Source organism: Hydra viridissima, unplaced genomic scaffold (genome assembly GCF_058129835.1).
Source record: "Hydra viridissima isolate aposymbiotic clone 2 unplaced genomic scaffold, HvirCarnegie_v1 scaffold_6, whole genome shotgun sequence".
Lineage (NCBI taxonomy): Eukaryota > Metazoa > Cnidaria > Hydrozoa > Anthoathecata > Hydridae > Hydra > Hydra viridissima.
In genome coordinates, this window is record NW_028324305.1 from 2,176,022 (window position 1) to 2,277,420 (window position 101,399).

Here is a 101,399-nt window from a genome sequence, read left to right on the forward strand (position 1 = left end):
AAGTTTTGGCTCATTTTTAGGTTTGATGCTTAACTAACTATTCAGCTAAATGCTGTGATTTAAACATGAATTTTTTTTTGTTGACAGATCAATAAGGATACAATAAGGATACCAAGAGAAGCTAAAAAATTTATTTCTACACGTCAAAAACGATACAAAAAGTGTAGTAAAACTGATATCCGAAATAACCACCGTCCAGTGATCCAGAATAAATAGCATGGTTACTGGACGGCGTTAAAAATCACAGACTGTAACATCTTTTGATTTGTAACATCTTTTTGATTTGGCGAAAAAAAACAACTTTGAGGAGTGAGACAATAAAAGATTCGTTCAGAAAAAAACTTAATTTCGGTTTTTCGGATTCTGCTTTTTACCAAATAATTCAGAACTTGCATATCTAAACTTAATATTTTAGCATATACTTTAGCAATTTTAAAGTATTGAGGGGCCCTATAAGGGTTTCTTGAAATGCTATTTAAAAATTTGTAATATTCATTTTTACATTGTATCATACGATTGGAAAATAAGAACAAACTTGATTGGTTTTCAAAAATTCAGGGTACCAATTGGAACGTCTAATGGGCCACATACGGTAAACCCATTCGAATCCGAGTAGATTTTGTCCAACACACCGTGTGTCATTTTAACATCTAGAAGGAAGAAAATTCCAACGCAAATATAGGCTATAAACTTGCTTATTTAAAGTGCAATTACAAAAATAGGAATCATAAAAATGAAAAATAATAAAAACAAAATGAGTAACCATGCATTAAATTTTTTGAATTTTACAAAATAGAGAAAATTGAAAGAATTTAAGAATTTTAGATTTTAATTTCAATGTTAAAGAATTTTTATGAACTAGACTAAAATGATTTTACTATCCGAGTATATGCGTTCTAGAATAATTCCTAAGCTCTGTATTAATTTTAAGCAAACTCCTATTATCTCAGCCGACTTATCAGCGTTTCTGAAAAATTTACGAGCGGAATTCCGTCATTTGCATTACCAGTTTGCTATTTGGACACATTTATCATTTCTACGCTTTCACTGGCTTTCTTTTTTTTTTATGCTATCTTTTCTGTTATTTTCATTTCCACTTGCTAGCCATGTTTTAATTTCTGAGCGGTATGAAATGTGAAGAAAACATTCAAAAATTAAAATCTAGGCATGAAGAGTTGACAATCTAAAAGAAATATATTCTTTGTTTATTTCTTTTTTTTGATAATATATTTATTTTGTGGATAAACATGATGACAACGCATTGCGAACTTTTCCGTCTATTCCGATTTTTATGAAATAGACTTATTGACATTACATTATTGAAATTATCTGACGTTGTTCAAAACTCCATTGTTGCAAGTGGTGTACGGCTGATGAACCATCTTGATGAAACGATTTGTTGAAACCATTTTCAACCATTTGTTTTATTATTACATTACAAATGTCATGTAATAATAAAAAATTACAAGATTATCAGAAGTTAGCAATAATTAATTAATAAATAATTATTTGATAAATAATTAACTTTAAATTACGATTACTCTTAAAACTTATCATCAAAAAGAAAAGAAAAAAAGAAAAAAAGAAAGAAAATATGTTTTTGCTCTCATATTGAGCAATCAAAAGATCAAAGATATTGTTTGGCATATTTTACAGTTATAGTTTTCGGACATGCTGATTTACCGTCTAGGTATTGAAATAGATGTCGGAATGGCAATTTGAGAGACAATTCATAGAAATGGAGAAGTTTTACTGCCCATTTTTACAGTTTTCCCAAAATGCAATTCAACTCGACCAATCAAACCGTTTTCCTAAGCTGCATTAACAGCGGCACCTTTACATCTAATGACAACAAACTTTTCTAGAGAAATAGCACGACCAAATAATATAATAGAAGCGAAAACATTTTCAGAACTTCAAGAAGTTGGAATAAACTGATTGTAAACAGAAACCATGTTCTTGAATTATCGACAAAGGCTCTTCTTTTTTTACTCCAAGGAACCTTTTTGAATGAGCTAAATCAACCACTAAATTGTATCTTCCGATCTAAGTAGAGACTTTGTAGAGAAAATTTTTCAAATTTCCTAAATAATTCAGCCCTAAATCTTTGATTTTAATATCTCATTTTGTTTCTGTCTAAAAATATGTGAGGCGAAAGATAACTGTGATCTACCTTGAATTTTGTGTACTTTTTTAAAATTTCATTAACTAAGAAGTAAGGATCTGCGTTAAGATTTTTTACGATTTTACGTAGATGGCGGAAATGACGACGATGTTATTAAGTTGAACTCGTAAAATTGACGTAAATGAGAGGTTGCGCGGACGTCCCTACGTTTACGTGCCTACGTCACGTGCCTATTTTCCGAGGTAATTTCACGATATCGTACGTAAAATTAAAAAAACATGTTATCTAGAAAATGGTCGACTTTTTCTTATTACTATAACTACCGATACTACTATATTTGTTAAAAAATTATGTTTGTTAAAAATACGTAGATGGTACGTATAAAGGAAAGTAAAATTCAATTCAAAAAATTGTTTCTTTTATTTGTCTATTTAATTGATGTGCTATAATACAGATGTCTAGTACAAATACTTCAAAAATACTTTTTCAAAAAACGAGTTTAGCCTCGTTTTATTGGAAAATACAAAAGACAAAGTGCAATACAAGAGAAAAAGTGTAATACATTTAAAATGAACAATTTATTTCTTATTCATTAAAACCATACAGATTTTAAACGACGCACGTAGGAGTATTTGACGATTTTAGCTGTCCAAAATTGGAATTATTAAAAGTGGCCGTACCCACTTAATTACCTACCCTTATTATCTCTCGATAATGGTCGCTTAATGAGCAGTTAATGGTTTGGTTATAAAAGTAGTAATTGGAACTACACAGTCTAGTTAAAAATCCGATCTATAACTGCGTGGTTCATTTTATTTACGAGCGATTTTAGTGGTGTTTATTGAAGCTGTGTACAAGTGTTTACAACAGAAGTTTTACAGTGTTATATCATGGATGAATCTATGACAGGTATGTACATTATTTACTCTTACTACCGTTTTGAAATATTAATTACCACAAAAGTTATGTACCATGAAACTTAGCATTTTTTTAACAAATTTTAAAGTAAATTTTGACTTAAAAAGTGAAAAAGTTGTAGTGCGCATTGAAACCCTTTTAGTTTTTTTCGTTTTTTTATGAGTTTATACCACTAGCTATTTAAAAATCTTAATTTCAACTGCCTGTTGATGCCATCTAAATTTTAATCATGTTCTAAGCACATCAAGGTCAAAGATGAATTTTTCAGCTTAATTTTTTTTTCTAGATGAGTCATCAGGAATGCAAACAATCTCTCGTTTGGATTTCTACAACAGCATTCAGCAGCAGGAGGCTCCAAATTTCAATGAAAAAATGGACTTAGCTGATCAAAATTTGTTATCAAGAAATCAATATACCGAAGAACTAAAAACAGTATACAAGCGTTAAATGTCGAGGTTGAAAGCTATTTTTAGAAAAATGTGGTCGTCTTCATCCAGGACTCATGAAATATTTATCAAGAAGCATGGCCCTTGGCTGCAAGGGAGTTTCCAAATACCGGGTACCCCATCCACTCCATCATCAGCAGGACGACCAAGAAAAAATTTTGTCGATTCTAGAGAACGTTCAAAGAGGAGAAAAACAGAACAGCTCAGGAAAGATGTGGAACCAGAAGCTATTGTTTTTGCAGCTGAAACTTGTTTGAAAACAAGTGGCAAAAGAAGTGCTGCAACCGTCCTCTAAGATCTTAAAACATCTCCCAAACGAGCGGGAAAGTATAAAAAAGCCTATCGCAGCAGTCTTGAACCTACAAAAAAATCATTGACACCGTTAGAGGCTCTTTTAATATTTACTGACGCAGGCCTAACAAAATCTCAATATGAAATCGTACGTACAAGTGACAAGAAGCAATGGCCCTGCTACAGTATTTTGGTCGAAGAAAAAAAAACATGCTATCCTGATCCTGATTCGTTCACAGTCACAGAAAGTTTAGCTGAAGTAGACTTACAAAGTCTGTTAAACCATACTGCCGAAAGATTGGTGTTGTATTTAGAAGAAGTTATCAAGACTCTAACGGAAAGTGGGCGTAAATATATGAAATTATCTACGAAATGGGGTTGTGATGGCTCCCAGCAGACACAGTTTAATCAAAAGTTTGAGGATGACTCTAATTCTGATGTCAGTATATTTCAATGCTCAATGGTTCCATTACAGCTAACTTGTGGAGTAAATAAAAAGGTTATCTGGCAAAACCCTACACCATCGTCTCCAAGGTTTTGCAGGCCAATTCGAATTAGGTTCATAAAAGAAACTGCTGATGTAATAGCTGAAGAAATTGCTTACATGGAAAACAAAGTTGCAGGCTTGAAACCAACTAAACTTCAAGACATAGCAGTAGAACATGTGATGATGTTAACTATGAATGACGGAAAAGTCTGTAACGCAGCAACCACCACTAAATCGACCATGCGATGTTATATTTGTGGAGCAACATCAAGACAATTTAATGATTTGAACAGAACATGTGTCGGCAATCAAAGCAGCTACAAATTTGGACTATCCATTCTGCATGCTAGAATACGGTGTTTTGAAAGTCTCCTTCACCTATCATATAAATTGCCTGTAAAAAAATGGCAGAAAAGGCTGAATGAAGATGAGAAGAGACTCATCTCAGATAGGAAAAAGAAAATCCAAGATGAATTCAAGAGCAAAATGGGCATTCTTGTCGACATACCTAAGGTTGGATTTGGGAATACCAATAACGGCAACACAAGCAGGAGATTCTTCAACGACCCGGAAACATCTGCAGATATCACTGGAGTAGACTTCCGTTTAATTTCCAGAATGAAAATTATCCTAGAAGTAATTTCCAGTGGCCACAAGATTGATGTAGAAAAGTTCAGACAGTATACTTTGGATACTGCAAAGCTTTATGTTGAACTATACCCCTGGTGTCCAATGACTCCAGGTCCTGATAGGTCCTAGTACATGGTCCTGATATAGTAGAGAATGCGCTTTTGTCGATTGGACAATTGTCGGAAGAGGCTGCCGAAGCCAGAAACAAACATTTCCGGGAGTACAGACTTAGCTATGCTAGAAAATTTTCTAGAAAAGATTGTAACCAAGATATCATCAATAGGTTATTGTTAACATCCGACCCTCTGTTGTCCAGCATTGGGAAAAAGAAACACAAACTTACAAAGCCTTTTTCAAAAGAAGCTGTGGAATTGCTTCTTCCTGGAGAAGTCCAAGATTCCGACACTGAAAACAACGAAAATGAAGAATATTCTGACAATGACGAAGTGGAATCTAATTAAATATCAAAATATAGTATGTTATTTACCATAATAAAGTTTGAAAAATAATATATCTTTTATTTCCTCAAATCCTATTGAATAGAATAAAATGTAATCCCTAAAGTACCCATCTTTCCCCTATATTGAACGCCACTGGCTTGGATTTGTACAAAAAAAAAAATAAAAATTTACAATTTCTTATCATATGGTAAAGTTTTCAGCTGTTAAAATGAGAGAAATAATTTTGGCCAGCTAAAATCGTCAAATACTCCTAAGTGCGGCGTAAAGACTGTTAGTAGTGAATCGGTAACTTAATTTTATTAAGAAGTAAGTAAAATGAAAGGGGAATATTATTTTATGATTGAAAAGGATCTACCAAATAAAAACTTTTTCGTTGATTTGTTTATAGATTTGCAAGTCTTTTTAACATATTTTTTGAGCTGTAAAACTTAAAAGTTTTTCTACTTTTACTTATATGAATCTTTTAACTTTTATTACTTATAAAAAATCTTAGCACTCAATTTTTTTTCTTGTTCAAAATTTACATCAAACCAATGTCCTAAATTGACAACATCTTATTTATATCGTTTGTGAAATGAAAATTGTCCTTATGTAAAAAATTTAAACAAATGTTTCTAATAATTTTAAAGAAAATCTTTTACTTTATACGCAGTTTTTTATCGATTTATTAGCTTAATTTACTTCATGAATATATTGGTTATGGTTAAGTTTGATGGTTATTCACAAGAACTATCCAAAAAATTTTATTATTTTTAAATGGAAATCCATTACAAAAATTTGAATCTTATTTAAAGAGTCTGGATATTTGGTTGGGAAAAAAAAGTATACTATTGGAATAAACCAAAAAAATAAAATTGAAAAGGTATTTCATGTCATGTTGTCACATTTAGAGAATGTTCTTCCATCAAAAATAATCAGCAACTCTAAAAAAATGTTAACACTTATTTTGTTTTTTCTGTCTTGTGGAAAACATAAAGGTTAACCAACTCTTTGAAACGTTATTTGTCCAAAATGTAAAGACCTTATTTTACATGAAGATTTGATTTCCAGGGTTAAAACAAATTCTCTTTTAATTATGTGGGCTATTGCATGCATATGTAAAAAAAAGCTTAGTTCAACCAAGGAATATGATTTAGATATTAATCATAAGTGCATCTGCTTTGACAAATCATTATTAATAGCACAATTAGCCCCGTCATTATCATCATCAATATCCTCATTTGAATCTAATTTGGTTTCATCATCATCATTTAAGTATCATCATCAACGTCATCACCATCATTTGTTTAACAACAACATTTCTAATTTTTTGTAAGTTACGGTATGTTTGGACTGGTGCAAATAGAAAATCTGATGCAGGGTCATCGTTTTTTGTTTTGTTTTTTTTCTTAGCCAATTATTAATTAAGAAAAAAAAACAACTTTGAAAGAAAAAATCTTTTCTGAAATTTAATATCAAACACAAGAAATCAAAAAATTGATAAGAAGAAAGTGCAATAAAGTTTAAACGCACTTATTAATTTTTTGTCATGGAAATATGTTAATATGGGATATGACCCCCGTTGTTTTTGATACATGCTTGTAATCGGCTTGGCATTGATTCAATAAGATTTTCAATCATCTTGATTGGTATTTCAAGCCACAATTGTGTTAGTTCTTTTTTAAGCATTTCGTGACTAGTTATTTGCTTTTTTGTTAGTTGATAATCCATCCAGCTCCATAGGTTTTCGATCGGGTTTAAGTCAGGTGATCGTGCTGACCAAGTCATGAGTTAAATATTACTTTCAACGAAATAATTGGTAATTGAATGTGCTGTATGACATGGAGCATTGTCTTGTTGAAATAACCAGTTTTGATCAGCCTGGAACAAATCGCAACTAGGGATAAGCGAATTTTCCAAAATGTCACGATACCCATACTAGTTCAATCTTCCTTCGTATATTTTATGACAGCCAACGCCTGAGCCTTATATGCAGGGTTCTCAAACACGAAGACTCATTAACCGACCATTTAAATAATTATTGAATAGGTATTGCAACGGAAAACAACCAAAAACTATAAAAGCTCAAAAAAATAGAGTTCTACGAGAGAGAGAAGGATAGAAGGAAGTAGTCGAAGTTTTAAAGAGATGTTAAAGAGAGTTTTAAAAAAATTTTAAGAAGAATCTTAAAGAGAGAGAACTTTTGTGATAAGTTTTATGTGTGAATAAAAGAGAAAAATAAGTAAGGAACTAAACAGAAGTCAGAAGAAATAATAACCAAAGAAGATTAAACAGAAGAGTTCGGCCGTTTAAAATAAAGAAGAAAAATTCGTATATAAAAAGAGGACCAGAAAGAAGAGTAATTGATAATAACAGTATCTAACACAAAAAGTAGAGTAAGAGTAGGGAGCTTAGGCAATTTTTATAGCCAATTTAAATCTTTTTTTATTTAAAATGCATCGGATTCCTTAATATATATAATTTTCAAAATGGTTTCAACCACTTCTGTAGCTTATTTAGTTCCAAAGATATTCGTGTTTTAATATTTTCAATCCATATACATTTTATGAAATATTTCCGTAAAGTTTTTCGTTAAACTTTTGGCACCGAAAAAAAAAACTTTATCTTTTTTTTTTCTCGCGTAAAAAGTTGCGTAAGCAATAAAATATCTAAAGACGGGGGAAATTTATAAAATTTACACTTAGAAAACAAAAAACCCACCCAATTAGACTACCAAAAACTATATGCTATTTATATACTATATACTATTTATTTTCATGGGTGGGTTTTCATTCTTCGACACCTACATAAAATCATTTGTAGCGTTTTTTGGACGAAGTTTTTCAAAAGCGTTCGGTATATTTTTTTCCGCGATAAAATGTCACGTGACAAAACTCCCTTGTAAGAGAGTAATATTTGTATTTTTTAAACGCAATGAACAGAGTGCGAATCATTACACACTAATAGAATGCTTATTGAGTTACATCGTATAATAAAATATACTGAGGATGGCAAACACAACATTTACCCTTTAACGATTAAACATTACCCATTCCAAAACAAACAATCCCCACGCAAACAACCTCGATCCCAGTCTCCCCAGTTAACTTCCACATAACCCTAGAACCCATACCTCCCCAAATCCTAAACCTTGCTATAGCTAAATACTACAAACAATTTAATTGTTAAACCGACTTACAAACTTAAATTAAAAACTAATTATTAAAAACACCGCCCTCACAATAGCATTGCAGCTTAGCTTCTTTATATTTTGTGGTGAGATGGATATAGCTTACATTTTAAGCTTCCATCTAGATAAAGAATTCGTTTTCACTGTCGAGTGGAATGATTAGCATTAACTGTTAGGGTAAGCGATTTTTCCTTTGACAATGATGCTGGTTGCTTCACCGAAAATATTTGGTCATGGATTGACGCTTAATTGTTTGACCATTAACTTAATTAACTGAGCATTTGCAACTTTTTGACCAAGTGTTAATTTAAAAGCAAAACGTGACATGGGCATGAAATTGATCACATCAATGCAGAGACGAGCTCTTGTTTGAAAGGAAAAAGTAAGTATCATCATTTTTAGTTTTCAAAACAAAAAATATGACAAAATTTTGTTCCAAAAGAAGTAATAAGGTACCTGAGCAACACACAGAAGGTTAAAAAAATAATATTTTGCTAACAGAAAAAAAAGTAGATCCAAAACTAAACATAAATGTAATTAAAGCATTAAAGCTGTAAAGTTGATCAAATCTTAGCGTTCGAATCTCCTCTCCAATAATTTATGAGAAAAGAAAGTAATCTAGCAGCTTTTTTGCAGTTTTTGTTACACAACCTAAATAGATTTAAAACTAATATTTCCAATTGCTAATTGTTACCATTTTGAAGCTGATTGCTACCATTTTGAAAATTTAAATTTTTGGTCCTTAAACAACAAAAAGTTTTTTGACAAAATCACCATGTGTAATCACCATGTGTACCTTTGGTTAAGCCAGATCTCTTCTCCATTCGCCGAATTTCTCTCATCTGCTGCTAAAAGTCTGCTTCCTTCATCTGGAAGTTTAAAGCCAAGTTGAACTTCCAAGCATATCCTTGCTTCCAAGCATATCCTTGCTTCCAAGCATATCCTTGCTTCAGATTTTTGAAATGTCCATTTTGAAACAATTCTAGTTGGGTGATTGACCTTTGCGTTTAGTGTCCTTGCTTTTATATGAGGTGAGCTGGATTGTTACCTATGTGTAATATTTTTCAAAAAACGTACTTAGAGTACTACTAGTTGTCAAATTAATGCAAGGTGCGCAAAGAATACCACTAATCTTTTTAAGTATAATTAATGATAACAAGTTAAGGTACAGTAATAAATAATACTTCTGCTTGTTGGCTATCCTTTTCTCTTGCTTATTGGCTAAATTAATTTGTCAAGTTCCGTGTCTTGAAATAAACACTCTTATCATAATTATTTTAAAGTGAAATTAAGAATTTAAATATTTCTAGACAGAAATCCAATTTTGAATAATGTTGTGTATACACGAGGCAAGAAAAAAAAAAGGTTTTCTCTCAACTGGACTAGATGTAGTTATGTAAATTACTTCAAATTTTTTGTGAAAATTTACTCCAAATTTTTGAGCGTAAAAGTTTAATCGAATTTATGAAAAAAGAAAATTTTACACAAAAAACTAATAAAACAAACCCCAACCGTTTGCTAAACGAACTTTAATTTTCAATTAATAATTCCGATTATGCATTATTTATAATCTTTTAAGAATTTACCGCTTACATTTAAACTGTTGATTGATTCCCTGGTTTTTTATTTTCAAGCTAATATGGTAAGTTACTAAGATTATATAAAGATTTCTTGTGATGTTGTGCACGCATGTTTTTCAAAATCATGTTGTACAAATTTAAACATTCGTGCTTACCTACATACATTGCTCCAAAACTCTGAATTTAAAAAGGCAAAAAGAGATCTCTGTTGATTATAAGATTTTTATAATGATTAGAGATCTATTTTTGCCTATCCGTTCTGGTTTTTCCGTGACCGCATTTTTTAAACTCAAAAGGCCAAATATAAACGCAATTTAAAAAGCTTGCTTCTCTTTATTTTTTGTTTTGTTTTAAAAATCATACCAGTGTCTTCATTTTCTTAGGAAAACGAATTATTCAAGTACTCCCACCACTATAAAACTCTATAATTTTTTATAGACTTTTTCTAATCTCGCTGTTGTAAATGTAGAATGTTCGATTTTTTTACTAAAATATGTCCAAGGCTTTTACTGCCTTTTCATTTACACTGTTTATTCATTCTTTATTTTACTTATACAAGTTATTTTTGGGCTCACGCAGCACTTATTAAAATGAGGCCACGTTTCATTGATCCTATGAAATAAAAGTCAAGAAAATTTTTCAAATTTTAAAAGTCAATATTATGCAAATAACTTTTCTACGCTGGAAATTAAAATAGCCGTAATGGCTGAAAATTTCGGGAGAAGATAAGAAAGTTAAAACCACGAATCACATCTAGCCTAAATATATGAGGTGTAAACTTACAAATCACCTCAAAAAGAATTTCTAAAAATATTTTTTCTATTCGTTTTGAGTTAACGAACTCATTAGTAACATACACTATCAATACTTTGTAAGTCAGATCCTTGTGAGAAGATATTATTGCCAATAGATTGCTAATAATATTGCCAAAGTATTGAGATCGGTTTTGCGACCAGATCAAAGCCAAGTTTCCAATCTACGTGCTGACAAGAAAGTTTATTCAGAGGTGGTACTTGTTGCTGCACCAGTGATAACTAGTTTTTTAAACTTGATTACATTTTCTATAAGGCTTCGTTTTGCTCAATTCGGTTGTGATCTTGTTTTTTAAGCTCAACTGATTTATTAAGTTAAGGGATGAAGAGTTTCATTTCTTCAGATTTTGGTAATCAGCTACACTCCTTCTGATCTTGCTTTAAAAAAATAATGCAAGCAAAATCCAAAACAACAAGAAATATTTCAAATGTTACAAATTGAACATTCTCTACAAACAACAACATACTCTTGTGCGCTGTTGTTATTCAATATTTAATTAAAGATTACTTTTTAACCTGATTAAATTTGGTTGTGTAAAAGTTAACTTGTGTATTTTTAAGATGAACCTTATAAGTTAACTGATCCTAGAGCCAGAGTTTGCTGCTAAGACCCTGCATTATTTCTCTTTTCCAAAATTCTTACACTTGCAAACGACAATAGGGTTTCAGTTTTATGTGGAATTTAAACGTTTTATTACATGATGGCAAATTTTTTGCGTTTTCAAATTAATATTTAAAATGTGGAAGTTGCATTAAAATCAAGATACATTTATTACTATCTGCTATGATTTTAACTGTAAAAAGTAATTTTTTTTACAATGACTAAAAACGATTTGCTGACGTCATCATTGTAAAAATCATTTACGGACCTCATCAATGTTAAGTTGGTTTACAGACGTCATCAATGTATGCCACGTTTTAACTTTTAGAAAGATTTCGCTTAAAAATTCGTAAAATTAGTTATGTACTCATATAAGCGCTTCAAAATAAATATATATTTATATTAATGCTTAAAATATCAGTTTTTATAGTTATGCAACAAAAAACTATTCCAAACAATAACAAGCCTTACCACACAATTTCATAACAAAACAATGGTTTTATTCTTATGCTAATCCGCTTGGCTGACTTTGTGTTAAAGCATGTGTTTTTGGTAACACTTTTAACTTTATAATATTTATTTTATTTTATTTTATTTACTTCTTGATATTTACTTCTTGATTAAACAATAAGCGAGATTTTTACTTTCGCATTATGTAATTAACTAAACTTAAAAGAAGTCAAAATAAGTGCAAAAATTGGCATAAGTTATTTTTTCCTGAAATGACATAAAATGGAGGCAATGCTAAAAACATTATTAGCCTGACGAACCGTAGCCAAACTTCCTTTTTTTGTGAAGTCATTGACCCAGCCTGCTTTCTCCCAATTGTGGTTATAGCTTTACTTGGCTTATATTATATATTTTTTGAAGTTAGAACTTCCAGCAACCCAGATTTTTGTCTGAGTACTATATGCAAATGGGTGTTTTAAACCAGCTGACATAGGGCTAGTCGTTAGGGGTTTCAGACCTGTTGAGATAGGACTAGTGGATAGGGATTTTTTACCAGCTGAGATAGGGCTAGCGCTTAGAGGTTTTCAGACCGGCAGAGCTAGAGCTAGCAGTTAGGGCTAGAGCCAATGGTTAAACATTTTCGGCCAGCTGAGATAGACTCTGCGGTTAGGAGCTGAGACCAATGGCTTGACAAACCGTCAGATTTATCAGTGGGTGAGCGCCCTAGGTCCTACAGTGTCTAACATAGCTAGCGGAAGAGTAGGCGGTAGGTCGGTGCCAGAGACTGTAGGGGTTTGACCCAATATTTTTTTATTTAGAGATTATATTTAACTAGTAAATAGACTACCAAAGCCCAAGCCTGCACAGATACCAATACCCAAGCCAGCTCTACCACCAAAACCCAAGCCTACCTTACAGTCTAATCATAAGACAATCCTTGAAAGTTTGAGTTGCATTGCTGAGCGTTTGAGTCCACAACTCAAACGTTCAGCAATGAAAATATGGATTTAATTATGGAATATTTGGGGTTGCCTGGGGATGAGGCTGTAGGAGAGGCAGCCGAAGAGCTACCGGTGTTTACTGTTTACAAGAGTACCGACCTATTCAAAAACCTACAGGGCCATAATTCCACCAGGTCATGATCTAGAGTCTGATACGCTGAGCTCCTGATGCCATGGCTCCCCGCATCGATGAAGTGTTGGAAAAGGAGATCGAGGAGGACGGGCGAAAAGTTTCGCTCATCTTTGTAGTTGAAGTGGAAAAAGAAGGCTTAGGCGTTTCCAATTTCTAAGGTACGGGGATGATCAGAAAAAAAATAATTTCAGAAAAACTGTCTACCTAAGGAGCGAGGCTACACCCATTCTTAATAAAAAAGACATCAGGGAAATGCTCGCGTAATCCACGTCGAGGACTATAGAGCTGCTGGAAAAGTTCATGAATGAAGGATCTGGCTGGTGCCTTCATTGCTGCGAACCGTTGTGTATTGGCTCCGCTGTGTACCGCCCTTACGTGGGAGTAACTATGTGAAAACGCCTCACTACATCCCCAATTTGTCAATATGAAAAAGCAAATGCCTGTATCCTTCGTTATCTACGCCGACTATGAGTACCTTAACATACCCGTAGAAGGCACCCCAGCTGACCCAATTAAAAGGTCGACGCGTCTCTTATCGATGGGTTCCTTGTATCTACTGCTATGTTAAGGTTGCCAGTGATAAGTAAACTATGGGCTCCTTCTTCTACCGCGGTGAGGGTGCGATAGAGCACTTCCTGTATAGCCTACGAGTAGAACTGGCCGAGATAACAAACCTCTTTAAAAGTATAGAGAAAGTAATAAAATGAAAAGATCGCTACTTCTCTGGAAAAGCGACATACTGTTTCGTCTGCAACAAACCCCTGAATGAGGACAAGTTCCCCTTCCACAGCTACAGAAGTGGGAGGAGCAGAGGAGCTACCCATTATAGGTGTAGCACCAAAAAGGAAGAACTGGAACGGTTGAAAAAAGGAAAAGAAAAATGGGACAGAAAAAACGAAGAAGTGGAAAAAACGAGAAAGAGAACATTTAAAGAAAACGAAAAAAAAGAATGCTAAGAAAAAGAAGAAAGCAAAGAAGAAGAAAGTGAAGAGGAAGAAAGAAAAGAAAAAAGGAAGAAAAAGGCGAAAAAGAAGAAATCAAAGAAGAAGAAAGCGAAGAGGAAGAAAGAAAAGGAAAAAAAGGAAAGAAAAAGGAAAAGAAAAAAAAGTACTTGCCGTGCAGCACTTGCTTGGAAAACGTTGAAGCGGTAAATATGGAAGGGGAATGCCGAGTATATGCTTTGTGAGCCGTGGTGTCCAAAAGACACGAAAAGCAAAATAAAGAATAGATTCAAAAAGGTTACAAAAGAGCATTGAAAATTGTTAAAAAGCAAAAAGAGACGCGTTTATTAGTTCGTTCAAGAGGATTCAAACTGATAATTTGTGCTGTAAAAAAATATAAATTGAAAAATAACGATCGTGCTAAAAAAAAAAATTGATTTTATTTTTAAGAATGCCGCCTTTTTGTGAAAGAAGTGGAAGATAACAAACTGCGAAAGAGAAACCTTGAAGAGCGGTAAAGTCCGAACAACAACCCCTAAACCCCTGACGAGAATTAGTTGAGCGCAAAAGATTTTCGGCAATTGCTGACGTAGCTACAACAATAATCTTGGCATTCGATTCAGTGCAACATGAATGATTATTTGATTCATTATCAAGTGCATCGCAGGTACATGAGCTAGCATAACGGTCTTCCTTCGATTTCAAACGTGGACAATTTCGTTTTGGCGTTAGACGCTGAAAATGACACACTCATAAGCAACGTGGGCGATTATTTCAATCCTGCAATCAATTTCGATCACCCTTTGGTGTTAGACATGACAAGCGATTTCAACATCATTCAAGATGCTCCCCCACAAATCATGAACTGAAGCAGCGCGTTTAGAATCACGCTCAAATTCAAAGAAAACTTTAGCGGTCAAATGAGAGTGGGCGTTTACGTTCCTATTAAATACATTTAAACTGGAACGGGTGTTGAACGCCAATTTAAAAAGTTAGATTTTGTTTATACAAAGAAAAAACGTATAAAATCTTTAAAAAAAAAAAAGGTTTATTGCCGTTGGAAATTTTGTAAATGTAAAAGTTGCACTGGTATAAGAATCAAAAGACAAAGAGGAAGTGGTGAAAAAATACCAAATCTGATTGTCGAACCACAAATTGTGAGCGTAAACGTTCATTTTGGGCAAATCAATTCGCGCTCCGCACCGATTGCACCTGTTATGGTCTTTCCGAAACCGATGGTCTATCCAGTCTAATTACAGTGATCGACGACGACGTGATCTGAAAACAAAGTCATTAATTTCTCGTGCTGTACAAGAAAGGTTTTTTCCATGACGTTGTCACCAGAAAAAACTTCCTTCAATCCCGGCGTCTTTCCTTGAAAACGTCAGCTGGTATACTTTCCTCATCAGGATAACAAAAAGTAAATCCGTTTTGGGATTTTCCTGCTTGTAAACTCTAATCATGTTGATCCACAGTTGATTGGTATTTTTCAAATCGATATTGTATTTTTTCAGGCTGAGAGTTTCCGATTAGCGATTCAAATTGTGGCAATAAAATGGCAACAAAACGCTCACTACCGCTTCCAAAGAACGAAAAGAACCTCAAGCGCCTTGCCATTTGGGATCATAGAGTTTTCTTCAAAAGACTTTTTGAAAGTGTTTAACATTTAATAAAATAAAGCGGGAATAAACAGCACTTCTTTCATATCCTCGTTTTCTTTTCCCTCCAGCCATTTTTGAGAGTTCGGTTTCAGATTGAACATGTCGCAAAGACTAAAGGCTTCGAACAGCCACTGCTTGAGGTTTTCTCTTTCTGTCAAAGGAAAATTGTCAACTTCGTCACGAGGGGAATCACTTTTAGCAAACAACGGACTTTTTTTTTGGCGTACTCAATTCTTCTCTGAACACCACGCATCGCTTGTTTTTCTTTTCGTCGTTCCATAGCGCTTGCCGTTCTTCCGAAGAAATGATCAAAAGAAGAAAAGAAATAATCAAAGCGTGCAACGTGAAACCTTGCACGCTATTGGTGATGACAATTATATGGAAACGTCTCAAATCTTTAAAATCGTGTTTTTCTTTAAGTTCGCTAAACATCGCTTCGCACTCCACTTCTAACCAAGGGTGTCTCATTTCACAAGGTATTTTGACAAAGGACAGCGTCACATAATTTCTTTAGTGTTTTCCTAACACCAAGACACGGCCAAACATCCGAAAAACGAGTGAACCAAAGTAAGATAAAAATTTGCTCAGCTGTGCACTTTCAGCATCGCAAATATTTGTCTCCGTCAGAGCTCACTTGACTTTAAGATCAACCAGTGGGAAGGAGGTGACAAAGGAGCTTTTCTTACTCTCTATACACATTATCAGACATGGTCCCCGAACTGGCCCAATCGATTTCCTTTCCTTAAATGAGCCTTTTAAAATGGCAACTTCTCAGGCAAACATTCTTTCACCATACTTTCATCACACGTTCTTGCTGGTCTTTTAACTATTCTGCCACTTCAGCCGAATGTTCAACATTGAGACGATAGATGAGAGGTTGACAATCGGTTCCAGGAAAACTTTTTATCTATTTGTTTTTCATTTCATTCAATTTGAGAATAGCCCCAAACCTGTTTTTCCAAATTATGCTACGTCTTGTCTTCAATTTCAACTTTATCATCGGCGTTTTTTCTCTCAACTTGCATGATCGCTCTATCAAAATAGTGCCAATTCTTAGACCTACTTCCAGGCGCCATAAATTTTAATGATTCTTGTCGAAAAATAAAAATTCACTTAGAAATTTGATGAATTTTATGGAGTTAAAAAATTACAATCGTTAATTACGAAGATTCCTTTTTAACACGCCGTTTCCAAAATTATTACAACAGTTTTTTTGTAATTTTAGCCAAAAACTGCTCAATCCGCCAAACAAACTACATACCTTGGCGCACGTACGTATTTAAAACATATTGTTCACCGCATTGGAGAACTTTAACTTTAGCTGCGCACCAATGTAAATTTTATATAATTGCATCAGACCACTGAGTTTCTCACTGCAGTTACAAATTGTTGTCGTCGCATTGTCGGTGACACTTGGTTCAGAAATATTTTCCATTCCATATGTTACTTAACATCTCATTTGAGCATAACAATGTTTGGAAAAAAAACTCTTTAAAAATATATCAGGCAAGAGTTGTTAACTTTATGCAATAACCATAAGACAACCGACAGTTTCATGCGACAGTTAGAATTAGATTTAAACGCTCAGCAAAAATTTATTATTTAATTCGACCGAACCGTTGTAACTATTTTTCGAAGAGTTATGGTTTTAACCAAAAATTTATTTCAAATAAAACAAATATCAAGGATAATATTTGTTTGTTGAAAAATTTTTTTTCTTGCACATTTTTTAAAAGAAAATATCACATTTCACATTGTAACTGAGACAACTCATAAATATAAACTGGCATTTACAGCTAGCGCAGAAATTTTGCGGACAGGTAATCTTATTTTCGTTTTTTTTTTCCAAAAAATCCAGATTAAAAGGACAGCAAAATTACAGAAGTTAATTTTGAGATGTATTTAATGTTTAGTCATCTGCCCTTTGTCCTAAGTGCCATTTTAATACGTTTCGGGATATCAGTCGGCATTAGACGTCCTTAAACGTCCACCGGACGTCTAAGGACGCTCTATGCCTACTGGGTTGCTTTCAGAGAGTTTTTGGAAGTATTGCACAGACATGTTTTGAATCCAAACTCTTTTTATTTCCCTTATCAGTTCTGGAATTCGAAGTGCAGCACGCTTGACGAATCTTTGGTTTTGTTTCCTTCCAAACGTTTTGTTATTCGGTTGAGATCTGATCTGTTGCTGGGCCATTCCCATGGTTAGGAATCACACTGTTGATTGTTTTGATGTATATAAATGTGCTCTCTCTTGCATAAAGAAAGTTGATTTACGATTTTGAAAAGGATAAAGAAGTTTTTGTTCTAAACACCTTAAATAGCGTTCAGAGTTCATTGTTTCATTTTTAGGGAGAAAGAACAATGTTCCCCTGCCCTTTTTGTCACTAAAGCAACACTAAATTATTACATGCATTATTATGCTTGACAGTTCTTAAGGTGTATTAGGAATTGAATCGGTCATAACTTTAACAAAAAATTAAATACGGAAACTCATCACATTTTCATATATAATTTTCTATTTAACATGGAAATGCAATATGACTGCCACTATATTATTTTCAAATAATCGTTTGCATGTTAATAGATAGCATTCCTATTTATAAAAAGTAATAAAAGAATAGCCAAAGTAACTTCGCTAAATTATGCCAGCTATTTTAAATTTTGTTAAAATACAAAAATCTACATTTGACTGTTTCTGAAAACTCCCTAAACATGGTTAAAATTCTTTATTTTATAACAGTTAATTTTTAATATGCTAAAAGGTAAAACTTAAAGCCTCAGAAAGACTTTCTTTCTCTCTTCGAAAGAAAGGAGACACGTTCCTCATTCTCTTCAAGTATTAGACTGTATATTTCTTCAACTTCTGTGATTACTTCTTCCAACTTATCTATTTCTCCTTCCTCTCCGGTAAGTGAACTCATCAACACCATACTTTCAACATTATCACTCATACAAGATTTAAGATTCCTATTAAACCTTTCAACATTATCACTCATACAAGATTTAAGATTCTTATTTAAGATTCCTATTAAAAAAGATATTTTTTCGGTCAGTATCTCCTCAGAACCCTCTTGTATTTTGTACATACTATTCAAATCCATGAGATGTTTTTCTTGGGCCAAAATTTGTTTATTTCTCGCTAATGCAACAATCGAGCATTATAACATTAGCGAAATATACACAAATTTTGAACTTGACTTTAAAAGCTTGCAAATTCATAAATATACTTCAATTATTGTTTCACACTCCTATTGAAAGTTTGTCTTCCACTTTGGATGAGTTCAAATTATATCGAGATTTTTTTAATTTACCTTTCCTATGTCACCGTCAGTATCCTTTACCCGCTGACAAAGTGCCATTAGAGTACTATCCATTGCTTAGTAACAAATACTTTGATTTTAGGATTGGTGATTACGCAGCTTTAGATGTTGGTGACGGCAACGAGAGAGAATTCATATATGTAAAAATAAAAGATGGGCTTAATTACTTTTTTTTTGATAATGAAGACAAGTTGACTCTTTCTTCTGATATACATAAGAAAAGATTGCAAGTAGAATTACTTTATTCAATCAAATTGTTTTTGGCAAACAACTTGGTTGAAATTTGAGGTAGGACAGTCACATTAACATGCTGCTGATCTTTTTTCATTTTTTCTATTTTATCTTACACATCTACATCAATCACTTTTTATATAAACTCATGCTGCACCATCCGTTGCAATTCTGATAAAAATACTGGAGCTTTTAAGCGTTGGTGTCTTTACTAATATGAATCGATGGAATGCTTATTGGCCTTGAGTCAAAAATGTACACTCCTTCAATTACTTCTTCAATACTGTTTGGGCGAATTTCGATTGGTACATACTTCATGAAAACCTCACTTGCTCACAGTTGGTTTTGATCATTGAAAAGAATAGACTCTTGAAAACCTGTCAGCCTCTCTGCAAGACAAAAATCAGTAATTGCAATAATATTAAAAGAGAGAGAGTCTGATTTCAGCTTTTCCTTACTCTATTACTAAAAGAGTATGTTGTTAAAAAAAGTGTCACATTTGTTGATAACATTGATTCTTTTAAAAAGTATTTCAAATAAGTAATGCAGTAATTTTGATGCGATTTTTACATCTTTAGGGTGTAGAACATTTCCTTTCGTGTCGCTTATGATGATGGCTGACGATGACATCCAATATTTTCAAGGAAATTGAAAAACTGACTAAGCAAAATATCATCAGGGTTTAAATATGGTGAAATGCTTCTTTCTTCAAAAAGTAAAGCTTTGGTTGGGACTTCCGAAGAAGAGTTTTCCATTACATTGTGTGATAAATAGATTATTTTTGTAAGCAGTATCCAAGTACAAATAGAACCCATTTAAAATACTCTAAAAAACCTTAAACAAACGAGAAGGATCTTAAAGTTTGGAACATTTCTTAAATGGTTTACAACCGTACCAACATTAACAGGTCAAAAAGAAATCGGCATTTCTGGCAAAATTGAAATTGTTGTCCAGATTAAATTGGAAAATTCACCAAGGATAGAACATTCAAGGCAAATTTTTTGACATACTTATTTAACACTTGGATAAATACTTACATGAAATGTAATGGTCATGAGTAGAAGAAAAAGGCGGGAGCTTGCTCACCCCAATTTTGACTTTTGACAAATATTAACCATAAAAAACATATCCCCAGAATTATTTTTATTAATGGTCACACTTTTTAATCATCAAAATTTTTCATTAATGCAATAAAAAAAAAACAAACACAAACACATTTATTATTTTTAACCACATCTTAATATTGTAACAGAACAATCAAATTTTTCTATTGTAACCATATATCTATTCCATATTGCAACCATACACTTATCGTTAATTTAGTTAACTAAAATTTAAAGTGAAGTTAATCCATTTCAGCTATCCTAATCAGCTATAGATAAATTTTAACCATTTATTATAATTACAACAGAACAATCACACTTCTCTATTATTTGTACATTTTTAAGCGCTAGCCATTGAGCAACTGTTGACAAGTGGTAAACTTTTAAAAATCATATTTACAAAGAGTATTTGAAAAAAATCATTTAAGCAATATTTTTTAATTATAAATGTGATCATAGTAGAATAAAAAAGTGTAGACTACATTTAGTTGAGCGTAAGCCTACAAAGGATTTTGTTTTCTCCTTTGAGCTAAAACTCATTGTGAAGAATATAAAGATGCAGGTGTGTGTGAACATGATAAATTAATGTGGGCAAGTGTTGAACATCGTGGAGCTAGTGTATGTGAGTATATTAAAAAAAGATGGAGTTTTTATAAGTTCGTTTTGTGCAACGGTACATAGAGGTACAAAATCTGAAAATCGAATAAATTTCAAAATCAAATTTTCGAATAAATTTGTCATTTTTATTTTTCATGAATTTTTTTTTAATATTATAATAATTGCATCACAATCAACCAAGAATCTAGCAAAAAATGCTTATGATGTGCTTTCGTTGTGTCTGTTGGAATATTGAATTGTTTACAAAGAACCACTTCCAATAGATATAGAATTACCGAAGTTTCCTGAAATGTCTAAAGATGCTTGTGAACTAAAGCGAACAACTTTTTCCCGTCCTCAATTATAATGAAAAAACAATTCATTTTTTGATTCAGAAGTATTTGCAGTGTAGCTTTTTAATCAATAAACAATTGACATGTTAACTATATCATCTACACAAGAAGCTGGATTAAGATTGTAGATAAAAATCTTTGAGAGATAGTTCCATTAAATTTTAAGTGATATCTCTTATTACTCTTATCTGTAATTAAAGTAGGCTAGTTTGAAGTCGTAAGTTGTGTAGCATTCTAACCAATATCAAATAAGGTAGAGATTTTTATTGTAGTATTGTAATACGTTAATTGTGTACTTAATCCTCAATCCACTTGATATCAATATTCAGCAAAGTTTATCAAATATTCATTTGCATAAGCTCAGTAGCTTCTATCATTAATATTTTCACAACAATTCATCAACATAGTTTTCAGCAGTTGCATCTTGACCATCAACAGGATATGGTAAACTTGTTATCCCGTTAAATCCCATATCTGAAAGACCACTTATAGCACTTCCAGATTTTCCAACAAGCAATCGATTAACATCAAAATTGCTTTTAGTTGCAGCATCATGTGCACTAGTAGGATCTGTTACACTTGTTGTTTTATAAGAATTCATATTCAGCATAACATTCATGGCACTGCCTTTTTCACAAAGTTTTCATCAACAGTTTTGGTACCCAGCTAACATGTCCTATTTGGGCCCATATTGGTGTGCCCATAAAGGCCCTATGCAGGCTTTATATAAACGGGCCCCATATGGGTAGCCCTTAAATATAAGATTTAGTTAAAAAAGGCGCATTTGTTAACTTTATTTTTCTATGCTCGTTATTAAGCCGGTTTTGCAACTTGTTTTATAATTTTGTGCATACTTTTTTTGTGCAAAATATTGGCAATTTTTACTTGTAAGTATACAAATTTATGATAATAATTATCAAAAAATATGTTTTCATTTTAAAACTTCGTTTATAAAAAATGTTTTTTTTTCTGTTGCTACGTAATAATAATACTACAAACTTAATTTTAAAAAGTTCTGTACAGAATTTTTTAAAATAAGGTTTCTCGTATTATTATTGTGTGGCGATTGAGCAAACAATAAATAGGCTCTTTTTGAATTCTACACAAATAAGTAGGCTCTTATTAAATGCTAATTAGGGAAGTAATAAAAATTTAAACACACAAGTGCTTCAAATTTTCATTACTTCCTTAATTAGCATTTAAAAAGAGCCTACTTATTTTTAATATTTCATTATTTCATTGCGTTTTGTAAATTTTGTGAAAAATGTTTTAATCGTTATATACAGGTAAGTATTTAGACGGCTCAATTTCTCTATTGATTATTATTATAAAGCTTATTGCTATTTATTACTTGTTGGTTGTTTTATATTGCTCTTTTTATATTTAAATTATGCTACATGTACTGTTGAATTCAGGGTATCTGACAGATCAGGGAAAACAGTGAAAAGTCAGAGAATTCAGATACCCGCAAAAAAATCAGCTTATTCACAAGTGATTAGGTAGTGCTCACAGTTTTATCTTGCACATAGTTGTACAACTATATATATGTTATGCAGCAATTTCGTGTATCAGATGAACTTTGATGCATTTCTTATACTTTTTCTCACTTCACAGCAACTCCATAATTTTATATTCATTTCTTAGCTAAAGTATTATATTTAGTTTATCAATAAGTATATGGTATCAGGGTGTTAGCTAGGAATATATTTTTTATCACATTTTTATGGTATTGGGAATTTTATTGTTATTGGTCTGCAAAATATTGGGAAGTTTTATTGATATTCTCCTATTACTTAAAAAATAAAAGATAATTGAATTTTATGAGTTTTAAATTTTACATTAGGAATTATAACGTGCAATTGTATAATTCTTAATGGAATACCATGTATACCATAGAATTCCGTTAAGAATTCCATGGTATACGTGGTAGCATTGGGCCAGCTAGCACCCTGGTATTCCGAGGGTGTTAGTTTTTAAACATTTATTTAATTTATTTTTAAATTTTAACATTTGGAAAAATTTGACTGTTTCAATGTTTTATTTTATCACCAAGGCATCACTATGGTGTTCAGCATTAGAACTATACAAAGAAAAACTAAAAGAGCGTTTGATTCAGTTGTGTCAAATCTCCAAAACAAAACTAATAGTGAGGATTTTGCGAGTTTCCAAGCAACATTACCTACTGTGGGACTGCAGGTGCCTGAAATTGCTAATAACGTTAGTGATACATTTGATCCAGAAATATCCACAGATACTGTACCTGAATTACAAATAAATGCTGACTCCTACATTCCACATGATTACGAAAGTGACTCAAATAAAAGCTTTGACTCAGATAGTGAAACAAGTGAGCGTGAAAATGATTTATCTGATTATGAGAGTGAATTTGACATTAACAGTAGTTTACGTGACTGGGCAACGTCGTTCAACATTTCTCTTGCATCTGTAACAGCACTACTTCATATTTTGTGGCTAGCTGGTTTATCTGTACCAAAGGATTCCAGAACTCTGTTACAAACACCTAAAAGTGCACAGATTAAGCAAATTCCTGGTGGGAACTATTACCATTTTGGCATTGAAAATGGAATAGTCACATCTTTAAGAAAAAAATTAAATCTGACTAATTTTGAAATAAAAAAATATAAATATTGACGGTTTGCCTCTAAATATAAATATTGATGGTTTGCCATTTTTTCGCAGCTCACGTATGCAGCTATGACCAATACTAGGCACTGTCGTTGAATTACCAAAAGCAGATATTTTTATTATTGGCTTATATGCTGGATCATCCAAGCCTTTATGTGTCACTACATTTTTAAATGACTTTATCATTGAAATGAAACATTTACTTCAAAATGGTGTGAGATATTTAGATCAAATTTATCCTATTGTAGTGAATGCAATTATTTGTGATGCACCAGCACGATCATACATAAAGCAAATTAATGGGCATGGAGGTTATAATGCCTGTGAACGTTGTACAAAGGAAGGTACTTACTTGAACAATAAAATGACCTACCCAAATTTGCATGCGTCTCTTAGAACCGATGATGACTTTGTTAGGCAAAAAGATGAGGACCACCATTTACCGAATAGACAGTCACCTTTGTTAGAATTAAATATTGGGTAAGTTTCTAAATGCCCACTTGACTATATGCACCTTACTTGTTTGGGCATAGTTAGAAGAATTGTTAGCCTCTGGTTGGAAGGCAATTTGCATTACAGGTTGCCAGCAAGGGTAGTGAATGATATTTCTGTTAACTTAATAAAGTTGAGAAGCTACTTGCCTCGTGAATTTGCCAGGCAAACACGATCAATTCTGGAATACAAACAATGGAAGGCAACTGAGTTTCGGTAGTTTATGTTATATTCGGGCGCAATTGTTCTTCTTGATGCTATTCCCATAAATATGTATAAAAACTTTCTCACATTTTCTGTTGCTATGATATGTTTACTGCGACCTGAATTTGCTAACAGTTTGCAGTATTGTGACTATGCAGAGAAATTGTTGCTTATGTTTGTTACAGATTTTGGCACCATATATGGTGCTAGCCAGCTCATATATAATGTGCACTCAGTCATTCCTTTACCACAAGATTGTAGAAATTATGGAGCCCTGGATAAAATATCATCATTTCCTTTTGAAAATTTTTTCAAAAGGAAATGATGATAAAAATGGGTCAAATAAAAAAATGGTGAGAAAGCCTCAGAATCCAATTGCTCAAGTAATGCGACGCTATTATGAAAAAGAACATATCCTCTTGGTTGCAGCATAGTTTATAGACTTAGCTGGTTCGGAAACTCGGTGTTTTGCGTAAAAAAAAAAATCATTAAGGTGAACGCTATGATCACGTGACATCGACGGTGCGCAGCACAAAATTTACTATGGCTGCAGAGAGAGAAGACGATGACTATTTTTGTAATAGTGAACTTATAATGCTATTGGAAAGTTTTGAAAAAGATATTGAACTTCAAAATTATACTGAAGCTATTGTCGAAGTACTTTTTCCTAGTAAGATATAAAAGTGAAAAATGTTTCTTTATGTAAATTATTTACGTAGCATAAACAAACATTTGTTTTTAGGTTTTTTTATTAGTGATCAAATTAAGCGAAAGATAAGCGATTGAGTGATTGATTATATTTTGTTTTTTAAACATATATCTTACTTAAAATTATTTTTAGCTTAGCCCTGGATCCTTCCCATGTAATGTATGCGTTAAAGTTTTTAGAAGTAAAGGAAGGCTGAAATTGCATATCTCTAAAAAGCACCCCAACAAGATTATCGTTGATGAACCTGCTTATGATCCAGTTTTTAACACTGAGATTTTGTTCTCACTACTAAAAAAAGTGTCTTGCAAGATTATAGAAAGCTCAATTTATGGTGACAAAATAATTGAAGCTGTTAAAAAATTTCAGATTGACCAGATAAAAGATGAGATTCAGTTTGATAGAATAATTGAAACTTGTAGTAAAATTTCTCTAAAAAGTTTGAATGAGTTTTATGCTGATTATTTTGGCAGAATAGTAATCAACAGTAGGCAAATTTTTAATTGTGATGCTGAATATGAAGATGCTGCAACATTATTATTAAGCAAACTTGCTGACAGCATAGCATCTTATTATAGGGCTAATATATCTAGTGTCAGTGATAAAAAGATATCAAGTAGACAAACAATATGTGAAAGGGAAAAGTATGGCTTGCAATATCTAGGAGGTTACTGCATCCACAAATTAAAAAAAAAAATCCAAAGTTTTCGAACATATAATGACACTGCTATACAACAAGCAATATCAATATTAAAAAGCTGCCAATCTGAAACAAAAAATATTCCAGACCAAAAACTTATCAATGCTCTTAGCCGTGGAGGACTTACTGGTATAACAATTGAGTTTGAGCAAATATTAGTTATAGCGGAAAAAGCACTTTGTTTATATACAGAACAGTCAGAATTAACTAAAAGCATAGACATAGATTTCTTGACAGAAAAAACATTATATGATCAAGAAATAGATGAATATTACAAGGTTATTCTTGAAAGCTGTGATTTAAAAATTGAAAAAGATATACAAAAATCTACTTTGTGTTCAATACTGAGATTATATTTTAGAGTTCGAAGTCATTCATTTGTCAAAGACATTGTTAACAAACACAAAGCAAAAAAAAAAAACAGGAGAACTATCTAAAAAAGGATTACGTGCTAATATGAAACAATCACATAAACTGAAAGACAAATAATATATCTATATAGATATAGTTTTATAAAAGTTTTAAATACAAATAGTTGTTATAACGGGTGATTACTAAAAATCAGGACAAAATTGCTTACATCTTATTTCCATATGCAACTAATACTTATTTTTTCAAACAATTTTTAAAATGGTGCAAATTTATTCTTCTTTTAAAATATATATTAACTTTTATATAAATATTTTAAATTTAGCATTAAAAATGACGTCAAACGAAGAGCTCCAGAGAAAACGTGTGTACCAGTTTTATCAAGAAAATTCAGATAAACCTAAATCATTCACTGTTTCTCATTTTGAAGCAGAAAACTTATCAAGATCGACTATATATGGAATTATTAAACGTGTAGAAGAAGATAAACCATTTGAAAGGCAAACTGGTAGTGGTAGAAAGCCGAAAATAATGACTAAGCGCGCCATCAGTCAACTTACCAAGCTCTTTGACCATAAATGTGGCATTTCTCAGCGTATAGCTTCAAAGAAGTTCAAATGTTCTCAGTCACTTATTTCTAAGACATTGAAAACCAAAACATCAATAAAAAAAAGAAAACAAATGAAGATTCCAAGTCGAACTGAGAGCCAGAGAGCAAAAAACCGACGTTTGTGTGGTCAACTTTATAAAAATTATAAAGATTTTATTTGGGTTCTTGATGACGAGTCTTATTTTACTCTCTCGAACAGCCAAATTAATGGTAATGATAATTTCTATTCAAGTAACATCGAATTAACACCAAACAATGTTAAATTCAAAGAAAAAAAGAAATTCGAAGAAAAATTATTGGTTTACTTGGTCATTTCGCCTTTTGGCCTATCAACTCCATAGATTGTACAGTCTGGAACAGCTATTAACCAGCATATTTATGTTGATGAATGTTTGACTAAAAAACTATTACCACACATCAAACAGCTTCCAAAAAGTATTAAGTACATATTCTGGCCTGATCTAGCAAGTGCCCATTACTCAAACAAAGCTGTTAAGTTTTTGAATGAAAATGGTATAAAGTTTGTAACAAAAAGTGAAAACCCTCCAAATTTGCCTGAATGTCGTAGTATTGAGGATTTTTGGTCTTGTATCAAAGGAGATGTTTACAAAAATGGTTGGCAGGAAGAGAATTTGGATCAATTACGCTCTAGAATAATTTCCTGTTTTAAGAAATTCGACAAAGAGCTGGTACAACGCTTGGCAGAGTCTACTAGCAGAAGACTCGACACGATAAGAAGAAAAGGTCTTGTTGAATTAAGATAAACGTTTTTATTAAAATTAGAATAAATTTGCTATTTTATTCTTTTTTAAACAATAAAATAGGTCTTCTAGATTAAAAGTTATTTAATTTTTAGTTTTGTCCAGATTTTTAGTAATCACCCGTTAATATAAGTAGTTTGTAAATCATGTTTTTTTTCTCTTTCTTTTTGGTATAAGATCTTCAGACACATTTATCCAAGACTTTTTTTAATATAAGAGCCTCTAGTATTTCCAGTGTTAAGCGAAACACTTCTTTGGATGCGTATTGCATTAGAATTGTATCCAAACTGTTTAGCATCAGGGTTATCTGAATGTCGCCCTATTTGTCTTTAAGCACTGAAATATTTCTCTAATGGATCTTGACAAAATCTATTAGTAAGTACATAAAACATACCCTCTGCTAACAGAAACCTTGTAACTTCCACAATTGAGTTACATGTCATTATTAAGCCTTCATGAGTCTGATGTGAAATGAACTTTTTAGCTTTAGCCTCATAAGAGTATTGACAACTAGAAGTATTGTCCACTCTTTCATCTATAGATCTTTTCCAATCTTTAAAATAATCTAAAAAATAATTTAAAAGGAAATTAAATCGTAAATCATTTTGGTCTGTGTATTTTTGAAGGAAAGGTTTTATATTAATTTTATGTTCTTCAAGTGATCTACTGTTAACACAATCAAAAAACATGTCCATTTTTTCACAAAAACTAGCTGTCTCTTTATGTTCCTCAGTTCCAAAGGTTTTCAAAACAGATGCTACCGTTTATTAATATTTGGGTAGCTAGTTTTACAGTCATAGCAGAGTAAGAGTTTATGTGTATGTATTCATTAGTTAACTTAGGCATAAGTTTTAAACCATTGTCTAAATCTTCATGATACAATTGAGTAATGTGCTGTTACAGTAAGTATTTTCCATTGTTCCACAAGTAGCGTGTACATTTTCCTGAGCCAGAGTTTAATAAGCAATTTCGAGCAGTTTTCATCAAGTGTGGTGGGTCTGCTACAAAGTAGATGTATCTATAATTGGCATACAAATTTATTGTTTTAAAAATAACAGGAGGAATCATATCTCCACACATATAACGGTGAAGTTTAATCATTGTTCGGTTTGATGATGCACCATCAGCCACTACAGAGACTAGATAAAGATCACATCTTTTTTCTAAAATGCATACTGTATCCCAAAATAAACTAAATAGCTGCACTGCTGTGGCAGTAATGGTGGTAAAGTATGCAAGTGAAAACTTAAGCGATGTTGCAATGCCACGAACCATGAAAACAAGAGCATGAGTTGCAAGCTCACATTTTAGCAAAATTCAGGTCTGGGTCTCCCAAATCAACAAACCCAATTAGCTGATGACTGTTTTTATCAAAAACCAGATTAGATTTTAGGGACATCTCATCAACAAGAAGCACAATGTATCTTTCAAATTTTGTATACTGTTCCGTTTGCATACATAATTCAGCAACAATTCCTTCCTGAAACCCAGCTTTTGGCGTAATACAGTTTTTATAATCTCGGAGTGTCCTCAGGCTTGGCAAAACAAGAACTTTGCTATCTCTTTTTTCTTGATATGCAGATGGGGATTTTGATGCTATGGATAAACAGTATCTTATTATCATTGGGTGATACCTAACTCCAGATGGAGAGACACTAAATAACTTTTTTTGTTCTTGCCAAAACAAATTCATGAAATCACTAATGTTATGATTAGTATTAGAAATTATTGAAAGAAAATCACAATGTAAATCGCAATCCATCATCACACTTGAGCTAATAAGCTCTTCTTTCATTGCTTCAATTCTAGCTTGCAATTGTGCACATTTAAGACGGTGCAGCTGCATTGTTAATTTAAGCCTCGATGGTGTTGTCAAAGAGATAGCAGCATTTAGTTTTTTTTGAATAAGTTATTGATTTGTTTGTCAATAAACATTTTTTGCATCTGTTTGAGTTTTTAAGTAAAACATCGCAGTTAATATTTCTATAGTATGACATATGATTAAATGGTGATGATTTTGTATCCCAATAATGTGGATTTATTTTAAAAGGTATACAATGGTGTGTGGTGCTAGCTGTCTTTTCATGAATTGGCACACCTATACATAATTGATAACTTTCAAGCACATGAATTAAATTTGTCACAGTTATATTTTGCATACTTCTTTTGTAGTCTGAGTAAACAGGATGACATTCAGGAACCATCCACCCATATACTGCCAAACTATAGCCTAAACTTTCATCTATTGTTATCTCAAATTCTGGAAGAACAAATTGATTTGAAACATTTTTCAAAATAGATTTGTCTTTTTCTTTCACATCTGTTATCCAACCATTTAAAAGTTTTAGATTTGGAATTCGAATTGAAATGTCATTAGGTTTATTATAGTACTTAATTGGTTCTTTAGTCTCAGATAAAATAATTTTTCTTGGCATTCTTTGTTTTGTTGAAGTTAAGTTACAGCTTTTTGTAGGTAGCAGTAGAGCTGGTATAGCTCCATTTTTCATAATCTATTTTGTCATTTTGAGACCAATATCTGAAGATAAAATCATTTGGAATTTACACACACATACACACACACATACACACAAATACACACTCACATACACACACTCACACAAACACACTCACATATAGTTTATTAACAGCTTAAGTGTTTCAAAATCACCTGGCTTAAAGTGCTTTTCACAACCATAAATTTTTCCAGAGTTGATCTGCTCTTTAAACTGCTGGTCAATAACACGTCCTTTAGTTATTGAATTTAACCATTCAGATCGCCAATTTTGATGAGCAGGATCTGCAGGATTTGAATAAGGAAGCTTGAATATTCCTACCGCTTTATTCTTCTTGATGTTCCACAGTTCGTTATACTATAATTAGCACCTGGCATATTATCTTCATAAACACTGATCAATGATATATTGATCAACACTGATCAATGATGTACAAAAAAAATTACTGATAAATAATCACTACAGATAATCTGTGAAATAAAGGAATAATCTGTTTGCAGTATCACTTCGCAATAAACGCCGTTAAAAAGTTTGTGTGCACTGTCACGTTTCATTTACGCTCTATTTTTGTGTCAAAAGGTTAAACAATAGATTTTACGGAGTTTCCAAACCAGTTTAGTCTATTAACTATGGTTGCAGAAAATAATAGCATTATTAAAAAAAATGTGCCATCCAAAAAACATTTTACTGGTCCTGTGCCGCCAAACTTCTCTCATGAAACTTATTGTCAATATAAACATTTTAAAACCGATAATATTTTTATTTCATCAACAGTTGGCAACAATTGTTTTGAAATTCTAGGGAAGCAATCAATTGTCAGAAACATATTGCAAACATCAAAAAATGATATATTTATTATCTACAATGAATTCATTCATTTGAAAACATTTTTTCATTTTCTTTTAGATTCTACTCACTTTGAAATATTTTTAGCTGCTCATTTATCTACAGTTCTGAAATTTGTACAGTCTGAAAATATTGGAAAAAAGTTTGTTAATATGCTTTATGGTGATAACTTTGTTCTTATGCCTTTGCTGGATCAAGTGTAAATTCAGTGAATACAACTTATGATAAAAATGCATACAAACGATCAACCTTCGTTGTTTTGTTCTTGCAAGTTTTTTTAAAATTCATAATGTTTTATGGCGTCCCTAATAATAATTAAGTGGTGTAATGTTATATAAATCTTTGTGATAAAAATTAGTTTAAAAGGTATTGTATTTTTAATTTACATGTATTGTAAATTCATATAATTTCAATCTTCTTGCTAACATGTTCATGTAGAATTTTGTTCATAAAAGTTTTAAAAATACATAACGGTTATATTGTTGCTCAATCATTATCTTGTATAATGTATTTTTATGTAATATTATTGCTGATATGTTATTTTATAACATATTATATATATATATTATATATGTATATATATATATATATATATATATATATATATATATATATATATATGTATATATATTATATTGTTTTTCTAACTATGGAATCAGGTACAGTATTTAAACTGTGGAAATATAGTGTAGAATATAAAATAGTAATATAGCATTTCCTAACTTCCTAATTGGTATTTCTTGCAACATGTCATTTAAGTTTGCTATTGTTGAATTTATGAATAAGCAGTGTGTAGCCACTATCCCAGTGTCATGGTTTGTTTCAGAAGAAGAGGAAGAGTGTTTCTTCCCTTCTAAAAAAAGCAGAAGTAAACTGAAGAAGCCTGTTAGTGAACAGTGTGAACCATTGGCAACTTGGCCAAAGTTTTCTGTTAGAGTTCTGGGAAGAGCTGGTATAATATAAATTTGTTGTTGGCATATTTTACATTTCCATTAACTAGTTTGATACTAATGCAAAACTGTACAAAAATCTTAAACAATTAGTTAATATCATTTTTGACTGTATGTTTCAGCAACTTATGAAAGAGCTGAAGAACATTGGCACAACTGACCCAGATGCTCAAGCTCATGAACAACCTTAAAGACAAATAAACATGGGTACATTACGTAGTTTTCAAAATACTTAACTTATTTTATTAAATAAATAAATACTACATTTTCTTTGATAGCCTATTTTTCAATTGATTAAGTTGTATATAAAATATTTTTACACTTTCAGGCATTTAATAACCTCAAAGCAAATTTATTCAGACTCTGATACTGACAATGAAGAATGTCCTTCCAAGAAGTCAAATTTACTGCAACCTCCCAGTCCGCCTCCAAGAATAAGTTCTACTATTTATATGCCTCCTGTTCAATATAATCCTTCCCACTCTACATCTGCTCAATCTTCAAATGCTCCTGCTGCTCTTTCTGTTACCCACGTTTCACTTGCCATCTTCAGTATACCTACTACAAGCTCAACCAGTCAGTGCACATTAGCTGCTCATGACACTACTCTTATTTCTGTAGGTGAAGTCGTTTCTGATAATGGCCAAGGTTAGAATAATATTAGATGTATTGAAAATCATACTTTTATTAATTAAGTGTCTAGCCTGTATTCTGTACTCAATGATCTATTGATTTTGATGTATTTATGCATGTTTTATAATGTATTTAATGAAATAAGTATTACTTGAAATAGTTGATCTGTGTGTCAAGCTTATCATCATTGTTGATTCATTGACATTTAGTTGTTCTGTATATGACATTGATTTTGTTTAAAATTTTTGTCAGTGATAATACCTTACAGCTCTCTTCTACAATTATTAATTCTAGTAGAATTAGCAGGGTTAACAACAGTAGCTAAATTTTTTAAATGCTCTGTTATTTTGATTTTTAGGCTCCAATTTGAGACCATATCTGGAAGCAATTCTCATAACTATACATGAAATTAAAGTCACACAGACTATTCATGGAAATATTTTAAATGCTTTGGTGCAACAAAGAAATGCTATAAGCCAAGCGTCACAACTTTCACGTGGTTGTATTCCTATAAAAGACCTCCATGACTTCCAGCTATTAAACAATCGACTGAAAACAGATGACAATATTTCTAAAGCTCTGGTTAGAGAACAAGCTATTGTTAGATTCCAGTATATATTATAAGGACTTTTTATGGTAGCTGTTTGTGCTGTTGTAAACATTATTACATAAGTAGATATAATTTTATAAAGTAAATATAGTTATTAAGTAACTTGTAATATAGGTCGCTCATTTGAGGAGTCTTGGAGGACGAAAAGTTTTTGAAGCTGTAGCAAGGATGATGCAAGCAGTGATGCCAGATAATAACCTAGCTCTGCAATTTAATTATAGTGGAATTAATAACAAAAATGGATTAAAGGGAACTGAATTTTTTAACATATTGTGCAGTAAGTATGCAACTGTAGTTTCTATTTATTGCTGCTCAATATTGTAACACCCAATATTCTTTAAAGCCCTAATAGGTTTTGCTTCACTTTAAGACTAATTTCATAATTATGAAAATTAAAGATATCAGACTAAATAAGATTAGTCTACGTTTAAATCATAATATTGTAAGAATTGTGTGTGTTGGATTGTTTTATTTGATAATAAATGATAATATTGCATCACTATAACAATGAGTGAGTAGTAAGGTGTTTCACCATAGTTAAGTACTGTTAAATTTTATGCCAAAGAATTAGATTGTGTCTTTTGCATATGTATGTTAAGATAACAATAAGTGTTTATGGAACTATTATCTTTTTTAGGTGCTGTTCAGCAAAATGTGTTGACTTCAAGTGCAACTACAAAAGATATCGAAATAGCTGTAGGCAAATGGTTTACTGGAGCGCGAGATCGGGCTGGTAAACGTGCAGAAAGAGCGAAAAAGTAAAGTAACAAAGGCTTCAATCAAGAAAAAGAAAAAAATTGAAATATAATAAATCAAACTGCGAAAGAAAAATTCTCTTTTTTTTATTTTTGTGTTTCAGGTTGCAGCAAGTTTTTCAAGCGCTTAAAAAGTAAACCGGCCTATGAAAATTGTAGCTTAATTTTGTGTTCAAGTGTTGCAGTGTGTAAATGCATAAGTGTTTTTATCAATAAACTGTGAATACTATAGCCTTTTTTGTGCTTAGGTGTTGCTGTGTGTTTATGCATATGGTGCTAAGGAAACCTATGAAATTCACTGCTTAATTTTGTATTTAAGCTGTTACGTTTTGAAGAGTGTTTTCCGGTGCATGAAATTAGTCATTTAAGTGACTAATTTCATACAGAATTTTAAAATTCTGTATAAAATTTGGGTACAAATTTGTACTGGTTTTTGTATATTTTTCATATAATTTGAGCTACATGAAAAATATACCCATATGGGGCCTAAAAGGACATGCCCATATGGGGCCTAAAAGGACATGCTGGCTGGGTAGTTGCATCATTACCATTGACAGGAGTTCCTGAAGTTGCAATTCTATTCATGTTCATAACTAAAAGGCTAGTCATAGTACTAAGAGCCTAATTTAAAAACAATGCATTGTTATTAACATAATTTATACTAGCAGCATCTTGTGCACTAGTAGTATCTATTACATTTGTTATATTATGGCTACTCTTGTTTAAATCTCCAGTTCACCGTATTTTTTATATCACCATATTTTTTGACATAGTTTTCTAAGTATGATTGTGTTATACCACCGTCAGTTGAACTTGCTGTGAACACATTACCTAAATAGTGCGCTTAGTGTACCAACAAATCTATTTCTACAAGTAAATTAACAACTATTCTCATTGTGTTCCAAAAAGATTAAAACTTTCAACATCATTTTTATTAAGATGATATGTACTATCAAAAGTGAACTTTTATCTGTGATATGCCATACATCATGACTCACTAAAAGTTCAGCAACTCTACTGAGACTTTAATTATCATGTTTCACTCGCATCCTTGACATCCTTAACAATCTACTTGTCGTTATCATCGCACAAACATCTTTTTCTTTTTCTTAAACATTGTAAGCAAATTAGAATCTTGCTCATTTAGCTATTTACATAAAACTCCATTACATTTTATTACTATAGGCATATATTTATCACTAACGAGTTGCTTAATTTGATCTTGCTGAGTTTTTCTTACAGAGCTTAAATTTTTCATTATCTTTAAGTCATTGCTTTAAGTTCATTTAGATCTCGAAAGTTTTGTATATGATTGCTCTTAACAAAACTTTTCGTGCATCCAAATTTGTCAACTGGCATTTTTATTATGCAATAAATTTTTAACTCAGCGATTTAAAAATTTTTTTTATAATCATAACTTAGGTAGATCAATTCTTAAGGATATTCTTTCTCCTCTAAGAATTAACAAGTTTCCATCTTGATCAGGAAATGTTATACCTACTTGATTGACTGTTTATTGGAAGACCGGAAGAAGTAGCAAGTTTGGTGGAGTTTCAAAATATTTATATCCAGGTGATACATTTGGAAAAAAGGAATAAATAAAATGAGATGTTGAAATGATATCCATATGAACTTAAATACTATTTGCTTTTAGGATGTTGACGGAATTTTCAGATTCTTGATAAGCTTGAGTATATTTAATATTGTTAAAATCCAAAACTGAGTAAACGGATCTTGTATCTGTAAAATTCACTTGATAATTATATTTCTAAACAAGTACAGATTTCAACGAATTTTGGTTTGCTGATTTGGTTATTAGTGTCGATCATTAGAAGTATTGTAATGATCATTTATCTCAATGTTTTTACAATGAAGTATTAACAGATTCCAACTCCTAACTACCTTCTGGTAGTAATGAATGACATACCAAGATATTCCACCACTAGGAGAATATTGAAAATAGTTATACGTAAAGTCAAAATGTGTAAATGAATAGTATGTTTCCAAGTTGACCAATGCACATTTATACATTTTTTATTCTTGTCTAGCTGTAATGGAGAATTAATTTAGTTCTGAATTGTGTCTTGTTATCAAAAAATACTATTTGCATACTTTCTTTATATGCTGCGTTAACAACCAATTTAGAACTAATACGTTTACCATCCTCTAAAATTTCCAAACTTTTATTTCAAAACTTTCATCATTTTAAAACTTTCCATTTTCGTATGAAATAATTTTTAATTGTTTCCGTATAGCAAGTTATGAAAAATAAAAGATATCAAATCCACATTTATACTTTCCATTTGTTACTTAAATAGTTTGATCTATAACAACAAATCAATGTGGTTTCCTTCAAGCCATTTTACAAAACCTTCTAAACTCAATAAATGCTATTATCTTTAACGACATGATTGTAATAAATATGGTTAATACTTTTTGCATCTTGAAGAAATAAATAATTAAAGCTTGCAATTTCACGTATCTTTTGTCATGGAAGTTTAAAATAACTACAAGGAAGATGCAATTACTATGCCTTGCATGAGTGTACTAAGCTTCACAACATATTTTTTTTTCTTACAATACATCGTCAAAAAAGACAAGATTTTTATTTTCTGATAGTAACTCTCTAGGATCTGAAACATTAGACCCTGATTGAAAATAATACTTTCATTTTCCTATTATTGTTAATTTTCTTTTCCTGTTTCCTCATTAAGTGATGAAACGGATACACTTGTATGAACTATTTCTTCAAAATTATCGAAAAATCTTTATATAGTTTCCTATGGTAACTTTTCTTCGAAGGCTTTACATTTCGATACTCTGGCTGAAAAATACCATGAGTCTATTATAATCAAGCCATCTTGGATTAATGAAGTGGTTGTGTTGCCTTGTATAACCTTCTAACACCTCTAGATAACAGTGGATTGTTTTGACGTTTTTTTAGAAATTTATTCCATGAATATTGGTTAATGTGCATTTTATATGTAGATAGAAAAAATTGCATCATGGAAAGGAAACTTAACCAGTTTTATAGAGTTTATTCACTAAGGAGGATAAAATTGTATGTTTAAATGCCTTCTTATTAATAAAAGAGTATATTATTAAAGTAAAAATAGATGTTAAGTAAAAATATGATTGAGTGTTATAGCAAATGGTCAGTGAATTTTAACTTGGAGAAATGTTTAGTGATGCATTATGGTAATAAAAGTAAAAGTAAAGATTACAACGTGGGAGCTATCGTTCTTAAGACATCTGATTTGGAAAGAGATCTTAGAGTTGTCTTCTCAAAATCCATAAAATGGAAAAATCCAGTGATTGCTGCTTCATCTAAAGCTAATGAAATGATTGGAATGGTGAGAAAAACTTTTAATAGTTTTGATAACATCAAGTTGTTGAGAAATATCCATTTGACATTTATAAGACCTCACTTAGAGTTTGCAGTTAATGTTTGGTCTCCACAAGCTAAAATCAATATAAATTTATTAGAAAAATTTCAACACAGAATAGGCTGTCAAAGTATGGAAACACACTCGTTGCCCAGTGTGTTGTATCACTACTGCTACTACCACTACTAAAGTAGCTGATGGAAAAATTTCCATTCGAATCGATTTTTCTATTCTGGACTTGTGGAAGAATGATACTTTGTATTCTGGGGCTAGTGAAATACTTCTAATAAATGTGAACCATAAACTTTTTCTTGATAACTGGTTTACATCTTTAGTTTGTTATTAAAAGCAGACAAAATTTTAATCACAGCAACAATTCGATCAAACAGAAGATGTCTATTCTCAACAGAAAAAGAGATGAAGAAAAAAGTGCACAGTAGAAGTTGCTACTTTACAGATGTCCTTTCAGGTAAAATGTTGATGAAATGGTTTAACCACTCAACTTGCTTCTGCTTTCTCCTCCCCCATTTCATTTTCTAATGTCAAAAGAAAGGATTGCAAAAATAAATCACATCACTGTTGCATTCCTTGAAATTGTAAAGGAATATAACAATCCAATGGAAGGTGTTGACTTGGCTGATATAATATCTTAATACCACACCCCAATAAAAACAAAGAGGTGATATTTGAAGGTGATTTTTCACTGTGTAGATATCAGTAAACTCAATGGAAATCTTCCTTATCGTCGTTATGCTGATTAATTAAAATTTTCACATCAAGTCATTATCTCCATTTAAAATTTATTTGCAGTGCTGCTGAGGCTTTTAACTCTGCTTGGAAAAAGTTACCTTTAGAGTCAGTTAGTATACCATCAAAGAGATCTTTAAGTTTTGATTATGATCCTGATAAATCTGCTCGCAAGCCTTCAGTACCAAACACTTGTGCTGATATTTGCTATGATAACAAAAATCATTAGCCAGAATACAGAGATTTAAAAAACAGATCTAGATTATGCAAGACTGGGTTTTGTTGAGAATTTTGTATGAAATGCAAGCAGCTATGCCTGACTCTGAACAAAATTGCTTCCATGCAATTCACAAAAAATAAGTGTTAGATGCATTTGGAGAAGTAAATTACATTATTAATAACTTGTTATTAGTTAAATGATGAGTGTAGCCAACAATTTTTTTGCTGCTCTCGTGTTTATCTAATATGTAGATACAATATAGTTTTTATTAGGTCACATCAAATTCAACAATTTGTTCCTTATTATTCTTATAATGCATATCCGAACAGCGTCTATATCGTAAAGCCTGTATTGCTAAAAACATTACCTGAAAAGGTGTGATCTAGTTATAGAATTAGTATAATGAGTAATTTTCGTAATTGTACTGGCCAATGATACAAACATATTTTCTAACACTTTTTAACATTTTTCATACATTTAAACTCTTATATTTATTTTTTCTATCATAAAATTTTGGGGACCCTGAGGAGGTGGAGGAAAGGCTGTTGCACTGTCTGCGCAGCCCTTAATCATATTCTGAACGCCCCAAGAGCTTTTGATAAGTTTTTTATTGAAAATATGTTTAAAAAGTAGCTATAAATTTGTTTAAAAAAAAATGCCATTAGAAGTATTGTAATGATCATATAATTATTAGTAATTATGTAATGTAGCTTATAAAAATGTATGAAATATCAAAAAGTATTTCCCCATGAAGACCAATGTTGCTAAATGGCAACAAGTGTTTTAAGGAAGTTATTGATGTCAGCAAAAAAAAACCTTTGGTTGCTTTTTCTTCGACCCTTAAATTTTCTGAAAAAATCAATAAAAAATTGTTTAAAGGTGCATTTTTTAATTTTGCCCATAAAAGATATCATCCAAGAAACTGCTTCTTTTGTTATGGCTTCCTCAATCATACTTTTACATTGTTAACAAACTCTAGAATAATCATACTTGTTATTAGAACTTTGATGAAGTTTTTCCAATAAAAAGAATGTAAAAAAAAACATATTCCTAAATAACAATTAATAAAATAATAACAAGTAATAAAATAACAATTGGACTTTTGGAAAAATAACATCTGACAACTTCCACTTTCCATTTCTCTCCGTTTCATAGTTTTAAAGCAAATTGCTAAACAAATTTTTGTATTCAATGTTGATGGATGATTGATTCCTAACACATCAATTTGTATTTTTTATCAACTTGGCAATAAAATTCTAAAGCTTCATTATATTTTCCCATTTAGCGCGAACAGTTTGCTGAATTTATTTTGAATACAATGATGATCGATGATTAATTCCAAAAAGATCAGTTTGTATTTTATCAACTTGGTAATTATATTCTAAAGCTTCATTATCTTTTCCCAAATTGGTCAAACAGTTTGCTAAACATGTTTTTGTATCCAGTGTTGATGGATGATTAATTCCAAAACCATCAGTTTTTGTTTTATCAACCTGATAAAATATTTCTAAAGCTTCATTATGTTTTCCCATAGAGCACAAACAGATTACTAAATTTGTTTTTGTATTCAGTGTTGGTGGATGATTTATTCAAAAAAGATAAGTTTGTATTTTATCAAATTGGTAATATATTACTAAAGCTTCATTAAATTTTTCCAATATACACAAACATGTTGCTAATCCTTCTTTTGTAGAAAGTGTTGATGGATGATTAATTCCAAAAAGATCAGTTTGTATTTTATCAACTTGATAATAAATTTCTAAAGCTTCATTATAATTTCCTAAATTGATCAAACAGCTTGCTATAAATAATTTTGTATTAAGTGTTGATGGGTGATTAATTCCGAAAGGATGAGTTTGTATTTTATCAAACTGGTAATATATTAATAAAGCTTCATTAAATTTTTCCAATATGTACAAACATGTTGCTAATCCTTCTTTTGTAGAAAGTGTGGCTGGATGATTAATTCCAAAAAGATCAGTTTGTATTTTATCAACTTCGTAATAAATTTATAAAGCTTCATTATATTTTCCCATCATTTGTTCCATAAATGGTAATAATGATATCATAAGCAGTGTTTCTGTATGACTAATTCCATAAAGATCAGTTTGTATTTTATCAATTTGGTAATAAATTTCTAAAGCTTCATTATATTTTCCCAAATGGGTCAAACAGTTTGCTAAATGTTTTTTTGTATCCAGTGTTGATGGATGATTAATTCCAAAAAGATCAGTTTGTATTTTATCAACTTGGTAATAAATTTCTAAAGCTTCATTATACTTTTTCAAGTCACTCAAACAGATTGCTAAACATGATTTTGTATCCAGTGTTGATGGATGATTAATTCCAAAAAGATCAGTTTGTATTTTATCAATTTGGTAAAAAATTTCTAAAGCTTCATTATAATTTCCAATAGAGTACAAACAGATTACTAAATTTGCTTTTGTATCCAGTGTTGATAGATGATTAATTCCAAAAAGATCAGTTTGTATTTTATCAACTTGGTAATAAATTTCTAAAGCTTCATTATACTTTTTCAAGTCACTCAAACAGAGTGCTAAATGTATTTTTGTATCCAGTGTTGATGGATGATTAATTCCAAAAAGATCAGTTTGTATTTTATCAACTTGGAAATAAATATCTAAAGCTTCATTACATTTTCCCAAATCAGTCAAACAGTTCGCTAAGCATGTTTTTGTATCCAGTGTTGATGGATGATTACTTCCTAAAAGTTCAGTTTGTATTTCATCAACTTGATAATATATTTCTAAAGCTTCATTATTCTTTTCCAAATTTCTCAAACAGTTTGCTAAACATGTTTTTGTATCCAGTGTTGATGGATGATTAATTCCAAAACCATCAGTTTTTGTTTTATCAACCTGATAATATATTTCTAAAGCTTCATTATGTTTTCCCATAGAGTACAAACAGATTGCTAATTTTGTTTTTGTATTCAGTGTTGATGGATGATTTGTTCCAAAATGATATGTTTGTATTTTATCAACTTGGTAGTAAATTTCTAAAGCTTCATTATATTTTCCCAAACTGGTGAAACAGCTTGCTAAACATATTTTTGTATCCAGTGTTGATGGATGATTAATTCCAAAACGATCAGTTTTTGTTTTATCAACCTGATAAAGTATTTCTAAAGCTTCATCATGTTTTCCCATAAAGCACAAACCAATTGCTAAATTTGTTTTTGTATTCAGTGTTGATATATGATTAATTCCAAAAAGATCAGTATGTATTTTATCAATTTGGTAATAAATTTCTAAAGCTTCATTATATTTTCCCGATTTGATCAAATATATTGCAAAATTTGTTTTTGTTTCCGATGTTGATGGATCATTACAACCTAAAAGTTCAGTTTGTATTTCATCAACTTGATAATATATTTCTAAAACTTTATTCTTCTTTTCCAAACTTCCCAAACAGATTGCTAAAGATGTTTTTGTATTCAGTGTTGATGGATGATTTATTCCAAAAAGATCTGTTTTTATTTTATAAACTTGGTAATAAATTTCTAAAGCTTCATTATATTTTCCCAAACTGGTCAAACAGTTTGCTAAACATGTTTTTGTATCCAGTGTTGATGGATGATTAATTCCAAAACCATCAGTTTTTGTTTTATCAACCTGATAAAATATTTCTAAAGCTTAATTATATTTTCCCAAATGGGTCAAACAGTTTGCTAAACATGTTTTTGTTTTCAGTGTTGATAGATGATTACTACCTAAATGATCAGTTTGTATTTTATCAACTTGGTAATAAATTTCTAAAGCTTCATTACATTTTCCCAAATCGGTCAAACAGTTTGCTAAACATGTTTTTGTATCCAGTGTTGATGGATGAGTAATTCCAAAACGATCAGTTTTTGTTTTATCAACCTGATAAAATATTTCTAAAGCTTCATTATGTTTTTCCATATTGCACAAACAGATTGCTAAAATTGTTTTTATATTCAGTGTTGATTGATGATCAATTCCAAAAAGATCTGTGTGTATTTTATCAACCTGAGAAGCTATTTTTAAAGCTTCATTATATTTTCCTGATTTGCTCAAGCATATTGATAAATTTGTTTTTGTTTCCAATGTTGATGGATCATTACTACCTAAAAGTTCAGTTTGTATTTCATCAACTTGATAATATATTTCTAAAGCTTCATTATATTTATTCAAATTGCTGAAATTGTCTGCTATATTTTTTTTTGTATCCAATGTTGATGGATGATTACTACCTAAACTTTTAGTTTGTATTTTAAGAACTTGGTTATTAATTTCTAAAGCTTCATCATATTTATCTGAATTATTTAAACAAAACGCTATATCTTTTTTTGTTTTTAAAGTTATTTCGTTTTCAGCTCCATAAGATTTCGTTTTAAAGCTAAGAATGGCATCTAGTATATTTAATGCTTCTTGATAAAAACCTTTATTTGCTAAGAAAGGATGACTGTTCCATCTTTGCTGATGGAACTCTTCGCACATTTTTGATTTATCAATACGAAACATGTTGATAAAATGGTTATAGAAGTGTTTCCCATCGTCAACGTGTTCCTTTACGTCTTCCAACTGCAATTTCAAGAAATCGACAATGTTTTTTTTGCAAATATCTGTTATTTCTTTCTGCTTTTGATAACATTTACACGCAAGCTGTGTCATTTCGTGCATCGCATACTTGCCATTGTCATCGTCGAAATGATCAAGCAACGAGTAACTTACTAATAATTGTATTGCCCGATTTATCAAAAGTTCTTCGCTCTTATACAGGTATTTTGAAATACCGTATATAAACTTTTTTGAAATGTGTTGACCATCGCAATACGATAAATGGTTTAATATTTCTAGTGATTTTTCATCCGATGTTTCTATTTTATTAAGTACCATGGTAATTGATGTTATAATAGACTTTGTATCCTCTTCGGTGGGGATAAGTTCCTCGAGCATTTCAATGGGATACGATCGAAAAAGATCTAGGTATTCCTGCAAAGTAACGCTGTTGTTGTTAATATAGAGAATAGCTTGATTAATGGCGAGTGGGTGATATTGAAGGACTTCAGTTATTTCTTTTAGTTTTTCCTCGTCGTTTGGTAACATTTCTTTAATAATTTTTTTTGCAAAAAGCAATGCATCTTGATGCGAGAAAGACTTAATTTGCATTTGATTGATATTTATAGACCATAATTTCAACTGCGATGTTGCCAATGTAAATGCGTTTTTTATATTCGACACATATTTTTTAAAACTCTTCACACTTTCATCATCGACGTTGTCAAAAATATATAGCGTTTTTTCTTTTTCAAAATATTTATGTATTTTTCTAGAGACTACTTCGATATCAAACGGAACGCCTTGAGATTCTTTTGTGCTGATTCCTAATAGGTGACAAAGATTATAGAATTTAGTATTTTGTCTCCTGCTGCATCCACCCACACAACTTTTTCAAAATGTTTCCTGTATTCTTTTGCATACTTTCTAGCGAGCTGAGTTTTTCCTATTCCAGACATTCCAGTTAAAACTGTGGTTGAATAACCCAAATCTTCGTTTTCGAAAAAGTATTTGTGAATTTGATTAAGTTCATCGACACGTGAAAAGAATGCTTTTGTCGGGGGTTGGACACCGAAAATGGAGAATTGAGATATAAGTTCTAAAATAGAAAAAAATTTCTTTTTTAACCACGCTATAACTTTGGTTTGTTTTTAAATAAATTTTATTGAGCTCTTCATGGCCTACTTTATACACGGCCGGATATGTTGCATAAATAGGCTGAAAATTAGAAGGCCAGTTTTTCAGTATTTAAGTTTCTTTTTTTTAAAACGAAAAATACTTTATAACAGTAAAGCTTGACGTTTCTTAAGTTTTTCAAAAATTAAAGTTTATTAAGTATTCCTTATTTAAATCTTTTTGGGTTAACTCAGCTATGTTTTTAAAAGTCAAATATTAAATTTGTAAAACCATATTTCACAGTTCATTTCAGATATATAATTTTTAACATTTAAAGGATTTGGAGGTTAGATATAAATGATATTGAAGTTATAAACAAATTTGTAGTTAAAACAATTTTTTGTACAAACAATATATATATATATATATATATATATATTCAATTCATTTTTTCTTCTTTTTTCTCTTTGTTTTCTTTTAAAAGATAATAAAGCATCTTTGTGTTTACTGTCACTTACAATCTTTTGCTCATTATTATAAAAAATAATTGTTACTGTTCAAATGACAAGAGAAAGTCACTACTTAAAATGAGAAAGAAATTTTTGCTTCAAATTATATTCATATAAAATATTTTTGCTAACTATTCTGATGTCAAGAGTTTCCAACATAAGCAGACTTTGTTAAACTGCATCAAGCATAGCAAAGCAACTATTGACATGACTTGCAATTAGTTTAAGAGACCTGCTCTGGATAGTAGGTCAATACATTCTGTATTTATGTCAATGACCACTTTTAGCAATAAAAAACATAACTAACATTTAAAATTTTTAAGTAACTTTCTGCAATCAGCAATTCAGCAATTAAATTCAGCAATAAAAATAGCAACCACTCTGGTGTCTTCATCTAACTCACATTCCTGAACTTCATTATTAAAAAGTTCTGAAATTGAATTCAGATTCACATCTGAATAAAAAGGTTTTAAATTTCCAAAAGTCAAAGTTCTCTTTTAATAACAATCTCAATTGCAAAATTTTACCACTGTGGTATTCATAACATTGCTGCTAATGCATTTCATCAAAAAGAATAACAAAATAATTGCTTATTTTGTCCTCATTTAACAATAACTTTAATGATTTTATTGAATTAATTCCACCTGATACTAACTTCTTTAATAGTGACTTTGACGGTAAAGGAAATTGTTCCAAAAGATGCGAATAAGCCTGAGATGATGAATATCTTTCATTAGTGCAAAACGTAACACTTTTGAAGAATATGGAGGACAATCTTTAGATTTGAGAAAGTTTTGAAAGTTTATTAACTAAATAATAGGAATTTCCTTTAACAAGGTTGTGCATATAAAACACCAAACTATTTAAAACAGATAAACTTGTGAGTTTATAATTGTTGATAGTTCTAAACCAATGAGGAAGTGGAAGTGGACAACTTTTATAAATTAGTTTTACATGCAAGTTGTTATCAACACTTATTGACTCGATAAAAGGAGTGGAGTCTACAAAAAACAAACAATAATACAAAAAAAAAAACTAAACCCTGAAACTAAACCCATTTGGAAAGTTAGATCGATGAAGCATATGTTTTTACTTTATCCATTTCTTGAAATAAATGAATTTCATCTAGGATAGTAGAGTCTCACTTAGTTGGTGGTTTACGAAAGTTAGAAACTTTAGGCATTACAGAATATGGAATACAAGTTCCTTCAGAATATATGGTAGAGCAGGTTTTAACTCATGTTTTAAAGTAACTCGTTTTCTATATTCAAAATGATCCATCCATATAACTGAATGTTTGTTTGGTTTCCAATCTTTTCTGTTTACAAATTTAATCCATTTTTTTTCTAAATTAGTATTTTTGAAGAAACTAAAAACAGCTTTACTTGCAAAAAGAGAACTAGATTCACCCTTTTTAAATTTACAACTAGTTCGACAATTAACCACTGCACATTTATTTACTATAGTTCTCACAACTAATTAGGCAACTTTATTAACACGACGTTCATAGCGAAAATAACGCTGAAAAATGGCTTTCTAATTTTCGGCGTATTTATGCAACATATCTGGCCGTGTATAAAGTAGGCCATGAGCTCTTATATTTCACTCTTTTTGTTTTTGATTTAAAAAAACATAATAAATTATGTTCATGGTTTAAAAGTGATTAAATCAACGAGTTATTAAAAAACATTTATCACTAAATGTGAAATCAAACTTTTGATTGGGTTTAGCAGTTAGTGATAATTGTTGCTGCCCTAATGCGGAGGGCAGCATGAAAACCATGAAGCTCAAAATACCTACTACGTTTGCATTCTTCGACCAAATCCATTCGGTTGCAAAAAACTAATCCGCTTTTCATATCTCGCCATTTTTTAGATGGATTATTTCTACGCCATTGGTTTAGTATTTGCAAAGTTTGTTCTTCTGTTGTTTTAAATTCTTCTTTTACATTATCGATTGCTGAGTCATCAACCGAAAGATAACGAGCAAATTTTTTCCAATCATAAGTCAGCAAATTAGCAAGCGTCGTAAATACGTCTTGTGGAATATTTTCAACTAAGAGAGAAATTTCTTTTTGAAAATCGAAAATCCGTAACTAATGGGAAACTTAAAGAATATATATTTACCCTTAATATCATCGAACTCGTCCTCCATATAAACTTCGTCTTTTAAAGTTGCTCTACGAAAAAAAGGTTCGTTATAGGTAACGATGAATTTCATTAAAACCCTCTTAAATACGTCGAGCAAAATTTTTCGCTGTAAATAAAAGTGTGTATGGAAACCAGTGCTCCCTAAATAAAGTAGCGAAGTTTTAAAAGTCAAATGTTCCGTTTATGTTCCATTCAGTATTTTATAAACCCAATTAGTTTTTAAACAAAAACTTTTTAGAAATAAAAATTAAACTGTAAACCTCCATTTGATGGAATATTTTTTTGTACTCCAGAGGTGTCCCACATCCACCACTTAATTACTTCACTTATTGCTAAAGTGGCTTCGCTTACGGGGTCCTTGCATTTTAAGAACAAATGATATTCTAATAACCCATATTTCCTAAAGTAACTATTTTATAAGTAACTTTGGCAACTGTTCAAACTAAGACTTACGTCACTTTTTTTAAAATAATTATTAAGCAATATTTTAAAGAACAGTTTGAAATATAATACCCGCTGGAAAGCTCATATGGTTTAGTTAACTGTTTTTGAGTCAAAATGTACTTGCTAAAAGACCCACAACGAAGTGATTTTCCATCAATAATCCTGAATTATTTCTACAATAGTGGATTAAGAAAACTAAGAAACTTTGATTACAGTTTTTGGATGTTATATAAAATGCTGAGGCCAACAGTTCTTGTAGTCTTTAATGCTATTATTTTCAATTATAAATACTGCTGGCTTTTGACCTTTCAAATAATATTTTGTTTGTTCATCAGTTAATTGGTGTATATTCGACTTCTTTTTAAAAAGTTTTTTTTTCAAAACAGTAAGTTTCCTGTTGCAAGGAAAGTTTTCTTCATGCTAGGCAGTTATAGAACCAACATGGTTCTTCAGGTTACGCATGCAGAAGACACTCACACTGAGTTGGCGTAAATAAATTTCTTTCTAAACAGGAGGTTGTGGAAGCTCTGCACATAATTAATGTGATGTAAGAAGGATTTTTAGTAAAAATGTGACTACAGTTTGTGGAATCAGTGGAAAAGGAACTTGTGGGGGATGCATTGTTAAGGTATCAAACTTTGTACTAAGAAAATTGTTCTTCTTGTTGATCTTTTACAAAAGCATCAGTATATGTTATATGCTTCAACAGACTCATCCACAGTACAATTTTTCAATTTGCGTCAATCTTTATTCAAACCGAAGGAAATTCCAGTAACAACATCATTCTTCTAACTTACTTGCTCCGTTTCTTTAGCACAAGCTTTATTTAAAGGAGTTTCTTTTCTGCTTTTTCTAGATGCCTTTCGCCTCTTTTCTTGTTTTTATTCCGTGTTGATGAACTGGTATTTGAATTCACTTAATGCCAACTCGTTTTTTTTTTCAAGTTTTTTTTATTTTCTTTTCTTCTTCGAAGTCTTTCTCCTTTTAGAACGATAGAGGTTTTGCGAAAACTGTGGGACTAAAACACTTTTTTTAGCTCGACTTATTTTCTAAATATCTCTTAATGATTTCAACAGCTTCTTACATATTCTGTCATTTGAACTTTTTTGTTCAAAATACATTCAATTTTTAAGAAAATAATCCCTTCTTTTCTAAACCTGAACTTTGTTTCTAAATCAACGATTCGTTTTTTTTTTTCTTTACATTCCAACTAGAACATTAACATAGCACTTTATTAAACTTAATGAAGTCAATCATGCTTAAGCGCACAAGTAGATTTTTTAAAACAAAACCCACGACGAAAGTAATAGGAGATAGATTATAGGAACGAGACGGAACAAAACCTCATGGAAGCCATTTAAAAAATTGGAAAGCATAGAAATTAAATTTGTGCTGTTTCCCTTAGTTCGTTTCAGAATTGAATTCAAACGTAACGTCATTTTATCGAGATTCGGTAAAATGTGGAACTAATAAACATTCGTAATTTAATAGCAAGTGTCATGATTATTTTTAGTTTTCTTTCCTATGTTTATTAACAAACTTAATGGATTTATCTAATGTTTACTTAAAAAATAAAAATAAATATTATGAACATTTGGCTTTTGAAAAATTTTTCCGAAATTAGAAAATTCCAAAGGAAAATGAGCGCTAGTCAAGCTGGTAATTTTTCCAAATCTCCAATTGGGAAGGACTTGTAGAGTATTTTTAGAATACTATTACCCATTTACATGAGTAGAGTAATAAAATATAATCTTTTATAATTGAACAGATTTTGTAGACAATTAAAGACCTTGGAATGAAAACCTCAAATGTCCACTTTTATGCAAATTGGGTTTATGTTATTTTTAGGTTGCCTATATAGGAGTCCATGTAATGACTCTTGTTAAATATTTATTTCAGAATTATATGTCCTTCAAATTGACTGTCAAAAAAAAGTATTATTTTAAAAACATCAATAGTCACAACCGGTTTGTTTAAAAACAGCAAATGTCCGCATTTTATTACCAATGCACGGCGGTATAAATCACTTGTATTTTGACATTAATTAATAGTGCTTCTTGTGTCGTTTTCTGTTTATTTATAAGTTTTTGCAGGGTTTATAATGGAAAGTTAGAATATAAAATTGTCTGAAAAACCCAGGAAAAGGAAAATTAAACACAGCAAGCAAAACTTAATTAAAATTGCAAAAGTAAAGGGAGCTGGTCATGTTAATCATGTAGGAAAGTATCTTCCTGCTAAAACTGTTGGCAAAGATTGCAGGTATAAAACAAAGCATTGAATTATAATATTATTAACTAATATATATATAAGAGCAGTTTACGTCTACACGAAATGTGAAAGTTTGCTATATTAGGTCTACATATAACTAAGGGCGACATATTTCGTGTAGACCTTAATTCAAGCATAATTTTTCTGACTAATTTTTTTTAGCTGATACTTTTTTCACAATCTGCGTGGTTTTCTTTGATCATTTATAGAGTTTCCATTTAATATTTTTGTTTTTTATTTAAAGTTTCGCTAAAAACCAGCGTTTTATTGTTAAGCATGTATATCGTACAAATCCTTAAAAGTGAAGATTAGGCCTACACGAATATTTATAACAATTATTTATGTTATTTAAGTCTATATCAAAAAAATAAAAACTGTTTAATAAAGACTTTTAGAATACTTATTTAAAAAATATTTTGTTTTGTCTTAAATACGAGTGTGTATCGAAATAAACAAGATATACATTTTCTTACGCCAAAAAAAATTCAATTTGGCACGGAATCAAAGTTACGTCATTTCATAATTTAAAAGTAATGCGTAGATTTTTAAGTAATGAAAATCTTTTTTAAATTAATTTTTTTAAACAATATTATGTTATATCAATGTAAACAATATTAGTTATACCAATTCAATAATTATTAAGGTTTCTATATAAATCTATCCACATCATCATAGTTTCTTTACATTTTTACCGCGCTTAACAAGAAATGATGCTTACAATGGACACTTCCTTGTATACTTAAAAACTGTGTTTAACTTAACACCAACCTGTTATTTCTCAACAAAATAATGCAATAACTTCATCCAATGTTACATATTTGTTCTATTGTACTTCAATAAGAATATAAAGCTGCGATATCGATATTATTTTGCAATGATGTCGCCTTAAACTGCATATAATTTCGAATACTTCAAATTTGAAATTAGGCTACTAATATACATTCGATTAGATAGTCGAAATTTTTGATGAATGAAAAGTAATATATATAAATAAAACATGATGAATAATAGATAAATTACAATAGGAATAAATAATAAATATAGAATAAATATATTGAATATACTATGTAACAATAAATGCACAATATGCAAAATGGTAAGAAGTATAAATTTATAAAATACGATATATGTATGCAAATCATAATGAATACATAATGTATATCGTCAATACAAATCAAATAAATATATATATTACGAATATAAAACAATTAAAAAAAAATGTTCAAAATTGGAGATTAGGTCTACACGGAACTAACAATATTTTATAGCGTGTCGCCTTAAACTGCATATATACTTTCGAGTATCTAATATTGCAGATTAGGTCTACACGAAATCATTTGAACAACTTACATACTTTCAAGTAATTATTTGAAAGAAATAAAAGAAAAAGTATAAATAAAATACAATAAACAATAAATAAAGCATAATAAATAAAGTATAATAAATAAAGTATAACAAATGATAAATATAGTAAATGATAAAAAAATATGATGAAAACTCAAAGAAAAATAATATAACATAGAAATATGTAATAAATATGCCATATAAAAACAAATTATTTTGTGAATTAAATTAGATGCAAATAATTATACTATATGCTATATATTATAGACACAAATCAAATAAAAATGTATATTACGAACATAAAACAATTTAAAAAAAAAAAGTTTAAAATTGAAGATTTGGTCTACACGGAACTAACAAATAATTTACAGCTTGTCGCCTTAAACTGCATATATACTTTCGAGTACTTAAAAATGGAGATAAGGTCTACACGAATTTTATACATTTTACAGCGTGTCGCCTTAAACTGCATATATACTTTCGAGTATCTAATATTGCAGATTAGGTCTACACGAAATCAATTGAACAACTTATATATTTTCAAGTAATTATTCGAAAGAAATAAAAGATAAAGTATAAATAAAATACAATAAACAATATATAAAGTTAGGGTGGCCTTCGATTTTTTTCAAAAAAACGGGAAAATTGGCAAAAAATACGGGAGTTTTGCTAAAAATACGGGACATTAGCTAAAAAAATTTTATTGTAAATATATTGAAGCAAAAAGTAGTTTTTAATTTGTTTTTCAAAATATTTTAAATTTTGTAGTTATTTTTAAAAAGTTCCTCAACATTTTCAGATAAAATTTATTTCTTAATGAATGACAAAAGTGCGTTTAAGTAAAAAAAATTGAGAATGCAATCTCAAGTACAACGTTATTGTGCTGCAAAAAAAATTTTTTTTGTCTAATTTAAAATTTAATTTAATGGCTGAGAAATTCAATAATAACTGTGAGATATTTTTTCAAATAAATTAAGTTTTAAAAATAAATTTACTTTTACTTTATATATTTTTCTTTTGAAATAACATTATTAAGGAAGGAAACATTTCCCTTAATTAGATTATGAAAATGTAAGCATTTTAATTTAGACTTGTAATTAATTGTTGTCAATGAATCAATTGTCTAATATCAAGTCGATTTTTACATTTGCTACTTTGATACAACATCAAAACTGTTCCTTGACTAATTTATTTGATGAAAACATTATTTTAGTAAGACAAAAGAAGTTTAATTTATAAAACAATATTTTGATTTAATAAAATGACAAATTTAGTTTTTCAAATAGAAATGTTTGACGACATCATTATTTGCAAATTGATTTAAAAAAAAACGTTAAAATTTTCATTAAAAATTCAAAAGTGAAATTTGTACTAATTAATTTAAAAATACGGGACAAATGTGGTCAAATAAAGGACACGGGACATTTTGTAAAAATACAAGACTGTCCTGGCTAAATACTGTGAGGTAGCTAATTCTAAGTAAAACAAGATGTCGTTAATAAAAATAAAACCACCTAAAGCCATTAATTAATAATTTACACAATAACGAATAAAAAATGAAAAGACGCCAACGCCCGAAGCATTGGAACCAATATAAAAAGGGAGATACAAAACAGAAGAATAAGTTGGAGTAGGAATCAGAGAAGAATTAGTTGGGTTTAGTCGGTAAATGAGAGTCAGTCAGTAGTCAGTCAGGAGTTAGTTAAGAGATACGTAAGGAGGGGATACAAGACTCAACTTCAAGAATTACGAAGAGAAGAGTTGGTACAAAGTTTTAGGTTCTTCGGAATATAAGTATACCGGAGGTTTGATTTTATAAAAGGGGTTTAGAAGAATAAGTATTTATATAATTTTCAAGTGTAGAGATTTCAATAACGATTACGGTATATTAAAGAAAAAGGACTGTTATTATTAGAGTTAAAACAAAAGTTTGCACGTAAAGAAAAGTAGGCGTGTTAACAAGAATAAGTCAGAGTGCTACACAGAACCAAGAGGCTTCCCCATATCCCCACACATTTTTAACCCGAACCTCCTAACCTATGCGAAATACCAAAACCCCATCCCAATTCCCTGAAATATACCCATAAGTAAATTATAAAAAGCCCCACCTCACAATACTCGCAGATGGCCACCCTAAATAATGTATAATAAATAAAGTATAATAAATACAAATATAATAAATGATAAATAAATATAAGGAAAACTCAATGAAAAATCTAATATAGAAATATATAATAAATATACTATATATATAAACAAGCATATTTTATGGATTAAATTAGATGTAAGTAAATATACCATATATTATACATTATAATTACTAATGAAATAAAGATATACAATCCGAATATAATACAATAAAAAAAATGTTTAAAATTGGAGATTAGATCTACACGGAACTAACAATATTTTACAGCTTGTCGCCTTAAACTGCATATATATACTTTCGAGTACTTAAAAATATAAGGTCTACACGAATTTTGTAAATTTTTACACGGTGTTGTCTTCAAAAGCATATACACTTTTGAGCAATTGAAATTGGAGATTAACGTCACACAATATAAATAAAATTTTAAAGCGACTCGTCCTTAAATTGCATATATATTTTGAGCGTTTCAAGTTGCAGATAAGGGCTACACGAAATGAGTTTGTAATATCCTACAGCGATATTCGAAATAATTTCTTAGCTGACTTTAAATAAGAAATGATAAAATCAATCTAAATTTAAAGAATCACGCATATTAACAAACGAAACAAAACTACATGAAAAACTCATCGAAAACAAAGACATTTTTATATGCTAGGTTTTATGTGGAAAACTGAATCAGAGCTAAGGCTAATCTCATTAGATAAATGGTGGATCCGAAATGTATTCATACTCAGTATTAGAAATATGCTCACAATTTAAATTTTTGAAAATTTTTTACTACTAATTATATTTATAATGATGATGGGATTTATTTAACTGTTCTATTTTTTAATGGTGTTCTAAAAATCATCGTTGTTATTGTAAAGGAAGGAAACTTAATCATAATGAGATTTCAAAAAAAAAAACTTCATAAGAATGATATTATCTTTTGAAGTTTTATTGAAACACTTTTGTAATCATTTGTTCCGATAAGATATTTATGTTTTAACTTTCATTATTAATCTGTATTTTTTTAGAAGAGTATAGTTTATTTCTTTAGTAGTAGTCTGGGCACTGATGTACAATGATGCAATTACAGATGATACTGAATTTCAGTAATGCAATTACAGATGACAAAGAAAAGGCAATTTCGTTAATTTATTATTATATACAAAAAATAGTGTGATTTCGGTGAACTATATAGAGAATGTCAAGTTATAAATGGCGTCTTTTTTTATAAATAATATCCGTTTGTAAATATTATTTAATTTAAATTGGTACAAATCAAGGAAAGTGTTTTTAGACTCCAAATGTAGAAAGTCTATAACGAAACAAAATCACGGCAAATTTCAAACAAAAACTTTTCTTATAAATCAAGTTAAAAAATCTATAATTTCCAATAAGAAAGGACAATTTATAATTTTCAAAAACAAGTGTCGGGAATTACACTAAAATATTCTTTAATGCGAAAAAATAATTTTAAACTTAATCATGAAGATGTTATCAAACTTGTTTCAGAAATTTGCAATACTTAAGGCGCAACTGTTGCACTTAGTATTCAATACATAAATGTTACTAAATATAATTATACCTCGGTAAAAAATATTCTAGAGAAAGAAAGAGTTTTAGACAATTTAGTGAAACATGGAAAACTTAATTTCAGAAACTATTTCATAAGGGATAGTATTTCAGTTTTTTAGTTGAATACATTTTGAATAGATTTGAATTATAATGTAGTAGCAGCTGCATTATAAAAAAAATCTATTCTAATAAAGAAAAAACAATAAAGCTATCATTTAATTTTTATCAAGAAAAATTTAGAAAGTAAAGCAGAATGTCAAGCTTGAAATTTTGTTGTGGATAAAAATGTAATATCAAATGTGAAAACAAGGCGTTCAGTTGAACATAACAACTTTAACTCTCTCTCTCTCTCTCTCTCTCTCTCTCTCTCTCTCTCTCTCTCTCTCTCTCTCTCTCTCTCTCTCTCTCTCTCTCTCTCTCTCTCTCTCTCTCTCTCTCTCTCTCTCTCATGAGTTCTTAAATAGATTTAGATAAATTGCGCGTTCAAATGAATAAACCCAAAAACGTAGCATTTTTATGATGAGTTTTTTATATTTAAGTTTTACTTTTCACAATAAAAAAAAACTAAGTTTTGTTTTGTTTGTAGCCGTAATAGTTTAAATGAATACTTTTATACATTTAGCTATGCTAAATTTTTATCAATATTCCATCAGAATTGATTACAGCGGCTTCCGCACATACAGATTTCCAGGTTTATTAAATTTTTATTTTTACGTTTTTTCGATAGTCGTAGTTTTTTGTAAGCAGTTCGCCACATGTAATTGTGTTTTTGTAGTACTCTTCTAATTGTTCGAGCACCAGCAACAACGCCAGATGCTAGCATATGATATTGGGAAGCTAATTTCCTCTTACAGAAGTTTTTACTTATGTATAGAAAAAGCTAACTATCAATTCCAGGATTTTATTTGCTTCTGTATAAGCAACTATGCTTTTTCGTGTCGCGCTCCAACTTCTATGAGTATTATTATTTAATTAATGCTTTCATTCTCTCCCTACCTGCCCCCGTGTTTTAAGACAATCAAAAAAATGAGAGTGTAAATGATAAGCTGAATGGCGAAACATAGAGTTCACACGAAAATAGAGTTCACGCGAAATATAGAGTTCACACGAAAAATAATAATTATGAATATATGGAAAATCACGTAGTTATTAAACATCTCCGTAATAGAGAAGTTTAATTAAAATCCATAGTTACAATGTCAAGTTCAAGGTAAAAAGAATTGGGAAACAGCTACCTGGAATATGTTACTTATGAATGCTAACATGGGCGCCGGCAGGATTTTTTACAAGGGGGGGGGGGGGGGGCAAAACAAAATTTAACAGTGATATTTCAAAAACTACATAAATATATCAATTTGTCAAGTCATTTTATAAGACCAGTGACAACAAAAAATTAAAGAAAATATAAAAATAAAAACACAAGAATTAAATCATTGTTATTCAGTAAATAGAAATTGTAGTCGTCTGCGTTCACTTCCAAACTTATTTACAATTTGTTCCATAAATTCAGATTTTCTGGAGCGTATTTTTTCACAATGCACGCTCATCATGCCAAGGCCAGACAAACGCTCAGATTGCTAATAATGCTAAATTATACCTAATAATGCTAAATTTTATATTAATATAATGACTAGTTAAAAAACATTAAATGATTTATTACATACAAATTAGACATATTCCAAAAAACAAAACAAAAATTAAAATACGCAGGTTAATGCAAGTTAATCAAATTAAATATATATAATTATAATAATCAACATTTAGCAAGCAAAAAACACAAGGTAATAGTATTATTAAAATGAATATAGCACAATAAATTGGAAAAAATAAATAAATAGAAATACAATACAAACAAGAAACATTTTGCCAACAAACAAAAAAACAACAGCATAAAAAAGTAAATGAAACTGACACATTGACATCTTTCTTCGTTAGTTCGAAGTTTATTTGTTTGTGTAAGAACTTTGTTATTGTAATTCGATTTCTTTTTATTATTATTATTATTTCCTCTCTTTTTTTTGTTTTCTATACTTCTCCTTTATCTATTGTTTTTTCTATTTATTCCTTTTTTATTTTTCTATGATCTTTTTCTATCATATATTTTTTTAAACTTTCATTCAAATATCTTTTTTTTAAAACATAAAATATGCCTTTATAAAAAAGCTTCCGCCATCGTGGAAGTCATTGCATTTGATAGTAATATTTGATTTTAAACGGTAGTAGTTTACATTAAAATGAGTAAACTATAAATGAGTTAAAGTTAACAGTTAAAAGAAATTTTATGAATATTAAGTTTGTTATTTTGTTTTTCCAGGAGGGGGCAACTGCCCCCTCTTGCCCTTGCCTGCCGGCGCCCATGAATGCTAACTTCAATATATTCTATTATCTTTCGAAAAGACATTAAGAGAAAAAAATAACGGTATCTGTAATATACTCCCTAAAATGGACTCAAAATCATGCTAAGCTTCAAAAAAAGAAGGAAAAAAATTTAATTTAATGCTTCCATATTTCTTATAGCTAAAAAATTTAAGTTTTCCAGAGTTTACAATACACTTAACAAAACTCTTAGGTAAATTAAATCACTAAAACGTCATTAACAAATTAATGTTGTTTTGTTATGAGTAGTGTGTTTTGTCATGAGTATTATGCTATGTTATAACGCTGATAATAAATGTAATAACAATAATAATAATAATAATATTAATAATAACAATAATAATAATAATAATAATAATAATAATAATAATAATAATAATAATAATAATAATAATAATAATAATAATAATAATAATAATAATAAAAATAATAATAATAACAAATTAATATTAATAAATTTTAGAAACTGTAATACTAACAATAGGAACAACTTAAACAAAAATAGGTACAACAATACTAATAAGGCGCTTGTGTCAACTTTTTTAGCGCTGTCATAAAAAAAACATCTAAGTCGAGTTAACATAACTTTTTTAAAACTAAAAATATAAAATGGAAAACATCCCAAGAACTTTTATATTCCTAATTTATATTAAAAAATTAAATTACAAATAAATTTAATTACTAAAATGAAACTTTTTACAGCTTTTATAATGAACTAAAAATCTTTGCAAAAATAGTTTGTTCTCAGTGTTCGTGTACTCAACGTGAATTTGAATTTGCTAATTTGCCAAACTTAAAACAGTGAATGTAACCTTCAGTATTTTCCATAGGTCACATTTTTATGATAAATGAGTTTTTTATATTTAAGTTTTACTTTTCACAACAAAAAACTTAAGTTTTGTTTTGTTTGTAGCCGTAATAGTTTAAGTGAATGCTTTTATACATTTAACTATGCTAAATTTTTATTAATATTCCATCAGAATTGATTACAGCGGCTTCCGCACATACAGATTTCCAGATTTATTAAATTTTTATTTTTACGGGAAGCTAATTTCCTCTTTCGGATTTTTTTTATTTATGTATAGAAAAAGCTAACTATCAATTCCAGGATTTTATTTGCTACTGTACAAGCAGCTATGTCTTTTCGTGTCGCGCTCCTACAGTAGAATATCAATACCTTCTATAGAATATCAATACCTTCAATCTTTTTTTAAAACTAAAAATATAAAATGGAAAAGATTCCAAGAACTTTTATATTTCTAGTTCATATTAAAAAATTAAATTAAAGATAAATTTAATTACTAAAATGAAACTTTTTACAGCTTTTGTAATGAACTAAAAATCTTTGCAAAAATAGTTTGTTCTCAGTGTTCGTGTGCTCAACGTGAACTCGAATTTGCTAATTTGCCAAACTTAAAACAGTGAATATAACCTTCAGTATTTTCCATGGGTTTCCAAACTTCTCGTGCTATTTGATTTTTATTTGCATTTGTTTAAAAATATAGTTTCAAAGTGTGACCCAATATCAGTGCCGAGTTCAACTTTAGCAGCAGTTTTTTTACAAGGAGAGAAACGCTAAAAAATTTCATTCGTCATCTGTAATTCTTGTGATTAATAAGAAACATTTCTCGAAAGAACGAGTTACTATTGATGAAACCTAATAACTTGTTACAAATTATGGAAAAAAACCTATTTCCATTTTCGGTAGAATTAACGAAGACCAATCAATTCGACGAATATATAAGGGTTTAAAGAAGAATAGTTTTTTGACAATAATTTATGAGTTTTAGTAGTCGGCGTTCACTCGTAAACATGCGCAGCGAGATAAATTGTTTCACTCCTGTAACCAACGATTAGATTACAAGTTGCAAAGTGTTACGATTATGTATAAACCAACTGTTAAACAATTGAAATATTGTGTGCGTTTTTCTATTTGTTCTTACATAATTGTGACTAGATAATTTACAACGAACTAAAAAAGATGCAATTATTCGTAATTTAAAAATATAAAACGCTTTTATTTCAGAAACTGAAGTAAAAGTCTGCCTCATAATTATGAATGACAAGAAGAGTTAATTTATGGCTGTTCCGCAATTTTACTAAAAGGTAAAGAACTTCGCAGACTTAAAGTCATCTATAAGAAATGAATGCAGTATTATATATTTTTGAGTAGTGAAAATGTTGTGGGTAAATTATCATCTTTTAGTACTTGCTTCCAGATTTTCTAAACTGTTGATTCTTGTAACAGTAAACTAACTAGTAAAGTTCAAGAAAGAATTTTAAATTGAGATATCGAATGACTTCTCAAAGATACTATTGAAGATTAACAACACTTTTAAAAAAGCTCACAAAGGAATAATATTTGCGATATTAAAAATGAGGCAGTTGTTAGTAACACTTAGTTTCCGAACCAGAAAACTTAAATTTAACTAATGATATTTTGCATAACAGTTTGAGGAAGTGAAATCAGATTTTTAACATAATTAATAGTGAAAGTGGAAATTGGATTTAAGAACAATTAAGTAGAAGTAAATAAATTAAGAACGGGTTAACAAAAGAAAAGCAAACAAAGACTCTAATACCTTTCGAGTAACCTTTTACTGTTAAAAAGTTGTTATGAAGTTTAAAAGTCGTTAATTTAATAATTCATCTGCTTAATAAGTCGGTAAACTTAGAAGTTGGTTTCTATCCATCACTGGAATTTGACTTCATTCTTTTCAAAATGTTTCCGATTTACTTAAATTCTCATTTTAAAAACGTGAAATTGACTCCTTGAAAACGTTTAAATAGCCTTTAGGAGATATCAAAAGGCATATGTGACCGAAGAAGAGTGTGAAGAGTAAGAGATAGAAAGGTATTTCTTATTTTTAAAAGTTTTGTGTTAGAAAATTCGCGAGGTTATAATAATTTTGCTCTATCTCCATGTTTAAACGTTGGGAGAAAGTTTTTGATTTTTTCTTAAAGTTAAAATTGTTTAAAGTTTTAGCTGTAATTTAAAAAAAAACAACAACAACTTATGCTTTAAATAATTTGTTTAAGCAAATTATTTAGAAAAAAATGTGTAAAATAAAGCGTGTTTTAAAAGTTATTATCGCTAACTAAAATTAACAACTCATTTTCTCCCAACTTTTAAAACGGGAAATGGAACAAAATAATTCTAACCTCGCGAATTGTTTCTTGATTTTTTATAGAGTATTTCAAAATTACTGTAACCTAATATCAAGAATCTTAGAACAGTAATAAAGGTAACCCAAGTTGAGATTACCTGGTTATAAATGAAACCCATTTTTAAGTTATGTTTATTCTATATTTACTATCATCTTTCAAATAATTGGAAATGTTTTCAAAAACAAGTGTTTATAATAAAAAATAGACGTGGATTTCAGTTAAACATTGAAGCTTGAGCGTTAAAAAAAACACTTGTTGAGTTTTTAAAAAATGTTTATGGATCTCATTATAAATTTTGCCTAATTTCTACATTAGCTACTGTAATGTGCAAATTTGGAAACCGAATTTCATGGCATATAATTTGAATTTCTTATAAGTTTCAAACTTTGGAAAATTTTTTAAAGAGATGTAAAAATTTTTATTCACCTGTAATTTAACGTAGTTGACTGGATTACTTACAAAAATAAATAAAACTAACAAAAATTTTTATTTATCATTACTGTCATAAACACGCTCTCTTGATTTATTAGTACAGTGAACAAAATTAAAATAAAGTATAATAAACAACTAAACATCTGCTTAACATGGTTTTACATTAAGAAGTAGAGAAATTAATGTTTTTTCTACTTTAAAATTATACATGCCACATCAAAAGCAACATTAACTTAAAACTTTATATTTAGAAATATTTTTAACTGTTTTCCGAAGTTCTGAGGACTATTGAAAATGAGTTCTACGGTAAGCAAATTTACTTTTTAATATAGTATTATTATATAGATAAAATTTCTTGGATAATCAGATATTATTAAATTTCATTACTTATCAAATTTTTAACATTACTTAACTGATTAATAATCAACTGAGTAATTATAAATCTGGTAATACCTGACAAGAAAATCTAAGATAATAAAGGTTTTGGATCACTAATATTTTCAAAAATTCAGCGCAGCATTCACTACTATCTCATCATAAGTTGTTACGTCACTAATTTATAAATTTAGCATAATTAAACTTTAAACGTTATTATTACTGATTTATATTACAGCTTGTAAAAGATGTTGCTGAAACGGACTGCATAAAAAACTATGAAGTATTTGATATGCCTATAAACTTGGTTTCCAAAATAGGTGAAGGAACATCAGCTTCAGTCTTCAAGTATAGCTTAGGAAACAAACAAACGGCCGTGAAGTTGATTAAAACCCAGTTTTCTCAAAGAAAAACAATGCTAATTGCAACAAAATTAAAAAAACTACAACATAAAAATGTTGTAAACTTTCTAGGTTATTCTGTAAGGCCAACCGCTTTGTTTTTTGAATTATGCGCCACTAATATTGAACAGATGGAAGTCAATAATCTGTCTCAGCTCATTGATCTCCTAAATGAAGAGAAAATTTTTTTATTTCAACAAAGATTAGATTTTCTTTTACAAATGTCAGAAGGAATTGAATATTTGCACGAACACAATATAGTTCATAGAGATATCAAGCTTTCAAACATTTTAGTGACAGGGCATCAGTACAATGTAACTTTAAAAGTCAGCGACTTTGATGACTTTGTTGATATAAAAGCAACAGTTACATGTAATAAGACGAAGCCCAACAATCAAGGAATGACCCTTGCCTACACAAGTCCTGAACTGTGTAATTGTGAGGTGGAATCTCCAAACAAAAAATCCGATATGTACGCTCTTGCAATAACTGCATTCGAGCTTTTTAGCAGTTTTTCCACAGCATGGCATGGTGTTATACCATTGTTTAAAGATATACTTTTGCTTGATGCAATCAAATCTGGAAAACGACCAAACAGAAGCCACATTACCGGTTTATATACGGAAAATACAATTAATGTGGTTATAGTTACTAACCTGATCGAGACTACATGGCAAGACAATCCAACGGCTAGACCAACCATATCTAAGGTAATAAAAAAAGAAAAGCTTTAATTTCACTTTCACTTTGAAATTTAGATATAAAAATATACTAAAGATATATATAACAAGCTCATTAACAACATTTTTTTAGTGGAGAGAAACAGTGTCAAGTATAATAACATCTGTCATGGTAGGTGACCTTTCATGTTTTAGCTATAGCAATAACAAACATTTTTATTGCAAACTTGTAATTTATTTAATTCAAAAGTTGTTTTTTTAATATGCATCCTCACATACCTATTCATTAAAAATTGATTACCACGCCCACCTTTATACTAGGCTAAAAATAAAACTTCTGAAAATTTATTTCATGCAATGTGAGAGTAACAAGAGTAGTACAATATTCCAAATGTTATTTAACACAGTTCATTATAAATACTTATATTAAATTAGGGTGCACCAATTCAAGCATGTGACATAAATACATCAACATTGCAGGTTTGTTTTTTTTTAAATAGAACATGCAAGCAAGAAAACTTGCAACTTCTACAGACTTTTGAGTAATTCACTTTTAAAGAAGTAGTTCTGAAAATAACCCTTCAATAGCACACAACTTTCTTCCTAACTATTTCAAAAATACAATTATAGGTATCAAGTAGCATTCAGCCATATCATGAAGAGAAGATAGTAAATAAAAGTCAGGTAACAAACCCATTAGGTTACTAACTCAACAATGATAACAACAAAGAGCATTTATATAACTTAGACTTTAGTAATTATCATTATAATATTTATAATAATTAAAATATATATTATAATAATTATAATAAACTTTATATTAAAATTTACTTTTGCTGCAGAATTTTATTCATATAAATCCAGAGGGAAAAAAAAACAACATTTTGACTGTCCTATGTTTTTATATTGTAAATAGCAAGCCAATTTTTTAGGAGAAACTCAGTGATTAAAAATTATAATTTTAGAGAAAACGACTTTCTCCAATTAAGGAAGCAAAGCACTATATTTCATTAAAGGAAGATCCAAGTTATTTAAAAAGAGAATTTATTAACCAAACAAAAGGTCAGAAAACTTGTCAGAAAATATATTTCTACAAAATTTCTAATGTAAAAAAAAAAATATCAGAATGAAATATTACATAACAGATATCAAATATGGTTTTACTTGTATAGGTTTTGGAGTGTTTGCATGCAAAAGCTTAAAAAAAGGAGAATTCATAGTAGAATATAGGGGGGATTTCGTTGCAAAAAGCACACTGGAAAATAAAGAAAAGTTATACGAAGAAACAAATGCTGGCAGTTATGTTTATGACTTTTTACACAAAAATATTGAATACTGGTACTAAACTAAATTTTATTCTAAAATTCATCTAAATTTTATAATGTTTTCTTTATTTATATTGATATTCTTTTAAAACAAAAATTTTTATTTAGCATTGATGCAACTCCATACAATGAATACTTAGGACGCTATGTTAATGACTCAAAATACTTTGCAAATGCATACATGAAAAAGATTTTGCATTGTGATGTTCCTCATTTATGTTTATTTGCTTTGAAAGACATTTGTGTTGGTGATGAAATTCTCTACTTTTATGGAGTTGATAATCTAAAGTGGCATGCTGAGGTTTTTTTTATTTTCTTCTCAAGTTTTAACTACTTATTTTTATATTTTGCCAATTATTTGCATTCCCTGGTGATTTACTTAAAATGTTACTAAAAAACCTTTTTTTAACTCAGGAATTTCAAATGAAGACAGAGCAAAAAAGAATATCAAAGGTAAAAAAACCTTTTAAAAATTTTATCCACACTTTATAAGATAATAACTGTGTGCACAACTATTTAATAATACCCAAATAAATTGTTTTGTAATAAACAAAGTTTGCTGCACCCTACCTCTAAAATCATTTTCACATTGTTAGAGCCGTTCTGTTTTTAGGGCTATCTTAAATTACACTTTTTTTTTTCTTCACAAGGATGAATAATAACTTAAGTGAGAAAGATTTATTTTTGAGAACAATTTACTGATTTTTTTAGTTCTAAAGTTAATTTTTGATTTTGAAGCATTATTTTCTTGTTATCTCAAAGTCAATTTAAAAAAACAAGATATTTTTGAAATTTTTTTTATATTCATGTTATATTCACTCTTGTTACTAAAAAAGTATAATCAAAAAGTGTTTATTTTATATGAGAAAATTGATCATTTTTTTTTTATTGAAAAAAAAAACAACAAACATTTAGATTGAAAAATTACAAAGACCGAAAAATGGCATAGGACCAGTTGAGAAAAGTGCACAGTTAGATAAAGACAAAGAAGTCAGAAGTGATGTACAGTTTAATAAAGTCACAAAATTGGCAGCTACAGATTGTGATGAAAAAGACAATATTCAAGTAAATATTTCTAAAAAAAGACTAAATGAATATATAACAAACATACATGATATTATTATTTAAAAGCAAAATTTTTTTGGCAAAAAAAAAAAACTTCCTTCACATGTTTTGCAACTTACTTATAACAGATTCATTATTTTAATTATATTACTTCTTGTATTTAATCTTAAAGGTTCATCTGATGTACTCTAACCCTAAAAATATTCTTAATAAAGTAAGGATATTTTAAATATAGGGAGTAATATTTTTTAAAACCTAGTATTTATAAGCAAACTCAATCTCATAATGAAAATTCAAAAGATATTTGACTAGATTTCTACTTTAATTCTGTTAATTCTATTTCTTTTTCAATTGTTATTATACTTTTTTCATCATTGGTTTTGGCTAGTGACTTTATCAATTATCAAAAAAAAAAAAAAAGAAAAAAGAAACATCTTTTTATTTTATTTACAATAGATTTTTTCATCAATCACCCAAGAACATCAAAGTGAAAAAGAGTCTTTACCCCAAACTCCACAGGTATACTGCTTTTGTAAACAAATTCATGCTTTTTAATATTTGAAGATTGATTAAAACTAATTGATCATTTGAGAGCAAAAATATTCAGCATTTCAAACTTTAATGGAAATATTTTATGTGCAACAAATGATATAGATTTTTAAAAATTTAATTTAAAGTCCTGTGATGAAGAAAGAATTGATACTCTAGAAAATGAAAGCACATCAAGATCAGATTCCAGTGAGGTATGTGAAGTTTTAACTTTAATTTACTACCACTTCGCATTTATGATATGATTTGATTTAAACAAAATGCTAATGATTTTTTAGGATGACATTGATTTTGAAGCTCTTAACTACAACTTAGTTTTAGAGGTAAATTTATTATTTTATTTGTTAAGCTGAAAACAATTTTAAATACACAAAATGTTTTTTTAAATACACAAAATGTGTTATTTAATTTAATTTTTTAAATGTTATTTGATTATGAATAACTTTTCCATGTTTAAAGTGATCAAAATCAAGTTAAGTTTATTGCTGTTTGATTTATTTTTGATTAATGTAGCAAATATCTTAATCACATTTCTTTGCAGATATCTGATATTAAAAATGCCAAAATAGCTTTAAGCACTTTTATGATAGATGATGTGACAGACAAATCTCAGGTAAAAATTAAGCTGACTTTTTAATAAAAAATATTTTAAATACTTAACATTTTAAAAACTAAGAAAAACACTGATTTTATACTAAACATAATAAATCTTTCTTAGCATTATATGAAATAAAATCAAGAAAAACTATTAAAAAAGAAAACATCTCTTACTTCATACTATTGTTAAATATTCTAGGTAGGTCAAAACAGCCAACCAACATTGCCTGATGAAGAAATGCCTAAAAAAGTTAAGGTACCTTTGAAAAATACATTTTTTTTTACACAATTTATAAATCAATCTGAATAAAGTTAAATCCCAAAATTTTCAGAAATTGAAATTTAAAATTCTAAACTTTAGAATGTAAGAAAAAAGAAGCCACATCGATTTTGCATTTTTTGTAAAAAGTTTACATCATATTTAACAAGACACATAAAGCTTATGCACAAAAGTCATCCAGAAGTTGAAGTTGCATCATCAATTAAATGAAAGAAAGAAAGAGATGAAGCTTTTGGAATGTTTAAAAGAAAAGGGATTTTGGAAGTCAATGTAGCTGAAGCTGGAAAAGCGGAACCAAAATATGAAAGAGAACGAGAGGCTCAAAAATATAAAGAAGTTAGTTATTGCAGTCAATGCCTTGTGTTTGTTTCAAAACGATTCTGGCACAATCATGTGAAGTCGTGTCAAAAACACTCATGTCAAAAAGTTCTTCCTGTTCCAGTGGGGCTTCTAAGATTACCTGAAGAAGCAAGATTAAGTGATGAATTTAAAAAAAACATTTTATCACATTTTCGAACAGATAAAATTGGTCAGATTTGCCTAAAAGACATAACAATTCTTAAAATTGGTTCAGTCTTTTATGATAAAGAAAAGAGGAAACTTGATAAAGTTATGGAAGCAAGAAGCTCTGTCAGAAACGCCATGAGACAATTGGCACATCTTTACAACCTATTTTTACACTTCAAAAACTTACCAACACAAAGTAAAGATTCTAGTAGTATGTTTTTGCGCTCTAACTTCTTTGCCTTAAGAGAAGCAATAGATATTTTTACAAAAAAGGCAGATTCAGGCATCAAAGCTGGTTTAAAACAAAATTTATTTTATTTAATAAAACGTGCTGTAAAAGTTCTTAAAGCATTATATTTATCAGAAGCAAATGACAATGATGCTAGTGAAACTGACAAGTTTGTTAGTGTTTTAGAAATGTGGGAGGACTTTATCTTTGGAGATGCCACTTACCAACTAAATAAAAACAAAAACGTAAAATCCCGTAAACCATCTGAACTTCCAGTTGAAGAAGATGTGATTGCTTTTCGCAATTTTGTAATTACAAAAATGGCAGATTTAGCAAAAGATTCCTACCAATGGTTTGACTCTGAATGTTTTGTTGAGCTTCGGGATTGCGCATGTGCAAGACTTACATTGCTAAATGCTAGAAGAGGTATGGAATTACAACTATTGTTTTTTATACTATTTAACAAATTCTAAAATAATATCAGCTATTAACATCATATCATTTCAGGATGAACTACTTCCATATAACTTGCATAATCTTAGTTTTTTATAATTACAAATACAATTTTATCTAAGCTTAAGAAAAAAAAAATTAGAGCTTGTAACTGATGTTAATGTAATTTTAAATAGTATTAATTTAGCAAGATAACCTTGTGGTTTTTTACTATAAAAGATATTTTGTAAAACATAAAGGTTTTCAACTAATATTTATGAGATTGACATAAAAGCTTGTTGTTCTCACAAACTTTGTGGCTTTAAAGTCTGTTTACTTCATTTTTTATGTTAATTGTATACAAGATCTTTTTTTAAAATCTATGCCTACTTTTTAAGTGATATAACAAGGTCAAGAATTATAACACATGATTAATAAATCAATAGTTTCTGCTAAAAAAATAAAAAATAAAAAAAAAATAAAACAAGAATCCTCATAAAACAGTATTTGAGATTTTTCTTTGATTAAAGTAAAATTGTTCTTTGAATAGAATATTAACAGATTTAAATAATACAAATAATTAATTATATTGGTAAACTAAACAAACCTAGTAGAATAAACATATGAAATGGTAGATCATTATTATAAATATATGGTAAAAATATAAAGGCTAAGTGTCAATAAATATCTTTTTTTTTTTTTTCTTTTATAATAATAATAACAGTAATAGTAATAATAATAATTATTATTATTATTTATCTTTTAATTTATTTTATTTAATAATATCATTATAACTTTATATATTTTATTTAATAATATTATTTTTAATATTACTATTTATTATTACTACTATTATTATTATCTTTATTATTACTATTATTACTATTATTATTATTATTATTATCATTATTATTATTATTATTATTATTATTATTATTATTATTATTATTATCATTATTATTATTATTATTATTATTATTATTATTATTATTATTATTATTATTATTATTATTATTATTATTATTATTATTATTATTATTATTATTATTATTATTATTATTATTATTATTATTATTAGTATTATTATTATTATTATTTTTGTTATTATTATTATTATTATTATTATTATTATTATTATTATTATTATTATTATTATTATTATTATTATTATTACTATTATTTTTATTATTTTTATTATTATTATTATTATTATTATTATTATTATTATTATTATTATTATTATCATTATTATTATTATTATTATTATTATTATTATTATTATTATTATTATTATTATTATTATTATTATTATTATTATTATTATTATTATTATTATTATTATTATCATTACTATTATTATTATCATCATTATTACTTCTATTATTATCATTATTGTCCTTATTCAAATGTCTTAATATTATATTTAGTGTTTATATATACAAAATGTGATATATATTAGAAAAACAAATAAAAGGATAATCCAAGTAGAAGAAATTAAAATTTTGAAGCTTTTTTTTTTATATAAAAGTAGTTATATAAAACAAACTTTAAATTTTATATTTGCATTTTACATATAAGGTGGTGAACCAGCCAGGCTTCATCTTGATGAATACCAACAAGCTATTGAAAACACATGGATAGACAAACAACGCTTGCTTGATCTAGATGAGATTGATCAAAAGCTAGTTGAAACTTTAAAAATAACTTTTATGTCTGGAAATGGAAACAATCATCTAGTTCCTGTTCTTATTCCTCCAGATACCCTTCCAGCATTAAAAATTATAGCTAATAGCGATATAAGAAGAGAGGTAAATATATCAGAAGGAAATAAGTTTTTATTTGCATGTACAAGAAATTCTGAAGGACATACATCTGGTTGGAATGCTGTTCATAGTGTCATTCAAAAATTAAATCTAAAAAAACCAGAAAACTTGAAAGCCACTACAAATCGACATAGAGTGAGTACATTATTTTCTGCCCTTGATTTACCTGAAAAGGATAGAGCAGTATTTTTTAAGCATATGGGCCATTCAAAAGAAATAAATGAAAACACCTACCAAGTACCACTTGCCTTGATGGAGATAACTAAAGTTGGAAGACATCTCCTTAATTTTGACTCAAGTAGGTTTAACTTTTTATTATAATTTGAGAATTTATCATACAGATGTTTCATGTAGGAAAAAGAGCACTTAAGCTCAGCTCTTAGAAAAAACTAGAAAAAAAAAAAATTTTTAACTTATATCTTTTTGATTTTATTTTCTTAAAAAGATGGAAGTTGTTCCAAGACACTTAATGAGAGCTCAAGTTTCCCTCAAACTATTAATCTTGTATCTAACAAAGCTGATGTTGAACCTAAAAATGACATAGATAAAGCTTATGCAGATTCATCAGCTGAAAGTCAAAAAGGTAGTTACAGTTTTTGTTAAATTTGTGGTAAAGTATTTTATGTTTTCCTAATAATATAAGAAAAAGTCTTTTTGCATAAATTTGCACAAAAAGTCCAAACTTATGCAGAAATTTAAACATTTAAGAGCTGTTCTAATGTTTCTAAATTTACTGTTTTTACTTTAGTTTCCATAATATCCCATAAATTTTATCTTATATTTTGGCTAAAACTTTTTCATTTAATTCAGCATTTAATAAATAAAAGTACTTTGTTTCAAAAGTTTCGCATTCTTATTTAAATTTTAGCTACCTTTTGAAATCATGTAAAAGGTCAAAAATTACCTCAGTGTAACTGAATGATCTACATTCAAAATTTTAAACACTGTTCTTAATTTGACTGTCAGATTTTAGTATTGTTGAAAAGTATGGTTTTTTGTAACTTGTATCATTTGTTCTCTTAGAAATTGTGAAAAGAAACAAAAAGAGACAAAAAGTGGAAGAACCACAAAAAGATTTGGCAGGTATCTAATTATTTAGTAACAAATATAATTTTTAATTAGTTTTTTTGAAATGGTTAACTGTTTGAATGTTTCTGAGATATAAATAAAATTATCTGTAAACTAGAGAATCATATTTATAATAAATAATGTTTCCATAAAATTTGGCAGCCAACAATTATTGGCTTAGAAAAAAAACAAATATTTTAAAGCTTTTTAAAGATTAAACAAACAAAACAAAACAAAAAAACAAATGACTGAAATAAAAGAGAAATACCTCAAGACACATGGCGCTCCAGTGTTATTCATCACATTTTTATTTGCTAAAATAAAAAAAACAAAAACAAAACATACAGAATAAATGAAAAAATTAAAATATATTAAACATTTAAAAAAAGTCATAACAAATAAACCAGATTTAACATGACTAAACTTCTCCTAATAGTTATATATATACTCTACACAAGTATTATGTAAACATGATAGTGGTGTAGAGTATAAATACATATATATATGTGTGTATCTTTTTTTTGAAAAATATTTCTTTTTTATTTTGCACAAATATGCTCTAATTATTATTATCATTTTTTTCATTTTATTTTTTAGAAAGAGAGTATCATGTTTGGGTGCAAAGAGATGAAAAAATACTGCTGGACAAATTTCAAAGTTGCATTGATGACAACAAAATGCCAAGTAATCTCCATTTTTAAAAAATATGAAATCTTTTACGCTAAGAACTATGCTTTTGATTATGTTTTACAATCTGAAACATAATCATGAGCATAAAAAATAACAAATAAATATTTTAAAACCATAGTTCTATATAAATTATAGATATACATTTATAAATAATTATTGATAATCTTAATTTCTGCTTAACTAATAAAAAATATAAAACAAACAAATAAGAGATATAAAAAGGCAATATTTCAAACTACATCATGAAAAAAAAAAGATTTAGAACACTAACTGTTTTTTCATTTGGATGTGCTAGCAAAGAAGATCTCTAACTTATTTTTTTTTTTTAGGTAAACAAGAGTTGCTTGAGTTTTTGGAAGAGTTTTTGAAGGAAATTCCATATAAAACAGCTCGAACCAAACTTACAAATGAACGAATGAAAAGTTTAAATAAAAAGAAAGAACGTTTAAAAGATATTAACATTTTATAATCATAGTTATTTTTCCTTTCTTGCGATTTTTGATTCTATTAGGGATCCTAAAAATGAATTACTTGCTTGTATTTGAGTTTAGTCACCTAGATTTGCTTTAACACTTTGCCTTTGTCTAACAGATGCTTTAATTAATGCTACAGCAGCAAATAATCAGAATTGGAAAATATGTGTATTAACTTGAACTGCTAACAAACAAAAGCGCGTCAAAGATTATCGCATCGTGCTAATTTCTTTCCTTGTAATGCTGTTGAATTTATTATAAAAGTTCTCAAAGTACTTTGTTTTTTATTTCACGGCAACCGAAATTTTTTAAATATTTGAACGGAGAGGTCGTTTTCTTGTAATAGGGAAAGATGTTTTTGAAGCATAAAAGTTGTTACAAAAAGCCTACAAATCTGGTGGCGGATTTTAAAATTCGTTAGATATTAAAAGTCGGGCTCATATAAAACTTAATTTTCATATTCAAGTTTTTTTTTTCGTGCCACGTACCTTTTTCCTCAAATAAAAACTTGTTCTTCTAATTTTTAATTTCTAAGTCAAACGATTTCAAATTTATGTAGGCTTATACAAACAAAGTGTTTTGCAAATTGGCTTAAATTTCTTTCAAAATGACAAAATAAAAATTTTTGATCAAGATTCAAAAAAGAAAGCTGACATGCTATTGTTTTTTTACATGGTCGCTTTAAACTTTTTCTATTAATCTTTTGATAGTGGCTCCTTTTTTCATTACTTGGTAATCTTTCATGACTTGTGACACAAAGTAAAATTCAAATGTAATATCATAATAATTCATTAATTGACCTAAGTTATAAAACTTAGTGCAACTTTTTTAACTTTACACATCTATCCGTAAAATAATTTTCTAATTAGGAAATCGTGCTTTGAGTGAAAATATTTCTTTATTAAATTTAAATTTAAGATTAGAAGCGAACTTTATCTATTTAAAAGTAAAATTTTGCATGTTGGTGATAATTTTTACATTTTTTCAAACATGCCAGAATTTAAACAACATTTAAAAGAAAACTAAAACTGACTGCAACATAAGCTATTTGCTCATTTTTAAAAACATCCCAAATTGTGTTTAAACATTTTTTAATTATTGCAGTAAACTGTTTTCTTTCTCTTTTACCTCTTATCGTCATTATCCTATGATTTTCTTAAACATCATTTCATAATATCAGAAATTCTATTTCCTTTGTATTTGCATATACTAGTTGAGACTGAGGAGTAGCTGCCTCTCGGAAGAAATAAAATAAGTTTTAAGATTAGAAATAGTAAAAATGTTTTTGGGGAGATGTCTAGACTCACGGAGATGAATAAGTTTAATTGTTATGCATAGTTGACAAACATACACAACAAAACACCGGATTGTTTTATATATGCTTGTCTTTTTACAATGTTAACACGTACTAAAGTTTGATGAGCGCGGTTAAAAGAATTTAAAATTTAAATAACCCTAAAGAAACATTTTTGTATAACGCAGGTTTACAAAATGGTTTCTATGGTTCTAATACTGATCAAACCGCGTTTAAGATTTAATTCGAACCTTAAACGCGGTTTGATCAGTATTAGAACCATCCACTATGCCACGCGAACTTCAGGATAAGTTGTTGTTATTTTAAATATATACGCATTTTCCAAACAAAAACTTCCTTCACTGTATTACTGCTAACAAAGAAGACTAGACAACACTTACGAAATAATATACACAAAAATTTTTTTTACACTAAATTTTATGCTAATAATAAATTGTAGGGGATGAGATGGGGAAAAAGAAAAACATCTGTGCTTTGTAATAAATATATGTCCTCAGGCCCATAATTGTGTCACAGTGGGGTTTCGAAGAGACTACAGCACTAACAGCCATAATCTACACCACCGTTTAATTCCACAACTAGGGTAAAGTGAGCACGTATTCAAATTTTGAAAGCTATTAACTATTTATTGTTTTAATTTTTTTCTTTCTCTTCTTCTTTTCATCATCATTTATTTCAATGATCATCTTAAATGCTATCCTTTCCTAACATCAAAAATTTTTTTTTTACTTTTTACTTTTTACATGTTGCCTAAATAAATAAATAAATAAATAAAGCTGATTAAGATATTATAAAGATATTCAATTTTAATCGAGTAAAGATATAACTTTCAGAAATACTTTCGAGACAATTTTTTTCTCGTATGATGAACATTCAAGCAATTTAAGAAAAAAATAAGCTACTTACGGCTTCGTGTTTATTGACGTCCATTTACTGTTTGCAGAACTGTTTTCAAACTTTAAAAAAAAAATTAATTTATTCCAAACAGTATAAATAAAGTGTATAAAAGTTATAAAGGTTTATAAATAATGAGTCGTATAACATTTTTTTACTTTTTTTTTTTTTGCAAAAAATATCGACCAAGAGACAACATGAACATAATCAGACAATTCCGTGTATTTATTTATCTATTTTTTTTTTATTTAGTAATTCTTTTGATAACCAAACAAACAAACAAAAGAAATCAAAAAAATGCGGTTTCATTAATTCTTATTAATTAATTTTATAAAGGAAGTTGTTTTGCAGTCGGAAACATGGGACGCATTAAAATGAACTTTTATATACGTGTAGTCCTAGTATAGCTTTTAAAGATATTTTTTATTAAGGTCTACATAAAAAAATCAGAAAAATTAAGGGCTACACGAAGTTTTTAGAAAATATTATTAAAACTTTTTTTTTATATCAAGTTTACATAAAAGCTATAATCAAAGACGTAAATAGGCCAAAATTAAAATTTAATGAATATTTTAGCTAAAACACAGTGTCGCCCTTAACGCGGTTTTTTTACCATGTAGACCTAATAGCGCTCTTAGAAGTATATATATACCATATATCATATATCATATATATATATATATATATATATATATATATATATATATATATATATATATATATATATATATATATATATATATATATATATATATATATATACAGAGCCGGCTCGTGAAAAATATTATATGTGTGCGAGAATAAATTAGGCGCCTTTTAGATTTAAATTCCGAGCTCGTTCGCAAAAAATGTCACTTTTTTTAAATCATAAAACAATGCATACTACAAATACAATAACTTTCTTAAGAAATTTTTTGATTTTAAACATATTTTTAGTTACTAAACGGAACACGTCTAACTTTAGATTTTGCAAAATTTAATCTTAAAGTATCAATATCCACAGATTCAGCAATTTTGTTTTCAATGGAAATTATTGATAAACCATTTAAACGTTCCTGGCCCATTGTTGATCGTAAATAATTTTTTATTAATTTTAATTTGGAAAAACTACGTTCCCCTGTACTCACTGTTACCGGTAGTGTTAATAATATTCGTAAGGAAATACAAACATTAGGAAACAGTTCTTCAAGCTGACTATCATATATCCATTTAAGCACAGATTCCAGTGATTTTTTCCCATCTAATTTCCGTGATAACAAATTAAGTTCCAGAAACAAATCCTCTGAATACAAATCTTTTGAATCACCATGAGTCAATACTTTTTCCAGTAATCTGCATTTATTAATTAAGCCTTCTTCTCCTATTTTATCAATTTCTTTGATATTATACAAAAACTCGAACGGTTCTATTGTACTTGAAAAGCTTTCAAATCGTTCATTTATTGATTCTTTAGCTATTTTAAAGAGAATATCAAAAAACTGCTTTTTGAATTTTTGGTTTGGTTGTATATCACCATCTTCTTCAAAAGGTTCATCATCAAAAAACCTTTTTCTTTTTCTTGCTCTTTCACGTGAAATAGAACTGAATTCATTGGTCAAGTTTGCATCATTAGTTAGAATTTTGGCTTTTGAAATATATATTTTGTAAGAATCTTCAGTGTGTTTAGTAACAAAAAAATCGATAGTTTTCTTTAATGCATTTGCAGCAGTCTTCACGTCTACAGTTTGACATTGTAATAGTTTGCTAGTACAATTAATTTCAGTTAATACATCGTGCCAAACCACAACACCACATATGAATTCAAAACTGTTTAATTTTGATGCAAGTGATTCAGCAGTTAATCTAGTAATAGAATCTTTTTCAATGTTGACAACTTCTTTCAATGCACAATAAATTTCTTTTAATCCCAATTTTAGAGCACGAACAGCATTCACATGACTTTCCCATCTGGTAGTACTTAATGACTTTACTGTTAATTTGCAACATTTTGATTCAAAAATTTGCCAACGCTTTGTAGTTGCAGAGAAAAAATTATACAAAGCTTGAATTTGTGAAAAAAACCTCATAAGTTCTAAACATCCTTGGACTGCATCCGCAACAACCAAGTTCAAGGAGTGACAGACACAAGGAATATAAAAGGCTCGTGAATTTATATCTTTTATACGCTTCTGTACACCAATTTTTTTACCTTTCATATTGGATCCATTATCATATCCTTGTCCACGAATATCCATGACAGATTAATTATTTGATTCCAATGAATTCAAAATTTCTTCAGTAAGTCCTAATCCAGTAGTATCTAATACATTTATGAATCCTATAAAACTTTCTTGAATTGTGACACTGATAACCTGGTTATCCAATTGTTTTGGAATGTTAACGTAACGTATAATAATAGACATTTGCTCTTTGTGACTATTATCTGGTGTACAATCTACAATAATCGAAAAATACTTAGCCTTTTTTATAATACTTAAAATTTTATCTAACAGTCTAACAGTCTTAATCCTTTTGCTTGGGTTTTTTATTTATTTTTCATTTGGTTTAATGCAAGTTCTTTAAAATTTTATGCCTTTATAATACCTTCTATTTTTTATAATAAAATAATAACAATCATTTTTTTAAATTTGATTATTTGAACTTTAAAAAATATGCAAAAAACAACTCATTATGCAATGCATTATAATCTGAAACCGCACTATCTGCATCAAAATAGGCAGTTGTAATTGCATGCAATTTTACTAGCTAGATCTAATATTACTAACAAAAAATAATTACGCACAAAAAATAACCAAAACAAACAATGTGTAAAAATAATTATATAAATAATAGACTAAAAAAGAGATTTGTATATTTTTTATAAAAACATTCAAGAAAATCTTTTTTAAATCTGGAAAATAAGGTGCAGATATGTCATTCACAACTGACAATAGAAATTTAAGGCGGGGACCGATTTCAGCATTAATGTCGGCCATCTTGTCCAGAAGTAAACATAAAATGTAAACTTTTGTCTGATTGGTTAGCAGAAAACATAGTAAAAAAAACTGATTGGGATTAGACAAGGGGCATAACTCAGTTTTCACAAAAATGGACTTAGTACCTTTGATATTTTTAGCTATAGATCTTGAAAGATCAATATATTTTGTTTCTAAGCAAAATTTTAATTTTGCGCCTTTTTAATGCTGCGCCTGTGTGTTTCGCACACTTCGCACACGCTACGAGCCGGCTCTGTATATATATATATATATATATATATATATATATATATATATATATATATATATATATATATATATATATATATATATATATATATATATATATATATATATATATATATATATATATACATTAAATATTAAATATAAAAAATAAAAAGATATTCTTTTGAAAAATAATTTTTTAAATCTTGTTTGTTAGAGTTTTATTTGTCAGTATATTGAAGTGCTTTACATAAAAAATAATGAAGTTTCGAATTGTTTTTTTTATAATCTTATTATGATAAAAAAGTATATAGATGTGCTATAATTTTGAATATTTTATTATTATCTTACATATTTTTAGCTTTAATATGTAGTTTAAGCAAGTTAAGGACTAACATGGGCATCAGCTTACAACGGTTTAATCATGCTCAAGTGTTAAAGTTATGTTCCTTGTTATTGTATTTTTTTAAAAATAAATTTGTCAGTTACATCAGACAATTATTGTAAAAAATGAGTTGTTAACAATGTTTTTTGTTTACAGGATATTTAAATCACATTCACATTGTAGATATAAGGTTTATTGCAATAAGTTTAGTTTGCCAGTTTTTTTATAGTTACACAGTTTTAGTATAAAATAAATGGTTAGTTACACAATTAGCTTGTTTATATTCTTATAATTTGCTACTTTAGACACATAGCATTCAATATCACTCTGTAAGTTTAAATTAGTTGTAAAATTAAAAATTTTATTTGCATTTCTTTTGGTGGGGATATTTATTTATGTTAGATTTTGATTTGCATTTCTTTTGGTGGGGATATTTATTTAGATTAGGTACAATAAGTTTATGTATGCTTTCTTTATAATTGTTTAGAATTTACTACTTTAGACACGAGGCATGTGGTATCAAATTGAAATTCTGATATTGTTATTTTCATTTCATTTGGTGTGCTTATTTATTCTTGTTTTTATTTATTGTTATTTAAGTTAGAGACCTATTTTTTATTTTGTTCCTGACAGGTTTTGAAGTATATGGAAATAATAGAACCTTTCAGTTATCAGATAAGATTATCTTTTGTTACGCATTTTTATTAAAGATAGTATTCAGTTGTTGCATTGAACTTTATCTTTAGAAAATGCTATCAGAAATAAATAAAATAAAAGAATTTCTATTATCAATTTGTAAATAAAGAATTAGAAACAACAATATTTCTTAAAGGTAGTTAGTAAAATTTTATTTTCACTTCATACTATTTATATCATTTAGGTTCCATATTTTCTTTATAGTATTTTATGTTATATTTATCTTTAGGAATTGACAACACGTTGCTGGAATTGAAGTGTGAAACATGTACTAAGAACAGCAGCGTTAAAACCTAAAACCTAGTTTGTTAACAATTGGTTTAGTTTAAACATCTATTGTGTATATGGGTAGAGTTTAGTTGTATGTATGTTTAGTTGAGGCGATGTTTTTTAACATTCAAAAAAATTTGTAACTGATATATATTTTTTTTAATGACATACTTAAAAATTTAACATTTATCACGGTAGGCAATAGCAACCATTTAGCTTAACAAATTTTAGCAAACGATTAATTGAAAAAAACTATCTTAGGGATACCAGGATAATTTTGTTTTTTTCTCACCTAATATAAAGTTTGTCACTTCTAAGTTAAATGAAGGTATCCAAATAAAGCATTAGTTACCAAGTTTAACTTGTATTGCCCTTTGCATTACCCGCATCCCAAAATTTTAAAGATTTTTTTTAACAAAAAAGTGCAAGTTATACACAAATATAAATGGTGCATCACAAATATTATTAACTATTTTAGGTTATTTTTTTTAACTTACTTATTTTTAATAACTTTTTAATAATAATTAATATTTTTAACAATATTTTGTAATTAAATTATGTTATGTTATTGATAAAAGCTTTATTTTAAAAATTATATTTGATCCTTAAATCTATTTTTAATAAAAAGTTCATATTTTGCTATATTAGTTAATAATTATGATTAAAGAATTTCTACTTTATGCTATTTTATAACCAATAAGTTCATGACAATCAAGTTTTAAATTTTAAAGGGCCATTATACAACAATATCAGCTTTTTATGCAATAATGCAACAAGTAAGCTTTAGGTTAACACTATTTATTCGTAAACTTCAATTTAGTGTGTTTTTATTTGTTTGTTTTTTTGTTTTCGTTTGTCATAGTTAATATTTCTTTTGAATAAAAAAAATTAAAACTATGAGAACTATTTCTATGTCTCACTGGAATCGTGTAAATGAGTAAGCTATGATAAAATATCCTATATTATAATTGGTATAAAGATTTAATTATTTTAATTCCTACGGCGCATTGCTTTTGCTATGTTTTAAATAAGACATAAAAACTCACAACAGTAAAGAATTTACTCTAGGATTGATTAAAATAGCAGGCATATGATATTTCTAAGAATATTAAAAAACGCAAAAAGTCTGGTTCAAATAACTTTGAATTAACTCTAAAATAGCTAATAGGTTTAAAATATTAATTCATCGGAAATTCGTTTCCTGAAAGTAAAAATAATAATTCAGTCCAGCCCAAGGGACCGCACTCAGTATAAAATTGAAGCCGCTAACTAAACTTTCTCTTCTACAAAGTGCCCAACTGCTTAGACGCCGCGTACCTGTTAATACTATTATTTTTCCTTATCCGAGTCTCGAGTCCATTTAAAACGGTAAGAATACTTATTTTTTATAATATTACCAAAGAGACAGCTAGTCTCCTCTCTTAAATAATCTGAACGGTACTTATTTACAAATTACTAGTGCTTTACAAAATTGGAGCACGTGCTCGTTTTAGCATAGTAGTGGACCTAGATGGTGATGTAAGTCATGGGACTTAGCGCTATAGTCTCTTTGAAACACCATGGTGATAAAATCATGACTCTGAAGAGAAGGTCACTTTAACCACTACACTAATAAACTGGACCAAAGCACAAATGTTTTTTCTTTTCTCTAACTAGTCGCCTCCTAATCGCTAGCATTAATACGTAACTCAGTTAAAGCCGTTAAACTTTATATATATATATATATATATATATATATATATATATATATATATATATATATATATATATATATATATATATATATATATATATATATATATATATATATAGTTCTTCGACGTTAATATGGCCGGTATAGAAATTCAAATACAGTCCATTTCACCGCAAGCATTTAGTAAATTAGAATTTACAAATATAGTACTCGCCTATATCAAATAGACATGTTCGTTATGACTAAAATCTTAATTGTAAGTAAGTATGCATAGCTTAGTGGAATGTGAAAAAAGCATTCTTAAATCTGTCTAACGTTTTCGTTGCGAGGGTAATGCCGCAAATTCGAATTTTTATTCTTTTTCCGGGAAATTGAGTTTTTTGTCCTCTTGATCGGTTAATCCAGCGTTTCAAATAAGAATACAAGCATAGAAGTTTTATGTATTATTAGTTAAAACGGACATTGCTATTCAGATAGAGCTACGAGAATACGGCTAGAAAATAATCTGAGCAGATACTTAATCAAATCAAAAATGTTAAGTATCTATATAAAATAACGAATATTAAAACTAAGAGATTTAGGCGAGAAATAAATTGAGAAAGATTAATATTTAAACGAATACTGACTCTAGGCTAGAACTAAGAGAATTAGGCTAGAAATACACTTAGATAACTCAATATTAAAACGAATATTGACACTAGGCTAGAACTAAGAGAATCGGGCTAGAAATACACGGAGAAATGTCAATATTAAAACGAATATTGACACTAGGCTAAAAATAGGAAAATCAGGCTAAAAATACTCTGAGAAAGGTCAATAGTAAAACGAATAATGACACTAGGCTAGAACAAAGAGAATCAGGCTAGAAATACATTTAGATAAGTTAATATTAAAACGAATATTGGAATCAAGTTAGAACTAGGAGAATCAGGCTAGAAATACACTGAACTAGAACTTGATCCGATTTAAAATGTCAATATTAAAACGAATATTGACACTAGGTTAAAACTTAGAGAGTAAGACTAGAAGTACCCTTAAGAGAATCTTAATCTAATCCGAAATTTGAATTTTAAAACGAATATTGACACATGCTTAGAACTAAGAACTTTAGGGTAGAATTACACTATTGCATAACTTGTTCCAAGTCGAAATTTCAATACTAAAACGAATATGGACTCAATTCTAGAACATTGAGAATAAGGCTAGAAATACTCTTGGGAGAATCTTAATTTTTCAGAAATTGGATTAGAGCCTTCCATTTTAAAAGAAATGAAAATATTAAGGATAACTTTGATGACCCTGAAGTATTAGGTAGTATTGATTGAGGCTGTTTAACGATTTTTGTAAAGAACGTTGGACCGCCAACTTTACTTCATACTTATCACTTGAAACTTCATATTATAAAGTTTGTGCATTTTGAAGATAAATGTTGAGCTGATTTAGATCTAAAGCTCCTTCTTCAATGTAAATGGTTTAACTATTTGTACCAGCGTTTGGACTGTACCTAAAAGCATTATTTTTAGAGTTGACATTTGTGTAACTGCGATACGTCTCGAGCCCCACAAGCGCCATTTCATACTTTTTGTTCAAATCCAACTCGATGGGTCTTTCAAAGTATGTTTTGATTGAAGTGTTTCCTATTGTGGATGTCTCTTTTTTCGATTTTGCAAGTAAATAAAATCCCGACATGTTTTTATATGGGAAATTAAAAAAAGTCATGAGTTTGGAAGATAAAAATCATCAAATCCGCTTCGATATTTTCCATAGTTCTTTTTTGAGGACTAATCGATGACGACAAATCCGTAAGGTTGAGACCAGCAATGTTTGCAAAACATTTTAAACTCTTTTTTTTCATGTCAACGGCGACTTGGTGTCGGTAAATATGGTCCACGTTCGTCCAATCCTGTGGAAAAAGGCAAATAAAACTTGCATTTTCTCTGATGGTTTGTCTGGGGAGCATGAAATAATTTTGAGCCAAATAGAAGCAGTCGACGTTGGAATGCTTTCCTCTGATGTAATATTTTTCGCACTTTTTTTGTTTGTTCATTTGCAAATCGTCAAAGATCATTAAATTGTTTTTTGCGGCGTCAAGATCCTCAGGTTCAGGCACGTTATCGGCTGTTTCAAAAAACTTGCATTCCATGTCTGATTTTCCGCTCCATTGTTTTCAAATCTCCTCAATGACTGATTCAGGACTCGCGTTCATTTTTTCAATATTTCTTTGAATATTGAACTAATTGAGGATAAAATCTTTTAGCAATTTTTTCTCGAACGAGCTTTTGAGTATTTTGTATTCATGTTGGAAAAGTGACTTTCCAAACACCTGGAAATTGTTGTAATCGAGCCATCCCGGTCTCAGCAGCAAATTCAGCAGCAAAGTCGTTTTCCGCAGCCTGACTTTCCGATAATGATTCCTCTTATGCTTCTAGGCAAAAGTTTGTTGTTGTTTCTTTTGCTCTTACCAATATTTCATGATAAATCAATGACTTCCATTTTTTAAAATAAAAATTTTTATATGTAAAATGTACTGCGTCAAATGCAAAAGAAAAACTGAGACAATCCATTTGAGAAATGATATAAGTAAAAACAACAGAAGCATGCTCAAAGGAACTTGAGATGTTTGCGGAACGACAAAAAACAAACTTGTTTCGTCGATAAAAGGGGGAGACTTGGTAGAATCGCTTAACAAATTGTCAAGCAAAATCAAACATCCTTGGGCAAAGTTTCCTGGAGAAATGCACATTCCTAGCATTAACTTTGCAGGGCCAGGCACAAACTTGGATAAAAGACTCACTTCCACCGACATGTACCAGGAATGGAGCAAACCTGTCGACAGGGTGGACAATATAGCGTATCATCACGACCTCGCTTACAAATATTTCAACGACCGAAAAAACAGGAATGTGGCAGATCAAATGATGCTTGAAGAAATGAACTCCATACCTAACCCCACTCAAAAAGAAATCAACGAAAAAAAAATCATCACTCCAGTCATCAACGCCAAAGCGAAATTCGGTCTGAGTGTAAAAAAAAAAAAATGATGGTTGATTTGTTTTCAAAGTATGGATGGATCACACCCTTAAAAAGCAAAACGGGTCATGAAGTGGCTGACGCTTTGAGTAAAATCTTTGAAGAAAGAAGGTACTCTAAAATGTGGTTGGACAAAGGAAAAGAATTTTACTACAAGCATGTGAAAGCTAGGCGTGCAATTTTATTCCTCTGAAAACGAAGAAAAAAGTTACGTCGTCGAACGATGGAACAGAACGATGAAAGAGAAAATGTTTAAATACTTTTCAGCCAACAACACCAATAAATACATTGATGTTTTAGATGAAATGGTGAGCAGCTACAACAACACAAAACACTCTTCCATTAAAAGGACTCCAGTTGAAGCCAGCGATGAAAAGAATAAGGTATGGCTAAATTTATATGGTAAGGCAGAAATATTGTCAGTAAATTCTCACAAAATCGCCATGGGAGACAAAGTGAGGATTAATAAAAAGAAGGCCAATTTTGAAAAAGGGTATACACCGAGATAGACTGAAGAGGTTTTCACATTGTCAAAAATTCAGTAACGGATCCTCCCACATATAAATCACCGACGCCGATGGAGAAGAAGTGCAAGGCACTTATTACATATTCAGAATTAAAAAAGTGATTCGCAAACAAAAGAACAAATCATTGGTCAAGTGGCACGGATATCCAGTCTCATTCAACTCGTGGGTGAATAATAAAGAACTTATCCGTTTGCAAAAATAATATAAAAATTTACAAGTGACTTTCCACGGATCCAAAGGATTTAAATAATTTTCTTTTTATATAAAATGAATGATTATGACAATTTAACGAAAAAAATTGAAAAAGTTGTAAATGATTTCAACTCAGATAAATTAACAATATCAGATTGCAAAGTTTCTTGCAATTTTAAGCACAATTATGGTGAAATTAAACACGTTTTCTTTTTTAGACCATTACTCTCCATTAAAAGGGAAGAAGAAGAATATGAAAAAGAATTTGAAGAATGGTATGAAAAATTTGACAAAAATCTCAATAAAAAAAATCACCCGTTTGCAAAAATGATCTAAAAAATTTTCTTTTCCATTAAAAAATGGAGAATAATCATGTTAAAATAATGGTTTTGACTGAACCTTTCATAAAAGAGTACCTTAAAGATGAAGGTTACCAAGAAGAATATAAAAATACAGATTGGTACAAAAGTTATCGTTACCAAACTTTGAAAATGATTTGGACTTTACGATTATTCATCTATATGAAAGTGGTTCTTTTGAATTAAAAATAAAGTGTGGAAATATAAATTTTGAAAAAAGCGGCATAGTAAAAAAGGATATAATAAAATATATCATGAACTGATCGGATCAAAGAATTTTCCACGGATCATAAAATAATCTAAAAAATTTTCTTTTCTTAATAAAAAAATGGATTTTACCACCATTGAAAATTTTGACGAAAGCAAATTATCAGTTGGAGATATTTATTCGGTAACAAAACCAATTCAATATCAAAAAATTCTGCTGTTAAACAATTATTCCTCTGGAAAAGGTCCTGTCGTTTTAAGAACTCCCAATTTTTTCTCGTTGGGTGTGTTTGAAAGCCACAGTTTGGAAACGAATAAACTCACGGGATATTCTATGTTCTTTGTCGGTTTCATCGAAAAAAATAGCATGACTGCAGAAGAAGAAAAGTTTGTCGAAGTGCTTGAAAAAATGTCAAAATTTCTTCGCGAGCAAGTCATCAAAATGACGCCTTTGTTATAAAAAGGAGGGAGAACAATAGAAATAATCACTGAAGTCTTGTCCATTTTTAAGCACAAAGGATCTGGGTCTCCACTATTTTTCGGAAAGTTGTTAACAAAAGAAAAAAATATCACTTCTTTGTTTTACAAAAAGAGAACAAAAGACGATGGAGCAAAGTGTATTGAGGAAAACAAAATGCTCATTAAAAAAAAAAATCCTTTGGAATACGTTCGACAAAAGTGCTTCACTATTGCCTCTTTGAAAATTGAAGGTGCTTTTATCGGCTCGCAGATCTAGTTCATTCAAGTCAAACTTCCAGAAGTCGTAATCACAAAAAATGCGCCTTCTTTTCAAAGCATCAGGGGTGACGATTTGGATTTGGGGGAAGTGGAATCTGATGATGACTTGTGATAAATGATCCCAAAAGATCCGCGGAAAATCACTTGTGATTTTTAAGATCCAAAGGATCAACGGAAAATTCTTTGAATTTTTAAATTTTTACTCGAATTTCAAAATGATCAATGTGGAAGGAATTATTTTGCCTGACGAGGCTTTGACAAATTTTCAATTGATAAAGGCGGTAAAAAAGCTAAAAATAAAAAACTTTAGAGGCGTTTTTGTCAGAGATGAATGGCCAAAAATGCCAAGGAAAAAAGAATGTGGCATTGTCAAAACGGAAGACTCGAGCACGAATGGATTTCATTGGGTGTGCTGGTACAAAAAGGGTGACAAAAATTACAGCTTTGACTCTTGCGCTCAACGCCCTCTCGTCGAGCTCGTTGAATATTTAAAAAGTCCAGGCTTTTACAACAGCGAAAGGATTCTGTTTGGGGACACGTCTTACTGCGGTCACTTGTGTCTTTACGTCTTGAAAATATTGGATGAAGGAAACGACTTTCAAGATGTTATCAACAGCCTGTGGTAAAAAATTAAAATCGGATGTATATAAAAATGATTGATAAATTTGGAAGAACGGAATTGGGAACGAAAAATTATGTGGACACTCATTCGTCAGGAGGAACTTCATTGGGAACAGCAGACTTAGATTTAAATTTCCACAAAGCGATTAGTTTGAACGAACCGACGAATCTTCACGACGCCGCCACGAAAAATTACGCAGACGTCGCTCGAGTATGCGCATAAAAACAGACGTGACGACCACCATCACGGGAGGCTTGGATTTAAATTCTCATAATTTGCTCAACGTCACTGATCCCACCATTTCTCATGACGCCGCCACAAAAGGGTATGTGGACACTCGAGTGGCATACTCAAGCATCATTTACTCAGACATAAACATGACGTCACAAAAACTCTCAAATCTTGCCGAGCCCACTTCATCCTCAGACTCTGCCATAATAAATTATGTGGACACGCATGCGTCTGGTAGAACTTCGGTGGGAACGGCGGACTTGGATTTAAATTCGCACAAATTTGTTAACGTGCTTGACCCCGTAAACGCGCAAGATGGAGCGACGAAAAGTTATTCTGATTTTTCTTCACAAAAATCCAACTTTTTAGCACTCTCTCCAAAAAAGCTTTTCATCCTTGGGACAAAAGTCTCAAATTTTACCTGGAGGATTGACCAGCGCATGGCCTACAGTAATTATACGGCCTGATTTGTTGCAATTTCCGGAAAAAATTAAGAGGCCAGTTTTTTTACGGCTTATTTTAAATTTTAACTTTTGTCTGAAAGGTTTTATTAACAACAACAACAATTTATTTACTAGTGAATATTATACAAAGGTGTTGAATAAAGTATTGAATTATAATATTGTAACAATTACTATATAAATGCTGGCTTGCATGCATTGGTTTATGCTTTTATAGTCATTTAATATGTAATGTATTCTGAACTGATTAATATGTTAATGCATTCTGACTGATTGCCTGTTTCATTATATTCCATAAGAGAGTGGAATAATGAAATAGACACACAGACAGTCTATTATCATTACTGTATATAGTCGAACTGCTTTTTTATGCGATGTTATTTAAGTGGAGATAATTCCAATAACAAATGTAAGTGAACTTTATATTTAAAAATAAATGTTACACTTTTTTGATTTGTTTTGGTAATAAAATGGTTAATAAATGTGTCATTACAAACTGTAAAACTAGTTACTCTAATGGTCCAAAAAAGTCAACATTTCATTTTCCTGAAGAATTTGATTTGCGAGAACGATGGATATACTTTGTTAATAGAAAAGATTGGGTTCCATTAAAATTTTCATCTATTTGTGTTAATCATTTTGATGAAAAATTTATTAATTACGGAAAAAGATGCACCTTAACATGGAATCTTCTTCCAGTTCCAACTATTCAAACTGATGAAATAAGTGGATTATCAACTCTAAGGGTTTTAAAGTTGCCCCAAAAAAAACCAACTTTGAGATATTTAGGAAAAGATGAGTTTGAAGATTTTCGAAGTGTTGATAAAATAATTAATCTTGATTCTTTGACAGAACAACATTCTCCACCAGGCTTTACATTTAAAAAAATTCAAGATAGTGTTGTTTATTATAAACTATGTTTTGATGAAAAATCAGGCATACCAATTGTTTTTGAGTCAATAACTGTAAATAAAGATCTTTATGTTTCATTGTCATATAAAGGCTATCATATTTCTTTACCTGAATGGTTTCGTAGTGGTCATAATTGCAAACTAACAAACTGTAGTATGTTAGAAAAATTTCCTGCCTATATTAGAAATAAAGCCAATGATATGAATTCAATTTTGACAGAGTTAAATGAAATTAGATACTGTTCTCCTCAAGGCAGACCTCCATATTCTGCATCCATTATACGCTATGCACTAACTTTACGTCACACTTCAGCACAGTCTTATTGTTATTCAGCACAGTCTTAAGTTATTGTTAGAACAACTACCTTTACCATCTTTTAGTTTGCTTAGAAAAATCCAAAGTGGTGATATAAATGCGTATAAAGCTATAACAGTTTTTTTACAAAAAGATTGTGTATCAAGTGATTGTGTGCTTCTTGTGGATGAAATGTATCTGCAGAAAGCAGCCCAATATCAAAGTGGGAAATATATTAGTGAAGATTCACAAAGTAATCTTTATAAAGGTGTTGTTGTTTTTATGATTGTAGGGCTTCAAAAAGCTATTCCTTATGTTGTGAGATCATCCCCTGAAGTTTGCACAACAGGACTATGGTTGAAAAAAGAAATTGATGAGTGCATTACCTCATTGCACCAATCAGGTTTTAAAGTAAGAGCTATTGTTACAGATAATCATTCTACCAATGTTAATGCTATTTCAGAGTCACATAAATTTTATACTGGAGATGAAAAACTATTTATCATCCAGCTTATAATGGAGTTTTAAAAACATATCTATTATATGATATAATCTGTTTAATAAAAAAATGTTAGGAATAAATTGTTGAATCGAAAAAAATTTGTTTTTTCTTTCTTTTTTGTTTGATTTCTTCAGAGACAAAGTTGAAGTTCCAGTTGGTTTTATTACTCGGGATTTATTTCATAAAATTTATGAAAAAGACCAATTGTTAAATGGAAACTTGAAAAAAGCGAGGAAAATTAATTATCAGGTCACTCATCCTGGAGACAATAAACAAGATGTTAACCTTGCATTAGCGATTCTTGATGAAACAACTACAGCTGCGATACTAAGTTATTTTCCTGAAAGAAATGATGCAGCCCAATTTTTATCATTGTTTCATGAGTTATTTATCACACTTGATTCAAAGCAGATGTTTAATACATCCAATCAGCTCGACAATGCTGCTGTAAAAGGAGAAAAAAATCCCAAATTTTATAGAGAAATTGAAAATTGGATTGAAATTTGGTCAAAATGTGATTATTTTACTTCAACCAAACAAACTTCTCATGCTCTTATCACAACGTTACATGGAACTGCATCTCTTATTGATGATTTGCTTAAAGAAAGCTATACATTTGTTCTTTCTTACAGGTTATAAAGTGATCCTTTGGAGCTACACTTTAGTTAGTATAGACAAATGAGCGGTGGTCGATTTTTTGTAAGTCTTTTAGAAGTTTGCAACAGTGAAAAAATTTTGGCAGTAAGTAGTCTTCTAAAGATATTAATTTCTGGGATGAAAGTATTTATCAAACATTTGAATACTCTACTTTAAAAAACATTATGCAAGATATTGTTGTCTTCAGAGATATAAGAGTGTCAGCTTTCTGAAGATAGCATGGAAGTTGCTGTTTTTATAGCAGGCTACATTGCTAAAAATTGAAAAAAAGATTTAAATTTCTATCTTGTGGACAAAAAATGGTTTCTACAGACCAATATGTTCTTAATAATGAATATCTGAAAATGTTATCCAGAGGTGGATTTATATGTCCAAGTCAATCCTTGTCTGATTTTATTTGTCATCTTTTTAGTATTTTAGATATTATTTCTCCTATTCTAATCAAATATTGCAGTTATTCTTTATCAATTAAAAGTTTTGCAGAACAAATTTTTAAGATTTATTATTGCAGTGTTGATTTTACATGCGAGAAACACCAAGAATGGGGAAATAAATATGGATCTCGAATTGTCATTAATATTTTTTATAACAGTTTACAAAAAGAAACTACAGATTCTGTAAGAAAAGATCAAGTAAAAGAGTTTAAAAAAGACAAAGAACTGATAGCTAGTGTTAATAAGATTTTTTCTCAAATCCTTAATACATATAAAATCACAAACCTTTGTTTTTATTTCCTCATAAGAGTTGTATGTAGTCTTTGCAATATGTAAGTTTAATTTAGTAGCATTTTGATACATAGCTATTTGAAAGCCTATTTCAGTATTTCATGTTACCGGAATATACTGAAACAGGGAATCAGTTAGCGAAAAATATTGTATAGCATAATGTAATTATATTTTAAGTTTTCCTCGACCATTTTAATAAAATAAATATTCGCCGTAAAAAAACTGGCCTTTTAATTTTTTCCGGAAAATGCAACAAATCAGGCCGTATAATTACAGTAGGCCATGACCAACGCAACACAGTTATCACGGAAACCAATAGTGCCAACCTAGCTGACCCGAGAACGCCACCTATATGGGGTGATAGCTGACACATTCAGGTATCCTGTGATGCAAATTTTGAAATCAATTAATTACATCTGCGGAAGAAAGTTCAGTTTTAATGCAAAAATTTTGTGTTTTTTGCCCCTTTTGAGAATTGCGGAAAATCTGCTATAAAATCAGAACCACTCAAGAAAAATCAATGAAAATTTTTCCACTTATAGACCATTGCCTTAACTATGTTCATGTAAAATTTCAGCCAGTTTTATGCTCTAGTTTAAGATTTATAGTCATTTAAAGTTCAAATTTTACCATTTTTTGGTACTTTCGCCACTTATCTTTTCATTTTAGAACACTTAAAATGTGACAATACTAATGGTTTTGTAATATTTGAACTCCTCAGGGTAAGGGCAACAACTTTTTTAAAAATGGTTTTTTTGATTGTCATTATCATTTTCGAACTATGAGGCAAAACGTTTTTCCTGCAAACCAAAGTATATATATATAGGCCTCATAAGACTCTGATATAAAAAGACCAATTTTAAATTTCAAGACAAGAAATGTAGTCAGAAACTTTAAAAATAAGCATTCTGTAAATAATTAGCTGAAGTTAGTGTAGATTTAATGATATTTTACTCCCCACCACCTTTTTCTCTTATTTTCATTTCAAAATAATGGAGAAGCTTTTTCTATTTAATGCATGATGACATAACCTAACTGCAGACAAAATAAATAAGCTACAGAATATTCATGAGTTCTTTATTTACAAATAAAAACTGTTCTGAGACAAAAATAATGTCTGAAAAACCTTTTGAAACAATTTTCTCTCAAACTGTTTTCAGAGATGTTATCACATAACATAAATATGAATTTTGATTTCTTCCTCAAAGTTCATTTTTTTCAAAAATATTTTAGATAATTTCTGTCACATAACTACTATATTGTAGTTTCTAGCATGACATATATGAAGGACTCTAATGGCAACAGGTTTCATAAAAGCAAAGCAATTTACCTCTGAAAATTTCGTATAAATAGTGTTTGTTCACAACAGTGAAAAAAAATTTAACTCTGAAACTTCTCATAAATAGTTTTTGTGAACAACTCTTTAAAGATGCTTACTATTCAGATCAATCAAGCAGTTCAACAATTTTTCCTTGTACTCCGGATGATTTTTGTCTCTCTTATATCTGGACCAATGCTGGTGAAAATCTTGATGCGCTGTTTCAACTGATTGCTCACTATAGGGTCCCAAGGGGGATCCTTTGCTGCTTATGAAATCCGTAATGTGGTGGAAGACCGTGTGAAATTTGGGAGTCACACTTGCACCAGGTATCATGAGATAGCTCCTCTTGAAGGCTTCAATTTTTTCATCAAAGTCCGGCTGAAGGATGAAACCAAAGCAAGCTTCCACAACCAGGTTGAAACATTTGAATGCTTCAATAATACTGAAGGTTTGATGAACTGAATTTGTCTCAACCAGTTGGTGCAGAACGTCCACATTTTTCAAAAGCTTTCTGCATTCATTGCCCTCAAACTGACCCCCATGATAAGGACTTGGTTGAATGTGGAGTGCAGCAGGCCACTTATCGGCGTCAGACCATGCAGTTTTGAGCATCTTGAACAAATAGTTCACAATGCCTAATAGGAGATGCAACTCCATTGGCGGGATGATTTCTAGAATGAGAGAGGTGTCGGGTCCACTGATTATCGGTTTTCTGATGACATTGCCGAATGATTTTGCATTGGCAACAACCCCACCTGATTGCTCAAAAGACTGCAGGTTTAATTTGATTGAACCGAGTGTTCGCAAGTTTCCGGTGTGGACAAGACTTTTTGAATCAATGTCACAAAATGCACATGGGTGCATGCTTGAATGGGTTTGCAGACCACAAACAATATTTGCAACTTTCATGTCACAAGCCAAAAGGAGCTGAAGTCCAGCTGCATTGAACATAGGCCAGACTTTTTCAATATTGTCATGGGTTTCTGGAAGATCCTCTGATACTGCAACAAGAATCTGTCTCTTGACCCCAGTGTCTTTGCCAGTCCTTTCAGTGAGAAGTTGTTTTTGTGCCAACAGGCTTGCTTCATTCCTTGCTGGAGATTCAACAATGTTGAGACAAAACTTAAGGGATCCTTTCCCGCCGTCGATGCCTAGCTTGACAAAATAACCACCAGAAACCTTGCGGTCCTTAAGTACATGATTAACAAGACTTGGCAAATCTTTACAGTGTGCCACAACCCGAACTGTACCAGAATCTGCCTTTCCATCTTGAATTTTCAAGGCAGTGCAGGTGAAGAAATCTTGCAATTCTCGGCCGGCTTTCTGAAAATTCATGTAAAAGTTTGGCTCCACCATCTTGACATCAGATGTTTGATTCACAGTTCGGACAAGTTTCTTCAATCCGTTGTTTGATAGCCCAGTATTTAACTGGACATTCACCAAAGCCTGAGTAGTCAACATTGGTGTGCTCAATGTAGGTTTGGCACCACTTGGACCTGAATTCATTAGAGCAATGGGCTTTATTTCTTTTAATATTTTCAGTGTTGAAATTGTGCTCTAACCTCAGAAAAGTGAGAAAAATTCATACTGCAAGTTACCTAGACTCCTTTTAACGAGCTGAGTTTTAAATTAATAAACTATGTAAAAATTTAATGAAGTTAAAATATTTACCCGGTTTGATAGAGAGTGGAGGCCCTCCACCTGCTTTAGCAAGTTTGACTGTTCCTCTTGGGGATGATCCCTTGTTGGCAATAACTTGAGAAGCTATCTGTTCTGCTGCCTTGGAGTCTTTTGCTGCCAAAAACTGCAGATTTTGTCGAAACTGCAACTGAGAACATTGATGTGGCAGTCCCTTTCCAAGTGGACTGAGGCACTCATGACATCTCACACTTGGCTCTTTCTCACCAGCATTTTGTTTTTCAAGAGGATGTTTATCTTGCAGCTTTGAACGTGCAATCTGACAAAGGAGACAATTACACACATGACTACGAGTTTCTGCTCTCAACCGTATTGAGCTGAAGTCAAACAAGGAAGGAAGTGTGACTTCTTTTCCCTCCTCTTTCCGGCGCAAAGCAGTTCTGCAAGATTCGCAGAGTCCTTGCGGTACCCGGGAATCACAAACATCAAGATTGGTGCTGTACAACTCGCAAATACGTTGTGCCTGGAAAGCTGTGAGTGGCCTAGAACTTTTTTTGAGGCAGAGCAGGCACACACATTTACGGTTTTCTTCATGACTTTTGGCATGGGTTGGCATTGTCACAATTTCCTTTAACTGTAAAAAAGAAAAGACAAGAGAGTGCACACTAGAGAACTTTTTAATTTTGCCTTTTACTTACAGATTATCAAAAGGTTTAAATTAGATACAAGGCACCATACAAATCATAAAAAGAAATGAAAAACACAATCAAATGCAGCCTTTCATATCACAGGCAATTTGTATGCATACTTTCTAATTTGTAATCTATTGAAAAAATCTACATTTAAAATTACCTTGATGAACCATGTCTATCTCTTTTTATATTTCAAAAGTAGGCTTTCTCAAATCCAACAAACCAACATTTATTAAATAGAAAAAAGCTTTAACTAAAGAAAACTAAGTAATGGTCTCTTTTAGGTTATTGGAACTTTTTAAAAATACTCAAAAAATGTACCTGACAGATAAAAGTTGAAGTATTGATGAACCCTGATGTTCTGTTGGTGAATCCTAATGAATCTCCATTGATAAATTTTGAAGATCTGCAATTGATGAATTCTAATGACTTACTGATGATGAGATCTGATCTACATAAAGCAAATAGTTTCTTATTTTATAAGAAGAAAAAGGTTTTTGAACATCATGTACACAAAAAAAAAAAGGGAATTTGGCTACACAACATAGGCCATCAAAAAATCCATTTTTACCTTTTGCCTATGATTGTTTGAATGCTTCAAACAAATTCCTTTAAAAATGGTCTTTGAGACTTTAGTAGGGAGAAATGTTTAATGCAATACTGCTTAATTCTAATTACTCCCTCATTTGAATTAAAGGAGTCTCTTTTCTACAAAGGGAAAATTTTGTTTTTGGTAGCCTTTCAAATATAAGTATATTAAATAGGAAAAAAAAAACTTACTGTGAATTAAAGAATGTTATGAATGCTTTTCTTCTTTTCAAAAGAAAATTCTTCTTTGGAGCACTTATTACACATAAAAAAACGTTTGCACTATGCAAGAAAAGGTTTTAAAATGATATTTCAAAACAAATACATGCTAGTCCCTAACTATTTAAGGTGGTAGCAATAATCCGTTTTTGTACTATATTTTAAAAACACGTTCAAAGCAAAAATATATACAAAAATTTAATTTTTTAGATAATTGTTTAAGTTATACTCCTCTTTAAAAGTTTCTGACTACATTTCTTGTCTTGAAATTTAAAATTGGTCTTTTTATATCAGAGCCTCTTATGAGGCCTATATATATATACTTTGGTTTGCAGGAAAAACGTTTTGCCTCATAGTTCGAAAATGATAATGACAATCAAAAAAACCATTTTTACAAAAGTTGTTGCCCTTACCCTGAGGAGTTCAAATATTACAAAACCATTAGTATTGTCACATTTTAAGTGTTCTAAAATGAAAAGATAAGTGGCGAAAATACCAAAAAATTGTAAAATTTGAACTTTAAATGACTATAAATCTTAAACTAGAGCATAAAACTGGCTGAAATTTTACATGAACATAGTTAAGGCAATGGTCTATAAGTGGAAAAATTTTCATTGATTTTTCTTGAGTGGTTCTGATTTTATAGCAGATTTTCCGCAATTCTCAAAAGGGGCAAAAAACACAAAATTTTTGCATTAAAACTGAATTTTCTTCCGCGGATGTAATTAATTGATTTCAAAATTTGCATCACAGGATACCTGAATGTGTCAGCTATCACCCCATATAGGTGGCGTTCTCGGGTCAGCTAGGTTGGCACTATTGGTTTCCGTGATAACTGTGGCAACTAATGTTTTCAACTACTCTGACGTTCCTGGAGTTCTGAGAAGATTATGGCTAGTTTTATATGGAACTGGAACAAACGTTCCTGGAAATGTGTTATTCGAATATATGCAGATGGAGAAATTGGGGTGGTGAATTATTCAACGGTCACAGACGTTGATAGTGTGGACAGTGTTGCCCTTGCTTACGACATGCCGTTCAGTATAAGTTTGGGAATACAATTATACAACAAGAATGCTTCTGCAATCACTTACTGGATTCAACCGTTCATATCCACATTTACCATCATCCCACCCTCCTTGTCGTTTTTAAAACTTTACTCGAGAACGTTCAGGTACCTCAACACGACTTATGGAAATAAATATGTGCTTCTCAATTCGGCAGGAAAAGGAAATGGCGTTTATTTAAAATACATTAGAGTGCACATTATCAACTCCTCTGGAAACTGGAGGGAATCCAGAGTCAGAATGTAAGACGGAAATTTACCTCCTGGCAATGGCACTGTCCTCAGCCCTTGGACACCTTACACCACAAACAATTGCACAAGCTTCTCTGGGTACGATGGAGACAGCAAGTGCATTTTCTCTTCATCTGGATTGGAAGATTTTTACTTGTCTTCGTGGAACGGTTCAAACCTATCCTTGTTCAACAACAAATTGACTGGACTGCTGTACCAATCCGGTTCATCCCACGGTTCCACCACCACCATCTCCTTTTACAGAAATTTTGCAGAGGCTGACTCCATGAAGATTCATCGTCACACACAACTCTGGCGACGCGCAATTCGGTTAATCCGGAAGCTTTTACCTTCTACTCGGTCAGGTGTACTTTTATGCATAGGTTCAAAGAACCCAAAAGCGCACGCGCGCATGAAAATATTTTGCAAAATGTCCATTGAAGAATTCGACAACGTTTTTCCGAACAAAAGAAGGCAAAATTTTAGATTCTTTATGAATCCCGGAAAATTCTTCGAATTTTTTAAGACAACTCAAATGGAAAGAAATAGAGGCGCGAAAAACAAAAAGATGACGAAGAATATCAAGCAAGAAGAAATGAAAGATTAAGCAATTTGAAAAAGATATCTAAAAACATTTTCGGTTCTTGTTAAAAAGATGGATTTGCTGAGTGTGAGAAGAATAATTCATTACGTTAGAAAGAGCAACAAAGAGTGGATTAAATCAACCCTGTTTTATGATGGAAATTTAGATCACCCTCCTCGAAAAGCGCGTTCTAAATTCGAAATATTTGCTCAAAGCGACTTTAAAGCCAATCGCCTTGCTCATCAGAAAATTACTTTTATGTTTGGAATTAAACTTGAAGAAGGAATAACCATGGTGAATTTTAGGAAGAGTATAAAGTCAAAACTGAATTATTTCAATTACAGTCTGACCCTTTCAGAGTCGGTGGATAATGTCGTGATGGAAATTTTCAACAACAGCAATTCAGACGTGACGATTAAAAAAAGGAGAAAGTTTACGCTTTGTGAATTTCTATTAGATCCTTTGGATCCGGGAATATTCTTTGAATTTTTTAGGACCATGAAAAAAATAAATTTAAAAAAAATTTATTTTTCCTTTACTTAATAAAATGGAGTATAAATGCGATGTCAATAGTTATAAAGAAAAGCACAATTCGTGCGGAGGACTATATCCGACTCTTGCAACGGCTCCGGCAGATGAAGCTCATCATTACCGTCTTTAAAAAATAAGCGAGATACAAAAAGAGATTGAGGATGAAAAGGTAAAGAGAATGGCTCTCAGCAAAAAGTTCCACAGCGCTTTCAGAATCATCTCGATGCAGGTATTGTGTATTGCTCTTGGGACTGTGGGAATCGAACTCTTAACCACCATTATTTTCACTCCAGCGACGATTGCGTGCGAGGGTTTTGCCATTGGATTGGGGTTTTTATCCATTGTTTGAGGTCAAGTAAATAAAAAACTCGCATTAAAAGCGGAGAAGCATGAAAAATTAAAAGTTCTTGCAGAGTCTAAATTAAACACCATAAGCAACTTCATTTCAAAAGCGCTGATGGATGGAAAAATAAGCTATTCAGACTATGAATTGATTTTGAGCGAGCTTCAAAAATTTAAATCCTTGATGGACGAAATAAAGACAAAAACAAAAACAACATTAATGAAATCAAAAACAACATTGATGAAATCAAAAACAACATTGATGAAATCAAAAACAACATTGATGAAATCAAAAACAACATTGATGAAATCAAATAGTCTTTGATTTTGAGGACGCGATAAATACATTAAACAACTTATTCAAAAAATGGTTTTTTTAACGTATCCAAAGGATCTAAAAAATCATGAATAGAATAATTAATATTTTTTGAACTGATATCAAGAATCTCAATCTCATCATGTTTGAGATTTTTTTTTCCGCGTATTTTAAAAACCATGTCTTTTTTTAATATGCAAAACCTGAACAAGAGGGATGAGCTTCTGAGAGAAGTGATTGAGAGCAGAAAAAGAGTTTATCAGGACAGTCTCAATGACAACATTTCAGATGTCAACTTTCTGACTGATTTGAGCAAGCTTTACAAGCCTCTCATCGAAAGCAAAGAAAAGATGATAAAAAGCATGGTGGACAGAGTTAACCAAATGCGAAATGAAGATCTCAAGTCTACCATGAATTTAGGTCTGAAAGACCTACACGAATTAAGTGCTTCGCATCCATATGAATTGGACGATATTTCGTCCTACTATTTAAGCAAGTATAATTCGCGTCATAAATACAAAAAAGTTGGAAAGAAATTTTGAAGTGAGTAAAAAAGATGGTGAAATATATATTGAAAAAATGTATGTAGACGGAAATGATATGATTGTTGGAGGAGAAAGGTATGAAAGAACAATTAGTCTTTGGGAGCTCATGACAAAATCTACTCCTCCTGATAGAAATGACTTTACTGATGAAGATTAGCAAAGTTACTCAAAAATTCTTGTTGAAAGTCAAGCCATATTTCAAGATGAAAATCCAAACAGACCCAAAGCCTCAAAGAGTAAAAAATATCAACAAATAATTGCACCCATTTGGGCTAAATTTAAGAGTGAAACCAAAGGCAAAAAAGGGTCTGGAGTAATCATACTTCCAGGAAATCCGAATGCGCTCGTGAAAAGGCTTAACTTTAGCGTGGCTACTTGACATGCAGGAAATACAGGGTCGAGAAATGAGGCTGCGTCCATATGCGACAAGCTGTTGAGTCAAAACGTCATTAATAAAGACGAGTATAAATAAATGATGAGTTACATCGATGCAAAATAATTATTTTACTTATAAAAAATGATCATTTACAGAAATAGATATGTTAAGAAACACGTTGTTGGAGGAGGTGGAATAATTGACACGTTGAGGAATTTCTTAAAAAGAGCTGCGGCGTCGAGCGCCTCTAAAGCAGCATCCACTTTGGCCAACAAAATCACAAAAAGCGAGCTGGGAAGAGAAGCGATCATGGCAACTAAATCTGCAGGAAAAGACCAGGCTTCTTCCGCCATCTCCACCGCCAAAGACGTGTCCATTGACTAGGGTAAAAGGACCATTGAAAAATTGTACGCTAAGACTGGAACTCTTAATCCGAAGGACCTCACTCAGGAAAGCGAAGACATCATTTCAGGAATGGTTAACAGCAAACTCGCGTCAACAGCGCCACCACCCATGAATGAATATTCCTTGCTTGGAGGGAAACTGTCAAATAAAAATCCCATGAGAATACAAGATCTTTTAAAAATGGGAAATGGGGTAACGATTTCATGATCCGTGAAAATTCGAAGAATTTTTTGAGATCCCTGGAAAAAATTTTTTTTTCTTTTGTATATAAAAAAACGGAAAATTCCGATGTTTTAAATTTTACAGAAGAAATCATTGTTGATGAAGAAATTGAAAGATTTGAATTTCACGAATATGAGCCAGTCAGTACTAATATAAATACTCCTGGAGAAATAAAAATCAACATTGAGCAGCAAGACTTGTTCACTCTTCCGTCTAAAGCGTACCTTTTGGTCGAAGAAAGACTTTTAAAAGCGGATGGAACGTCCTACACTGAAACGGATGCTGTTGCTCTTGCAAACAATGGCATCATGCACCTGTTCAGTCAGATTTCCTATCAATTGTCGAATCAAGAAATGGAAACCATATATAGTCCAGGTCAAGCTACCACCATGCTTGGTTTTCTCATCCAGTGGAGTACCAAGTGGAGTAACATCCAGTGGAGTACCAAGTATCAGAAGGAATGAATCAGCTGTGGCAAAAAGACATAACGGCTTTAGCTGATCTTACCAGTAACACCGGGTTTATTCAAAGACAAGACTACATCATCAAGCAGCCTATAAATAAAAGAACATTTTCATTCTGCATTCCGTTAAAGCACATTTTTGGATTTTGCGAAAATTACGATAAAGTTTTTTACGGATTTAAACACACGATTACTTTTGCGAGAAAGGGAGATGCTGATGCGATTTTTAAACACGCTGATGCAGCTGCAGGGAAAGAGGACCTTAGCAAACTGTCCTTGTTTATGCCTCATGTCACGCCCTCTGTTTTGGCGAGCAGCAATCTTTAGTCATTGAATCGAAAGTGGATGTGCAAATATCGTTCAGATCCAGGCAGTTTGACACAATCGCTGTGTCTGTATCCAATACATTCAGTTGGAGATTGAGCACCAGATCCGCCAGTGAAAGACCGAGATACATCATTGTTGGATTCCAAACCAGTAAAGATGGCAGTCAAGATCTGAACCCGTCCGTATTTAATCACTGCGACTTGAAAAACATGAATGTCACTTTAAACAGTGAAAGTTACCCTGCTGTCGATTACGACTTGTCCTTCACAAACAACATATTCTCAAGGGGATACAGAGATGCATGCAAGTTTGACAATAGGCTTTATGGAATCAGCGAGATTATCGCTCAGCCAAACTTGACAGCATTAAATTACAGACACATTAGTCAACTTTTTGTTTTTGATGTGAGCAAGCAGGCCGATAGGTTAAAATCTACAGTGTTGGATGTGCAAATTAAAGCCACATTTAATGCAAACGTTCTTGGAGACGCTCAAGCCTTTGCCACTGTCATCTCTGATAAATTGCTCAGGATTAAATCAGACGGAAACAAAATGAACATTATTTATTAAATCCGCTTGCGGATCCACATGAGTTTCATTGATTCTCAAAGAGGATCTTTTAAAAATTTTTTAGATCCTTAATAAAAAGATGAGATATACGAAAAAGGATTTGAAGAAATTGCTGAAAGAAAACGGCATATCCAAAACGTCAAAAAGTAAAATGGAGTTGATGATGATTGCGGCTGAAAACAATCTGATAGACAAAAATGCGTTGATGGAAGATGTGAAAGAAAAAAGACCTGTCGGAATACCGAGAATAAAAGTGGAACCGAAAAAACATGACCCCAAGTATGAAAGGCTCCGTCTGATCAGAAATAATCCTGTGGCTGTGAGACTGACCCATGTTGAAACTGGCAAGGTGATCGAGTATACCTCTTTGTACAAGGCGATCAAAGAGACGGGGCATGGCGTGCAGTACTTTAAAAGTCGAAATGGAAAGGTGGACAAGATGGATTTAAAATCAAAATATTGCAATAAACAAAATGAATCACTTTTATCCTTTTTTTCAGGAGTCCAGCATGAAAGAGTCCAACAGGGTCAAAAAAAAGCATCTTAAGCTTCTTGCGTTTGGAGAGGGGGGTGTGTTTCGTGATTCTGTTTACGTCACCGAAAACGGAAATTTTCGAATCCTGAACCTGTTAAGCGAGGAGGAAAGAGACAAGCTTTACAAACTCGTGCGGAGCGACGAGACTGAATTTTCGCGAATGGAAAAAGAGATCAAAAAGCACATCAGAGATTGGAACAACCTGAAGAAAAGAGACAAGCTGAGAGCAATTGACAAGTACGTGCTTCATTTGGACTACGATTTTGAGGAGAAAAAAAGGATCGCCGGCAAATTGAAAATCGCGGTTTTGCTCACCACGCTCGAATCCAAAGACATTATGTACGAAAACTGCGAAATCGTGAAAATATCCGCAAATACTTGAAGAATTGAAAAAAAATTGAATTTGAGTTAAATAAATTTCTTCCAAAATTAAAAAAGATGGAAAATGAACGTGTTTCTGTGTAAGAAATTCAATTGCTGATTGAAAACATATGGAGACGAGAGGGTTTAAGACCTGTTGATCTGTTTAATTTAATTGTTGAAATGCGCAATTTCAGAGAAATAAACGAAGACGGGCTTGAAATAGTCTTGAATCATGCTGATTTGATAAAGATTGAAAGATGCAGGGAAAAAATATATTCACTGGCTGAAAGATTCTCATCTCGAGACGTTCGAAACATCAGGAGAATGCTTTCGGACATGTCGGCTAAATATTCAAAATTTATTGATCTGTTACCGACACGACATATCCTCAACGAGCCTGTTCCAGATTCGTCGCCTATGCTGGTTCCTTAGCAGGTTCATGAACAGGTTCCTGAGCTGGAAGAAGTGTATCCTGTGTTGGTTCCTGCTGCTACTTAAAATCACAAGTGGTTTTTTAAATTCTCCCATGAAGAGAGTTTATGGCCAACTTTTTTATAAGGCCGCATATTTTGCATTTTGAAAAAAAAATAGAAAGCCAGTTTTCAAAATTGTAATGTTTCGAAAACTTAAGACATTTTGAATATTTGCAAACATATTTTACTTTCTAAATTTAAAAAGTCGACAAAAGTAGTTTATCTTCATAAATTTAGATACTAAACGATTATTATATAAGAAATAAATAAATAAAAAGATATCAAAAGAAGCCTTTATTTTAAAATTTAGAATTTAAGTAAACAGACACAATTTAAAAAATAAGAATATTTATATAAAATCTTTAAATCTTTTTATTTTTTTATCAAAATAAAAAATATTTGTATTATATGTAATTTATTGAGTTTTTACAAATTTTCTCTTTTTAAAAGATTTTACATGATCAAAAGCTACTTCGCTGGTAGAGATAATTCTTTTATTATTAAGTAAAATGTTGATAACAATTCTTCCAGCAAGTTTCATCCCAGTTTTCTCATGCATGGGACAAGAAATAGTCTGAAAAGAGTCACAAAAGTGATTTAACAAATATTCTAAAGCTTGTCGTGAATATAAATTAAATTTCTTTATTTTGTTATAAGAGTAGTCAAT

The 101,399-nt window shown here is 30.3% G+C and overlaps 4 protein-coding genes, 4 long non-coding RNA genes and 4 pseudogenes across 23 annotated transcripts; 9 read left to right on the forward strand and 3 right to left on the reverse strand.

The window, feature by feature from the left end:
- The first annotated feature begins 3,726 nt into the window (after positions 1–3,726).
- LOC149886595 (uncharacterized) lies at positions 3,727–5,026 on the forward strand. Its single transcript, XM_090091389.1, has one exon. It carries the CDS (start codon positions 4,136–4,138, stop codon positions 5,024–5,026), a length of 891 nt encoding a protein of 296 aa, XP_089947515.1. The 5' UTR covers positions 3,727–4,135.
- Positions 5,027–25,197: 20,171 nt separating this feature from the next.
- On the forward strand, positions 25,198–26,549 carry LOC149886596 (uncharacterized; annotated as a pseudogene).
- Positions 26,550–27,944: 1,395 nt separating this feature from the next.
- On the reverse strand, positions 27,945–30,921 carry LOC149886597 (uncharacterized; annotated as a pseudogene).
- Positions 30,922–31,906: 985 nt separating this feature from the next.
- LOC149886598 (uncharacterized) lies at positions 31,907–34,114 on the forward strand (annotated as a pseudogene). The gene is made up of 7 exons (XR_016453641.1): positions 31,907–32,111; positions 32,232–32,259; positions 32,438–32,775; positions 32,903–32,913; positions 33,064–33,324; positions 33,467–33,629; positions 33,990–34,114. The product of XR_016453641.1 is annotated as an uncharacterized LOC149886598 (transcript).
- A 9,428-nt stretch (positions 34,115–43,542) lies between these two features.
- On the reverse strand, positions 43,543–50,447 carry LOC145186473 (uncharacterized). The gene is made up of 4 exons (XM_090090156.1): positions 50,260–50,447; positions 46,756–46,808; positions 46,430–46,684; positions 43,543–44,103 (listed from the first exon to the last, which is right to left on the reverse strand). Exons 2-4 carry the CDS (start codon positions 46,781–46,783, stop codon positions 43,832–43,834), a joined length of 555 nt encoding a protein of 184 aa, XP_089946282.1. The 5' UTR covers positions 46,784–46,808; positions 50,260–50,447; the 3' UTR covers positions 43,543–43,831.
- Positions 49,232–78,454, forward strand: LOC149886599 (uncharacterized). 3 transcript variants are annotated; one of them, XR_016453282.1, is made up of 5 exons: positions 49,232–49,482; positions 76,788–77,208; positions 77,254–77,370; positions 77,558–77,643; positions 77,737–78,454. It is a non-coding gene; the product is annotated as an uncharacterized LOC149886599 (long non-coding RNA). The 3 variants fall into 3 exon arrangements; XR_016453283.1 differs by having other exon boundaries at positions 76,788–77,140; positions 77,314–77,370; XR_016453281.1 differs by having other exon boundaries at positions 76,788–77,370.
- On the forward strand, positions 55,073–55,435 carry LOC149886600 (uncharacterized). Its single transcript, XR_016453285.1, has 2 exons — positions 55,073–55,235; positions 55,320–55,435. It is a non-coding gene; the product is annotated as an uncharacterized LOC149886600 (long non-coding RNA).
- LOC149886601 (uncharacterized) lies at positions 59,469–61,167 on the forward strand. Its single transcript, XR_016453284.1, has 3 exons — positions 59,469–59,774; positions 60,772–60,826; positions 61,134–61,167. It is a non-coding gene; the product is annotated as an uncharacterized LOC149886601 (long non-coding RNA).
- LOC149886602 (uncharacterized) lies at positions 61,446–89,042 on the reverse strand. 12 transcript variants are annotated; one of them, XR_016453273.1, is made up of 9 exons: positions 70,813–70,886; positions 70,120–70,165; positions 68,831–68,873; positions 68,532–68,621; positions 66,876–66,945; positions 66,487–66,538; positions 65,687–65,754; positions 61,953–62,001; positions 61,742–61,875 (listed from the first exon to the last, which is right to left on the reverse strand). It is a non-coding gene; the product is annotated as an uncharacterized LOC149886602 (long non-coding RNA). The 12 variants fall into 12 exon arrangements; XR_016453274.1 differs by lacking the exon at positions 66,487–66,538 and adding an exon at positions 62,256–62,298 and having other exon boundaries at positions 66,753–66,945; XR_016453270.1 differs by having other exon boundaries at positions 66,753–66,945.
- Positions 61,457–66,002, forward strand: LOC149886603 (uncharacterized). Its single transcript, XM_090090155.1, has 15 exons — positions 61,457–62,006; positions 62,110–62,148; positions 62,412–62,456; positions 62,607–62,660; positions 62,942–63,038; positions 63,149–63,314; positions 63,410–63,602; positions 63,716–63,754; positions 64,217–64,366; positions 64,823–64,885; positions 65,044–65,109; positions 65,194–65,238; positions 65,457–65,528; positions 65,712–65,768; positions 65,874–66,002. Exons 1-15 carry the CDS (start codon positions 61,518–61,520, stop codon positions 66,000–66,002), a joined length of 1,704 nt encoding a protein of 567 aa, XP_089946281.1. The 5' UTR covers positions 61,457–61,517.
- Positions 66,030–71,010, forward strand: LOC149886604 (uncharacterized). Its single transcript, XM_090090154.1, has 6 exons — positions 66,030–66,954; positions 68,539–69,081; positions 69,229–69,366; positions 69,807–69,866; positions 70,449–70,535; positions 70,871–71,010. Exons 1-6 carry the CDS (start codon positions 66,030–66,032, stop codon positions 71,008–71,010), a joined length of 1,893 nt encoding a protein of 630 aa, XP_089946280.1.
- On the forward strand, positions 85,648–87,804 carry LOC149886605 (uncharacterized; annotated as a pseudogene). Its single transcript, XR_016453268.1, has 2 exons — positions 85,648–87,454; positions 87,680–87,804. The product of XR_016453268.1 is annotated as an uncharacterized LOC149886605 (transcript).
- Positions 89,043–101,399: the final 12,357 nt, after the last annotated feature.

What these genes read in the sequence shown, in the direction of transcription:
- LOC149886595 (XM_090091389.1), top strand. Translation starts at nt 4,136, where the DNA reads ATGAAATTATCTACGAAATGGGGTTGTGATGGCTCCCAGCAGACACAG.
- LOC145186473 (XM_090090156.1), bottom strand. Translation starts at nt 46,783, where the DNA reads ATGGAGGACGAGTTCGATGATATTAAGG. An exon ending in CGAGTTCGATGATATTAAGG is followed by an intron (nt 46,685 to 46,755) that starts GTAAATATATAT and finishes TTTCTCTCTTAG; the next exon opens with TTGAAAATATTCCACAAGAC. An exon ending in GGTCGAAGAATGCAAACGTA is followed by an intron (nt 44,104 to 46,429) that starts GTAGGTATTTTG and finishes TTTCTATTTTAG; the next exon opens with AACTTATATCTCAATTCTCC.
- LOC149886603 (XM_090090155.1), top strand. Translation starts at nt 61,518, where the DNA reads ATGTCAGAAGGAATTGAATATTTGCACGAACACAATATAGTTCATAGA. An exon ending in TAAATACATCAACATTGCAG is followed by an intron (nt 62,457 to 62,606) that starts GTTTGTTTTTTT and finishes ATACAATTATAG; the next exon opens with GTATCAAGTAGCATTCAGCC. An exon ending in ATGTGACAGACAAATCTCAG is followed by an intron (nt 65,529 to 65,711) that starts GTAAAAATTAAG and finishes TAAATATTCTAG; the next exon opens with GTAGGTCAAAACAGCCAACC.
- LOC149886604 (XM_090090154.1), top strand. Translation starts at nt 66,030, where the DNA reads ATGTTTAAAAGAAAAGGGATTTTGGAAGTCAATGTAGCTGAAGCTGGA. An exon ending in ATTGCTAAATGCTAGAAGAG is followed by an intron (nt 66,955 to 68,538) that starts GTATGGAATTAC and finishes TTTACATATAAG; the next exon opens with GTGGTGAACCAGCCAGGCTT. An exon ending in TGATGACAACAAAATGCCAA is followed by an intron (nt 70,536 to 70,870) that starts GTAATCTCCATT and finishes TTTTTTTTTTAG; the next exon opens with GTAAACAAGAGTTGCTTGAG.